General features: G+C 36.7%; 3 protein-coding genes and 2 long non-coding RNA genes across 5 annotated transcripts; 3 read left to right on the forward strand and 2 right to left on the reverse strand.

Moving 5' to 3' along the window:
* Positions 1-5,156: 5,156 nt before the first annotated feature.
* l(2)05287 (WD repeat-containing protein l(2)05287) lies at positions 5,157-36,291 on the reverse strand. The gene is made up of 14 exons (XM_071589850.1): positions 36,036-36,291; positions 35,736-35,934; positions 35,293-35,564; positions 29,629-29,816; positions 28,554-28,709; positions 25,735-25,937; positions 24,137-24,321; positions 23,821-23,981; positions 23,083-23,281; positions 21,670-21,848; positions 20,545-20,705; positions 20,058-20,267; positions 6,346-6,428; positions 5,157-5,984 (listed from the first exon to the last, which is right to left on the reverse strand). The coding sequence occupies exons 1-14, from the start codon at positions 36,140-36,142 to the stop codon at positions 5,732-5,734; spliced, it is 2,556 nt and encodes an 851-aa protein (XP_071445951.1). The 5' UTR covers positions 36,143-36,291; the 3' UTR covers positions 5,157-5,731.
* Positions 36,292-45,621: 9,330 nt separating this feature from the next.
* LeuRS (Leucyl-tRNA synthetase) lies at positions 45,622-82,577 on the reverse strand. The gene is made up of 19 exons (XM_071590644.1): positions 82,329-82,577; positions 76,554-76,772; positions 76,244-76,456; positions 74,608-74,769; positions 72,339-72,583; positions 70,882-71,107; positions 69,195-69,413; positions 68,964-69,104; positions 68,708-68,832; positions 67,823-68,010; positions 66,433-66,541; positions 64,583-64,853; positions 61,556-61,694; positions 59,164-59,272; positions 52,991-53,228; positions 51,606-51,884; positions 48,881-49,093; positions 46,044-46,284; positions 45,622-45,838 (listed from the first exon to the last, which is right to left on the reverse strand). The coding sequence occupies exons 1-19, from the start codon at positions 82,329-82,331 to the stop codon at positions 45,639-45,641; spliced, it is 3,540 nt and encodes a 1,179-aa protein (XP_071446745.1). The 5' UTR covers positions 82,332-82,577; the 3' UTR covers positions 45,622-45,638.
* A 34-nt stretch (positions 82,578-82,611) lies between these two features.
* LOC139692445 (AP-4 complex subunit epsilon-1-like) lies at positions 82,612-100,873 on the forward strand. Its single transcript, XM_071590645.1, has 14 exons — positions 82,612-83,121; positions 83,208-83,403; positions 83,477-83,706; positions 83,991-84,191; positions 86,059-86,309; positions 87,084-87,252; positions 87,339-87,553; positions 88,826-89,151; positions 89,416-89,609; positions 89,962-90,076; positions 91,126-91,272; positions 91,662-92,010; positions 94,486-94,720; positions 100,691-100,873. The coding sequence occupies exons 1-14, from the start codon at positions 83,014-83,016 to the stop codon at positions 100,775-100,777; spliced, it is 2,823 nt and encodes a 940-aa protein (XP_071446746.1). The 5' UTR covers positions 82,612-83,013; the 3' UTR covers positions 100,778-100,873.
* A 3,202-nt stretch (positions 100,874-104,075) lies between these two features.
* On the forward strand, positions 104,076-106,559 carry LOC139692647 (uncharacterized). The gene is made up of 3 exons (XR_011701772.1): positions 104,076-104,752; positions 105,080-105,251; positions 106,272-106,559. It is a non-coding gene; the product is annotated as an uncharacterized lncRNA (long non-coding RNA).
* Positions 106,560-115,042: 8,483 nt separating this feature from the next.
* Positions 115,043-118,086, forward strand: LOC139692371 (uncharacterized). The gene is made up of 3 exons (XR_011701746.1): positions 115,043-116,279; positions 116,607-116,778; positions 117,799-118,086. It is a non-coding gene; the product is annotated as an uncharacterized lncRNA (long non-coding RNA).
* The last annotated feature ends 6,968 nt before the right edge of the window (positions 118,087-125,054 follow it).

Here is a 125,054-nt window from a genome sequence, read left to right on the forward strand (position 1 = left end):
GGTTAATATGAACTTTGAAATTCAAACACGCAGTGGTATAGTCAAGGGAAGTATTGCTCCCCGAACCCAGACATTTTAGTCCCGCATGAATAGTTGACTCAGTTCAGTGCTATTGGTAATGTGATACTTAATGTAACTTTCATTTGCATTTAAGAAAATACCAACGAAAAATTACAAAACTTTTTTGCGCTTCCCATTCCCGTTTTTCATCAAATTTATTGCAGTAAATAAGTAGAAAATAGCGTCAGCTCGAATTGAGAGAACGAAGACGAGCAGGTACGGAGGGGAGAAAACACCAGTAGGCTTACACTATGCTGTTGGCGGGAACTTTTAGACGGGAGAAATTCCTTAAGGTAGAGAGCAGTCGGCAAAGAAGTCAGCATTAGTGTCCCGATCGCCCGAAATTACTTTCTGTTTGAGGCATTGAGCGCATTAGAACGAAAAACTACTTTTGTCCCCCACAGTGGGGCTTATTGTTTTTATAAGAACTCAACCACCAAAAGCCACAATTATCAACCAAAAGTTTGGTTTACTAGGCGAGGGTAAAGCTCACTAGACATAAGCCCAGCCGTTTATAAAAGCAATCTAATAGGGCATATAAAATAACATTAAATCCTCAGTATTAAATGGCGAAGATTAATAAATATGTATATCAAAGAATTTCTCTTATTTTTATCATATTTAATGGCACAAAGTTGAAATCGATTTTCTTTGGCGTCTTACATTATCCGTGCACACAAGCATACAGTTACATCCTACATTTCGATGTATATGATATAAATATATGTACATGTACGTGTGTGTGTGTGTGTGTATATATATATATATATATATATATATATATATATATATATATATATATATATATATATATACACATTATCCGTGCACACAAGCATACAGTTACATCCTACATTCGATGTATATATATATACATATACATCGAATGTAGGATGTAACTGTATGCTTGTGTGCACGGATAGTGTTAGACGCCAAAGAATATTCACTTACCGCTTGAGCTATCAAGGAAACGTAATTCACACTGAGATCCGTGGGTCTAATATGCCGCCAAGTGCCCTGATTCTTTGGCCAAGAGACAAAGACATCTGGGTTTACGGTCATGATATACTTAGAAAACCTAGCTCAGTCTTAACAGGGGAGGGGGCCATCTTAACCAGGATCCAAAAAAGCTCGGATGTCGTGATCGAACGTGGAAGTGATGTTGATCGTTTTCTTCGATTGGGAAAAAATATTCAAAATGAATGTCCCCAAATGACAAAGATTGAATGGGCAACACTATATAGAGGCTATGAGAAGATTTCCGCAGTTCCCTCTCGGTCTACTTATTCCTAGGGTTGGACCGATAGACGAGAGATGCCTTCAACTCGTACGGTCTCCTAATATTTTTCTGTCATTTCTTATACTGTCATACATATCTTATCTTCTCTGTCACTTATTATGCCAGAAAATTGAAACATCTGTTATTTCTCAACATAATCTCCCTGTAGGCATACATATTTTCACAGTGCCTAAGACGGGATTCCATAGGCACCGATAACTCACCTGAACGGTCCCCTTTGCTCAACAGAAAAGTCGGCTAGTGCGTGGCTGGGGTTTTTTTTGGGTGGAATGTCCCACGATTTTCAACCTTCATTGAACTATCAAACCCAAAGCTCAATACTTGTAAATTTATAACAGCCTCACCGAATATCTCACTCATATTGACGAATTCCTAAGGTTGATAACTCACATAAGTGAAGAAATTTGATGACCGCACGCTGTTCTTATACACCACGACGCCGTTTAAAGCATTGAAACCGCTTCTCATTCTAGCGGCAATTATAAAGTTGTATCTGCACGGCCTAGCCATTCATGTGTTGTATTCATTGAGTGCCCGCGTTCAACCATCTACTCCCCGTCTCGAGACAAAATTACGTTACCTTGGAACTAGACGGCACCTTTTATACCAGCCGGTGAGTCGATACTTCTAATACTGGAACCATTTGATATTTAAGTAAAATTTGGTATTTATTATATCAAAGTAGTGTGTGACCCGAGTGCCCACACCGCAGGTCATCGGTATGACAGAATGGTGTCGATACAGGAGTGAGGGGAAGGAAGAAATAATTGAGCTACGGAAAGGGTCACAAGGACGGACGCGATTGGCTCAATAGTTCTCTTGGTGAACCCACTAGAAACCCTTCCCTTCTAATCTCACCCCTTCCTCTTTCGTAAGCATACTATCGGGTCATCGTCCACGACCCAACTATGGAAGAGAGTGAGCACTCCACCTTCCACCTACACATTCTATACGAACCTACAGTTCATTGACCCAGCGTTCCTTTATCGGTATATAAATAAGTTAAATACTGACATTGTGGCAGAAAATAAAAACATGCTTCCATGTCGAATCCTTATTCTGGAAAACTGCGCAATATTAACGCAAAATACCCATGCTTGGACGTGTGTCGTCACTGTTTATAGATAATTTTAAGTCAACAGTTTAGTGATGATCACAACCTAAAAGTTATATTTTTTTATCCTGCTACTCTACCGCATGAACTCTAGTGACAGTTGCAATAAATTCCAAGCATAGCCGCATTAAATTCGGCGCTTACTAGAAGGGAGAGGTGGGGTGGGAAGGAGCGGGTGGAATACAGGAAGGGGGAGGAATAGACCGGCATGATCTATCTACGTTAAGTAGCACACATAACATACAGAAAAGCATGTACACCCAGCCTTTCATCTACAAATTCTACAAATAATCTAGCCCATGAGTCAATATGGGCTAAAAAGGAAATCACTCAAATCTACAATCCTTTTTGTTATGAAAGTCATGAGTGAGTGGAGTTCCATTGGCTCTACAAGTATCCACCCCTAGTGAGTGCAGCAGCATATAGTATTGCACATGTGAACATATCACTCTTTTTATCAAAACAATGCATTACTACACTGGTAATAAGCAAATAATAGTTTATAAATATATACATTAATAACCCTCAGGCTGTTTGATATTTCTATATCACCAAAAATTTGACAAACACACGCAATAATATCACAAAATGAATCATTTGGTGTCTTTTCCAAAGTAGGTCGTTACTGGGAGCTAGAACTGTAACTCATATTTTCTACACCGCCATCTCCAATTGATGACAAAGATAATTTGCTATTTTTTCATTAGCTTGGAATAACAAAGTCACCATTTGACAATTTGAGGGATTTTGACCAAGGTCTGTGACTATCCTTTCCAGTGTTATTGTTAGTTGACATCTCCCAAGTAAATTATGGAAGTGACTTTCAAGAGATGACATTCTCGAAGCATACCATCAGTTTTCGCCAAGAAATTTGATCCAAAATAATGCAGACAACACTTTATACACAAAATTGCATGGTACAAAGAATGTTTGAAATACCCCTCTACTCTAGCACTAAAAAAGGCATGGATGTCCTTTGTTATTAAAATGGAAACAACCAACAATGGTTATCAACCCGAAGGTTGTTTGATAGGTGAGAGTAGAGCTCACCTAGCACTAAGCACAATAGCATGTGAAGTTTACACATTAGTGTCTAAGGTCCAGTTCCTTTCCCTGTACCACCCATGGTTTCTCTGGAAGATTTGGTACCCAAAAAATCATGCAGCTAGCTAGGGTGAAGCTGATGGTGCACAGAGCTATCACCCAGAATCAAACCGGGATCCTCCCGTCATTAGCCCAGCACTCTACCCACTGGACTACCATGTCCCCAAAATGCATTTGATAAATCTTCATCTTTTTACACCCAGAACCATTAAAAAAATTGTTGAAAATACTTTTTTCCCAAAAATATTCTTTATAAGATTAGTTGGATTTCATGTGGCCAGCAGTTGGCACAAGTTCAAAGAATACAAATTTCATCAGTCACATACATTTCATTGATGCTGTTCATTCTAAGCAGAAATTTCATAAATCCATTTGAATGTCAATATTAGTCAAATATATTCTATCATTGACTATTGCCATTTATTAGGAAAAAATGTGTCGCGTTTGTACTCATAGAAGAATTAATTAAAATCATTACTTACTGATCCTGCAATAATGCTATTAATTATTCAATTGTTCCCGGTTCAACTTCGTGGAAATTCATGTTAATTAAATGAAGAATACAAGGTATCTTTCCACTGTCCTTTATTCATGTACAACTAGTTTGTCTCACTCAAGCGTCATCATCAGGTACCTGATGATGATGCTTGAGCGTTAAAACTAGTTGTACGTGAATGAAGGACAGTGGAAAGATACATTGTATTCTTCATTTAATTAATGCTATTTAATCTCGTAACAGCCAGTACACGATGGATGGATCACCAATTATGGCATCCATACAGATTCTTGTTCAAAAAGGAAGTCTTCACAGGAATCTTATTCTTTCATGGTCACCATTGAGTCCATTGATTTATTTATCAATTGAAATTCACCATCATCTATAGGTTTCAAAGATTTTTCTAAAATTTTCCTTATTTAGTCATTACCAATGCTTGGCATTCTATCAATAACAAAAGGAATTTCATAAGTGAGTGAAAGAATTATTTCCCTGCATTCTTGAACAAATAAATGCTTTGCATTACTGAAGCAAAATTACTTATTGAACATTATATTGAAATGAACTGAGAAAAATGTGTAATTATTGAGGTCCTGTTAAGATATAATTTTACATTCCAGCAGCAGAAGTCACTAAATCTATATAACCAATGGCAGTATTCCATTATTTACACAGATTACATCTATGAAATAAAGTTGAGCATTTAATACCATTGAAAAACAAAGTTAGAAAATAACTAGGTTATAACAATAAGCAACTGCATGACATTCATATGAGCCTATGTCATATTAGTAAGAGAAAAATCAACTAAATAAAGCTGAATTTGGAAACAAATATACCAAGCCAAAGCCAATCTCCTAAGGACTTAAATTCAACAATAAAGACTACTCTTTACTCTGCAACATCTTTACTCTCTGAAACTATAGAATCATATCACCTAACAACTGATACTGATTATGCTCAGCCTAGATCTTTAACATTGCAGTATCAGCTTTTACTTTTAACAAGCTTCTTTTTCCATTAAGGTGTTTCCCATAAATTGATACATCATGAACTGCAATAAATGAAAATGAAGATTTAATTTTCAATGCCATTTATTATTAACAAAAAAATTTATTTTTGAAGGCCCATTTGCCATTGAATGTTGGGCAAAAACAGAGATGTCATTCTTCATCATCATGAAGAGCATGAAGAGACATGTTTTCATACATCCTTGAGTCCAGAATCCTCCTGCACTTCATAGATGGCAGTCATCAAAATATATCAGCTGATAAAAATGTCCACTTTCAAAACACTCGAGTAAAGATTGCCCTATTACATTCTCAAAAAATGTACACCTCATCCTTTGTTATAGAGTTGTTGGTTTTAGGGGAGGTGACCGAGGTCATTTGCGCCATTAGGGATGGACAGGAAAGGATGAAGGGTGGAGAGAAACCCGGCTTCGGCATTGGCCTACTCTTAACGAAAGGCGCCAAGGGGTCCCCTGCTTTATGTCCCATCTGATGGATGGCGTACTAACTTGGAGTGCCCTCCACAAAACACCTCAAGTAGGGATCGGGACACCACTGAAAATATCTGCCGCAGCTGGGATTTGGACCCGGGCTCTCTGGGCGGGAAGCCAGTATGTTGGCCACTACACCATCCTGATCCCACTTTGTTATAGAGCTTTTACCCACTTTGAACTTTCATTAAAGACCTCTTGTAAGTGTGCTTCTAATTCTGGTGTCGACTCCACCTTAGGCCTAACCACCTTGCAATTTTCACTTTTATCCTGCAGATTTATTTTGTCAGGGTCACTTTTATCCCTTTCATGCTTAACAGAATTTTCACTACCACTTTCTGAGTCTTTATCATCCATATTTTCATCTTCTTCCATTTCCGCATCAGATTCCTCATCCTTTGAGTTATTTCTGAAAATAAAATGCACATGGTGATTAAGTACACTGGCCATCTGATCAAAGAGTATAAACTTAATCATAACATAGGTGAAGTACAGAGAGATCAATTAAAATTGTCAGAAGAACTTTATGCACACTGTATTTGCTTCCAATCCGAATTCAATTCATTTTTTAAGTAACAATTTTCCTTGTTCCTACACAACAGAAGGGTAAAATTTTTATAGGTGATGAAGTAATGATTTGTATGAAGTAACATGAGAAGGGATGAATTATAAACAAATCATCTAAACATATGAGAAAAAATTAAAATAAAATAAGTAAAAGTTCAAGATCACCAAGTTCAATACTTTTTCTAATGAAATTCCAGACTTACCCAATTTTTTTTATTAAAGATGTCAAGAAGCGATAGCATATGGAGTGTAGAGGAGGCATGGTGTGCGCTGGCATCCTCAGTAACTAAAAAGTAATTATACATATGTTACAATGAATCACAAATTAACAGAGAATAATTCCAAAAGAAATTGATTTCGTGAAAGTAGCGTATTTATTAACTTTATAAAAATATTGGTAACAATTTTTTCCTGACGTGACTGTACATTGAAATGCACAGGTATCGTGGTTGGCGGTCTGACTTTCAAAATGCACCAAGCCCCAATCACCCGCGAGCAACCGTTCCAGCTAGATAGCATTTTTAGTGGACCCCTGTAGAGTGACTCAGTGCAAGCACAAAATGCAGCGAACGAATGAACAACAGTACTCCATTAAATTTTGTGTTGGACTGGGGATATCTAGTACAGAGATGTTGGGCATGATTTGCCAAGTATTCAAGGATGAAAGCATGTCACATACTGCAGTTTTTAAGATGCACGAGCTTTTCAAAGAGTGTGGAGGAAGAGCCATACACAGGATACCAGTTGACGTCAAGAACCAATGACAACGTGCAATGCGTGGGTGAAGTGCGGTATTAGACCATCGGTTAAGCGTGCACATGATCGAGATCATTTTGGCATTTATAATATGACAGTGCACACCATCATCACTGAAAATTAGGCGATTCAAAAGATGTGCATTAAACTGATCCCGAAGACCTTGACAGATGACCAAAAGCAGAGTCGAGTGTCTATTTGGAAAAACCTTCTGCAACTCTTTGCGAAAATTCCCCAATGCTCTTCTAGTCCTAACCTGGCACCAGCAGACTATAATTGCAATCCTCAAGGACACCACCGTGGGACTTTAACCATCAAGCAGCTGTCATGCATACTGTTAAGGTCCTTCTGAAATCCACCCACCAGGGAGCCTTCAAGTTGTGGAAAAGCTGCCAGCAAAGGTATGTACACGCTCAAGTGATGTACTTGGAAGAATTTTGAGGCATTGCAGCATTAACTGAAGTTAATAAATTTTTCTGACATTTTTTATACTAACCACGCTATCTAAGAACTCAAATTGCTGGAAACAGAGGACCTTAGCCAGGGAAAGCTGCCTGGGTTAGTTGGGTGGGTAACATGCTTACCAGCATGTTACCCACCCAACTCAGGCATATCAACTCTGGTAGCTCAGCCTTTGAGAAACCTGATGCTTATCAAGATCCCAGGGGAACATGGGATATCAGAGGTGTCCAGAGAGAGGAAAATAAATCATATATCTTTAGGTAAAAAATCCCTTTTCAACATTTTTGAAATTATTTGCCTAGCTATTCAACATACAAAATAAGTTCTTTGTTTGGTTTGATGATCCAAAATGCCATGGAATTCAATGATAAGTATGGCAATAACAGTTTAAAATCAAGGCTTTTCTACTACATACTTAAATATTACACAAGTTGCACTTCTAGGAGTGCAGTACGTACATAAGAAAGACTTTGTACTGAAAAAAATTATAGAATGCCTAAATAAACTATGAATATTTGTTTTTCTGTAAATCCAACAAACGGACCATTATAAATATTATTACCCATAAGCAACTCATAAATTAATGATTACAAAACTACATCCACTACATTGAGGTACAAACAATAAAACTTTAAGTCAAGAAAATTGATGACACACTGAGATAAATGTATAACGTGTAATATAAGTAATTGCTATGGAAGAGTTGAGGGATTTAGAGGACCAAAGATGGGAAATATCTAAAACCTGATATTATGAAGAGAGTAAATGGTTTGAGGAGGAAAAATAGACTGAGAATGCCATGGGTGAATGTAATAGAGGACGTCTAAAAACAAAGAAGATTAGAAGTCTCAGGAACAGAACACAATTTATGAAACAAAGCATGAATATGATAGAGCCAAAAGAAGTATGCAAAGAAAAAGTAGTATGGTAAAAATTGATAAAAGTAAGGTTTTCTGGTAATAATTAATAATCTGGCCTTTTTTAATTCTTCGCCAATCATGAAATGACAGGGTTTTTACATGTAAAGTACATGAATCGTTGCACTCACACCTCCCAGAAACCTACCTTAACAACATGTGTTAAATTTAACTTAAAATTACACCACTTGGCTTTTCCACATAAAAAACTTTTATTCACGACCTAGGTTTCGTTATGGTATAACATCATCAGGTCCGGTTTCGTTATGCCATAACGAAACCTAGGTCGTAAATAAGTTTTTTATGTGGAAAAGCCAATTTTAAGTTCAATATGAAAAATTTCCATTAAGTGACGCCAGAAACTGTTTTATTTAACATATGTTAAGCTGGAAGGTGTGACCGTAACAAGTTAATATGATTTTATGAATAAAATAATTTCTCCATGAATAAACCTGCCATTCAAAGCTTAAAACATTCACTATACACCTATATCACAGCAGGCAGTAAATATGGGAGTAATGTTTTGCCAAAAAATACTCAACTTTGTGAGGTTCCAAATTTTCTTCACCAGAAAGTATCAGCCAAAAACATACAGAAACAGTATAAAGCCTATCCAGTAACTGAAAAATAGTTTCACTATCAAGATGAAGTTGAATTACATTAATTGTATCACACTGTTTTTATACAGTTATCCATAATTTGTCAACATTTTACTTTTTAAACTTTGGGCCAGTATTCTGCACTTCCATGTCCAACCTGAAGGCTTTAGGGTAGGATCACCATGATACATAAAATTTAAAATTCATATTTTAAAATATATACTTCATCTAAAACCATGGTCAGAATCTGTCTCTAACATAAAAGAGTAGGATGTTGAGTTGTCATTGCATCTTTACATAATATGGTATGCTTATTCACTGATCTTAGGGGCAAATGGTAATGTCCAATTACCATTGACAGCAGACATATTCCAAAATTCACCCCAATACCACAAGTTTGTTCTAAAATCAACTGGTGTTATCATTTGGTTGTAGATTATATCATAGATGCAATGCCTCTTGCAATGATATCTATTGCTAATGTTCCTTTGCCAATTAGTTAAGGTTTTGTGGTAGGCAAGACAAAGGAATGAGCAAGAAAATCAGTAAATGGCAACCATTGCAATGATAATGGAGTTAATAAAAAGGATTTCTAATATTTCTCATAATTTCAGTACTGTGGTCAGTTCATACATTCCAAAAAACGATGAGAATATTATTGGACATTTATGGCAAATTTGTTCATGAATGTTATGTTGAGACAAATTTGCAGCGGACTACTAAAATTTTACTACTTGGCAGCACTTTTCAAAATATTTCAAAAATAAAGCCCTGTTAACTACAGCCAATAAGTGCAAAAACTTGATTTTGTTTCGAAAGAAAACCTATCATAAATATTGCAGACCATTGGGTTTCATGGGTTCATGAAAATAATACTTAAAAATTGGGTGGCCTAAAAAATTATCAGGGGTCCAATTATGGTAAAATACAAGTTTGAACACCAAATGATTATGTTTAATTAACTCAATTCCAGCACCCTGGTTTCTGTTCAACCAATTACACTGATTGATGATACCACAATGAAAAGCTAAGGTAAACAGACTGTCGACCCTATTGATGTACTGCATTGCTACTCCCATAATTAATTCACAATTAAATTTTTTTTTAATGTTTGATACAATCATTCAAACTAATTGATGGAAAACTATTACTAAGTGTCATCAAAATTTCATGAACATTTCAAACATTTTGGATGGAGATACAATGCCTCGCCTCACAATCATGTAGCAGCCTTTAAAATAATACCCATGAATAGGAATAATTATAAATAAAAATACTGATTAAATTTTCCATAAAATACGTCCAATACAAATTCCTCTTCGCCATGTTATGAAAATCTCAACGCAAACGTGAATACAGTAACATTTGTCTAAAAAAAACTGGGGTGGAAATAAAAACATCACAAAGCATTATGGATAATTCCACGAAAAGCCACTCAAGATACGCGGCATTTTCAAAAGGACCGCAAAGCAAACGACCCCATTTGATTATATTCTTATAAGGAGGCTCATTAAGGAAATAGAACTAGAGTTCGTCGCACCGACTAACAGCGCCTTCGCGTGGAAGAAGCGAGGGTCTAGCGAGAGGACTGACCGTGGTCGCGGTGGAAAAACCCGGTCAACATCCTCGCCGTGGAAACGAAGTGGGTTACCCAATCTCGAGCAGCTCGGATGCACTCCCCAAGATGCTCCCCGCGATGACAATTGCTAACACGATGATCCACCAATTAGTCCACCCACCTTCGATCCAAAGCAGATAGGGGAAAGATCGAGGGACCACTTTTCATCATCGCCCATCATCTCTCGCCCCATCCATTAAGTAATACCCAGAGGCTAGGCTTTCTCCCCCCTCCCAATTAATGTATCCGATTCCCCAATCACCATCATTGCACCACACTGACACGATTGCGCTCGCACACACACACACTAGAACTCCAGATTTCTCCCTCTGCTTCCTGACCGACCCATGCCTCCCCATCCAGTGATGGGCCCACGTCGCACCAATTGCATTATTCCTCCATAATAGTCCCCCCCTCAAGTACCGACGTCCACCAAATGTGAACACTTAAACAACGCATTGGGGACTTGACCAGAACGGCTCGATTGCCATCCAAGCCCCCTCTCACACTATGCACATGAAGGATGCGTCATCATAATTTGCTGATTTTAGGGGAAATTCTATTCAAATCAACAAATAATGCTGCCACGCTTGTTCATCCGCTCGTGTGTTCCGCAATCCGCCTAACGGCGAGGAGCATGTAATGTAAACTGGTGAAGTCTGACGGCTATGAGATTTGTGCAGTGTTTACCCGCACTTGGGGCTGGTAATCCAATGCGCTCTCGCGGGATAGGACTGCCGAGGGCATTTGCTACGAATTATTGGGCAATGCCGACACAAGTATTCCTCCACCCATTAATAAATGCAGTTCTCAGCTTTTTGGTGGTGTAAATGGAGGTCCGTTATTCCAACCCTATCCTAGTTCCATTATTTGGGTTTGGAATAGCTTTCATGCCATCTTCTCCGCCAGGCAAGACCTTCCAACTAAACCATCATTTATGTAGATGCACTGAGTTTCTACTTATTATATCATTATGATACTGTCGGAACAATGCCAACGAGACTGAGTCGGTTCCCTCCCCGATGCTTCCGAATCGCTCATTCTCAGATTAAATTTTTCATTTGAACTCGTAGGATGTTCTTAATAGTTTCGTCTGTTTAAATATCTTTCATAGATAATGCAAATATTAACCTGCAACAAATAAAATACATTAACATCTGAACAAATTAATACAGCAGTTTCGATCGGGAAGTACCGGAGTAGGAAAAATATACATAGACACATACATATAAACAACACACCACAAACAACATGTTTCAACCTTTTATTACGGCAATTGGTTTGAAATTTTGATTCACAAATGTTTAAGGTATTAACGTCTAGAAAAGTCAAATATTAAAAAAGGAAACAAAAGGCACAATCACAATTACAACCAAGATGTAACATTTTCTGCTGTTGATAATGTTCTCCTAAACGGTAATTTTGTGACGTCATTAAGAAGTATTTTTTAAGGATACGAGTCGATGAGTTTTTGAGAATTTCATTTGCAGGAATTCATTTGATTTCCCTGGATTCCGTAACATTCGAAAGAATTTATCAGGAAACCACCTATTACAAAAAAATACAGCAAGTCGTGCAATCGCAAACCGTTCTGGGGTATTCTACGCAATTTCTACGCGACAGATCGTTACATTTTTCAATGTTCCTAGACAGAGCTGGAACTAAGTTTCTTTTGGTACACAGTTTGAAATAACTTCGAAAGAATGACATCCTTTCCATTCCCCAAATACAATTTCAGATACCCTATGAAAACTTTCTCTCTAGCGTCCATTCCCCTGCTAAGAGAGTTGGGGCACCCCCAGCCAATTGAGCTTTGACGTACCCTTGTCATGGAAGCACAACAGCTTGTCAGCAGCCAGCCTGACAAACCATGAGAGTTTGATTAAGTATTAAGTGCGTCGAAATCAGCTAGTCATCCCCATGAACTAAGTAAACTATTCTTTCCTGTTAACAGTGATTAACTCACCATGAACTTTTCTATTTTAACAATTGATTAAGGTGAACGAGGAACTTAAATTAGGTTTACTTGCAATTGGGCGGAGTTAGCCGTCCAACCATCAGCTGGAAGGATTACTTCAGCATGCATACAATAAAACGTATTTTGAATTATACCCTCCGATAGTTTTAAGCGACCTTCGCAGCGTGATGCCTGAAATATAAAGAAATCTTTTACGGTACGAAGGTCGTTCAAACAATCACGAGAAAAGATTTCGATGTACGCGAGCGGGTCCCTTTTCCTGACTGGTCGAACGACCTTCACATCACTTTGGCCATTCAAGCGTAACTTAAATAGGACACACGAAAGGTGGCAAGAGGTGACATTTCATGGTCCCACATTATTGTTTTTATAGTTTTTTCAACTTAATTCGCAATTCGTATGAGAACAAATGTATGGTAAATGCTATGGAAATAAATTCCTCAACCGTTTGCCGCTGTATTTTCCCAAACGCTTACAAATCTAATCCAGGGGTTAAAATACAAGACTAAAGTAGTAGTAGTTTTGAGGGGAGGCGACCGACAGCTAAGGTCATTTGCGCCATAGGGGATGGATAGGAAAGGATGAAGGGTGGAGAGAAACCCGGCGTCGGCATTAGCCTACTCTTTACGAAAGGCGCCAAGGGGTCCGCAGTTTAACGTCCCATCCGACGGACGGCGTACTCACTCAAAATGCCCTCCACAAAGCACCTCAAGTAGGGATCGAGATACCTCTGAAAAATATTCAACACCGCCGGGATTTGAACCCGCGCCCTCATGGTGGGAAGCCAGTACGTTAGCCCCCGCACCATCTCGATCCCCTACAAGACTAAAGCAGCAAGAAAAAAGTAAGACTATATAATAAGAATTACTTTATTAATGTAGACACCTTTAGAAGAAAGATTACGGTAAACACAAATGTATGGCGCCTCCTAAGCAGCATACCAACAGAAATTCTACGCCAAAAAAATTGAACTAAAATAATTAGTTTTCCATCGCTCCTAAGTGTCACGACAGTTTCTCCTTTGATTTATGTAATGACTTTAAAACAACTTAAAATATATAAACACATATACACACACACACATACATAAACCATAAACACAGCAATCAACCCGAAGGTCGGTTCGGTAGGTGGGTGAGTTCACCCAGTGCTAAGCCCTATACGGCGTGTGAAATTCACACATCAGGGTAGGGGGGCCAGGTCCTTTCCCTGTGCCGGTTATGGTTTCCCAGGAAGACCTGGTACCCGAAAAATAACATAGCTTGGGTGGAGCTGCAGGTGCAGCCATATATATCCGACACTGACCCCCAACCCTGATACGTGAATTTCACACGCCGTCGGGCTTAGTACTGGGTGAACACTACCATCACCTACCAAACCGACCTTCGAGTTGATTACTGTGGTTATGGTTTTGTTATGCATATATATATATATATATATATATATATATATATATATATATATATATATATATATATATATATATATATAAATATATATATATATATATACATACACATACATACTGTATGCACACATATACGATATTGCTCAGAACGGCACACTCCACCGACTTCCCAGAGGCCAGAAACAGGTAGTCGTTTATTCCCAGCCCACGCCCTCTTCCCAGCTTCTCCATTGGGTCGCAGCTAATAGAATTGTTGACTTGCTTGCGTTACCTCCTGCATGCGAAGGATGAGTAAAGAGCCCTTTCGCACGAGGCGCTTACCGATTACGCTTTGCGAGTCCCGCCAACAGTTGAACAGCCACCCAGCAGGAGCTGTCCACACGGGCGGTTTGCTCACTATTAAAAGCGGAGAGCTCGGGACGCACGACTTAATTTCAGCGCGTCCAAAATCTGTCAATTTTACCATAGTACAATGACCGTAAACATTAATGGTTGCCAGTAAAGCATGCGTTATCCTCACCCGATTTCATACGAAAAAACAAAGGAATGTTTCAACCGCACCACACATTCAAATGTAATGGTCGGATCGAGATGGGAACACAACGAAAAATGGGAATCTTGGTCGTGTCACGATATATTTGAGCTCATCAGGTTATATTATTTATTATTTTATTTGAAGGAGTGAAAAAATTAAAAAATACAGAAAACTATACTTTGTCTTCGATTTAAGAACGAATTCCCTTTGGAATCGACTGGCTTGTCTGAAATTCGGCCACAACGAGGTCTCATGCGTGTATAAATGTAAGTATATATCTATCATATTACGCGCCAAATTTACCCGCAAGAAAAATTAATATCAAGACAATGCGTAACTGAATTTCGTGAGGGTTTAGACTAGAATTAAATGGCCTTTGTATCATGTATTGGAAATAAGTTGCGGGGAAGGGGGGGGGGGGGGTCGCAGGTACTTTTCTCCTGTTCGTGATGGAGGACGGGTAAAAGTCGGCATTGGGGGCAGAGGAGGGGGAATCGTTTAGCCACAGCAAGGCACCGAATGAATGCAGCCATAGCTTCTCGAGTGCGCCGTGATTCCCTGACGATTAGGGTGGGGGTGGAAGGAGGAGAGATTCTTCAAGGAGAAGGCTTATTAATAATGCCGTCTCAGAGGGAGATGTTAGTATAAGGCGAGGAAGGCTTCGGTGAACAAGTAGCTTCAAAGGAATGAACGTTCGGAGCTTCTCATCCTGCTAGATATAGACAAGGACTGCCATGTCGTCGCGCTCGTCACTTGCCATCGTCTTGCTGGTCACCTGCTGGTTCTGCATCTCCCTGCTCCCCGATTACGCACATTCTGCACCCGCATCCGCTGACGCACAGGAGGTAAGCATCCACCACTGATACATTTGGACTTAAGGGCGCTCGCCTATTTACCTCAACACCTTTTGCGGAAGTTTGCCTTTATTTCACCCGTTACGGCTGCCTACATTTTCTGACCGTCACAGCCGGGCGGGTAGGAAAAAGGCGAAAGTTTTCTCGGTCCACGCCCTCCAGACTTTCGCGTCATCGACGCATCACTTTGCGACTGTAAATATCCTAATGATCACTTAAGGTATTTCAAATCCCAAGTCTTGTCGTTATGTTCATATCGCTTCAAACATCCTGAAACCGTATGAAAGTAATCATTTACATTAAGTGCAATTTTCAATAATAAGTCTCGCTGGATAAATCCTACGGTATGGGTTATGCCAAGGACAGAGTCGAATACTTCTCAGTGTTGTGGAGAACTGAAGCTTCGTTGAGCCGCAGAGTTTTGAGTAGTAGTAGAATTTAGGGGAGGCGACCGAAAGCCGAGGTCATTTGCGCCATTAGGGATGGACAGGAAAGGATGAAGGGTGGAGAGAAACCCGGCGTCGGCATTAGCCTACTCTTTATGAAAGGCGCCAAGGGGTCCGCAGTTTAACGTCCCATCTGACGGACGGCATAATCACTCAAAGTGCCCTCCACAAAGCACCTCAAGTAGGGATCGAGATGCCTCTGAAAAATATTCAACACCACCGGGATTTGTACCCGGGCCTTCTGGGCAGGAAGCCAGTGCGTTAGCCTCCACACCATCTTGATCCCCCAGTAGAGTTTTGAGTGAAGTATCAAGTTTTGTGTAGAGTTTATGTCCATCAATTTATAAATTTTCGAATACGAAAGAAAGAACCGTGCGTGCAGAGTCAAAGTAAGCAAGTATTAGTTAAAAAGTGACCCAAATAATATTGGAGTATAAAATACTAAGAATCCTCAAGACGTGTGTATGTGGGCATGAGGTTTAAGTGAAAAGAAAATATGGGACAATCCTTAAACTATGCAAGTCCATTTTCAACTCCCTTTACCCCTCACCTAGTAAATCCATACGGTATGAACCTTCTCCTACCATATTACATAAAATTAAAGGATATAATATTAAAATATAAAACAGGCATCCTTATTATAGAAACGAGCATGCATTTAGGTTTTACAAAATCATTTTTCACAATGCTTTTCTACTGATTCTGTTAATTGCATGTTTTTAGTGAAAGATGTGCACTACCAAAAAGAAAACTTTTAATTTTAATAGTATTAGATAAATACAGTGAAAGGAAAGAAAATTTTCATAACTCTTTCAACAGATTGACAAATGCTTAAATAATTCTTAAGTGACAGGTTCATTTGTGAACATCTTATCAGTGTTCCATGGTAAAAAAGTATTATTAAAATTCTCTTTCAAAAAAAGCTACCAAATATTCTTCGTGAAGCTTCCCGATGCTCCCATAAGGAAACGCACGGGTGCATTAGGAAATGCTAGGCACACCCTCCCAATTACAAAGCTTTCTCTAATTTTAGTCCACCCTCTGTTTCACGTGATCAAATAAAATGAGTATCAAAGTAATTAATGAATTTTTAAATCTTTTCCACTTTCCAATATTTCATTATTTCTTAAAATTTAACATTCTAAACCAGTAATATGAATTTACCTAAGTACAAGCTGGTCAGATGCTGAAATTTGGCTGTAAGTTCAGAGTCAGAGTTTAAATTTTTATTCAACTTAATATTTGGAGATAAATGATAGATCTAAGGGTACCCGAGATACAACAGAGGCCTTGCAATACTCAAACATAAATTAGGAGCAGTTTCAATTAATAGACTGGACATTCATAGTTTTAGGTTTCTGCCTGAAGATTTTTCATAGTCACACTAGGAAAATATTTCTAACCTTCTTATTGATATATTATTTCACAAATTTGAACCAAATAGAAAATATATACAACCACCCAACTGTTAATGAATTCTTAATGCACATGAAATCTTTTATGGTATAGAAAACTAAGACTAGGAAAAGTGTTTTACATTTTTTATGTAGGAGACAGGAGACTCGTGTGGTGTGGTAAATACACATGCTAGTAACATTTCAGAAAATTTTAATTCGAGAGCTTTGGCAGTTGATTCCACGATTAGCTGGTGGATTTTAAAAACAACAAAAAAAAGGTGACTTTAGGATGCCTAGAGGTGGATTAGGGATGCCGAGAGGTGAAATCACATTTTTCAGGGATTTCACTCATGGCTAACATCCACCCAAAAACCGGTTAAATTAATTACTTCAAAACCTCTTCATTATTTTTGGAATGGTACAATTTCTGAAAGAACTTCAATCAACACCCATCTATCCAAATTATATTAGAAAAGCAAAATGACCATGCAACTGCTGAGGTCACAGAAGTTCTTTAATAAATATTTTATGAAAGAAAGAATGTGGATTTCAAAATTTTGATTTCTCTACCCTATCTCTCTTTTCTCTGAATTATTTTGCAAATTTTGTACATATAGCTAAATTAGTTTCAGGTCGATCTGTATTTATTACTTACTGACATCTTTACCGTCCTATTTTAATGGATTTATTGTGTTAGTAACAATGCTTTCACCAACTGGAATCTAATTTTAAATTTGGTGATAATATCATTAACCTTTCTTCTATTGAAGAAGTATGCATTTCAAGTATTTTTGTGTCACATAACATGATTTCAGCTCTAAAAGAATGGAATAATTACAATGCAGCTAGGTAATGATAATGAATGAATCCATTAGATTGTTCCATTTTTGAATTAATTTACTAAATAAGATATAAAAAAATTTGGAAGAATCAAATTTTGAAACACCCACCAATCAAATTAGCACAAGTTCTAATTTCTCAAAATCATAAATATATACAGTCATACATGTAAATATGAATGTTTCATTTGCATATATTCATTTAGTACATTGGCTACCCACCCACAAGCCCCGGGTTCAAATCCCGGTGGTGTTGAATATTTTTCAGAGGTATCTCGATCCCTACTTGAGGTGCTTTGTGGAGGGCACTTTGAGTGAGTACGCGGGCCGTCGGATGGGACGTTAAGCTGCGGACCCCTTGGCGCCTTTCGTAAAGAGTAGGCTAATGCCGACGCCGGGTTTCTCTCCACCCTTCATCCTTTCCTGCCCATCCCCTATGGCACAAATGACCTCAGCTGTCAGTCGCCTCCCCTAAATGCTGCTACTACTACTCATTTAGTACATGAAATTAGTATATTTCCCAAAAATAATTATACAATCTGAAAATTACTGCACTTATGGATTTCAGGTGGTGGACAACATGCGCCAAATACCACAGTGGCACTGCCTGAGAATGAGGAAATTTCACCTCGTAAGAAAATGTCGCAACCTTAGACCACTCAGCTGATGACCTCTATGTTGACAGGAGCACTAGAGCAAAGACTGTGACAAAACATCCCAGAAACATATGAACTTTCTTTCTGCTGCTAAAAACAAGAGAACAGATGTGGGGTCAACAACCTAAAACTACTTGAAAGGAAGAACATCAGTGTTTGCAAACAATCCAGGCAGTGCTTAAGATGCATTTGAGTACATGATGATTCAACATGCACATAAACAGGGTACTGCTGATCAGCATTTGCCTTTTATTACTGCATCAATGCAATAATAAAAGGCAAATGGCTCATCTTAAATATTATTTATAATTTAAAAATTTTGTCTATTTATATTGTAAATATATTTGTGGAATAAAAAAGGGAGAATTCCTCAATTAACAGCATATGAGCAAAAGTAACTTATTTCGGCAAAGAATTATTATTAGTTAGCTACTGATTAGGTGGGTTTGGGATGAACACAGACTGGAGATTGACACATGTCTTTTCCTCTCCTAATTAAACACAACCAGGCCCCCACACCACTAAAAACCCTTAGTCCATTCTGCATACTTACTTCCTCCCTTCATTCTGCCAAACATGCTTATTCTACACCTCTCAATAGTTTATATTTTCCTTTCTGATCACTTCACCTTTCTCTACACCCATATCTCAAAAGCCTCTAAATCTATTCCTATCATTATGGTTCAACTATGTGCTCACTACAAAATCACCTTTCATATCAAAGTTTTAAATAGTCTTTTCTTACAATCCCTAACACTTTGTCATTGATTCTCTCCTCCTCAGAATATATTTCACAAAAACTCAACTGTAATTCATATGAAATTCTTGATGCAGAAAAGCATGTGGTGAGGAATATCCAAGAATTTCTATCAACTAAGTCACCTTCACAGCATTTAGAGGCACCAGTGATGATGATATTATTCACAATTGTAGCCTGCTGGGAAAGCAATTTACTCTAATGAATGTTTACATTCATGTGAAGCTTAACACATTTCCCAGGTCAAGTGCTACAAGATTTACCACTTGTGCCAAATAACTCAATTTTGCCACCCTCTTGATTTACATCACTTTCAAAAATTAAAAATCATAGGAAAGAATGTCATTTCATAATAATGAATGCTGTCAAGGCAGCAGTGAAACTAAGGCTCCGTTAGCAAAATCGATTTTTCCATCAAGAAATACTAGACATTGTGTTCTAATCTTCTTTAGTCCAATCATCCTATTTTAATGTCCCAGTAAGATAAATAAAAGCAGGAATCCATAGTAGTGCAGAGATATGGATAGAAGAGCATGAATAAAATTGAAGTTAGAAGAAGAAAGATGAAGGTTGATAGTAAAAGAATGGATATCAGGTTTTGGAAGCAAAAATTGAAGAATAAGGTAGGCTGGAAAATATGTTTTGATGAGTTCAACTAAAAGGACTATGTGAGTTAAGTAGAAAATGGCTAACCTCATCTATTTTCTCCTTTCCTGGGATTCCATCACAGGAATAGTCAGATGGGATGACTGGTTTAACATTCGAGATATGTTTCACACCAGCTAGCAAAAGACCGAATGGAGTGAGGTTCAAGTCACTCTTTTCGCTGAGGTTTCCTTGCACTGCTTCACCATGACCTGCTTCTTTTGAGTCATTATCTTGGCTTTCCAGTACTAGCAGTTCCTAAATCAGCAATAAAAATGAAAATTGTACAGAATATAGGAGATGGAATGAAATTTGACTTCAAGATGTTAAAAGAAATGGCTTTGAGGAAGTGTTTAAATTATTTTCAAATTTGATTTCCATCAGACAGTGAGTACACTGGAATATTTTCTTTTCTTCACAGTGCAAAATTGGTATTCTCTTGGACAAATTCTGATTCACCTCGAATGTTCTACCTTATACGACAGCTTCTTTTATGGTTGCCACAGCAAAAGCTGAAACAATTCCTTCAATTTACCTGATATTCATTCATAAAGTAAAGCTGAGACTTGTGCTGCCACTGCATCAAGTCACTCCTAGATTTCGTCAATGGCACAAATGCTGCTAGTAGGATTTTATTTTCACTTAAGGTTGGCTTGATCAACACTGGTTGAGGTTCCGATGGTTTGAAGACAATCACTATTTAATTAGAAAAAACTGAATATGAGAATCTCATTACACTTTCATTTACAAAGAACACAAAGTTAAATACTAATTTTTTTAAATACATGACCCTTAAAGCATATGATCCAGTATGATATGAATGCTCCTATAAATGCTAATTAATTTATTTTGGAATGAAGAAGCAAAAAATAATGTGTAGAATGGTGCTGAGTTTTTAAAACATTTTCCCTAACTTATCTTCATTTTACTGTCCCCAGGCCTACTCTTACGGCCAGCTTGTTTTAGCCCAACTGTTAACTACATGCGCTACAAAAATACATGTATTTAAGGGCATTCTCTCCATCCCAAACGATTTCTCTACAGCATGATTAGACAACAAATGTACTTTAGTGCTGAACCTTGTATATACTATATACCCATTTCAGTAATGGTAGATGCCTGCATTCTTTGAACAGAATATAAGTGAATCTTGATCAAATTTAGGAGAATGAATCTTTTCAGAAAGTTGGTTACCATAGTCGTGGTTCATAATGAGAGAGATCAACAAAAAATGATTGTCTAATATAAACATATTTCACAGTAATTAAATCATTAGCAAATACATATCACATTTATAATATAAAAAATACATAAAATTTCAATTGATGTTCAAGTCTTGCTCAGTTTCTTTGTTTCCCTCAGTTATCAGTAGTATCATGTATTCATTGCCTTAATAGAAATTCTTGATATTTCTACAGTATCTCTGTTTACTCAATAAAGATAATCATGCAGGTTTATCTCAGACACTCATTTCAATGAACTTTGATGGGTGTGGACACTAAAGTCTTTTAGACCATGGACAAAATTATCTAGACTTTGTACTAGTGTTCCTAGTTTGTGCTAGTTCATTGAGATCACTTTGATATTAAATTTTTATTTTTGAGAATTTTTGCTCTAAAAAATCTCTTCTAGCTTTAGAAAAACGACAAGAGATACTTACAATCACCACTGCAGGTAAAAACTGCCATATGACTGGAGAATGGATCAGCTGTCAGAATACTAACTTCGATTGGAACAGCCCAAGTCATAGTCAGACTAAAGATATTCCAAACAATAATACACTCTGGCAATAAGATGACTGTGAGATGGCAGCAATCACCACTTCCAAATTGTAATTTCCTTTAAAAAGAGAAAACCAATGACTTTAGAAAACTTACATGCACAAAGCCATGCGGGTGACGAGGTCTGTTCAAAAAATTCCAAAACTTTGTCTATTTTTTCATCCACTTGGAGGCTGTGTGTCAGCGGAAACTTCCCAAATAACCACTTTCAACCACTTTGTTGGTATCTTGTTTTGCCGGTGAGCTACAGCCATTTCTGTGAAGGAGTGTTCATGGTGTGGGGCAAAATATTGGATTCACAGAAATGAGCTCTTTGAAGAAGCAGCATTGTTCTGTGAGACTGCTTGAAACTCTGCAAATCCTTCACGGAAACTTATGAGTTAATTACCACTGCTTATGGTGAGGATGCTATGAAACATACCAATTGTTATGAGTGGTTTACCTGGTTCAAAAAGGGGCAGCAATCAGTGGAAGACGATGAACTTTCTGGAAGATCATCAATGCCGATTGATGACTGCCACATCACAAAAGTGAACAATCTTATTCATGCAAATCGACGTTTGATTATCAGGTAACTTGTGGCACCTCAATTGGTTCGTGCTATGAAATCCTGACTAAAAAATTGAAGATTCATCGAGTGATACCCACCCCTTAAGTTCAGAGAGTCAACATGGAGTACTATCTGGGGTTTATAAAGTGCATAAGAGAGAGCATTTGGCAAAAATGGCCCAAAATTTGGAGGAGCAGCAAGTGGTTTTTTTCAAAACAAGGCCATTGTGCTTCCCCACCCACCCTAATCACCAGACCTGGCCCCAGTTGTCATTTTCCTGTTTCCTAAAATAAAACCCTTCTCAAAGGAAAAAGATTTGCCACCATTCCAGAGGTACAGGAAAATTTGAGCTTATGAGTATTCTGGAATAAGCATTCCAAGACTGTTTCAAAAAGTGGAAACACCATTGAGATAAGTAAACATAAATGCTGTAGAGGAGACTACTTGGAAGGGGACCCTGATCAATAATTTATTAGTGAAGTATTTCTTTTGCAATAAATAAGTTCAGAAAATTATTGACCCCACCTCTTCATTCAAACAACTTCATCATTTGAAGAATAACTATAAATCCTGTAGGTCCTTGATCTATGTATAGCGGACATAATACAAGTTTTAATACATAGAAAATTTTTTAACCATGTTATTAAAAATACATTCTAATTCAAATGTAGATAAAATACTCAAGTTCTAATTTGATTTTGCTAGCATGATTAATTAATCAGAATTATAAAAAACTTCTTACCGAATATTTTGGTGGTAATCAGGGTGAGTTAAGCTAGACTTCAACTCATTAGCATCTGGCACCCAGAGAGTAAGTGTATAGGCAAAAGCAGCTCCCAAAATTGACCCATCGGATGAAAATCCTACATCACCAGATGGAAGCCCTTTGTATACTCCTACACTCTCACAATGCCACACTTCTCCACTTTCTCCTTTTCCTTCTATGTTACCAGAAAAACAAGAAAGAGTTAATAATTACAGTAATAATAAAAATAAAATAGGGAAAAATAAATATTTGTTCTAAAGGGACTTACCCTAATGCAAGCAAAATGAATAGGATATTTCATCCAGTTTTCAAGAAGAGATTCCACCACACTTGGTACAAAGGACTTTATTCTAACTATAGCAAATTAGGTAATAAGTATCAATTCAATGCTTGAAATAATATACCAAAATATAAAGTTTTCTGAGTACATTTAAAAGTCAGCCCCTTCTTACCAAATAAAGCTGTCTTTCATGTACCTAGTTATTCAATCACACTGAAAGCATCTTTTTCTTCTCCTTCATAAATTGTGATGTTTGGAATTGAGGGCAATACTGTACGGGGTTTTAAGATTTTAACCATGTTTGACTCTAACTTCCCAACAATTAAAGAATCAGAAAGATACGTTGTCCAATAAAGCGTATTTCGGTATTCAGGAAAAATGAGGAATTTCACTAGTCGCAATTAACCGTATAAAATTAAATAATTGATATTTACCCCTGACAGTTGAGCTGTCCATTAAAGTCCAAATCTTGAATTTTTCATCCTCACCGGAAGTAACAGCCATTAATTGATAAAAGTCTTCTGTGCCAGGTTTCATTTCGAGAGCACATATTTCTCCTATATGTGGGGACTCAATACAAGTATTGAGGCCAAAGCTAAAATGCAAACAGATACACTATGAAGTATATGCAAATGATAAAGAAGGAGTCATCAAAACACCTAGAAGTTTGTGTCTGAAATTAACATTTTTGAGAATACTAGAAAACATTCAATTACAATATAATACTTAAACAAAATAAAGACTACTTACTTTTGCTTCTCCTCATTAAACCTCCAAAACTTCAGCCTTGATTCCAGACTAAAATCAGGATCCTTCCTCACTTCAACTGTTGCCATCCAATTTCCATTACATGAGAATGCAACGTGAACAACCTCGGTGTTGTAAATCGTTCTATTCCGTTCTTGCGTTAAGAAGTTCTGGCCCACTACGTCCAGCTGTAGAGTAGAATACGGTAAAACTGTATATTTCAGGGGCTTAAATTATCATACATATATTTCTTTTCAAAATTGTTCCCTAATTAGAATAGGTACATTTGTACTATTATGAACTGAAAAGAATGACTACAAAAAGCGGTTCACTCACTCGATGTAAGCCATGTCTTTACTCAGTTTTCCTGTCACCAATTTTATAATATTTCCCCTCTTTACAAATGGCTCTTTACCCACTGAACTTCTCCTTACGCCCCCACTACTATGCCCATTTTTGTACAAAATCCTGCCTAAATTAGTGAGGTGCTCCATCCTTTGTAGTTAATTCAATTCAACTTTAATTTTTATCTCATTACACTACACAAGGTTTTCATTACTTTGGCTTTATGTGATTAAAAGTTGCAAGTGTGTAATTCTTACCATATAGAAGTCATCTTGCACTTCAGTACAGTATGCACCTCACATGCCACTGCTGATCAATGATTTTCAAAATCATAAACTAAAATTGGTGAACTAATATTGAACATGATATTCAAATCAAATGAGACTATACCAATTCATACTGGGATCAGGATAGTGCAGTGGCTAATGTACAAATCAACAGGTTCAAATCCCGGAGACAGCAGATTTTTTTCAGTGGTATCCCAATCCCTACTTGAGGTGCTTTGTGGAGAGTACTTTGAGTGAGTACGACATCCGTTAAATAGGACGTTAAACTGCAGACCCCTTGGCACCTTTCGACAAGAGTAGGCTAATGCCAACGCCAGGTTTCTCTACACCTTTTCTTTCCCATCCATCCCTAATGGTGCAAATGACATTAGCTGTTGGTTGCCTCCCTTAAAACTAATACTATCAATTCATACTACTTAGCAACAATCCCAGATTCTAAGTGATAGTTATTTCTATAGATGAGCTAGTATCCTTCTTTACTGGAATGAACACTTCTGAAATAAGCATTACTAAACTTAATAATATTAAACATATCATGCATGCAAACAATGAATTTTCTCGCTCAAGCACACTTATTCAGGTTGAAAATATGTTATATGACAAGACAATCTCAGTATGCTGCTGGCAAATATTTTAAATGAAAATCAATGTCACCAAACAACCTTTTGATGGGGCAACCCCACAGTCTTATTCAAAATAAAAACGTAATACTCGGCTTATACCTAAACATTACGACACCAAAGGTACTAAATAATGATAATGATGCTACCCCATTTATTGGTAACAACACAAACTCTGAAGCAGTATTTTACTCAGTCTACCTGCACAAGTAATAACCAACAAGTAAGAAAGATCTGTTAAAGTTAAGTTAGTTATAATTATAAAAAATGACAGGTACTTCATTCACATTTTCTTCTTCCAACTTACATCTGTAGCACCAACATTAAGATAATACTCTGTAAAACTTACATTATACAGAAGACTGTTTGTGTAAGCTGAGAAGAATTGGAGGTGCCCAGAGAGGCCATTCAATACCAAACTCTTCGTTCTGGGATCGAACCTCATCTTGTTGATGCCCATTGAGTGAGTTTCTTTGCTACCAATGTTCACATTCCAAGTAAAGTTTTGTATAACTTTCTCAATTGTTAACCGTGGACTAATCAGCTGAATACCTAAATCAAACAAATAAGTAAAATAAGAATTAATACAAGATTCGTAAAAAAATCATTAACACAAATTAACCTAAGGGTCGGTTTGGTAGTTGACGGTAGAGTTCACCCAGGACTAAACCCAATGATGTGTGAAATTCACACATCAGGGTAGGAGGACCAGTTCCTTCCCTGTGCCAGCTATAGTTCCCCAATAAGATCTGGTACCCAAAAAAATCACACAGCTTGAGTGGAGCTGAGGGTACCCAGAGAGGCTTCCCCGGGAATTGAACCCAGTAGGATTCAGTGCAACATTTCTTTCCTTAAAATTCCTCATTTTTACAAACTTTTCATGGCTGTTTATTTGACTATAATTTTGTGACATCATACAACAAATCCTGAGAGTTCCTCGCCACCATGAGCACTTTGGAGGAGAGATTTTTACAACAGAATGATGCTACTTGATGATGAGGTATGGAGCTCTGCTTATCAACGATATTGTCATTTCCATATTTAGTCCATATCTGGCAAAATTAAATTAATTGTTTTGCATTTACCTAAATCCATTACTTTTTTCAGCATTAAGCTATTGTTTTAAGTATTTCAATAGTTTTTTTTTGTCAATTTTGAGATAAATAAACATGTAAAATCTTGATATAAATAAAGACAGATGAACTGAAATAAATCATAATCTTTATATGTGATTAGATGGTTGCTACACAATAGATATCATCAAAAAATATTAAAAACACAAACCAATTAGAATATTTGAATGCATTACCTATGAATAGCATTTATTTTAAAGTATCAAGTATTTTATTATACTAATAGGTGCATAAGTGTAAATAAAAAAAAGCTAAACACTGAAAATTTTTTATCTAAAACTCCTCAAACAGGTTTCCTGAACACCACTAGTTTTCTTACAGTCTAATATACGAGGGTCATCCGGAAAGTAGTACCCGTTCGTGCCGCATGAAGTGCTGACGACGCGAGTAGCCGCTGGACGAGGTCAGATAGCTTCAGTGGCTTGTCTGCCTTCTCTGAGCCAAGTTGCGTGACGCTAGCATTGCCTGTGTTGTTTCTGTGATTGTTTACAATGTTTAAAAAAATTGAGAACGCCGCCAGTTGTGAAGTGAGGGCAGTGATTAAATTCCTCAATGCAAGAAACGTTCGCCCATGTGATATTCATCGCCAATTAAAGGAGGTGTATGGAGACAATGTAATGGACGAGTCGTCTGTTCGGCGGTGGTGTCGCAACTTCAACATGGGGAGGGGGAACACACACGATGATGAGCGTTCGGAGAGACCGTCTGTCATTACAGACCAACTGGTGAGCTCAGTTGACGAATTCGTGAGGAACGATCGGCGCGTCACAATTGATGACATCTGTGAGCATTTTCCCAATGTTTCTCGAACAATTGTTCATGAAATTGTTAAACACCATCTGCATTATGCAAAAATTTGTGCAAGATGGGTCCCTCGCGTATCTCAATGAGCTGGCGGCGAAGGACTATGCAGCAGGAATACAGAAACTTGTCACACATTATGACAAATGCCTTAATTTGCTTGGAGATTATGTTGAGAAGTAGTTTCAAGTATCCTCTTTCAAATAAAATTTTTTATGTTTGTTAATATTTACTTTTGTGTCTTTATTTCACGAACGGGTACTACTTTCCGGATGACCCTCGTATCTTAAAGAATTACTTATATTTATAAGAATTGTTTATATGTTAAAGAATTTCCAGTTTCGGCTTGATTCTCAAAACTTAATTTTATTTCTAACTTCTTAAAGCTATGTCATAAAGAAAAAAAATAAGGTAAGTCAAAAGCTATGTGTGTTTTAATGACATAAAAATCTACTCTTGTCCAAAAAAAAAGTATAATGTTTCATAGATTTCAGATTGTCAAACTGACACATAAATAGATCAATTATCTTTTAAAAATTAATTAGCATACACCAAGAATTAACAATTTACCACCAAAACCTAATTTTAATGATCTAATATACATAATATACACATCAAATGGAGTAAATGGCATAAAACTGGAAATCTGTACTTTCACCAGCAAAGGATAAAAATTTTGTTTCAGAGGAAGTATTTTGTGCATCATTAACAAAGAGCTAAAACATAAGTTCCCTAAAATTGAATGAACCCTGGGTACTCCGGATGTAGCCACAAACTCCTAAGATATGGAATGATTAACTTCTATCATGTAAGACATTAGATGATGTTTAGCAAATACATTACTTGTACCACTAACTTCATGACAAATACAGAAATATTCAGTTTCAAAGACTGTTTGCATATCAGTAAAAATACATTAATTTGAATGCTGTTTTCCATTATTTTTGACACAAAATATTGATATTCAAGTACATAGGTTGCTACCAAAAAAATTATCGAAGTGTTTCCTGAACAATTATAGTTGATGCAATCTGATCACAACTTATTATAATTTCCTTCGTCATGTGTAATGCAATGGTCTTGAGACTAATTTTTATATTCATCATTGCATTAATGTTGCCCAGGCATATGCACATTATAATTCATAAAAATATTGTACGAACTTGGAAGTTATATTTAAAACTTTAGCAGTGGCAAAGTTGCATCAAGATACGATGTGGCAAATACAACTTACTATTGTCGGCCATTGATGCTGCCACCAATTGGTTCCCAGGAGAGACAGCCAAGTGACTGATGGGTGAACCCATCCTTGGCAGGAAATTCTTTTCTTGGTATTCCAACAACCACCTAACCATCACACATTCTCCACCTCCACTAAACAAGGAAGTTCCTAAGGAAAAAAAAACAAAAATATTGAAAATTGGACCATAAGTCAAAACAAACAATTCTAACAAATCATCAACAAGATGAATGCGTTTTTAAAATCATTTCTGCCTTGAGCTTTTTATTTCACTTATTGAAGCCTGATAAAGATATATCTATAATTATTAACACTACCAAGTATTTATGCACATAATCAACATGGGCAAATGTCTAATTTTATATTCACAGAGAGTGGTCATTTTCAGCTGTGAGTATACACCAACACCTATCAGAAATAAAACTTACAAAAATCCATTGCGAAATCCAATAAAAATAGACTTTTTCAGGAAAAACATGCTTACATTCCAAGAGTCAGTCCTGTTAACTTCTCCACCAATAAGATTAGTTCATAAGGAATAAAATGTAATAATTTGATTGATAAGTGGTATAAAATTATCTGTAACAGCTTAATTTTATTTTAATTTATCATTTTATCCTGCTGATTGATTGATGTTAATAAGATGGCAATTTTCTTGTTTTGTGAAACAGATGTGTTTGGAAGTTTCCTCCAAGTGTACTTTAGTTTTACTGACTGATTTTATCGTGATTACTTGGGACTTGTGTGCCATCAGACACTGTCTATCGGCACAATTCGATTTTAATAAATAAACAAAAATTGTAAAATAATTCCAAAGCATTTCTACAGAGCATTAGCAGCTTTTACCTTACATTATTGGGATCACCATTTATTTCAGATTTCAATATTCTGAGACTTTTCCAAGGTTTTCATGGATGGCATTTTCATACCTTATTTACTTACCAATCCTTAAAACTAAACTGGATAACAGTAGGCCCAAGTGTTATTGCTTTGGATAAATTTATATGAAATTTTATATTCTTCGTTTGTTAAAGTTTAGCTTAGATATTAAAAACTATTACTTGATTACCTGTTTCTGAAAAGCAAATGGCATTCACTGGTAGAGTATGCCAATGGTATACAGATCTTGGAGGAGTTCCTTGCTCAAAAAATCCTCTCCATATTGTAATGCATCCATCTATACCACCAACTGCTAAAATATGGTCACTCTTGTGAGCTGCAATGCAAGTGTATCGCCGCTCCGAATGGACAAAAAGCCTAAAAATAGAAATAGACCATCAAATGTTAGCAATACAGAGCAAGTTGACTCATTTCACAAACTACATTCTTGCCCTTTAATGTTATTTTGAGAAAAAGCATATGGGGGAAATAGGCCAAAAGAAATTGAAATTAAACCACTTGGCTTTTCCACATAAAAATAAATTTTTATTTACTACCTAGGTTTTGTTATGGTACAACATCATCAGGTAAAAATACAAGTCAAACCCAGTATACCTTCGGATGGAGGAGAAGAGGAGGGCGGAAGGAAAGCAAGGATCGGTTGAGGTACGGATTAATACAATGTTGAAAAAGGTTTTGCTTGGCGTCAGTTTGGCAGAGGAGTAGGGGAATGGGTAATGTGAACAGGGAGAACGGCCCAGGGTAATTCATCAGGTGATTAAGTAGAAAGCTGAGAGGAGTTACTACATTGTTGAAAAAGTTTGCTTGGTGTCAGTTTAGTTCGTAGATGGGTGAGGAAAATACAATAACAGGGAACGTGAAAGGTGAAGAAAATCATTGGTCGAAAAATCTCCGTAATCCATGTGCTGAAGTATTCCTAAAAGCTCCAGTGCGTCGAGGCGGTGACATTTCTTTTCAAAGTGCAGAATTTTGGGGATGAAATCACTGCTGTGGCCACAATCTCTCAGGTGCTTGGTGAAGAGTCACGTGGAGATGCTGTTTCTAAAGCATGCTCGGTGCTCCTGAACTCTCGTCTCGAATCGCCTTCCCATCTGGCCTATGTATATCTGGTTGCAGTCTTTCCAGAGGAGTTTGTACACCCCATTCTTGTGTATGGGTTCAACTTGGTCCTTCCTGTGGCATAACAGATTGCTTAATTTTGTTTTATAGTAAGTTGGTCTCATCTTTTCTTTTGGGAGGATTCTCCACCACTGTGGCTGGTTTTCTGCAGATGTGGGAGAACTATACAAGGCTAACTTGGCTAAACAGGATAGTTTCTGGTTGTAAAGTTTATCAATAAACACTTCTCTAAACCCATTCCTCACTGCTATCTCTGTTTTATGATGCTGGGTTCTTAAAGTGTGTTCTCTGTAGACATGGAGATGGAACATGCTTTGTGTAACGTGGCATGGAAAGCCGATAATTTTTTGAGAGAAGTAGTGCATTGAATTATAGGGAATGACTTCATCTGCATAACACTTCTTCCTGAAAATGGAAAAATCAAACCTATTGTTTTTGGCGGAAATAGTTAAGTCTAGAAAGTTGAGGGAACCCATCTGCTTCCATTCCGGGGTAAATTTTATGTTTATCTCTGGAAATGAGGAAATTCAAAAAACTGTCTAATCATCTGTCAGATCCCGTCCAGATGCAGAAAACATCATCTACATATCTATACCAGCAAAGGATATTTTTTATGAGGGAATTCTCTGAGGATAACATTAGTTGCTCAACATTGTCGAGGTAAATGAGGACAACATTGTATTAATCCCATCTCTCAGCCTGCTAATTTTTCAATATTGCCAATCCTCCGCCTCCTCTTCCTACCTCAACCAATCTTTGCTTTCCTCCTCTTTCCCTCCATTCAGAGATATATATACCAGGTTTGACTTGTATTTTTACCTGATGATGTTGTACCATAACGAAATCTAGGTCATAAATAAAAATTTTTTCTACGCGGAAAAGCGAAGTGGTTTAATTTCAATATGAAGATTTTCCACCAATTGATGCCAGAAACTGCTTTATTTAGGCCAAAAGAATAAATATAGCGAATTACAATATCTATTGGGAAGAAAAATGAAGAAATGCATTTATATTTGTATTTGAAATGGTAGAAGGTAATGGTTTAAGTGCATTAAATATGGATCATATATATTTAAATTGTACATTGGCGTATAAATATACATAAGTATCAAATGATAATGAAATTCCAAAGAATTTTCTTACAAAGAAACGACTATATACTACCTTGATCAAAAAGTTCCCGGAATAACCACCGTGTGGCGCTCCCATCGTTCCGATTTGAGTTCTGTTTTTTTTTGTTAAATTGGTACATCTGTTGTTGATATTCCCTTTAAATCTTAGTGTCATAACTTGACATTTGCAAAAGTTACGGTCGGTTTTCGGTATGTCCATCAGTGCTTCCTGCGATTTTTCCATTACTTCCTCTCGGCTGCTAAAACGCGTTCCCCGTAATGGTTTTTTAACTCGATTGAACAGAAAGAAGTCACAGGGAGCCAAATCAGGTGAATTCGGTGGCTGTTGGATGGTATTTGTTGCATTTTTCGTCAAAAAATTACGAATAATGATAGCACTGTGCGACGGTGCGTTATCATGGTGCAAAATCCACGAGTTTTCTGCCCACATTTCTGGTCTCTTTCGGCGAATTGCTTCACGCAAACGTCTCATAACGCCCAAATAATACTCTTTGTTTACTGTCTGGCCTTCTGGCAAAAATTCATGATGCACTACACCGTTGTAATCCATGAAAACCGTCAGCATTGCCTTCTTTTTTGACTGAAAACGACGTGGTTTTTTTGGTCTCGGCTCATTTGGTGAACGCCATTCACTTGCCTGATGTCTGGATTGCGTGTCGTACTCATAAACCCACGTCTCGTCTCCAGTAATGATCCTTTTGATGAATGTGGGATCGGATTCAGCCTCGCAAATCATGTCTTTTGCGACGTCAACACTGTCTCTTTTTTGCATGAAATTGAGGTCTTTTGGCACTTGACAACTTTGCTGCTACACGACGGAAACCCAAATCATTAACCACAATGTCTTGGGCGGATCCATAGGCAATGTTCAAGTCCTCCGCTATTTCTCTGATGGTTAATTTGCGGTTATTGACCAACATTTCTTTTACTTTATCAATTTTTTCACCGACTTTCGATGTCGATGGTCTGCCACTGCGTTCATCATCTTCGATTGACTCACGACCACTTCTGAACCGCTCGTGCCACTGGTAAACGACCGTTTTTTTTAGAGAATCGTTGCCGAAACACTTTTCCAACATTTCCAACGTCCGTGCGCCACTAAATCCGTTTTTTACGCAAAATTTAATACAAGTTCGTTGTTGCAAATTTAAATCCATTTCTGCAATTGTAAAAAATCGCCAACACACACAGAGATAGATGTACTCTTGGCTACGTAACTTTTGCAAATGTCAAGTTATGACACTAAGATTTAAAGGGAATATCAACAACAGATGTACCAATTTAACAAAAAAAAACAGAACTCAAATCGGAACGATGGGAGCGCCACACGGTGGTTATTCCGGGAACTTTTTGATCAAGGTAGTATTTCATCAGATTATAAAATACAGTAATACCTTAATGCATATAGGCTCTTGGATGCAGCTATATTTTATTCGAAATAACCACATTAAAATTGATATCAGAATAGTTATTGCACATTTGGAGCGCTCTTAGAGAAAATTTCCCTCCTTTCTCCCTATTTCATTAACTAATCATAAATATGCATTCTGAAGAATGGTGAGACAGGCACAAAACCATCATATTTTATCGATAAATACTAATATATATAAACAAAAAATTCTAAATGCTTGTTATAATAGTATCAGTTGCACAAGAAAAACCTTAAAAACTGCATCAGACAATTGTAGGGTAGGCCAAATATCATTTTTTTCAAATACTTTCCCTTACTGACACTGAACTCGCTAACTCTCCGATATTACTTTGAGCAGTCCAGTCCGATTTTAATGTAAGGCATTCAAATATCCATATATTTCTTCTCATTAATATAAATATTAACACAAAAGCTTTCTTGTGTAATTACAAAACACTTGAGAAATGTTGGTGTTGCATTCCTTCCACTTAAAAATTCTCTTTTATCATATGCACTGCAAATTAAAGGAGTTGCCATAGAATAGGAGAATCAGGTTTAAAAAGTTATGGCTTCCAGTCTTGATGAATTTGAAGCATAAAAACTTATATACAATTATTGTCAAGAGGATGGCTCTCTTAAAACTTCATCTGTACTCTTATTCTCCATTAGTTTCCTCCTCCCATGTTTTCTCTCAGTTCTTCAGCATTCCCTGGATATTAATTTACTGTTTTGTGGAAAATGTTTACAATCTCATGTTTTCTCATTAATAGATGAAATTTATTCTGACTGGACCATTGAATTAGTATCGCAATGGAGAACTGTTGATTTTTTATCACAATATAGTTCATTTTCGAATTACTAATTTAGAGGGAATTATTTTGATTCCACTACTCTTTGAACTACGTACTTAATAAATAATAATAAATTTACTGAAAGCTAAAATGTAATTCTAAAAATCATTATTCATTCTATGAAGTCATTTCAATTGATATTGGTTCCCTCGTCCATGCAGCAATTCAGCAGAAAATCAGCAAATTTAATACAGCTCCCTTTCCATCTTCAAAGACAATCCTTGCCTCAATACACCATTCCAGGGTTCAGCGGAGCCCTTGGTTACAAGGCAACACCGGCAGTCGCATTTTGGTGCTTATGCCCATATTTACTCCATAAATTTTGAAATAATTACGTAATGGGTTTACTTTTTAAACATGCTAGACCAACTAGTGTAAAGTTTATAGGCAATAGCAGCAGTGGTCATCATATATCGGGCCAACCTTATTATGTTTGTACTTGACAAATAAATTGATGTTCACAATATTGGCTTTTTAGTAGGGGGCAATTCCAAATTAGCTACTACACCAAAATATGTATCAAAATTTTCTATTTAGGAGCATTTATTTATTGGAATAATTTCAAGTTTTCATTACACAGTTTTTTTTTCAAATCTTAAATGTTTGAAGCATGAACGCAATGAGAGAGTTGCAAAGTGCCAGGCACTAGTAAATAAATGGAATTAACTCCAGAATGTTTTATATCGGTAGCAGTATCAACATCCTGGGCAGTAGAGATGAGTGATAATATTGCATTACACCTTAAAGTTGGCAAGATACTAATGACATTTTGTTATACAAATTTTTTTTCACCACCTAGTCATATCCATCGTTTTGTGTCAAAAATGAGTAAATTTCCAGAATCAAAATAAAATTATACGTCAAATACAGACATTGACTGAGAGAGACAATGCACAAAGGAAAATTATCTAAATACACTTAATTCGTAAGTTCAACAAATTATTAGTCAAACAGAGGAATTGAAGGGCTTGCAGAAACTAGGTAAGTGTTGTACACAGTGTTTTCTTTTTCCCCTCGGAAAAATTTTGTTTCATATATCATGACAGAGAGATTCTCATCCAAGCCAAAACGATATGATTACTAATACAAGGGATTCCAATGCCACTGTTTTAGATATTTTTAAACTTTTTTTAGAGATAACTTTGGTCATGTAAAGTTAAGTGAAATTTTGATACTGTAACAGATCAAATTACAAAATAACATATAAAGATATGAAATAACTAATAGTAGCATCCAAATTTCTTCGGGAGGAGGATGAAGCAAATCATTTTAATGAGTATTATCAAAGTGTGCATAATGGCTAGGTAATAGCAACTTACCTCACAATTTTTCCGTTCCTCAAATTTACTGCATACACGTTGCATTTATAAATTGTGCCTACATATTGGCTATTTTCTTGTCCACCAACAGCAAAAGAACTTTGTGAATTGTTCAATTTCACTTTAATTTCGTCAAAATCCTTACAAGAAGACTTAAACCGGAGTAGTTGTTGGAACTTTTGTTGCTCTTTCCACAAAACAATAAAAATGTCTTTCTCTCTCCCGAAAATGTGACAACCAGTAATTTTGCCGGCGTCGGGTAATTCTAGTACCTATATTTTCAAATGCATCCACAAAGTTCATCATTACTGCCAAACTACATACAATAAAATCCATTAAAAGAAAAATTATTGCAATAATGACAGGCGAGGGCGTTACCCTGTAGCCAGAGGCCGGCATTTCTGACCGGACACGGAAACATTCTTTCCTTAATCCATACTCACTCTTTTCTCCTGGATGACAGCAGAACTGCAATCCCAGAAAATTACTTCTCCTTTTTCTGAGCATGCTGCTAACGAGTCGGATTCTAATAATAATTGAAGGCTTGAACACCTACTAGAGATCCCACCAAATTCGAACAGAACACTGCCGGTTTGTGTGCTATACGCTCGAACACTATTGCCCCATGCCACATATAAAATCCTGTAAAATTGTAAAAGAACAGTTGAAAAAGGAAGTGAAAATGCATGTCAAACCACGCATTTTAATGAACTAGCATTTGCTACAAGACGACCTGTACTAACCTACTATCCGAGGAGAAAACAGGTGGTAATGAAACAATGCTCCCACCGCCTTTCCTTTTCATTACCAGTCCGTCAACGTCACACACGTGGGTATTTGTTTCAGCCATTTTTCCATTTAATAGTCAACTATTCTTCTAAGCCATACACTACCTGCTGAAATTAAAACTAATTTTTACATAAAATAATTCATGTCCTCCGCAAATTAAAATTAATATCCTCCGCACGGACACAGCCACGCGGGGTCCGCTGTTTACAATTTCCAATGTCTTGCGAATTACGACGTTCAACTATGAATAACAGCTATCAAACAACATGCGGGAACCTCCCGTCTGTGAAGTGGCGTTATTCAATGCGAGTTTGTGATACGACCTAGATTTCCCGACTTTCCGGAAGGATTTTTCTCTTCCAAATGGCAGATATGAATAAGTAGTTCCAAATAACCATTGTCAATAAATCAAAGTTGCCACATTTTCGAATTGTTCCCAGGGCTCGATAGGTTGCCGATCTAATTAAAAAGGAGTACTTGAAAATGAATGGAGAAAATCCCTTAGTGAAATAAAAGAAAACATCTCTATTAATATATTTATTTAAGAATGTCCGTACATTTAATAATCACTCTTGCCTCCAAGGATTCTTTTCTGTATTTATTATGACTACTGTTTCGTTATAAGCTGCCATATCTGAAAGGAAAATTTTATATTTAATAAAAGCCTTTCATACGTTTAATACACTCTCATGTTTACTGATTAATGCCTTACCGAAATTATTTGTCACTTCAGGGGGGAAAATTAGGTAATTCTCAGACTTGACAACATTTCTCCCCATTCCAACGCCGCGGACTTCCACAATACCCTCAACTGGTTCCTGAAGAGGTTCATCAAGCTTCACAGTGACAGTAGTATTATCAGAAGAAATCATATCGAAAGACATCCCATTCGGATCACGCTGCTCATAAAATACATTAAAATTAGTACAATTGTTGTGCTATCTGTCAGGGGAAGACCTGTTTAAAATATTTAACTTGCCAATACTCACATTGCTAACTTTCCCTAGGATAATAACCTTTTGTCCACTATAACGAGGGAGTAATGACCCGCTAACACGAAAGCTCTGATCCATTTTCTTCGAGTAATTACGGTGTCGGCTATTAAAAATGTATGGTAAGTTCGAGGAGAAAATACCGATAACCACAAATAAAAGCACGTCCAAATGCGTAACACTAGTTTTTGGCGCTTTTTCGGGCCAATCAGATAGCGTGTGCAGTTATCGTTTTGGAATCACTAGAGCGGGTAAAAGAAAATGGGGATATATCTTAACGCGATGCCACTATGTACCGACTTTGCTACACATATTGTTTGAAATAGCCTAGAGTTAGAATAAATAAATTAGCCTCTCCAAACATTGTTTTCTAAAATAACATTATAAGATTGATTCAAGTTGGTAGATTTCACGCAAATATTTATTTGTAATATACTACTATATCTGCTGGTCTTCAAGTGTATTATTCATTTAAGTCTATTGAGTAGCTTCATGTACAGACTTCCTAAAGACTGGCATTAATTATTTACTACTGACGCTGTAAATCCACATGACTTCTCATGCATAGTAAAAAATACAGGGCAAGAAAATGTGTTCAATAAAATTATCAGAAGGGCCTCCATAATGTATATACCCACACACTTGAATTTTGAAGGATACAGATGACTTCTAAGAAACTGAATATTCCTCACAAAACATTAAGTCTTGGCGCTTTATAAATGTCATCATAATGGTGAAAAATTCAACAGCAAAATATTTTCAATTTTTCCTTATTTAAATCAATTCCCAAAACAGTAGTATTTTTTACTAAATTCTCTCAGTCCTTAACTTCAACACCCTTTGAAGGATGGTTCCACCCATGCCCTCAAGTTTAATTGAGATCCCCTTTCTTCTATTCCTGTTTGGGCAATTTCAAAATTATAATTTAAAATTACCATAATATAGCATTTCAGAATTTCTTTTAACGTTTTCATTAATGGATATGGAAAACAAATTCTAACTTTTAAATAGATATTTTAATTTCTCTCCTATCTAATAATTACAAAAAATATTAACCTTCAATTTAAACCAATCAAAGTAACTAATGGTACTACATTTTCAGTGAATGATCTTACAATTTTCATGCACCATTTAAGTAACAATCACGTTATTACATTATTTTCTCTTGAAAGGCCATTTTACACGTACCTACTCAAACTTAGCAAGTGGTGATAGAAAATCTCCTTTATGTTAACATATCCAATTCGTTTAACTGGGAAAAAATTTTAATGATTGAATTTCTGTGCAATGGATGAAAATGCAGTCTAAGGACTGAGTTCTTTTACAAAAGAGTAAGCATTATATTATCCTGGCAAGAGCACCATCTAATATAATAACACCGAATGAACCATAAGCCAAGGAGGCTACTTTTTGGGTTAAAAATAATCCTGTAATGACTCATGTTTAGCAAATTACATTATTAATAAAATAATAATCTCAACACCTCCAAAGTAAAAATTATTGTACATACATGCTCAGGGAATTGAATGTTCCAATAATGCACTGATCTTCATTTACAAGTGAATTGCACTTGATTAAAGTTTTTTAAAAAATAAAATTGCTTTGAAGTCTACTGCAACTAAGTGGAAGCAGTCATCAATTTGTAAATTCCAGGCATCATGTGGTATATTCCCAAAAGTTTACATCTAATTCAAAGAAACTGTGTGAGATGCCAACTCAATAATTTTTAATGGAGTCATACCCTAATGTGTATTACAAGGTAACGATTTCAAAGTGAAAAAATTATTCATCTTGACTAGGATTCCAATCAACGCAAATGATTTTTAAACTTCAAAATCATTTCATTGTTCACAATCATTTAAATTTGCCACACTTATCATTAACTAAATTTTCACATAAAAATATGTCTCCGCAGAAATTAGCATGCATGATAAATGTTACATGACTTCTTAAATATTGACCGAGCAAAGTATGCTCCCTAAAAATTTAATGAATCATCAATGTAACTTTTAAGCTTTTCTTATACCTACCAAATATTTTCAACTCTCTCATGCATCAACTTGGTCTTCCTCATCCAATGACTCTCTTCCAAAAGCCACAGTAAAATGGTAAAATCAGTGGAAGATATTTTACACGAAAATACATAGCACAAAATATAACTTAACACCAAGGGCAACATTCTTTCCAATTCCTATGTTTTTGAATATGTGTATATATATATATATATATATATATATATATATATATCCCTCCCCGGACTACAACCTTGACGTGGTGGAAGGGCTTGTGCGTTCCGATGACCCCTAGAGCTGTGCTGGCGGGAGTAATAATTATTGCTCCTGGTAGGGTCACCCATGCCAGATAGGTCGAAGGTTAGGAGCCAGACGAAAGGTAGTCCACGCAGCGTCTGTTCCTCAGTGAGGCGGCTGCAATGGCGTCTGACCCCAGCGGGGTGGCCAGTAAGTGATGGTGTCACGTTAAAAACACTATTGAGGAAGGCAACGGGAAACCACCTCAATTATCATTCCCTAGAAAAATATGATGGACAATAGAGATATTTTGAGTCCTGGCAACCACGGGGCTCGGCCCAATCGGTCGTGTGTCGTGCCCGGCAGCGGGGGAGGCAAGGCTTCCGCGGTCGTCATCCCACGAAACCCTTGCAAGGGAAAACCAGCAGCAGCAGGACAGAAGACGCAGGAGAAGAAGACAAAATTAGTTAGAATAGGAACGTGGAATGTTAGGACAATGATGAGGACAGGGAAATTGGAGAATGTTAAGCGAGAGATGGAAAGGGGAAATATAGATATTTTAGGTCTATGCGAGGTGAGATGGAAAGATAGCGGGGATTACTGGAGTGATAAGTATAGAATAATATACAGCGGTGGGGACGAGAGCCAACGAGGGGTTGCCATAGTATTAAATGAAGAGGTAGGAAGAAGCGTAGTCAACATAGAGCAGGTAACGGATAGAATACTACTAGTGGAGATAAAAGCAGAACCGACGAACTTAGTTATTATTCAGGTATACATGCCACCGAGCAACCATAAGGAAGAAGAGGTCGATAGGATATACGATCAGTTAGAGGACATGATCGCGTGTGTTCCTGCGGGGAAACATTTGATAGTGATGGGGGATTTGAATGCGACGGTAGGCGAAGGAAGAGATGGTGATGAGGTGGGGGACTACGGTTTAGGCACGAGGAATGACCGCGGGGAGAAAGCAGTTGAGTTCTGCAGGAGACAGGGGTTAGTCATCACCAACACTTGGTTTAGACACCACAAAAGACGCAGGTATACATGGAAAATGCCAGGTGACTCAGGAAGATATCAGCTAGATTATATCCTGATTAGACACAGGTTTAGGAATAGTGTGATAAATTCCCACAGCTTTCCGGGAGCGGATGCGGACTCAGACCACAATTTAGTTGTTATGAAATGTAGCGTACGTTTCAAAAAGATAAGGCAGGGGCGGCGAGTTAGAAAATGGAATGTAGAAGCATTAAATGGGTTGAAAAGGAAGGAATACAAACAGGCGGTAGAGAAAATAATGGAGGATGGTAAAGGGCTTATTACTATCGAAAAAAAATGGGAAATGATCAAAAAAGGGTTGTCTAAAGCCGCAAAAGACACTATTGGAACCGTTAACGCTAAAAGGACTAGGAAACCATGGATCACGGATGAGATGATTACAAAGATGGATGAGCGGCGAAAATGGAAGAATATAAATACAGAATTAGGCAAAATGAAGTACAAAGAATTGAACAATAAATTGAGGCGGGCAACAAATAAGGCAAAAGACGCATGGTGGAAGACGCAGTGCGAGGATATGGAAAGTCTCCAGAGGAAGGGCGAAATCGGTGCGCTGTACAGCAAAGTTAAATCGTTATCGGGAAGTAAGAAAGGAAGAGCTATGCTAATAGTTAGAGATAAGGCGGGTAAGGTAATAGTTGACGCAGGAAAGATCCAAGAGAGATGGAAGGAGTATATAGAAGAACTGTATAGTAAAGAACTCAGACCAACACAGTTAGACATTGAAAAAGAAAATGACGTAGAGGAAGACAGCTTAGGTCCAGGCATACTAGACAATGAGATAGAAAGGGCATTAAGGGAGATGAAACTAAATAAGGCCGTGGGGGTGGATAACATTCCCGTGGAACTTTTAAAATGTTTAGGAAAATGTGGGAGGAAGAGGCTATATGGGCTGATCCGTAGCATTTATGAGGAGGGAATCTGGCCGGAAGACTTTGTGAGAGCAGTTTTAGTTCCGATTCCGAAAAAGGTAAAGGCCACGTCATGTGAGGACTACAGGACGATAAGTTTGATATCCCACGCAGCTAAAGTTGTTCTCAGGATCATAAACAAACGGATAGAGAGTAGGGCAAATGATTACTTAGGGGATGATCAGTTTGGGTTTAGGAAGGGGAGAGGTACGCGTGATGCCATTGCAGTAATGAGATTATTAATCGAGAGGAATATAGAACACAACCAGGAGGTATTTGCCTGTTTCGTAGATTTCGAAAAAGCGTTTGATAGAGTGAATTGGGAAAAACTAATGAGTATATTGCAGAAAATAGGAATAGATTGGAGGGAAAGGAGGCTAATCCGCAACCTGTACATGTCTCAGACTGCTCAGGTGCGGGTGGGAAACGGGGAGTCAGGATGGGCAGTGTTAGGAAGGGGTGTAAGGCAGGGTTGCCCATTATCACCGTTGCTGTTCAACCTTTATGCAGAGGAAATGATCAAAGAGGCATGGGAAGAACTAGAGGTAGGAATGAAAGTGGGCGGGGAATTCGTAAAATCAGTTAGGTTTGCTGATGACCAAGATTTAGTTTGTCAGTCAGCCAAGGGGCTGCAAGCATTGCTGAGTGAACTGGAAATTCAGTGCGACAGGTATGGGATGAGAATCAACATTAATAAAACAAAGGTTATGCGATTTTCTAGAAAGAAAAAGGGCAAGCCTAACATTAAAATAAGAGGGCAAAAACTAGAGCAGGTAGAACAGTTTACGTATCTCGGTAGTGTTTTGGACCAACACGGTCAAAGTAGTAGGGACGTAAGGAGAAGAATTGCGCTAGGCAAAGAGGCTTTCACGAGGAGGAGGGAATTGATGATGGGGACTTTGAGTAAGGATGTTAAGAAAAGACTCGTAAAAACTTTGATATGGAGCGTAGCTATGTACGGCGCGGAAACGTGGTCATTGAAGCAGGAGGATAGACGTAGACTGGAGGCTTTTGAAATGTGGGTGTGGAGAAGAATGGAGAAGGTGAAATGGACAGAGAAGAAAACAAATGAGGAAGTACTTGGTATGGTGGGCGAAGAGAGGGGTTTGTTGGGAGCAATCCTATGGAGGCAGGAAAAGTGGATGAAGGGGGTGTTGACCGGCAGTGGGATGTTGAAGACTGTGATAGAGGGTAGAATGTTGGGCAAAAGAGGAAAGGGAAGGAACAGGATAGGGATGTTGGACGGGATGAAGGGCGGAAGAAAGTACTCAGAGATGAAGAGGGACCTGGTGTAGAGTAGAATTTAGGGTTGTGTTTTGTTAGTAGTCACAAAATATTTGTTTGGTAGTTGTGTCCATCGAAAAACCTACCTTAACCGGTAGATTACCTTAAAAAAGAATATATATATATATATATATATATATATATATATATATATATATATATATATATATATATATATGTATATATGCTATTGTAGACGTAACACGGAAGTGCCAAATAGTACAAAACACAGTAACGCACAATAGAGAAACACAAAAAAAAGGACACTCACACGTTATCTCGTGATATTTCGACGGAAACAATCCGTCTTCATCTGAAGATATAGAAGTAATGACTTTATACATTACTTCTATATCTTCAGATGAAGACGGATCGTTTCCGTCGAAATATCAAGAAATAATGTGTGAGTGTTCTTTTTTTGTTTCTATATTGTTTGTTACTATATATATATATATATATATACATATATATATCACGCTATCCAAATAATTTGGTGGGGAATCACTATCTGAGGACCAAAAGCCACTTTCATGATTACTATTGTTTTGTAATCATGAAAGTATGTGTGTCTATATATATATATATTATACATAATGTCCAATATATATATTATAAATATATATACACGCACACATACACATTCCTTTTACTTGAAATGGTCAACACAAAACAATTGTAATCATGAAAGTGGCTTTTGGTCCTCAGATACTGACCCCCCCCCCCTAATTTATTTGGATAGCGTGAAATGAATGTGCACATGCATTTCCCAATCCACCTGTTTCTCAATTGCAGGTTCTACAAGAAAATCTCTAGACTTCACCTATCCCTAAGTAGGTCATCAGCAGGGCACAGACTACCAACTTGGTTTACCCCTTATCATGAGGAAATGTGGCCCTCACTCCCTTCCCACTCTGAGATAGGAGGCTAAGCTGACACCTTCTTCATTAACTAACTCAGGAATACCAAATTGAATTTTGCCCACAATTATCAAATATTGTGAAAAATTAACAACTGTGTTTGAGAAAATCAAGTCTGAAACAGAATGGAAACCCCTTCCTATGGAAAACAAAGGAGGACTTGAATGTGGCAACTTATAACCTGGTTCGAACAAGCAAGCAGAACAATGCAACAATTTCAGAGTAAAAATCACTTGCCTTGACCAGGATTTTCACCCGGATCCCTTGATTTCTGACCAAGTGCTTCAGCCAGTTAAGCTATCGAGGGGCCCTCTTAAACTCTGAAATTTTGGGGTTTTAAAGGAACAAGATGCTGTGCCAAAACACTGTACACACAATGTCACAGGCATTTGTAGTCATGCATGACGGGCCACAGTCCACGAGGTTAAATCAAAATTGAAACACTTCGGCTATTTTTACCTTTGACAAATTCCAAGAAACTGCAGGAGATGCCACAACAATAACTTTTAACGGAGTCATCCGCTAATATGTATTTCAATGCAACAGTTACAGAGTGTAAAAATCATTCGCCTTGAATGGGATTCGAACCTGGATCCCTAAATGTCTGGCTGAGTGCTTACTATTTCTGAAGTTAAGAGGATGCCTCAATAGCTTAACTGACTAAAACACTAGGCCAGACATCGAGGGATCTGAGTTTGAATCTTGGTCAAGGCGAATGATTTTTACACTCTGAAATTGTTGCATTGAATTGCATATTAGTGGATGACTCTGTTTAAAGTTACTGTTGCAATATATCCTGCAGTTTCTTGGAATTAAGCAAGCAGAATGTTCGGTTCCCGGTCCTGCATTAATGGCAAATGTGAAAAATCAGGTATTCAAGAAGGGAATGCTTAAAAAAAAAATTAAGAAATTGCAGGTAGACGAGACAGAAAATAAAAAGTCTTGGATGTCAAAAAGCAATTTTATTGGCTGGGTTAAGGCATTGGACATGTACTTCTCACAGCAGAAGAGCAAAATTGCAATAAATGCTGACAACAGCCCTTTACATCCCAAATTTTATTTTCATATTACAGATAAATCCAAATGCCATGGGATGATATGACATGCATATCATATCATCCCATGGCAAATAGGATTTATCTGTAATATGAAATTACACTATGGGATGTGAAGGAATGTAGTCAGAATTTATTACAATTTTGCACATATATTCTACTCAAAGGGGCAAAAAAACTAGGATAGAATTCTGATAGCACAAAGTTTGGTTCACATGAAATTTTTGGTTGATTGGTTCCATACATTTCACATTAACCGGTTTCCAAGGTAAGTAACTTCAAAGTTGATGCACCCTGTAAATCAATCATATGTGATGTCTGAGAAAGAACAAATATTTAATTATTGATCACAGAATTTGACCAAGGGCTGCATGGGGCAGCAAATGCATTGGATTCTCACACCTTTAGGAAATGAGAAATTAATTCATGAACATCAATTTTGCAAAGGGTATCTAAAATATTTAAAGGGAGCATAGGAACAACTGGTGGCATTTAAAAATGTAGCATAAAGCATGATAGGTATATGCAAATCATAGGAACAGGTAGTAATCAAGGAGACATCAAGGGAACACAGCTTAGATCTGGAAAAAGGCATCTACATACAAACCATCTTAGCAGGTTCCTTCACTGATGGAGTTCTAGGTAAGTTCAGGGAGTCTATTGAAATATGTTTAAGTGTCACAAAGTGCACATACAAGATATTCAACATCAATGCTGCTTATTGATTTGGTAATATTCCAGGGATGTACTTCCCATTGTAGCAGTGTTTTAAATGCTTGCATAAATAACTGACATGCCACCCAAGAGGTATGGTATGGAGTGCAAGTGCCAATACAAAGGGCTGACAAAAGGGAAGGGAAGGAAAAACAGTCTAGATTCAATTAAAGATACGAAAAGTGAAGAGTCAGGCGTGATGTTGTGGAATCGAGACATAATAAAAACTTCGTTGCAATTTTCCACAGTTAAAACTTTATTTTTTTTATTATCAATTAAAGATATTAGAAAAAAGGAATTAATTTAACTTATTAGGTCAGGCTTTATATTATATCAAATAAAATATTAACAAAAATAAATATAATAAGATTAATTTTTATTGTTTCAGTATATAGGATACAGTGGAACCAATAGGCACTTTCACACCATCAACAACCACAGAGACCATTTTGTCGTCAATCCTGAACAGTGATTCATTAGGGATAAGAGTTTTTCCCTCTTTGCAGTCAAACGTTGGTATTTTTCTTATGCTGATCTCACTGTCTTTATAACGCCAGAGTTCCACACAGTTTGTATCTGAATATTTAAAGAATGCATATTAAATATAACATTTTAAAGTGTTGGCCATACTTCAATTAAAATTGCATTTCATTTGTCAATGTTCCACAAATTTTACATTACAATATTTTCACTTTTGCGGCCAATCACTCTGTTGCTTACCTCCAGTTAACACATTTTCTACCATTTAACAAAAAATCGTTACAAAAATAATTAAGCTTACCTTTAATAACTTTATTATTTAACTTCCTGAGACGTGAAACAACTCTGTCTACAGTATCTCCATCACAAATTGGAACAGAGCATGTGAAGAGTCCACTTGAAGGCACTGGGTTAATAAAATTAAGAGTGATGCTGGGTAATGAGTAAAAAGTAATAAATGGAGCACCCGGGCAGCACTCTTCCCTAAGTTTATCATCCACTGATTCACTTTCATCCGTGAACTTGAACTGTAAATCTTCCAGCTGCGAACAACATTTTTATCAAATTAAATTTGTACTCGAATACGAAATGAAATTGCATTAAATAATATAAAATACAGGAAAAGCAATCAACTCCCTTTTTTCTACTCAACTCAGCCACACGCAAAATTTATTACATCATTTCATGATTTTAAAGATAGAATAATTACAACATAAATAACTTCAAAATTTCAAAACACCCGTAGGAAATATGTATATATATTTTAGCCTTTGGGGTAAAAGATGAAACTTAAGAATTTTCAGATTAGGACAATTAGATCAATTCGGTTGAATTTTGCCATAATTTGTGTAAATTCAATTGAAAAGGATAAAGACTGTTGGATAAATGCATTAAAATATTCTTTTCAACAAATAAAACTATGTTATATGTACTCAGTACACAAGCATACAGAAGGAGGCACAGCCAGAAGCAGAGGCACACTGGAGTGATTAAAAATAAGAAAGACAAGAAATTTTAGGATATAGAGTAAGAATATATATTTCTCATAGCTTATTTTATCATTCTAAAAAGTTGGATGATTTAGAATGAACCACTTTATGAATATGGAAGCATGAAATTAAAATTAAAGTAAACAAATTTTAAAATGTCCATGATACTGGTTAAAGATAGGTGCCGTAATAATGACATAAGCATCTCATATCTTGTGGATATGATCCAAGTATTATTCAAATACACAACTTTTTGGATAGAAATTTTTCAACATTTTAAAGCATTTGAGTTTAATTGCCTTATTCTCAGTAATTAAGGGGAAAGTTCATTACTTTTTTGTGCCTAAGATATTAATTGCTCTTCTTCCTTCCGTGTTCAATTTCACCTATAACTCTCAAACATCGGGTATTAAGTGAAAAAACAGGTCATCGAATCATGATCTAAAACATTCCTGGACCTAAAATTCTTTGCTGTGACATTTTGCATACAATACGAATTTTTCGAAAAATGTTTCAAAAACTGAGGGTGTATATTCTAAATTCTAACAAAAGTGCAGGGCTTTTCAGTAAGCCAATCATAATCATAGCATTTTAAATATTTTATGTACTTTTCGACGTAGTTAATACCTTGCAGTTTAACTTAATCAGCTTAGAACTGTGCATAAAAATGAAACAGTCATATGGTTGCCAGAATAAACTCACATTTTAAAGCAGCTTGGTTATATTATTTAATACCCTTTATATTCTTCAAATACTTTCCTCCCAACAGTCACAAGATATTGCATATTTTTAGCATGGACTAGTTGCTATACTAGGTCTAAAATGAAATTCTAAGCAGGGGCAAAGTCCTTACAACCCATAAACATTGTTTACCTTCAATCTATTCAAAACATTTGAGTAAGACAAACTTTTAATACTCCAACTACTTTCCTCAATATTTCTGACGCCTTGACTTTGTGCCTGTAGTGCAGATCAGCTGATGGGGTAGAAATGGAAAGTATCCTATTTTCCCATCAATAACGTGCTCATTATCTATACAAAAATGTTCATATGATCGCAAAAATGACAATGCGCGTTATGTACTGTAAATTGAAAAAATCCAAAAATTTACATTTCTATGTTCTTAATAATTTAAAAAAGTCCCACAAAAATAAATTAGTCTAAAAGCATGCCTTGCTAATTGCATTCTATTTTATACAGATCTGCTACTGTTACAGCTATTTCATCTCATTAATCCATGAGAAAAAGACTTTAATTTTAATTTAACAACTATCTCTTTGCAGTAAAATCTTTGTGGGTCGAGTTTGTGGGAACAGACTGCCATTTATGAGCCATACACGCTCTCTTAATTCTAATTATTAAGAATGCTTAGTAGAATGGTAGGGCATATTCAATTAAGAACACCATTATTTACACCAAATACCCATATTTCAAATGTACCACCTTTTGCAGTTGATTTTGAAATTATGCTAAGACTGCATATTCAAGGATGGTTAGTTTGACACCTGATGTTACATATTTCAATGAAACTAAAGTCACTACTGGTGAATTGACTATTCATTTAAAGAGAGAATACACTATGGCAATCATAATTTTTTATCACTGGGTAATAATATGATTAATCATTTTTAACATTAAAATAATTTATTAAAAATGGGGACATGCCACTAAGTTTCTTACTAGCAGTTTGCACTGAGTTTCTTTAGATGACACCATCAAAATAAAATATGAAAAAAATTAATATTTTTACTTTGGAACATCCACTCCTTTAATCAACCACATGGGTTATTTAAATTTAAAAATTGATTTCAACTTAGAAATTGTGACTTCTACATGTTTTCTTAATACCTGTCATTTAGTATTTGGACTTGTCTTAGAAAAGAAAGATTGGGTTGTGGAATTTCAAGCAAATATTTATATTTTCCCCATTATGATTGGACCACCAAATGAATGCATAAATATGCATATACTTGTTCATTAAGCATTTCCACCAAGCCCATAATGTACCATATTTCTGTTCTTTAGGCAAGTCTCATTCTCATTGCTACAATAATCATTCGACATATTCACTCACATGGCTTATATCAATTGTCTCATACAACTCTAATAAAGATAACTATTACATGCATTTATATGTATTTATACTTACATCCAATGTGTTGGTTAAATATGTCCTATTCATCTGAAGAACATTCATTTCATTGAATTCCAGGGTAAGACTGAGGGCTTTTACACCAACTTTATCCATTTTCTCTCTTACAGCTTGGACAAAAGGCATAACCTTCTTGGTATGTTTCTTAAGCTCACTTTTGGAATTGAGCTCTGATGATAATATTTTGTTCTCTGGTAGCTTTTTGTTGGCCTGTAGGATAAATTGATTCAAGAATTCTCAAAAGTATATAAATAAAATGAAGTTTCAATCGTAAAATAATTGAAAAATTCAAATTATGGAATAAATATATATTATAAAAAGAGCAGAATATCAACCAATTACTTCTTGGAAAAACAGAGGTAAATCCAATAATTTTTAAATATTCACAGCTTTTCAGACAAGGAAAAATGGCCAGGAGAGGTAAAAGGAAGATCGAGTCATAGGGATGGATTTTGAAAAAGAATATTTTTATGCATTTATTATTGATAACCCATTGGCAGCACAGTATCTTTTGAAAAAGAGCTAAATATTAATCCAAGAATTTATTAATTTAGGCCAGGGTGCTATTGTTGAATACCTTCTAATTTCATGAAATTTAATAACATGTATTTCCACGATTTTAAAACTATTGTGCCATTTTCTCCATGCTGTGAGTCAACTGCCTTTTTAGTTCCACAACTGATTATAAAATCTTAAATACCACATCAGTGTGTTTCCAATCGATTGTATGGGTTGGTGGTGATGGTAGAGAGGAAGGCAATGGTAGGGGTTGTTTACCTGCACAGGAGAAGGGCTGGTCATAAAGGGATAACACTCTCCAAGAGAAGAGAGACTGATTTGCTGATGATATTTTTGTTCCTTAATGGGAATGGCATGGAGTGCTATTATCCCACCTCTGTCAGCCAGAACCAAAATGAGTGTTCCCCCTTCAAACACAAAGGCCGCTGGGATAAAGGAAAATGTCAAAGTATGGGAAGTTACTTCCCCTCATTTTCATGATTGACATCCCTTGATCAAGTAGGCAATTTTCTCTGGTTGCTGAAAACACTTAACACACTTCATTCTATCAGGCAGAGTTTGTCATTTGGTTGAGAAATCATTACACAGATGGAGTTTACCATGTATTTTATGAAGTGATGCAACAGTGGAAAATGGCTAGGAAAAGAAAGCACAGTCCCATCTATGTAACCAAAACTTCAGTTTCTTGCGTTTGTTTGTAATTGTGACAGCATTGCCAGTTTAATGTAAACAAAGTCAATGGAAAAATTGACCAACAAAAACCATGACACAGCAATGCTCTACTGGTTCATTCAAAAGTAGGCTGGAGGAATCCCTATTCCGATTCTATTCTGGCAGAAAGACAATTTTTCCACGATTATTTAGGGGTTAAGGGTGAGTTTTGTGCAAATTTAATGAGGTTTAAAAAAAAATATGGACAATTAAATGAAGAATACAATGTATCTTTCCACTGTCTTCAAAGTTGAGTCTGCCTGTGAGATTTGAATGTGGCAGGTGCCAAATAAAGGGAGAAAAAGAGAGAGAGATAGAGTGAGGCAGATAGGCGAGCCACACAGTCACTATCAATTGCATAAATACTCTGATGAGCTACTTGATGCAGGATCCCAGTGAAAACTTTATTTCCAGGAATAAGTTCATGGGTGAAAAATTAGGAATGACACAAAGAAAAACTTACATGCACCAATAAAATAACAATTGATAATTGATTATATTATGAAGTGATGATCATTTTTTAGTCATTTATATTATTATTCAATTTAAGATTAAAAGTGAGAACTAGTGCCAATAGTCATTAAAATAGGTTGACTCTCATTTTCTCCATTTATTTGACTTTCTTTGTATATCCCTACCAGCCAGGCTGATATCTCATGCCAGGCTTTGTGCATTTGTGCAGTCTTGAGTACATTTCAGTGTAACTGGGCTAGCCCTGCTCAATTCTTTTCCATCATAAAATCTAATGCAGAGAGGTGTCATGTGGTCAATTCACTCAGTCATGTCTTGTGGTATTTTCTTTGGAATTCAATTTATTTCGGTGGTCCACTGCAGGGAAGAAAACTTGGAAAGAGGCAAATCAGCAGATATCCATGTTTTTTAACCTGTGCACCATTTATCAGTCGTTGGCATGGAAAATCAGTTGGAACAATGAATAAATAATGCCGATATAGGAAAGATATTTACATTGAGAGTAAAAATGAAGGAATATTTGAGAATCAAACCTCTTGGTCTGATTCTGTAGCACCAGCCCCATTGCAAGTATGCTTGGTTGGAAAAAGTTCTTATTTAAGTGCAGTAGAATGTCACTATATTTAGTTCAGCTGGAGCAGGCCAGGATATACAAATATTACGGAAAGCCTTACTTTTCACAGGCATTGCTATTGTAAATGAAACAATGTTAAAAACCCTAAACATTATGAACATAAATCAAAGTAATATTACGTAAATGGCCTTAATCTAATAAAAATAAATCAGAATTTGTATTTTTCAATCCCATTACTGTCGAATGATGAAACGAAAGAGGAAGTTGATCCTGACGCATTTTGAGAAAATGTATTCACAGGAAGCCCTCATAGCCATACCAATCAAAATATATACATGGGTAACAATTATAATAAAAATGTTTAGAGCAATTATAAAATATGAATGCTTAAGATCTTATCATAGACATAATCATAAAAAAATATCTCGTCAAGCAGAGAATACATACATCTAGCATTTTTGCCATTGTGGTAAGCACTATGGTTTGCCATGGAGGAAATGTCTTCGCAACCCACACTGTGCCATGGGTGGGCTGTTGCTCTTGAACTGGAGGCTGAGGTGCATTTGAGCCTTTTTTACCCCCTTGTGACTTCCTCTTCTGTTGAAGGTAGTTCTTCAGACATATTCTGAAGGTGTGGGCAGTATCCGTCAAGTAATTAGAAGATTTGATCAGCACTTCATCAATGGGCCCCACAACAGGCCAGTGAGACATCAAAATACTTTTCTTCTAAAGGAATACAAAAAAAGGATGTACATTAATGAAACTTCCAATTTGATCATATGAAACAAGGAGATTGATGAGAAATTGCAATAATGGCGCAGTATACTTAAATACATCAATATCTGAATACCTCTAACCTGAAAATTTTATAGCAAATTTCATTTACAACCCTTAAATGTGCATCTTATAGAATTTGAATTTTTTCCTTGATTATCAATGCCCAAGCTGATGGGCCCTATTCTTTACAACATTTTTATAGAACTCAACTCCAAAGTGAAATCTAATTGAATATACTCCAATTAAATATTCTTCTATTAATATGGGTTTGGAACAAGAAGTATGCACTTTATTGTAGACTATCTTCTACAGCTTGAAGAGACCTTATTGCCAGTTAGAGCACCTGTTGTTAAGATTTTCAGGCATTAACATCTTTCCTGTTTGACTTGAATATGATTGAAAGTATAGCCTGAGTTTGTGTGTACTAGACTAACAAAGAAAACCATGTGGGAGAGACAACCTAAGTGGGAAAGTGACTTTATTTTTAGGTAGGTTTCCCTATTCTTATTTTTTTTTAGTGTGACTTAAGGGCCCCTGTCACAGGAATAAATCCCAGTCAACTATGGATTTGTATTTGTTTGTGACCCACATGGGTAGCTACATCACAATCACAAGTTAGTGCGTGCATCAATGCTGATTTTTTCTCTTTAATTCACCTTTTAGTGTAACCAGTACGTTCTTCACATGAAAGTAAAATCCCGGCAAACCCTTACTCCCTTCCTTTTTTTACGATTTTCAAAAATTCTATTCTTCCCTACCTGCTATGCCAATATAATGACTGGGCAGTCAGAGTTTGTTACAAGTCTACAGAGAAAATTACAAAAAATTCATTATCTCTGTGAAAGTAATTAATTCCAATCCAATCAGGTCAAGGGCTTTCTAATTCACCTTATCTGACAAAAATTTTTAGCTGATATCTACTTCCAATGTAATTAATGAGTCTCCCTTTATTAGCCCAGTAGTTAGTTATATAATTCTCAACTTCAATGTGATAACTTATATGCAAATCATTAATTTGAGTGATCATTAATTATAGTGAGACACTATTTACCAACCTCTCCAAGTAATCCCCACACATGCTCACACACATGTGGACAGATTGGTGAAAGCAGTAAGGCTTGCAAACGGATGAACTGGATAACCAAGTCTGCATGCATTCCGCCTTCCCACTGGCTAAGCTCTCGGTAAGAATCACGAGTAGCTTGCAGCTCAAAGAATGCAACCCTCAGTGCCTCCTTGAACAACATTTTTTCATAAAATTCATCTGCCTGCTTGGCCTTCAAATTCATTTCACTGAAAAGTAAGAAATATAATTTATATTCACAGCTATTTGAAGGTTATTCAGCTAACTAAGCTAACCCTTTCCCCACCCTCTGTGGGTTACCACCTTGTTATGGTGGGGGGCCCAGTAGCTACGATGATCCTGAGAGCAATGCTAGTGGGAGTAGAAGCTCCGGGTAGGGCCACCCTTGGCAGTAAGGTCGAATGTGAGGAGCAAAGCTAAGAATAACCCAGAATACAGCATCTGATTCATATAAAGTGGCTGCAAACAGCATCTGACGAGAATGGATGGTTGAACTAGGGTGGGTATCTTTCTGCCTGTGTAGATGGAACAGGAAACTACCACACAATTATTCCCAAGAAGTTCATGGAATGATATGGATTTCTAAACACAACATTCCAAATGTAGAACTTCCCATCATCGGCATCCTGGGGAGGGAGGTACGTCGAGGCCAAGTACCGAAAGAGATGAACAAAAGAAAGGGAGTTGAGAAGAGAAAGTACAAAGCAATGAGGAACCAGAAAAAGCTGAGGAAATGGAACAACTATTTATGGAAAAGTTTAAAGCCAAAATATACTAGAGCTGTGTAAATGAAATATGAGAGAATATCAAACAGCAAGAAAGTGTTCACTACACATCTGAGGCCGCCAGGTGTGTAGCGGGTAGGATATTCAAGCCTAGCAGAACTTTTTCAGATTAAACTTTGGGTGAGTGTGTAGGTTAGTGTGTACGTCAAACGGTGGGTTTCTAATGTCTTCTTTGCCAAATTATTTAGTTTTACATGAAGTGAGGACCAGTGCTATAGATGTACACAATATTTCATTTAATACAAATCAGATAGAAATGGACAGAAAATTTTATAAGGGATTCAATATTAATAAGAAAATGATCCAACGTAAGAACTCGGACAACCATAATGTCATGAAAACACTGTCAGCATTGGTAGTTAATCGCTGAAGTTTAAAAAACAAAGTAACAGAATATCATCACCTCATTCAAAGAACAAGCACAGATATAATTATTGGAACAGAAAGCTGGTAATCCACTGATAACACTGATGCTGAAAATTCCCCAAAATCCTTTTCAGTTTACAGAAATAAACATCAAATAGAATCAGGGGCAGCATCTTTATTGCAGTTAAAAATTATTCCATCAGCAGAGCTGAGGTAATTCCAGGTATTGGTTTGGAAAGCATTTGGTGCTCAATTAAAAGTCCTCAATACAAGAGAATCCATGTATGCACATTTTACAGGCTGCCAGATGACAAAGATAATTCAATACTACAATTAGTTTAGCAAATCAAAGGCTTCCTATCTAAACACCACGATCACGATGTTATAACCGGTGGAGATTACAATCCCCCATCTATTGATTGGAGCACATTATAGTTTAAAAACAGGGGGTAAAGACAAATATAACTGCCACTCACTATTAAATTCCTTTACATTGAGCTCCTTGCATTTACTTGTTACTTCAACTATGGACGATAATATACATCCACTATATAATATTCCGTAAGTTCATTCCCAAATAATTTACAAAAGATAACATGGAACGTAGATGGCACAACATGTTAAAAAAGCATTGCAATGTCAATGGCTACATCGCGCCAAAATGTAAAATATTAGGGATGATATCTCTAATGACAAAAGGAATGAGATCACTTACGATTACAAGATATTTAGGGTGAATGCCAGGAAGAAATTTTGGGAAGCATTAAGAAAATTCAAAAGAAAAAGATTAGCAGAAAATTTGAAAGAGAATCTGAAAGCATTTTGGTGGTATGTCAGAGAGGTTCAGGGAAATAAGTCAACAGTAAATTCACTCAAAAAAAATAAGGGCAAAAGAGTAATCAGCAGTTTGGAAAAGGTCAACTTTTGATAAAAATTCCTTCTTTCAAAGTGTCTTCAACAATATCTCACTGAATCCCAATAGTTAACCACATTGTGCCAATCAACCAATGCCCAAAATTGAAATCTTAAACAATGGAGAAAACCATTTGATCAAATACCCACTCATATATTTAAGGAACTAGCATCTGAAATTGCACCATATCTATAAAACATATTTAAGAAATCACTAGTAGACCACAAAGTTCCCAGTGATTGGAACATGGCTAATAACACACCAATATTAAAAATTGGAGACAAGGAAGAATTGAGGAATTACGAACCCTCCCTCATTTCAATATCATGCAAGGACATGGAACATTTAGTTACTAGTTCGATAATGAGACACCTCGAGAGTTAGGAGTAATTGATGAAAAATCACCAGTTTCGAAAGGATAAATCCTACAAGACACAACTTTTGTTTTTTGTTCATGATATGCAAAGTTTACTAGAGAGCAATCAATGTTCCAGTGGATGTGGTTTTCCTAGATTTTGAAAATGCTTTTGACAAAATACTTCATTGTTAACTTCTCTCCAAGCTAGAAGCATATGGCATAGATTAAAAAATCCTGGGTTGGATTAAAGACTTTTGGAATGGTTGGGTACAAAGAGTAGTCATAGATGGAGTTAGCTCTAATGCACCACGAATCACTTTGGGTGTTCCCCAGGGAAGTGTATTCAACCCTCTTTCATTCCTACTTTACGTTAAAGACATTAACTGCAGTCACTAGTAAGATGCGTTTATTTTCCTATGATGCAGAGGGTTAAAGAGTTATCTGTGATCCCGAGGACAGAGCAGCTTTAGTAGATGACCTAAATGCTATACAATGCCATTGTGACAATTGAAAATCAGAATTAAACTTAAAAAAGTGTGTGGTGATGAATATTTGGAAAAGAGGAATTCCCTCCCAAATGCCTACTGCATCAGAAACACCAAAATGTAATATGTAGACTCAATTAAATACTTAGGCGGCGTAATATCCAAACTCTCGACCTCTCCTGCGTGAAACATTTACAGACAATATGTGGACAAGCTAACAAAAAATTAAGATTTATTTGAAGAATACTGGGTAAATGTGATGAAAAGGTTAAAGACGAATTTGAGAGATGGTTGAGGCCGATACTTTGTGGAAATCCATTTGCCACCCATGAAGAAAGAATCAAAGACTTTACATATCCACAGGAAACATGTGGAAACCAGTATATTTTCCTGTGGAAATGCAAAGTCTTTGATTCTTTCTTCGTACGTTAAAGAGAAATGCTATATTTCGGCTAGGCCTCCTTTAGAATATGCTGCTAGCACATGGGATCCTGATGAAGTAGGATTGATTGCCAAATTGGATTACATGCAATGTAGAGGAGCTAGATTTGTAAAACAATGTCATGATAAATTGAGTAGTATATCAAAACTATAAGAGGAGCTAGGCTGGGAATCACTGATGGAAAGAGGGTTAACTTACAGAAACTGGAAGGATGCCTCTTTAGCAATTATGTTGAAAATGTATTATTACCCCCATCATACTACAGTCGAGGTAATGTCTATAAAATTAGAGAGATTAGGTTTAGAACAGATGGATTTTAGATGCCATTTTTTCCACGAATGATAAGGGATCAGAATGATGTCGTCTGACCACGATGTGGGTGAAAATATTTGGGTCAAAATTAGTGGTGTGATTTCACCCACTACCATACACGCTAGCAGTGGCTTGCAGGGCACTAAAAAATACTAAACAATGAGTAAATGAGATCGTTTGTGTAATATGCAGGAAGAAAATAAGAAAAGAATAGATTGCAGGTGAGATGCCGGAAAAAATGGAGGAAAGAAGAAGTTGGCAAAATGTAAATATGGAAGAAGGAAGAAGACAATATAGGATACTTAATAATAAACTCAAAAGGGAAACAGCTATGCCCAAGGAAAAATGGATGAATAACAAGTGAAGTTAGATAGAACAATTAGATAATGAAGATATGACATGATGTTTTACGAATGAAGAGACCAAGCATTTAATGGGAAAGTAAGAAGTAGCTTTGAGATCAAAGACAAACATGGGAAAACTATAAGTGAACCAGAGGTCACATTGAACAGGTGTAAAGAATACATACATTAAAATGTTAATTTGAATGGGAGAAAAGACCTATGGAAATTGAATTGGAACTAGAGGAAGAAAACAAGATGGTCGAAGATGGAAAGAGTATTACATACATGAAACTGAAGTTGAATCATCTATAAAAGAGAAAATGGAAAACAACAGGAGTGGATGAAATTCTAATTGAAATATTGAAAGCACTCAATAAGGATGGGAAGAATCAATAAACAAGTTCGGGCAATGAGATTAACAAAAAGGGACAATGGCCTCAAGACTTCAAGGAAACTTACATGGTCCCTAAAAAATTGATTGGAAGGAAAGAAGACTGATAAAAGACCAGTATTTCAGTCAGTTAGTCAGAGTAAGAATGGTCGGTTGACAGAAAATTGGAATAGGAAGGAGTGTTAAACAAGGATGCTGCCTGTCACCAACCCTATTTAACATACATTTGGAATAGATAACCACAGCCTGTTCTGAAGCAAGTATAGAAGTGAACATAGGAAGTAAAAGAGTGGAATGTATCAGGTTTCCTCATGATATGGCAGTAGTGGCAGATAGTAAATGGAAAATAGAATAGAAATTCTAGCAGACCTTAACAACCAATGTTAAGAATATGGAATATAAATACAAAAGAAAAATACTAAGAGAATTACAGGAAGTAAGGGTGAAAAGATCAGCATCACATTGGAAGGTAAATAGATCAAACAAGTAGAGAACTTTAGATAATTGGGAATTGTCATCACGGAAGACATCTCCTGTTTGAAGGAAATAATATCAGGAACAGCTATGGCAAAAGAGATATTTTATAAGACATTACTGTGCAGGCCTTTCAAAAAGGAACTGAGAAAGAGATTGGCAAAATGCTACATCTTGAGTGTGTTGTACAGAGCAGAGACAATAACTTTGTGAACAGACGAAGTAGAGAGAATTGGAGGCCTTTGAAATATGGACCTGGAGGAGGATAGAAGGAATTAGATACAAAGATAGAGTAAAGAACGAGGAGGTACTAGGAATGATTGGTTAAGATAATCAAGGACACAAAGGTTAATTTGTTTGCGCATTGTATGAGGAAGGAGTGCCTGTTGAGGACTTTGTTAGAGGGTAGGATAGAGGAGAAGAGAGGATGAGGGAGAAAGAGTTATAGTATGCTGAACAGGATTCAGAATGGGAGAAAATACTAAGAAATGAAAAGAATGGTTCAAGACTGGAAGACATGGAGGTCAACCATGAGAGAACCTTCCACTCAGCAAAACAACCAATGATAATGATGATGATAGTAGATTTCACAAATTTATCTAAGAACAACAATGAAATCAAACAAAATCTCATGTTAAGAAACCTCTTTTAGAATCTCATTTTACAGGAAGCATAATAAGTGAATTTTGGCACTGATCTACTACAATGAAAGTAGGTCTGGCCTAAGTTTGCACTGATATTCTAGAAATCCCAAATCAAATTGCATCACAAGGGACCTACTTTGAGATAAACAACCATTAAGGAATCAATTGGGTAATTTGAGTAAATTTAACTGAATCTAAGGACTTTTACCAGGGCATATCATATGTTGAAATAGTTACTAGACAATTAAAAATTGCTCCTGACAGAGGTTATCATCATCTTCTAGTCAGCTTTCTAGTTTTATCTCCAACTTTGTAGCTGAAAACAATTCACCCTTTAAATCTTTTAGCATTAGTCACAGTTGTGGCAACTCTGCAGAGAACAAAATACATTTATTTTTGGTATTTGTCCTATTCAGACAATTCCATTATCATTTCACATATTTGGGGTTAGATTTCACATGAAAATCAGCTTAGAATTCTATTTGACCCTTAACATTACGCTTCTAATGGACTATTTAATTTTTTGTTTAACAGTCAACATGATTTAATAGTATCCATTAAATATAATAATAATAAAAAGGCAATTAAAATCAATACATTAAAGTTCTGTAAATTATGCAGTTAACTCACCTGACAAAGACAGGATCATTAAAAGAATTGAGAGGGCCTTTACGGTAAGAGCCAATATTAGCTAGGACTTCTTTGACCCACTCAATGAATGTGAACAGACGGAGGATACCTGTTGGAAGTAAAGTACAATTATGTTATTTATTCCCTTGAAATATTACATGAAATGATACATGATAGATTCTCCAAATTTGTCATTTAAAAATTATGATGATTTTATTACACATGTTTTGATGATTTTCATTATTGCACTTAAAAGCAACTGAGGATGACATTCATACGATAACTAACAAAATTGATATTAAACCTAGGGGGTACGAAGAGATTAGGTTTATGGACCTGAAAAGGTACCTTAATAAAATACCAGTATTAAAAGATATTATAAATCATTCAATATCCAATGCAAAAATCCCTTATGGTTTAAAATTGTAATGATAAGACCCATTTACAAAGGAGGATCTCATAAAGATTTAAATAATTATTGCCTAATATCAATACTACCTGTCATTTCAAAAACCATGGAAAGGTTTCCGGCAGACAAATTCCTAAATTTCCTGAATAAGTATAAAATAATATCAAATTTTCAAAAGGAACCACACAAACCATTGAGCTAGTTGAAAACAGTGTCAGAGATGGAATGGATAGGAGGCTCAACATGGTATTAACATTTATAAAAAGGGACGTTTCAGGTGTGATATGGTGGAATATCATAATTGCTAATTTTTAATTAATTATGACATTTATAGATCTTTGAAAAGCTTTTGATACAGTAGATCACAATAAATTGTTTAAAAATTATACTGTATAAGAGTTTGTAGACCCACCCACCTTTGCTTTTCTAATTATTTAAAGGATAGAGTGTTAGTTACTCCAATCAAATGTATGTACTGAAGAACATGATATAGAAGTTGGTATGCCACAAGGATATATTCTTGACCCTATAATATTTTAATATATAAAGGTATATTTATACTTAAATGGCATATTCAAGTATTGTCGTTTCTGCGAGTTGACATTGCATGCTCATGATGCAGTTCTCATATCAAAGCATAGGAAACAAAAAGCAGATATTCAGGGCATGAAACTTATATAATACATGTAACTGGGTGCATTAAAATAATTTCATTATCAATGAAAAAAATCAAAATTTTCGCTTGTGAAATGCATAACCTCTGACATCATAGATATTGAATTACAGATTCATTCACATTACTGACTACATTACCCCATTGATAACTGTAATTGCCCGATGCTAGAAAAAGTAAAAAAGTATAAATACTTGAGTGTAATCATTGATCATAATATTACCTTTGGTGAACATATTTTTAAAAATATGATAAATTAAATTACACCCTTCGTCAAGTTCACTGCATTACTAGTTTTGTTAGTTTGAATGAGATCAAGGTATGTATTTTGCAATGGTTGAGAGTAATTTAAGACATGGTTTAACACAATGGGAATCCACTGGTTTTACAAAAATTAATATACTAAAAAAATAAACAGCAAAATCTAGATTAAAAAAAAATACTAGTATTCTAAATCGAAGAGATGTCTTTCAACAATTGGGAATTTAACCTGTAGACAGGCTGTATACATATGTCATTATAATAGGAAGTTATTTTAATGACAAATATAAAACACCTGATTTACAAACAAAAGAATTGCCATTAAGGGACAATGTTAAATATATAACAAAAAAATATCATACAAATCAAGGTAGAAGAAAATTGGAGGTTACTGTAACTGTAATTTTCAATTAAATATCTAAGGATTTAAGAATGTTACAGTCTGGAAATTCTGTGAACTAGAGAATAAAAGACTGGTTATTACATAGAAGGCACTAGGGCTTGGAACAAAACTTGAAACAGAATATAAGTATGTAGTTTTATAACAGCAACATTTTATGGCTTTCTTTTTTTGTCTGTGGTACCTGCTATCAAGCCAGAACTGACTGGCTTAACAGGACCAGAATGAGTACTTAATTTATACTACTATTGTATATTATGAAGATTGCCTGTAATTTATTGGTATTGAAATGCTCTACCATATAAGATAAATAAAAGAACAAGTTTACAAAAAAAGGAAAAGATTACAAAACAATGGCATAACTAAACGTAGTAAGATTGAATATATTCATCGGGGAAAACACCAAAGCTGTCACTTCCACTTGGTCCATTTTTCAATGTTGATATTGTAACCAATAGCACTTTTGTATTTTTCTGCATAATATCTTGTTTAATATTGCTGCTTGAACATTTGGATAAGTTTAGAATTTTGCCCTTACGGAATATATATGATTATTTTCTCAGATTTCAAAATTGTGACCTTGGGGAATAGTCACTATGATATTGGGGGATCTATACAAGATATTAATATAAGCTTAATGGGGCCTGACCTGCATCAGCCATGCTTTCAACAAAATTTGCATCTTCAACAGAATCACCAGCATCTGCTAAGCATAGTCGCATGCCATCTGCACTAAATTTTTTCATTGCCTCTGCCAGCGTCAAGAAATTGCCTTCTGATTTTGACATCTGAAAAGAGAGCAATATACAGATGATGTTGACAAAATCAAAGCAAATACAGATAACTTAGATGATGGAAATAGTATTCCCTTTGCCAGAAATCAAGTTCAATGTAATAATCTGGCTTGTGTAATCTTTGTTACAAACAAAACATAGCAAGGAAAGCTGGTCAATGAGCACAGAGAAGACTCTAATCACATGGGTGGCAAACGTAAACCCAGCACACTTGGACTAATGACCACAAGCATCCAAGTGAATGTGTGACATCAAGGTTACACTATCCTCCTTATCAATATGCCTTCAGTGGAAAACCACATTAAAAACCAAAAGATTATGAAATTAATTCCTTATTTATCAAAAAATAAGGACTCATAAATTAACTTAAATAACTTCACAGATAATATAACAAGATCAAAAATTAGAAGAAAGTCTAAACAAATGCAATATTAATTATTTATTCACTCATAGAACATAAGAGAAATATTCCGTCATAGGCATTGCTAGTACTGTAAAATATGATAAATTAGTATACATAACCAGTGGGTAAAAATATTTAGTCCAGTTCAAAACAAAAATATTGCATAAACTCATCCACAGCATATTTATGTTCAAAGAACTGTGGGAGATGCCACAACAGGAGTCATCCACTGATGTGCACCAAAATGCAGAAATTTCACAATGTAATTATCATTCACCTTGATCAAGGAGAATTTGATATTCACAGGCTAAGAGGATGTCTCTGCAGCTTAATTGATTTAAGCATGCAGCTGGGAAATAATGGATCTAGATTTGAGTCCTGGTCGAGGCAAATGATTTTTACATCATGAAAATTCTTCATTTAGGCAGAATGTATTTAAAAGAAATCTTCGACAAGTTTAAATAGTCCAAGAAACTGCGGCAGATACAGCAACAATAACTTTTAACAGAGTCCTCCGCTAATACGAGGTCTGTTCAAAAAGTATCCCGATGTTTATGTTTTTTCAAAAATTATTTATTTATTCATGAATATCTATTTTGTCCCCTTCAAAGTAATCCCCTTTAGATATAATACACTTGTGCCAACGTTTCTTGCAATCCTCAAAGCACTTCAAAAGATCATTTTTTGTGATCTTGTTCAGCTCCTCCTTCGATGCAGTCTTTCTCTCTTCTATCGTAGCGTCGTCCTTTCATGGGCCTCTTCAGTTTCGGGAACAAGAAAAAGTCACTGGGGGCCAGATCTGGGGAATAAAGTGGCTGCGGCATCATTAGTATGTTGTTTTGGGCAGACACCAGTAACGATGAGTGAGCAGGGCCACTGTCATGCTGCAAAAGCCAATTTTTGTTCTTCCACAAATCCGGGTGTTTGTGATGGATTTCTTTGAGCAAATTGCACATACCTTGCAGGTAATATTCCTTATTTACCGTTCTACCCTGTGGCAAGAACTCATGATGCACCACGCCCCTGCAATCGAAGAAAACTGTAAGCAAAACTTTCACATTTGACCGAACTTGGCGCACTTTCTTCGGTCTTCGCTGATGCTGCAGCTTCCATTGGGATGATTGAGCTTTAGTTTCCATGTCATAACCATAAACCAATAATTCGTCACCAGTTATGACCCTCTGGAGCAAATTTAGGTCATCGCGGACAGAGTCCAACACCTCATTAGTAATGCTAATGCATTGCTGTTGTTGGTCGAAAATGAGCAATTTTGGTAAGAATTTCACGGCGACCTATGTCATGCCCAAATCATTGGAAAAAATCAATAGCACGAGCCAATCGATATGTTTAGGTTCTCAGCAACTTCTCAAATGGTTATTCTGCGATTGCTCAATACTATTTTGTTCACTTCATCAATGTTTTCATCTGTTGTTGACGTCGGGCACGCCCTTCCTCGTTCACATCTTCTCGGCCCCCCCGAGAACATTTTGTACCACAGATAAATGTTGCTTTGGTCCAAGGTAGCTTCTCCATATGCCACCATCAACATTTGGAATGTGTCCGCACACTTAATTTCGTTTTTCACACTACATTTAATACAGATTCTTCGATCCATTCTTTGGAACAGGCAAAAATCAAATACAAGCCAAAACACATCCAAAAAAAACAGCTGTCAACAATTAATTGAACATTCAAAATGGCCGAACTTTTCGGCATTAGTGAGAGGCATAAGTACCAACATAATGCCACAAAAAAATCAAAAAATCGTAACCTGCAAAAATTCAAAATTTGCAATACTTTTTGAACATACCTCATACACATTTCAATGCAACTATTTCAGAGTGTAAAAATCATTTTCCTTGACCGGGAGGGTTCCGGGTTCAAATCCTGGCCAAGGTAAATGATTTTTACATGTTGAAATTGTTGCATTAGTGTTAAAAGGTTCAAATAAAGAAATTTTCTCGTGGAATTTGGCAATAGGCTATGTATACAGTTTTAGTTCTTACGGAAGAGACCCTCCTCACTCCTTTTTGTGTTTCTATGAAGAACAAGAACAGATTATTTTATCTGGTTTCATAAGAATGATTTCTGTACTTGCACAACAAGATGTAAATATATTTTTTTTTCAATGGGTAACAGCAGAGAAAAACTAATATGTGTACATCAAAATGGTACAGTTTGAATGTTTAGTGACTGAAGTCAAGGACACCATAGGATGATTTTAACAATATATAGATTACTACTGTGCTAAAATGGTCAACAATATTTGAGTAAAATCAATACCACTGCAAATATGCAACAGTACCCTTCATAATTAAATGAAAATTTGCATGATATAGTCTCATACTACTGAACCCATACAACATAAATGCATTACATCTAACACATAATACACACGTAACTATGGACATCAATTAGATGGCTTTACCTGGCAGAATCTACCACACTTTGAAAGTTGCTAAATGGCTCCTGTTCTTACCTTGGCAGAATTCAAAAGAAGATGTCCATTAGCTCTAACTCCTTTGGGCCACATGGATTCATCGTCAGGCCATATTGCACAATGATTGTAAAGGAAAAATGTCAAGTGGTTTTGTATGAGATCTTTCCCTGAACAGCGAAGGTCAACTGGATACCAATATTCAAATTCACACTTCATTTTCTTCAACAATTCATGTGGAATAGTGGAGTTCACTTTAGATGACTTTTTAAAGAATATGTAGTCCCAAACTTCTGGTGTCATCTCCTCTGGCCTTAGATATAAAAGGAAATAAAGTACAATTTTTCAGACAAGGAAGCATTTGAGTGAAATAACATTTTTTAAAAAGCATATGTTTACTATGAAAATAAGCAAAAATGATGGTGACCAAGAAAACTAAACATTTTCTACGTAAAAGAATCCAGAGAGCGTTTTCGCCCAACTGACAGTAGAAATCACAAGGATATCATAGATAATTGAATACATTAATGGTATATTGATTATATACTATTGTCAAAGACAGTCTACCAATCAAGGTAGGTTTTGGATGGGCACATACTACTATTCACTACATTTTTAAGCCTTATTTAACATGACAACACAAAACCCTACTGATATTTAATATCCTTTGCACATATTTACAATTTTTTGTTACTTAATTTAACAAAGAAGGAAAAATGAAATGATAGGCAAAGTAAAGGAAGAGACAGATGGCTGCTGGGAGAAATTTGAAGAATGCTGAACAAGTGGATGCAAGAGATACTGTGAGGCAGTGGGATGTTTAAGATGGTAATAAATGGGAGAAGGGTGGAAAAAATGGGGTAGAGAAAGGAAAAAAATGTATTATGGATATAATCAAGGGTGGTAGAAAATATGTACACAGGCCTCGAGAACATGATGCTGTAAAACGGATTTTAAGGATACTTTGTATCATGTTAATAAGGGCTTACAAGCACAGCAGTGAGTAGTGCCAGGGACCATCAAAGTAAGATTTAAGTAATGAAACAAACTGAGGCTCTTGAGGTTTGAGAATTCTCAACAATGTAATTCCTTGGTGTCAGGAGTAAAGGCTCCAATTACATTGTGCATAGTCTGGGCAAGAAAATTTCACTGTAAATGCATTACATGATAAAAATGTATTTGAGTATCTAACTTAATGTCTGTGATAAGTTCATATCATCATGTACCACATTCATGATATTTTTCACATGAGATTGCCCCAGTATGAGCAATAATTTGATGGTTTTTGGCTGACAATCAACTTGCTGATTGGGACCACACCCCTTTTTGCTCCCCCCTTACTCATCAGATTCACCTCCCCTGGACTTATGAGCACAGCAGGATACGTAAGTAATATTTGATGTCGATGATACATAAGTCAATATATGATGTTTCCACCAGTAAAGTTGCAGCAGAAGGCTGCAAGATTTGATACAATTGAATACATTCAGTAAGCAATTACTGATCAGCTATACAAGATTCCCACAAAAGACTTTTCCAAGAACATGTGAAAGTTGGTAAAATGTTCTAACATAAGTATTACATCAAATAGATCCAAGTTTGAAATGGCAACAAAAAATTACCCAAATTATTTTTCATTAGTTTTAATAGCCTTACTCTAAGAAAGTTTGTACCAAACTGTGGGTATAAAATATTTTTAATGTTATAATGCGGATTTATTTTACCACTCTTACTTCTGATTACAATACAAACATTGTCAAAAAGGATTATGATTAATCACTTCACCCATAGTTAGCTAATGGATAAACAATTATACTTCCGACAATGTTAAAGGAAATAATCCATATCACATCATATTTTTTTTTAATAATGAAAATTATAAAATGAATTACTTGATTTTTCCACCATGAAGTATATGGGCAATAGTATAGAAAGCCATATAAATTGTTGAATCTGAGAGAGATTCAATCAGCCAGCTTTCATCCCATGGAAGCTTGGTTCCTGGAAAAGGGGGAATATATTAATTTCAAAACAATTTTATTTTGAAGTCATGCATGCAATAATTTAAAATATATTAACTACTACCTCATAAAAATTCATGCAGAAACTAGAGCAAATGTAAATACCAGCAGCATTAGAGACAGTGGCTTTGAACTGGAAATGTGGATTGTATTTCAGCTTTCGTTGAAACATTTTTTCTAGTATACTTGCATGTATTTCACACTTTGACAACACGTTTCAAATTAGCATTTACAGAACTCTTTTATAAGCATTATCAGAGAAAACAAGTTTCAACCTGTGTACCTGTAGGCCACAGGTGTTGGTTCACTTCAGTCGTACGCGTGATAATAAATAAAATAGATACTCTTTTATATTATGCCCACCCAGCACTTTCCATGAACTTGTGTGGTCCACCTCTCAAAATTTTTGAACTCCTGATGCATTAATTAAATGTGATAGAGTTTCAAGATTCAGAGAGCAATGGGGAATATGTAATTATAAACTTCTCTTTATTAAAAAAATATTGGCAGGATTATAGACCAGGCAATACTTTTTCAACCACTAACATAAAAAAGAAGATTACTCAGAACTTCCATTTCAATAGCAGAGAATAGACCAGAAAAATCACACAAATAGTTTCTATGACATTTCCTCCTCAGTACATACTATGTGCTCTTCCTTGTAACAATAATCAATTTGTACAGACTCCTCGATAATGTGGAATGCAGAAATATATGGATTATGAAAATAATACCCAATTATTAGCAACAAATTCATCAAAAGATATCCTTAATGCAGTGACATTTGAAGGACTTAGTGACCATAGATTAGTGCAAGTTAAATTAAACGACTACTGAGAGGTATCCAAAACCCAAAAGAAATGTATACTTGTTTGACAGGGATTACGATGAATTGAGGCGTGAGTTGCAGCAGTCCTACAAATTATTTTAGGAAATTAGTAACAACCAAGACATTGAGGGTGTGGTGTGCTTCCCTTGATGGCATTCAGTCTGCAGTAAAAAAATACATGCCTAGTAGATTGAAAAGGGACAGAACCGAACCTAGATGGTACAATTTTGAAGTACATGAAGCCTTAAAACACCAAAGAGCATGGTATGCAAAAATTAAGAGAGCATACAAGGTTGAGTCTAGTAATGAACAAAATGTAATGTAGATGTAATGATTGTACATGTACGACTGGTAACCTAACACCCTATGCCACATACCCTTTTGGCAGCTAGCAGGGTAATAAGTAAGTATCACAAATTCTTCCATCCTTACCTAATCCATAAGTACGGGAACATGCATATTCATGGAGCCAACTCAAAGTGGCTGAAAAGTTTTTTCTAACTTCATCGTGGTAAGTGTTCATATTCTCAAGTGCTTTTTCTGCCTCCGACTTCCACTTAGCATCTCCATAGTCCAAATACCATTGGTTACAAAGTGCAACCACACATTCATCCCCAGATCTGTAATCAAGCAAACTTATTATAAAAAGAATAATAACAGCATGTGAATAAAGAACCAAAACAAATTTAATTCTAATTCTAAAAAGTAAAAATTTTGTACAAGGTGAATATTTCTTAACGAATTGCCATTAATGTAACTAGTGTTACATGAATGGTAATTATCAAAATATTCTACAATGCGAATTGCCTAGTAAAACTTCATTAAAAGAATCAAGCCATAACAGCAATATATGTACAAATCTATCTACAGTAATTTTCTATGAACATCTCCAATCATGGCATGATGATTCACCTTCATACTGATTTTTATTGAAATCTTGTAGAAATCAGATTTGACAAATTAGACAATCATTAAAAATTGGCATTAGCTCCATATGTCTAGCCAAGGCCTTATACTGGCTTAAACTGCAACGAGAGGCAGAGTTCATGGAGAGCCACAAAAAGATTTATAACGCAAGATAAATTATTTATTACCATCAAATAATGGTGGAATATTAAACCCTCGGAGGATTCTAATTTAAATCACCTTTCAGTTCATACTGCTGAAAACCAGTAATGAATATATTTATATGATCAGGTAAATTGACCTAATGGAAAGTCTATAAAATGAAAATATTAAAATTAAGGACAATCCAAACATTTTGAACGAAAGAAAGGCTGCTTTGTAAAATTAAGAGAGTATGTAGTGGTACTGTACCGGGAAATAATTTTTTTCTCTGGTTCATAATAAATTACAGCTTCTCCCCTCTCCACCAATGTTTTCTGTAGGTTTTTCTTAATATCTTGAACCTTCTTCCCCTTATAATCTCCAACAATCATAACCTGAGCCAGAAGTAAAGAGAAAAGCAATAAAATATATAACAAATTGAGGAGGAGTATTAACATCTGTGCTTAGAAAACATGCATTTAATCATGCAGACTAAATTTAAAACTACATAATTTATGCCACTTACACCATCATAAAATCCTTTAAGATAAACCATTTCTTTGGCCTCCTGTAATTTGTCACGATCATTCTGGCTCTGAATTTTTAGTTTTTCATAAACTGTAACAGCACTAAGCTTCCCAAATTCTGGCACATCAATTATTGGTATCTGCAGAAAGACAGGAAGCATAACTCAATATATATAATTTTTCTTGTGATGGACTAAAAAAAAGGCATATCAAATGAATTCCTTGTTTACAGGCTCATAGTCCATAATCATGCAATCTTCCACCCCATACTTCTCCCGGAAAGCAGGCTTTTTCTTCAGATCAACTAGGGCTGCGTAATCATCAGGAGAGTCCGAAGGAACACTTGTTACAACCCCTGTGCCTTTATCTTCTTTAATAGTAAGCATTGGAAGAGCATATATCTTGTCGTGGGAAGTCAAAGGAGCTTTTAATGCGGCTCCTATTATGTCCTACACGGCAGAGGGGACAGATCACTTGCTTAGTTATGCATTTTTATTTACAAGAAATATGCCTTTCATTTACAAATAATAAAATTTATAGTAACTGTATCATTTGCCATTAAAAAATCAAATTTATTGAAAAGCATTCTCAATTAATGTGCATTTGTTTATGTTAACATTTTAGCAGGATACCTACTCAAAAGGAGCATTACTAAATAAAGAAACTTGAAATTCTGTATCAAATAATTTGATATCACCAAAGTGTGCTGCTGAAAACCTGCATGAATTTACATTGATTTTCAAACAGTTAACTCATTTAAAAGTATATCTTAGAATCGCCAACATAAAAATACTAAGAAAGGTGAATGAAAAAGTCTTCAAGGCCATAATTATGTGAGGGTAGGCTGAAAACTAATGCACACATGCTTGTAGACAACAAACAAAATGACCTTCAGGAGCACTACTGTTGGCATGTGGAAGTAACTCCCCCTCAACATGCATGCACAGGTTAGAAGTCATTAAATTCATCCAGTGTATTTTGAGAAGCGGAAGTATGGAGATGTGTTCTAGTGCTATGTCAACACGAGTTAAACAGTGAGCTGTTATCGAATTTTTAACTGCTGAAAAAGTGACTCCTACTGAGATTCACTGTTGTTCAGAGGCTGTTTATGGTGATGATGCTGTTGATGGGTCTACTGTAAATTGATGGGTAGTAAAATTTTGTGGTTGGGAGTATGGAGAAGCCATAATTGTTGATGAAACACACAGCGGACGTAATGATGGGATGCTCAACAAGTTTATGTGACCAATTTTCTGGAACGAGAGGCAACAGTAAATTCTTCTCATTATATATAGACTATAACATCTCCAATGTCGAGTTTGTTGGGTTAAAGGCAACATGACTACGCTCGTCCAAACACCTTGCACACAACTGGACAGGCTCTGCAAAACCTGAAATTTGAACAGATTCCACACACTCCTTATTCCTTCAATTTTGCACCTTGCGATTTTTATTTTTTTCCTCAACTCAAGAGATACCTCAAGGTTAATCATTACACCTTGGTCGAGGAGGTGAAGGCAGCTGTCACGTCCTGAATTCGAGAAAAGTCGGAAGAGTTTTTCAGTGACGGAATGAAAAAACTTGTTACATGTTGGGAGAAATGTGTTAGCCTTAACGGTGACTATGCTGAAAAATAAATACATGATTTTGAAACTTAAAAATTGTACTTTAATGTACTTTTTGCCCGATCTTGCTATTTGTTTTTGTTTGTGGTCTACCAGCATGTGTGCATTAGTTTTCAGCCTACCCTTAAATATATTATAGATGACATTACTACCACTAGTCAATAATGCTTACAAATTTCCCAGTAGACATCAGTGTCTCATTTTCTTCTTCATCGGTCTCATTTTACTTCCCAAAACCAAAATGCAAAAATAAACTAATTTAATTACCAATTCATTATATAACGCTACTTACCTGCCCTGTAAATTCCAGGAGTACTTTCACTTTCCCTTCATCGATTGTAAACCCCTGGTAAGACATATTCCTTGCTGCTCGATTCATGCATATAAAAACTTCTTTATTTATAGTTTCAAAAGCAATATATCGGCTGTCAGGCCGTACCCAGCAGTTTGTTTGGCCATACATTGTCTCAGGCCTAAGTGTAGCTGCAACCAAAAATACAGGTTTCCCATGGAATACACTGAAAGTGAAGATGTCATTTATTTACATTCTTGAGAAATTAAATGTTATGGCTTTATTGGTTGTACTTCTAGTTTTAAAAGTTCAAACAGTGCTATAAGTGTTTGTCCTTATTTCAAAAATGTTATAGCTATCCTTAAAAAAATTCAATTTCTGAGTTTACCTATCAAGCAAAGATTGCTTTAATTGGTAAGGAGAATCACATCAAATGCTGAGTCCTATATTGTGTGTAATCACACATTCAAGATGGAGAATCACTAACTTTCCCAAACATATCAATGTTTCCTCAATAGAATGGTTTGAGGCGTCACTTTGTTCAGCTTTATATACGAGACAGAGAAGAGGAGGGGGGAGATGCTGGTAAAGTGGGAGGAGGGGAAAGAGAAGGGAAACTAGTGTGTGTGTATGGAAAATAATCGGCAACAGGACTTCTCCATTTTCAGGAAAGACACTTGTAAAGATCACATATTCCCTTCACGTCAAGACATCATTTCCCCCAAAAATCATCAGCGTTCCACTCAATGGTCCACCATTTTATTAGTATTCCCTTGTCCCCACAAAATACCCAAAAAGAACTGTAAATAATAAAAAATGATAGCTGAAAGTAACGGATTTTGCTCCCAATTAGTTGAAAAATTGTATCAGAAAAAATAAGCTAAAATAGCAGTCACATTCATTTTCAAATCCATCCCCAAGACAGACACATCAAAATGGAAAAGTATTCTCTTTCTGGGAAATTTATCTCGAAAAGTGACCAGAACCTTTCCAGAGGACAGAATAAAACCAGGAAAAATTATGGAAATAAAGTTCCAATTATTACAGCATCCACGGTATTCACCAGGTTAGGCCCTAAATGACATTATTTTAACGCCTAACTTGAAAAAAAAAGATTCACTTCAAATGAGGTGCCCATCGCCAAATTAGATGCCATTGACCCGAAATTCTTCTTTTTGGATAGTTTAAAAATGTTGAAGAAATACTGGGAAAAGTGTACCAAGTTTAAAGGATTATTTTGAATTTTTTTTAAATCTGCCCAAGATAATTAGTTTCTCTATGTTTTTCCTAAAAACTCATTGAACAACCAATGTTTCATGCAGGACAAACTAACTGCAAGATAACGAAAAAAGTGAAATATAATATTAAAAAACTTAAAATAATAAATAATTTACACTCCACAATTAAAAAATTATGAGTGCAAAGTAATAAAAATAAAAAAATAGGCAAATACTAACCTTAGTTTTTCAGGATAAGGTTGAAGAACACACATTTTGATGAGTGTGTATTCCTGTGGGCCGACACCCTCTCCTGAACTCCTGTCATGGTCCATGCAAGGCTGATTGTCCTTTGGAGAGAATATTGAGTGTCGTTTTCCGTACATCACCTTATTCCTCTTTTTTAAATTAACAAACTGCCACCTCACAAAACTATCAAAGAATGGGTTTGCATCTGTGGTGATGAAACTACGTCGCCAATCCACCTGCAATTACACAATCATTAGGAACATGCATAGGTAATAGAGAATAAAATCTTTTTAAAGCTTGTGACGCAACTTGACGGAAATGGCAAATAAAATACAGCAAAATATTATGCAGAGAGGTCCATAATATGCTAGGGATATTGATGAGTTAACAGATGATCAATCAATGTATGAGGGTAGGCTGAAAACTAATGCACGCTTGCTTGTATACCACAAACAAAATTACCTTCAGAAGCACTCCTGGTTGCATGTGGAAGTAACATTCCCCCTCAACACACATGTGCAGGTTTGATACATTCATCCATTGTATTTTGAGAAGTGGAAGTATGGAGACATATTCCAGTGCTATGTCAACGCGAGTTAAACAGCGTGCTGTTATCGACAGCTGCCTTCACCTCTGTCCGAGGTGTAATGATTACCCTCGAGGTGTAATGATTACCCTCGGGGTGTCTCTTGAGTTGAGAAAAAAATAAAAATCGCAAGGCGCATAATTGGGGGAATAAGGAGGATTGTGCTTACAATTCCAATCGACACTGTTTGCTCTCGTCTGAGAAAGGGCATGGTACCCATTAGGCACAGATTTTACGGAATCCCAATTGTTCAAAAATGAAGCCGACACGTTCCTTGAATATTCCAACGTAGTTACCGTACCCTCTTCCCACCCAGAAGGCCTGGGTTCAAATCCCGGCGGTGTTGAATATTTTTCAGAGGTATCTGGATCCCTACTTGAGGTGCTTTGTGGAGGGCACTTTGAGTGAGTACCCCGTCTGTCGGATGGGACGTTAAGCTGCGGACCCTCTCACGCCTTTCATTAAGAGTAGGCTAATGCCGACACTGGGTTTCTCTCCACATTTCATCCTTTCCTGTCCATCCCCTATGGCGCAAATGACCTCAGCTGTCGGTCGCCTCCCCCAAATACTACTACTACACCAATATGGTCTGCGATACACTTTTGAGTGATTCGCCTGTCAAACTCGAGCCCTGCAGTCGCTAGTCCATCGCTCTACCCCTGGACTACCGCATCCCCATAATTGATAAGAAAAAAGCATATCTCTTTTGTATCCACTCATGATAAGCCAGAGAATGTTACATGAATAGTAAATTAGTATAAATGGCCGAGTAGTTTACAATCATTCTTGATGAACTAGGTACAATGGCTACAATTCTGATTCATTTCGCCAATGTGGTCTAAAATATGTATAGCTACTAATAAAAAAGTATGAAATTTTGGTTGATTCAAAAGTGAATTTCATTTGAACTTTGTCAAATGAAAGAGGGCTGAAGTAGCTGATTTGTTGTTTCTAAATCCTTAATAAGAATCAGGTAGCTTTTATTCTCTAAATGAGAAGTTAATTTAATACGTTTGTTAAAATATGGTTTGTCAAATGCATTAACAAACTAATATTTACATCAAGGAAACATGATTTGGTTTTGACTATGGCGTTACTCTAGTTACAGGTTGTGACCCTGCCACACACCCTTCCGGTGGCTTGCAGGGTATATTGTGTAGATGTAGAAATAAGGTGTTAATTCAAATAGGTTTGTTCAAAGAATTGTAAAAAATTGTAAAATTGAAGATATTTGCCTTTAATCAAGTACATAATTCATCACATTTAGCTATAGAAATTAGAATCACTTGGTTTACTTTCTGGGTTCCTGTAAAGATACCATCTTGCAACAAATATTTATTAAACGTAATAGTGAAATAAGTTCACTGAACTTATAAGTTTCATGAAAGAGAACTAGAGACAGTATCTAATCCTGAAGGGGAACTATTTACCTATTTGCACAGAGATGACTATAATTTTTTCACATTAAAGTTAGAGAAAGATGCTATGAAATGTGTTAGCTAAATTGGATTGTATTAGTTGCAGGGATACCAATATTTTTTTGAGTATTAATAGTAAAGTCATAGTATTTTTCTTCAATGCATTCTGACATTAAAATCAATTGAAATGTTAGTGAGACAAATGAAATTAATGATCAGCTACAGTTAGAGTTGATGAAATGAGAAGAAGTCTTACATGAATTCCAAGCCTCAAGAGATCCATTTTGGCAAGTGGAGGAAAATACTCCAGCCAATATGAAGAATCAGCAAATAGTGGAATAACATCATCCTTTATGCCCAAACTCTGCATAATTTTCCATTGATATTTGGCACCACCAGTTTTTGCCAAAGCTTTGCTCTGAAATAAATGTTTGCATATGAGTTAATGTATACTGTTGTCTGATAAATTTTCACAAATGATGAGATAGGAGCATGCAAAATTGTCTTCCCATCTCAATGAGTATCAAGAGATAAACAGAAACAAAATGATTCACAGAGCAAAATAGATTCAGATTGTTCAATATATTCCTGCACATACACTAATCTTTTCATCCCTTCACCTGGCATTCCTTGGAAGATATTTCTGGTCCTAGAGCAAATTGTATGAACCTCTGGGCACATAAACAAGGACAGAAGAGATTTAGTCATATATATATGAGGTACTATTACACCCAGGAATAAAAAATATAGATGGTTACCTTTAATTTAGGGCCAATAATGTGCCATCAAGTAATCCACGCTATTTTCTTAAAACCGAGGCCTTCTTTCAGTGGGAGAGGAAGTAAGAATAATTCTGTATAGAACATCTGCTACAAAACACTATCTTTTCCCAAGGATATTTAATATACATATAAACACATACAGGATACTAATTCAGGGCTCTGATGGTTGAAGATGGATGGGTGTCATCTTGATTAGGTTATGGCCCATACTGATAAACCTTCATGCAATTTAACTTCTTGATGCACTGATTTTGATACCCAAGAGCACAAATTTATTTTACAATAAAATTAAATAGAAAATAATTTTTTTTTTTTGAAACAAACTCTCATAGCCAATGTATTGACACTTTCAGGATTTGCCTAACTCGATAAGATTTCTCCAAACCTAACAGACCAATGTGGGAGACATTGTACCAAAATAATTCCAGGATTTCTCCTATTCAATTAAATATAAATTTATTTAGTCTTCTGTAGTCAATATTATGTGGATCAGAGATTTTGAAAACATTGAAAAGTTTAATCTGCTGGCCAGACTTTTAGAATATTATTAAGTAAGAAAAATGTTACAAATAAGAATTTTTTTCCAAATAATACAAAAATTTAAAAGCAAATAGAATTAGCAGAACAGTGAATGAATCTATATTCCATGTCTACGCCAACAGTCCACTCTACGGTTACTTATTCTGCTAATGAAACTTTTCAAATTACATTCATGCTGAATTATTTATGAAACGCTATAATAGACTAACTTGGATGGTGTAACTAACAACGCAATCAAGCTAATTTTTTAGGAATTCATGATTTCAGAAAGCAAAGGGAAATTTATGGATAAATGTATTATTAAATGAAAAAAATCTTCATTGCAGTTATTTATTCAGGCGTTCATTTTTATTTGACCACATCCAACAATATCTTGCCCCCAGCCAGTACACTAGATATAAATATATATCAGTAGTTTGAACCACATTTTAATACCTTGATGTTATTCATGAACTTTATAAAAGAATACGTACATGCAGGATTCTAATAATATTTACCACTGCAACAATATAATATGTACAAGTCTGAAGGTAACAAAATCATAATGCCAAAAATTAATATCATTCTCACCTTCTTGCCTTTACTTTTGTCTTTTATTATTGGGGTTTCCTCCTTCACTTCTTCCACTTCTAATGATTCAGCAGGAAAAACAGGAGGATTACCATACTCTTCCATTTCTCTCTTAAGTTTATCTGCACATGCTTTGATAGGCATTCCAGTACAATGAAATGCAAAAGGAAAGAGGCATTGCTTTCCCTTGAGCCTATTATAACGAACTGCAAACTATAAAAAAAATATTTACATATTTTATTTTATTTATAAAAACAGAAAAACCAAATAAATAAATGCATATACGGTAGGGAATGATTGATTCACATACCTCACACTTGGAGAGAGAAAATGTATGCCCAAGATGAAGCCTACCATTCATGTATGGAAAAGGAAATGTAACAAAAAACTTTTCATCCGAGGACTTCTTTGGTTTTAATGGTGCATCTATTTCAAAAATTTTCTCAGATTCCCATCTTGCCTGAACTTCTTCTTCAATATTTTGCAAATACTCAACCTTAAAAGTTCCTTTGCGGTCAACTGCTGCAGCCTGGATCAAATAGATTGATGCAAAAGGAAAATGCCAAATGTTAATTTAAGCTTATAAATGTACACTACTGTTCAATAAATACATGTGTGTGCGGGTGTTATAAATGTATGTATAACAGTGGTAGTAGTATTTAGGGGAGGCAACCGACTGCTGAGGTCATTTGCACCATAAGGGATGGACAGGAAAGGATGAAGGGTGGAGAGAAACCCAGCGTCAGCATTAGCCTACTCTTAACGAAAGGCGCTAAGGGGTCCACAGCTTAACGTCCCATCCGACGGATGGTGTACTCACTCAACGTACTCCTTCACTGTGGAAACCAACCCTCTTTCAATTTGCACCACATACTTCCCTGGTCTAGAATCTCCACGATTTATCCTAAAAGAACTCTACCCTATCCTCAAAAACCATAATTCCACCACCAACCTTTTTCCCGAATGTTCCTCTGCTACTTTCAAATGTCGCGCCAACTTATCAGATCTTCTCAAATCAACCAATCCACTCCTTAAATCCCGGCCCCATCCCAAAACCACTTCCATGCCCTGCAATAAACCTAGATGCAAAACATGTCCTATTTTCAAAACCAGAATCCCATCCCTCTCCCACCCGCAATTAAACTCTCTCCCACCAATTCCCCACTCCTCATGCACCTCCAGCAACGTAGTTTACCTCCTGAAGTGCCAACTTTGCCCTGCCTTTTATATTGGACAGTGTACCACATCCCTCAATATTAGAAATATTGACCCCCAGGCTTCCTGCAAGAATTCTTCCCTGATTGGCATGCTACCAATCCCCTAACATGCCTCCGAGCACAACACTGCCTTTGATAAATGCTGAAGTGTACCCATCTTAGCATCCCTCCCACCCTCCACTGAAACTCAAAACAATAGAGCAAGCTTTCATCTGCCTCTTGGATTCCTGGAATTGCCCAGGTATTAATATTAGACATTAATTACCCCAATCTGCAAATTATTTCATCCCCCTTCTGCCCCCAACACCTTCCATATCATCCCCACCCTTCTAAAAATCCCCCTCCTAACATTTCCCTCGCCAAATCTTCCCCTCGCAAACCTTTCCCCACCATCACCTTCCATCCATTGTTTCCAGCCCTGTCTTTTCCTCAGTTCTGTCCTTCTCTTCCTTGAGAGAGGTAGCTTGGACCATCAAAAATTTGAAACCGAGTGAGTTTCTTTTCTTTTTTTGTGTGTTTCTGTGTTTTTGTCTTCATCCACTAGTATTAACTTTTATACATTAATAACGTCCGTGAGACTTTTACAAAAGTGTTATATATTTAATGCGTATTGCAATCATCCTTCATTGTCTTCTGTCATATGCTGCGTCTTCCGTTCTTATGCTGTAAGTCGCAACCACCTTTCTCTGTGTTCTATCCCTCCTTTCACCACTGTATTACCTTTATTTCCTTTTCCACTCACATACTGCCCCTATTACATTTACACCTTTCCTATCCTCCTTCCTAAACATAAACATGAATGTTGACCCCCATCCCCCCATGGATACACCACATCAGAAAAAAATATATATATATAAATATATTAATATTATTGGTAATCTACCGGTTAAGGTAGGTTTTAGATGGACACAACTACCCAATAAATTATCTTGCCACTCCTAACTAAACACAATCCAGCAACCTACTCTATATAAGGTCCCTCTTCATCTCTGTGTACATCCTTCCTTCCTTCATCCCGTCCAACATCCCTATCCTGTTCCTTCCCTTTCCTCGTTTGCCAAACATTCTTCCATCCATTACAGCCTTCATCATCCCACTGCCGACTAATACTCCCTTCATACATTTTTCCTGCCTCCTTAGGATTTCTCCCGACAAACCCCTTTCCTCCCCCACCATACCGAGCACTTCCACATTTGTTTTCCTTTCTGTCAACTTCACCACCCTTCTCCACACCCACATTTCAAAAGTCTCTGATCAGCAAATCAGCCTCCTATTCTCTAATCTTTTCCTATTTTCTGCAATATACTCATTAGTTATCATCCTACTTTAGTGGTCACGTTTCAGTGCTGTACATAACTACACTCCATATCAAAATTTTGATGAGCCTTTTCTTAACATCCCAACCTCCCAGCCATCTATTCCCCAATCCTTGTGAAAACCTCTTTGCCTAGTGCAATTCTTCTCCTTACATTCCTACTACTTTGCTCATTATGGCCCAAGACACTTCCGAGATGCATAAACTGTTCCACCTGCCCTAGTTTTTACCCTCCTATTTCAATGTTTAACTTAGCCTATATCTTTCTGGAAAACGCCATAATCTTTGTTTTATTCCCATTGATTCTCATCCCATATGTATCCCACCTAATTTTCAATGCACACACACAGCAATGCTTGCAACCCCTTGGCTGACCTACCAACTTGAGTTTGATCATCACCAAATCTAATTGATTTTACAAATTCCCTGTCAACTTTCATTCCTATATCCAGTTTTTCCCATGCCCCTTTGATCATTTCCTCCACATATACATTGAACAGCACCGGTGATAATGGACAACCCTGCCTTGCACCTCTTCTTAACAAAGCCCATCTGGACTCTCCATCCCCCACATTCACCCAGATAGTCGGAGACAAGCCCAGGTTGCAGAGTAGCCTCCTGACCCTCCAATCTATTTTCTAGAATATACTCATTAGTTTTTCACCATTCACTTTATTAGCAGCCTTTTTTAAATCTACGAAACAGCCAAATACATCCTGATTGTATTCTCTATTCCTCTCGATTAATAATCTCATTACTGCAATGCCATCGCACATGCATCTCACCTTCCGATTCCCAAACTGATCATCCCCATATTAATCATTTGCCTTACTCTCTATCCTTTTGTTAATAATTTAGAAAACCACTTTAGCTCCGTGAGGAATCAAACTTATTTTTCTGTCGTCCGCACATGATGTAGCCTTTATCTTTTTTGGGATAGGAACTAAAGCTGATTTCATAAAATTTTCCGGGCAGACTCCCTCTTTATAGATGCTACCAATTAGCTGATATAGACTCTTCCTGCCACATTTTCTTTAACCTCTAAGCACTTCCACAGCAATGTTGCCCATCCCCACAGCCTAATTTGATTTCATCTTCCTTAATGCCCTTTCTTATAATCGGGTATGCGTGAACCTAAGCTATCATCCTCTACATCATATTCCTTTTCTATGTCTAACCTTATTGGCCTAAGTTCTTTACCATACAGTTCTTCTATATATTCCTTCCATCTCTCTTTGATCTTTTATGTGTCACTATTACCTTACCCACTTTATCTGTTAGCATAGATCTTCCCTTCTTACTTCCTGATAAAGATTTAACCTTGCTGTAGAGCGCACCAATTTCACCCTTCCTCTGCAAATTTTCCATATCCTCATACTGCGTGTTTCACCATGCTTCTTTTGCTTTATTTGTTATTTGTCTCAAATTATTATTTGACTCTTTGTACTTCCTTCTAGCTAATGCTGTGTTTACATTCTTCCATTTCCTTCTCTCATCTATCTTTCTAATCATCTCATCTGATATCCATGGTTTCCTTGTCCTTTCTGATTAACAGTTCCTATATTTTCTTTTGTAGCATTCAATATCCATTTTTTGATTGATTTCCATTTTTCCTTGATAGCATTCCACTCTTCTCCCTCACTCATGATTTACTCTACAGTCTGCTGATACTCCTTCCTTTTCAATCCAGTTAATGCTTCTACAGTCCATTTTCTAAACTGCTACCCTTGCCTTATCTTTTTGAATCAGATGCTACACTTCATAACAACTGAATTTTGATCAGATTCTACATCTGCTCCGGGGAAACTGTGTGAATTGATCATGCTTTTCCTAAATCTGTGCCTAACCATAATATAATCTAACTGATACCTTTCTGAGCCACCTGGCAGTTTCCATGTATACTAATGCGTTTTGTGGTGTCTAAACCAAGTGTTGGTGATGACTAACCCCATCTCCTGCAGAATTCAATTACTTTCTCCCCACGGTCATTCCTTGTATCTAAACTGCAGTCCCTCCCCATCTTCACCTCATTTCCCAATACCTCCCATCACATTCCAATCCCACATCACTATCTAATGTTTTCCTGCAGGAACACACACAATTAGGTCCTCTAATGGATCATATAGCCTATTGACGTCTTCCTCCTTATAATTGCTTGGTGGCACGTACACCTGAGCAATGACCAAGTTCATCCATACTGCTTTTACCTCTTCTAGTTTTATTCTATCCGTTGCTTGCTCTATGTTCACTACACTTCTTCCTACCTTTTTATTCAATAATATGGCAATCCCTTACTGGCTTTCATCCCCTCTGGTGTATATTACTCTATAACTATAACTCTAGCAATCCCCTCAATCCTTCCATTTCACCTCGCACAGACCCAAAATATCTGTTTCCTCTTTCCACATCTCACCTTATATTCTCAAATTTAACTGTCCTCAACATTGTCCTAATATTCCAACTTCCTATTCTAACTAATTCGGTCTTCTTCTTCTGTGCTGCTGCTGTCCGTTTTGCTTTCCACGGTTTCATGAGATGACGGCCACAGAAGCCAAAACTCAAGCCAAACTAAAGATAAACTTTTTTTGTCAAGGTTTTCATCCATGGAAGGGATGTGTGTGTGTGTGTGTGTGTGTGTGTATATATATATATATATATATATATATATATATATATATATATATATATATATATATATATATATATATATATATATATGTGTGTGTGTGTGTGTTTTTAACTCCTTTTTTTGTTTAGCGCATCAACTATTGCATCAGAAAAAATGGTCACTCTCCCTTGAGAAATACAATCACAGCTTCTCTTTTTAACTCCCGAAATATACAAGAGTGTAAACAGCCTCATGACTCTAAATCGAGGGATCCTAATACATCTTTTTCCATGAGGTTTTTCATTCAATTTCATGAATACAAAAATCAATGAAGATTAGAATTTCGGTGTAAATGGAAGCATCATTTAATTTTGCGATTTAATACTTACACTGAATTATTTAATCTGAAATTATTCAATCTCTAGTATCACGGGAGCTCTCACGCAATAATTATTTTTCCGTGCTTTTTATCCACTCAGGAATAGAGTGAATTGAGCACTCATAAAAGCAAGTTTATAAATTTTGGAGCTTGTATTTTGCAATCGAGCTGTTGTAAAAGATCTGATAATGAGTAGAATTCTGAAATTGATACCAGAGGCCGACACGCGAGTTTAATTTTGGCATTTTATTAAAGAATTTAATTGAGCGGAAGACAACGAAATAATCGGAAAAATTAAAATAACCCCAGGAACAGAGACTACGTGCAGGTTTGTTGTAAAACGTCTCGTCTTGAATTAGGGCCAGAAAACCAACTCGAGTAAAGTTGCATTCCGAGGAGCTAGACATAACTTTCCTGTCTTTTCCTCCAAAATAAAAAATAAATTATTCGAATTTACAAAGAACGATTCGCACAGACACCATAAACACGTTATTTATACATTACCAGGAATTTAGTTCACCCCCCTCAGGACTGAAAATTTGCTTCGTCCCAATCAGAATAGTTACCATGTTTTAAATCTTCTTTTATTCCTCTTCAAAATAGTACTCCCTACGTTAAGATAAAGAAAATAGCACAACAGCAGACGATATGTGCCATTCAAAACTTTTCAAGTCCATGTGGCACTGGTTCGGATGAAACAGTAAACACGCAGCTACAGCGGGATGCAGTCACACATCTACTACTGGGGATACTAAACAAAATCTTGAAAACTCCTACTTTTCAAAAAAGTGTTCAGAACATCGAAATAAAACATTGGGTTATACCATAATTAAAATTGTCAGTTTCTTAATATGAAGTTAGCCTAAGCATATGTAAATCTTTCCTTTGCTTTCCGGCATTGCCAAATGATATATTATCAGAATTATCGGTCATCAAGTTTCGACACTGAATATGGAGTTTTAATTTTATTTTGAGCTGTTGGTAACCTTGACGTTTCCGCATTCGACTATTACGGACCATCTCTAGAAGTATTTACGGTAACCGTTTTGGGCCCTGTGGTTTTTGTGTTCTGGTTGTTGTTCGAAATGTTTACAAATACGAGGAATACTTTACAGCTGTACAGTAGATTTTTTACTGGATATAAGTATGTTTCGTAGCATTAGTCAATCAGGATTCTTGTAGTCATCCATGACAGAGCAAAATGACATGAACTTTAAATAAAGTATAAATTATTTCATAAATGAATGAAGGATGGCTAGAATTTTAGAGAAGACTGTAGAGTCATTCCTCTCGCCATTTAGCACATTCTATGGGTTTCAGTCTCTTATTCAAAAGTGTATATCATCTAAAACTAAAAGGGTGAGTAGTTTTAGGACACTGTTGTTGAGAATTCATTTTTGGTTGACTTATAATTCGTGGCAAGTGAAGGAATATTTTATCCGTAGGAGGAGGAAGCCCTCGTCCGAGAATGCTTACAGTTAGTGAGATCTAAATTGGGGGAACCATCACCCAGTAATCGCTCCGTGATTAATTGTCTCTCATTTGTGATTTTTGCTGACCTCTTGGGTTATAAAGCACCTTTTGCTCATATTCATGCGGTCAAGTTGGCCGGATCTTCATCAATTTTACTTAAAAAGATGGGTAAGTTTTGAAATTAGACTGACTTCATTAGGCATCTTAATTTAAAAATTACATTTAATATTTTTATCTACAGGATATCTCTTTTGTTCCTATCTCCTCGAACCATCTCATGAACTTTCCCTCCTAATGGTGAACACAATCCTTCGAGATTTGTCTCTTCCGACTTCTATTGGAGCTTCTTATGATGACTCTCAAGATCCCTTTGCAGTGGCTGCTGCATTAACTGCTTCATGCTATCTGATTCCTCTGGATTCAATTTCATCCGTGTTGCCTCATGTCGTGGACAAGCTAAATCATCCCAGTGTAAGGAAGTAACGAAGTTAATATCTTAGGTTTGATATTATTGACAGTCTGCACCACATAGCATAGAAAAATGACTTGAAAGGGATAACTTACAGTTGTCATAGGAATGGGCGAAAAGTAATGTCGTGAGACTTGGGCAAACATGTAATTGGCATGATCCGTATTTATTAATGCATTTAATTTTCAATGTCTGATTTTTAAATATGTTCAGTTATGTAGTCAATACGCTTAATAGTCGTCCCATAGTGCATTGTTTTACTGAGTTTTTGTTCCATTTATTATAGCCATATGTTCGAAGCAAAGCAGTTTCAGCCCTGAGGCACATGGCTGCTGAAGTTACTGGCAGTAAATTCTTTCATACTCCTGAGCAACTGTCATCATTTCTACATGGGCAACCAACTGCATTGATGAGTAAACTATTAACTGATCCACATCCTTCAGTCGTAATTATAGGTTTGGAGTTTGTGCACTTCCTTGCCTCTCAGGTATCTAATTTGTTATTTATATCTTATCACTGAAGTGTCAATTATTGACAGATTTAATTCCTTCGGGCATCGTCATATTTTGTTTTTTTTTGTGTGGTGTAAATTCCACTCATTCTCAAAATTATAGTGTCAGTAACTCTGGATAGAGGGGTTCAACGCAGTTGATCAATTAATAAAAACAAGCCAGACAATTTGTTTGGTTAGGCAACCTTGACAATTTTTTCACTTAAATTTAAAAAAAGTATTGAGTATTTTAATTGACTATGTATTTTACTATTATTGGTGTCATATTTCCCATACTTTGTGATGAGTTTATTGAATATAAAAGTTGATGAAAGATGTTCACAGATCATTGATGAAAAGAAGTGAAAAAGTTGGAATAGGAAAATTTAAGCAAATAAACCATGGAAATTGATGAAATATTGGTAAATTTTACTGGCTACAATTGAGTTTCTGGCCCTCCAGGTAAAGTTTTTGTGCCTCTATGATTTAAAGGCTAATAAGATGGAAAATGGTGAGAATGAAACCAAAAACTCCCATTTTTTGATGGTAATATACTTTCGGTTATTCCTGTATTGATAAAGAAAACTATGCAAATAATGTATGAGTTTGTGCTGGCCTTACTTTATTTTAAACCCTTAATTAACTAATTATGGTAAAACACCATCAAAATTCAAGGCACAAAAATCTTAGACTTCAAAATATATGAATATGAAATAAACAAGCGTTATTCTGTGTACGAAATTCCTCACAATTCCATGTATGGTAAATTTTGATGTCATTATGATTTTCCCTTAAAGTAATTGGCAAATATATTTTATAAGTTTATAGCTGATTTTTGGTGCAATGTTCAGGAAAGAAACACTTATAAGGATTTAAAGAGCAAATGTAAAAATGAATGCCTTATCACAGGCAAAAATTTATAATCACTACACCTCCGTCCAATGGCCTAACCCACAAAATCAGTATAACTAAGGTGTATGCAGTAAATATTGAAATGGCATTTTTTTTCAATTCTATATTCTTGCTAATGAAAGTCCCTTGCCATTTTACCCTGTCTGTCTACTACTGTTACGTCTATTGAAGTAGGCCAAGTGGACAATTCTGATTCATGACCTGTGGTGAGATTGTTTTTTAGTATCACTCATAGAATGGGACTCTCTGTCAGTACTATTCCCTTCGATTATTCTACAAGATAATATATGCATCTTTGGTTTGCCCAGCCAGTATTATAAATTCCCCTTATGATTGTAGGATATATTTTTGTCCATCAATGATTATTTTTCATCAGCTATTACTGCTGCTAATTATACAACTATATTGATGGATTAATTATACAGAAGAAGATTCACAATCCAAAAAATGCTATTAACATATGATAACCAATGGCATCCAACAAAAACAATTGATGCTCAGAAACATGAATCATTTCGTAGAGGCTCTGCTTATTAAAATTCAGGATTAAGCTGTAAATGCCTGTGAACAGTGAACAATATGTTGTTTGGCTTATCTAGCCATCACTTGGTACATGATCACATAATGTGTGCATTTTCAGTAATTTCTCTATTTGAAGGTTAAGTGAAGTAGTGGTGTTTCATTAGAAGGCACACCACCATTGATGTATAGCCTACAGCCCTTGATTTATACCAAGAATAATATAAATATTGGCAATTCCATGAAAAAGTGCCTAGGGCCAGAGAAATTTTATATATTCCAGATTCTTCACCTTATAAGGCAAACTTACTAAAGTATAATCTATTTCTTTAAAAAGTTTCCATGAACTTTAGCAAGCACTTGCTTTACAATAAAAATGAAATCTTATCCATCCACTGTGCAGTATGTGTAATTTAAATATTTCATTTTCTAGTTGCAGCGTATGGAATTATGTGGAAACATTGAAGATTCGGAGAGTACTGTAAAAGTGAAGGAACAAATTGAAGGAAGAATTGAACCTGTAAATACTGATGATGAAGCTCCACTTTCTCAAGAAGTCGGTGTACTTCAGCAATTGGCTTCAGCTTTGGTGCATATTCAAAAAGAAATTCTGCAAGGGAAAATTCCTCAAGAATACACTTTTCATCATGTCCCGGCTCCATGGATGCAAATATCTGTTCTCAAGTGTGTATCTCTTCTTAATTTTATTTCCATATTTTGTCGCCTTTGCTATTGCAAGTCTTCCTTATTACAATATAATTATTTATTTATTTTTTTGCCAATATCTCTGTACATTAGAATAGAAATGTTTAATTTTGTATTACGTTTTCTGGGCAAATAATAATAATCATGAGACATCTTCTGAAAAAAATGTCAACAGTGTATTTAAATGAGCTGTTAATTTAAAATGTTTTGTTAAATAAAAGAAACTTATTCTAGTAGAACCAATGGTCTCCTCTCAGGAAAGAGTTGGATGGTAAAGGAGAGTTTATTTTTATTTCATTGATTGGATTTATTTTGTTGCCCATTAATATAACTCTATATAATAACCAAGGCCAGAATTCATAAATGTGTAATGAGGATTTGTGCACAAAAATTTTGATGGATGTAAATGTGGGCAATGTTTTAAATTTAGTGAGAGACCATGCCCTTTGTTAGTTTATACAGTACCAGTTTGTATTATTGTAACATTACCAGTCCGAAAATTCCAATCATCTGACCACTCTGAAGCCCCTTAATTGTCAGTCTTCCACATTTCCATCTTCAAGTTATTTAGTTTTCCACCTCTTAGCATAGTCCGGACATTTAATGCTGCAATCCAGCTTCCATTGTACTTTCAGTGCCATAGGTTTTCCTTAGCAGCTCCCTCCAAAAGATTTGAATGAGGGGTTTTTGTTACCTCCAGATGTACATTTTACGGAAGAATTTTCCTTTGTCAATTCTGTACATTTGTTATAGGCTCTTAAGACTCCTCAAACCTGCAGAAATTCTTGCAAATGAAGTGCACAAACTGTTGATAGAAACCTTCAAAGCAGCTAACCGGAGAGTGTTGATTGGATGGGCCATTATAATTGAAGTTATTCATACAGCCATTGAGACAAACCTTCCAGAGTCTTCATTTACCGAGGTGGTCTTTTCTCATACCAATGCCAATAATTTAAATGTTGACATTTCCTTTTTATACTCATGTGATGCCTTTCACTTTTTCTACAGATTGTTGAAGTGCTGGGAACCCTGGTGATTGACAGTGGACCTGGAAAAGATTCAATACCGAAATGGCTTAGCAGCAATCTCCTTCACACCAGCCTCTCACTTCTACATTTCCTTGGAAAAAGAAACATTGGTGCTGTTAACTATATTATAACTTCATATGATTTACAAGATGGCCTGAGCGGTTCTATCAACCATATTGACCCATCTATTAGAAGGTAATATGCTGTCTCTATCTATATAATTGTTTATGCATTTGAAACTTTTATCTTAAGAAGTTTCGTGATGCTTTTTTGGTAATTTTTTGCATTACCTGAGGTGTAAACATGCATCAAATAATTTAAAGGTAGTGATAGCATGTTTTCTTACAATATTTTTTCTCAAGTAAAAAGGACAGCTGGCCTGTCATTTCAGAAATATTTAATCGAAAGAGTGAATTTTTTATTATCTTTAAAAATTGAGAAAATATTATAAGCTGCTTTTCAGTGTTTGCTCAGGCACTTAATGGATACCAGAAAGTGCATCTACATAATATGATAATCTTTTTTATTTCTTGTCTTGTTTTATTGTGTAACTTGTTTGTATCCTGTATGTATTTCTTTTCCTGAAGAATCCTATGCATGTATGTTGTCCATGAATGGCCTTTGTATAATAAAGAAATGTAAGCGTAAAAATCATTCACCTTGACCAGGATTCAAACTGATCCTTTGATTTCTGATAAAACCTGATCTGGGTTCAAATCTTAACCAAGACAAATGATTTTTATGCTTTGAAATTCGCATTCGTAATAGTAGCAGTATTTTAGGGGAGGCGACTGACAGCTGCGGTCATTTTTGCCATCAGAAATGGATGGGAAAGGGGGAATGGTGGTGAGAAACCTGGCATCAGCATTAGCTTACTTTGAACAAAATATGCCCAGGGGTCCGTAGTTTAATGTCCCATCTGATGGACAGTGTACTTTCTCTCCAAAGGGAAACTCAAGTAGGGATCAGGATACCACTGAAAAATATCTATGGCCTCCAGGGTTTGAACCTGGGGCATCTGGGTGGAAAGCCAATACCTTAGCCATCGCACCAACCTGATCCCCAAATAGCATTTGTATGCAGACCAGTAGGTGACTCTGCTTAGGTTACTGTGATGGTGTAGAGATTCTTCTTTTGTCTTCCACCCGGAGAGAGTCTCCATTCTGGCTGATGTTTCTATGCTCCACTTGAGCATCATCTTGAGAGCAGGAGTAAACATTGAGTCGAGCATCAAAACATCAGCTAGAGTGGGTAGAAGCTCTTACCTCGTTGAAGACCCAAGAAGAGTTTTTACCCTAAACATGGTGGGAAAGTGCCAGATCTTACTCAATTGTTATGGTATTTCCTGGTTTCTTTGAACAATTGTACATATCTACGAATCTTATCAGTGCAAATATAGATATACAAATCATGATGCTACATTTTATTCTAATTATTGTGTAAATAACTCTTTTAATAATGTTGAAGGCTAGCAGTCGGATTGATCACTTCACATGGAAGCCTTTCATCTAGAAAAGGAATGTGCTGGACTGCTGAAAAGATAAGTCTCCTCTTGTTAGAAGAATGTTTGCCTAAAAAGTTGCCCATGTTGGGACTTAATCACTCAGTTGAGCAATGGAAAAAGGAGTGCCTTGAGCGCATTGTTCAAATCACAAGTTCAGCTCATGAGCCAATGGAGGGGATGTCATGGCAGTTGGCAGTGCTGCTGAGGGCACTTCCTCTTGCCCCAGACCGTCAAACTGCAATCCTCATCCGAGACCAAATTGAGAGATTTCTTCTCCCACCTAGAGAAGGTGAAGTATTTCAATCGTATGAATCTGTGTTACTAATTCACATATTTCCTGACCCTTAAAGTGTGACTTATAATGATGCCTTCATGATTTGGTCTCCAATATTCCAGTACCAAAAGTTTCCACTTCAGTCAATTTATGGTATTCCTTAGGCAAAGGATATGTGAAATCTAGATGGTTCTTTATTCTGTGGTGCGGTTGTCAAGATTCTATAATAATTTCAACTGTGTGCATTTTTTTATGTGTTATTTGTAATGTTATTTTCAGATTTGGAAGATATTAGCTCAGACAATGTGCCAAGAGGTAAAGTTCTCAAGTTGCTTGAGAAGCATTGCCACTCTAGATGCGCCTCGTCTTACTTACTTGAGCTGTACATATGGGTCCTTAGCCACTTCCACTACCTCCTCCCTGACACATGCCCAGTGAAAGCACTGAACCAGTTAATTAATTTAGGTCAAAAGGTATGATTCATTACTTTTCAATACATATTGTGTGGTTAGAAAAAATTGAAATTTTCATGTGAATTGATAACTGACTGTACAACTGTAATGATGAGTTTCATGAGTCGTATGATGTAATTTATTTTAATTCTGTACATTTAATAAAATCCCAATTCAGTTTACATTTTAAATGTATGTGGGCGGAAGATATCAAAGAGCCTTATTAAGTAGGAATGTTGCTTGATAACCTACATTTGAAACAGTTTTCAGATTTAATTTATTTTGGGATTGATAGTTCTTTGCTGCATGAGAAACAGAAGAGTAGGTTAATACTGGGCTGAAAATATAAGGTTTCCTCTATCATTACTTGCAGGTGGTGTTAAACAATAGAAGAGGAAATATTTCAGCTATAGTCGATGTTTTAATAGCCACAGTCCAGGGAGTCAAATTTATCATTTTAAAAAAGTACAACTTTGGAAATCAAAGAGGTAAGGGTAGAAATTACTAAATTTCCTGACATATTTACATGATTACAGGCATCATTTTTCTCTCAATTTTTTATTTTGGAAATAAAATTAAAAGAATGTTGATGACTACCATCTTCAGTAGTAGGAAAGAAATAGAGGAACTGTAGGCATGAATGAAGAAGGAAATGAGAGTGGAAGAGGGAAGAAGTTCAGGGAGTGGATTGGGCCTGTGAAAAAGTGGCAGGAAAAGCATGCTGAGAGGAGGCAACATAAGAGATGAGGTTTTTTCCTGAGATGTGAGAAAGGAAGGGTTCTTATGCAATGCTTTGAGTCTGGATGATTGGCAAGTTCTGAATTTGCATATTAACGACTGCTGGAATGCTTGAAGATGTTGTGATTCTTAAAGAGAGAGGATATGAACATGTGTAGTATTAATCAAAGTTTTAACATCATGGAGAAATGTTTGTTTCAGAATTTGGATAAGGGTGGAAGGGGAGGATAATTCCTTTTACCCTGGTGACTTTTGATTTGGATAGGGGAGAGTGCATTGGTCATTTTAAATATCATGGCAGTGTTAACAATGTTGGTGATAGGTATTACTTATTATCAGGATAAATATAGAAGGAGCTTAAAATTCATGGATATGAGATTTATGTCTTCAGTAACTATTCACATTTTAATGCAGAACTTGCGTCTTAATCATTTTATGAAGGCAAATTGAACTAAAACAATTGAATGAAACAGTGAGACATGATAATCAATGGATTGCGTTTCACCTCCCTAATTTCATAAATAAACATTAACTCGTTCCATAATTTAACATGATTAGTGATGTCATTATCTTCTGGAGCATGTAACGAACTGCTACTAACCAACAAGAGAATTGTTTTCATTTTAAAATCAAGTAATTTACGTTACCATAAAATACAAAGGGAAAAAAACTGTGGAGATGCGCTAAAAAGATGGAATATTAATAATTATTTATGATGACTCAAGGATCCTGCACTACCATTTTTTTCTATGTAACATTGAATTCTTAAAAAACCTTCATTGAATTATTTATGTTCTAGGAGGTGAATGGAGTGAAATTGTTGAGTTAACAAAAGGCTTTGCAGAGAATATGGCAGATTTAGATGGAACACCACAATTGATTGATGCTTACACTGAGCTTTTGAGAATGCTACCTCATGCTCAAAGTATTGCAAGTGTAATAAAAGGTTAGTAAAAAAAGCTACATAGTCCATAAAGTTCTTGTAAATGAAAAATACCAAAAATTCATGTTCTCCCTGTAATACATTGCCCTTCAGTATGCCAGGTATGATCAAATAAAATCAAAAGTATGCCAAATAATCTGTCTAAATAAATTCAGTGTTTCTGTAAATTTTTGTAAGGAATGCAAAATGTATGCATGCAGTGTGACATTGTGGCATCAGCACTCCAAGCAACGGATACCGGTGTTTGCAATTCATACTTTGGAAAGTATGGTAATTTTCTTTTACTTCATTTTATAGGCATTCAAAAGTTAAAATCCAATAATCTCATAATGTGGTATTCACTGAGAACCTGTATTAATTTGGAAAATGCTATGTTTTCTAAAACCTTACAGAAGCATCCACGGACGAAGATTCCCCATTAGACTTTACCCTCTCCTTTTTGGATGCATACATATGCAAAAGACTGGAGAAAGATGCTATCGGTAGTTCAACACAGTTACCTTGTCATCCCTTCCCGCCTGATTGTTACAATGCTGAGCTTGCAATAAGTGTTCGACGTCAACTATCCCTTGGCCTGCCTTTGCATTGTCATCCCTGGAAGGCTGAAAGAGGCTCCAGTGACACAAAAGATGACCTAGATTTTTCTGAAAGCATGTCTCTAACTTATCTTGCATCCTCGTGTACTCCAAGCAGCCATGGAACAAGTATACCAGATGAATTTCTTTCTCTGTCTTTGGACAGGTTGGTACCTATGTTGCACCTTATGAAATTAGGAATCTTTTAAACTTTATGGATTCAGGCTCCACTTGATGGAAGTTTTATTCGTAATAACTGAAGGGACAATGTACTTTTCCACCGAATTTTACTGATTTGGTTTAATGGTTTATATACACTCCACTTACCTTGAAAAACTTCAATGTGGATCTGGATATCATTAAATTCATTGTCACCTACAATGGATACACAAATAGCTTGATCAAATAATAATCAAAGAATTAAGCAAACAACTTCAGATAGTGTTCACTTACATTTAGTGGTGATGTCTCGTGTAAGATATTGAATCACTTTCTGAACTCCCATAGAGCATCATTTTACCCTCCTTTGACCATTGCTAAGGTTCTTTGTAATGGAAAAAATGCAATGGACAGCATGTGTAAACCAGGCATATATATGACATAAAATGTAATAATTGCTGCCGTGCTGTTTACATCTGGCAGATTGGCGTAAATATTGATAAATGCACTTGAGAGCATCTCTGATGCTTTGAAAATTCAGCTATCACTTTGCATTATACCAAGGTCAAACAATTCTGACTTAACTAGGGCCCTGAGTTCACCTTCATATGATTTTTTTCTCCCTATTTAAGCATTTAAAATCATCTTATAGTTATTGTTTAGTGATAAAGAGACTCTCCATAAGCCTCCTGAAGCATTAGGTAGACCTCAGCTGACTATTTGGTCATGCAAAAGCAAAATTTCACTGCGGTATTTTGCTAGTCTTGTGTCATCTCCATAATTGCCATAGGTGAACTGAATGTTTCAACTTGTAATAGCTGTTTCTGATACAGTTCTAGGGCCAAAGTATTGGAGCTTTTATCTGATGGACAGTATGCATTAAGAATATAATTCTAGTGTAAGCTCATAGGTACATATGTAGATTCAAAATGTTCATTTCAATAGTGACGCAACAGTAAGCCTAGAGATTTCTATAATAGCATAGCATTTAAAAAATGTAGTTCCAGAGGAAACCAAGCTAAATGGAAAGAACTGATCTTAAAACATAATTCTTGTTCATGCAACAAACTAAATGTATGGCTTACTATGTTCTACTATACACACGTCAACAGTTGGGAAGGGAAGAATGGAAGATCTTGGGGTACAAAAATGGTATTGGGAAGTGTGGAGCATGTTTTGTCCATGTTCCAGAGTAGAATAAGTGGAGCACAGAGGGGGAGAGGTAGCACAAGGTGTATACTGTGCATGAATCACTGTAGTTGGGGAATGTGAAGGGTTAAAGCTGGAAATGAGAAAGTATAGCAGATAGATCGTTGTCTTTATTTTTTGAGCAAAATTGAGACCATGGAGTCTCTTCTACCACCTAACCAAGGAGGTTCAAATGATCATTAAGAATTTGGCACCTTTTTGAAGATGCTTGTCACTTTCAGCAACCCTCGGCTCCAAACTTTTCCTAACTTCCCCACCCATGGATGCTGTCCCATCTGATTACACACTATCACCAATGTGAAAAATCAGCTATATTGTACATATATTTTAAGTTGGGGTAATTAGTATGGCCTGGATACCTAGAAATAACAAGGATTTTTGCTTTTTGCAAACTTCACTTCACCAGATTGGTACCTTGAATTATCCATACCCTAGGTATCAACCACAGATCATGGTATATCAACCACAGATTATGGTATAAATGATTTTTCATGCACATAATAAAATTCATGTATCTAATTCTAATCTGACTCCTTAAAGAGGTTATGAGTTGAATTACTTTGAGGGTTTCCTTTGTACTAAATTGCAATTTGATCAACTTGAGTCAACAGCTCTTTGTAATAGTATGTGCCTAGTATATATTTATTGTGGTGTATAAATCAGCATCTGCCTTTTAGCTCAAGAATGTTTGTTAAATTTCAATCCAGTATCACTACTATAATAGCCCAAAAAGTTATTGGTAATCATTATAATGTCATATTTATATGAATTATTGATGAAAAGCATTGGCGCAAATGACCTTAGCTGTCGGTCGCCTCCCCTCAAAACTACTACTGCATTTTCCCCACCATAAATCATCAAATTTAAAATAGTGGTTATCAATGGTGAATGAACATTTTTATTAGAATGGAATAAGTGTAAATTAAAATTTCAATATTTTCATTTTTGTAGAAAGCATGTGAGTTAAACGTGAATATTTGAATGCAATGTTAAGCTCTTCAAAACTTCACTTATCCCTCAGTGAAAATTCACTGGTCAAAATTTTGAAATAGTTACACCACTGCAATAATCTAACCAAAGGTTGGTTTGGTAGGTGAGAACAGAGCTGATTTTATAGTAAACCCTGCATGGTGTGTTAATATTCTTGGTTCAAATATTTCTCCTTAAATTTTTTAAATTTTCATGTCTAATTAATATGATGTGTATGTGATTCAAAAGGTAAATGTGATCAAAAGGGCAGAATAATATACATGAATATTCTTACTATTTTTAGTCAATCAAAGGATGTCATCCCAAAAGATGGGGAGATGGCACCAAGGGGTGGACCTGGCCAAGGCAGAATATGGAGCTCAACTGGCCGCAGTATCAGCTTAGATGATTCTACCTCTAGGACACCTTTTTCAAAGGAAATGTTCAATTTCGATCAAAGAGCTCATTTGTCAGAAAGTAGGCCGCAGCCTGATCTGATGTCTCTACTCCTCCACACTGGAAGTTCAGGAGTCATCTTGGTAATGCTTTCCCTTATTCAAATTAATTTCTCTGAATTTTATTAATGGTTATTCTCCAGAAAAAGTGTTAACACAATTCAGTAATTTACTTACAAAATTATCTAATCAGATCATATTTTAATCAGGTGAAATGGTATAATTTGATATTGTATCATGCAGAATTAGAGCATTAACTGTTCCACAAAGTAGTTCAGTTAATAACATTCACTTCAGTAAGTCTGATTGCAGCTATGCTTTAGTAGGGTCTATCCATGAGAAAAATGAAATCAATGTTACAGGTAAATCTAAGTTTGCACCTTCATTCTGGGAATACCAGTTTTTGTGAGAGTTTTATGGAAATACCATAGAATTACCTAGATTGTATTAGAATTATCTAGATGTATTCTTCTGTGCAATAAATTGCAGATTATTACTGCCACTCAGAATATAAAGCAGCAGTAATAATGGTAGCTGTGCATGAAGCATCCAACAGAGAATTATCTTCCATTGAAGCTTTAAAGTGTAGAAGATAAATATATTTAGAAAAGTAACTCCTCTTGTGAATGTTCGGAAGAGATGAATTTTAAAGATTTCATGTTTCCCTGAAAAGTAATCCATTTAAAATGAATAAAAAAATGTGTGGTCATCTAATGACATGTTCCATGTAATTTCTAATCAAAAAGACATTACAAGGATACGGGATAGTGAAATGCCTTGTTATAAAAAATTGTTTTTTAGCAAAAAAGAAGGATAAAGATTAACTGTAATGTATTACTCGTTTGGCCAAATTCAATATCAAACCTCTGATTAATCCATTTTATAAACATTGTGTCTTGAATTTGAACCTCCCATTTCTATATGGCTTTCAAAAAAGTATTTCCCAATGTACCCAGTCATTTCAACTATCCACCATTTACCAATTATGTATGGCTGCCTCAAGAATTAACACATATTGGCTTCCATAGTATAGCCAGCATTTAAAATACCCCTGACCTCATTTGAAAAAAAAAACATTTACCTACATATCAGAAAAATGGGTTTTCTTGGATGTCAAATCCATTTCCCCAAGTGGACACTTTCAGCACACCATCAATTTTCAAAGAAGGAAAATGAAACGAGGTTTGTAAATTACCTATAACTTCTCTTGAAAAGATATCTAATTTTTTTAAATCTGCTGAAATGCATGCATTGATGTCTTAAAATAGTTAGCACAATAATTGGGCATCATTTATTTTTCCAACCCTCAAGATCATCAATTATTATTATTATTAGGTAATCTATCAGTTAAGATAGGTTTTTGGATGGACGTAATTACTAATTCAATAATTCCTGGCCCCTAGCAAAACACAACATCCTACTCTACATCAGGTCCCTCTTCAGCTCTGAGTACTTTCTTCCTCCCTTCATCCCGTCCAACATCCCTATCCTGTTCCTTCCCTTTCCTTGTTTGCCTAACATTCTCCCCTCAATTACAGTCTTCAACATCCCGCTGCCGGTCAATACCCCCTTCAGCCACTTTTCCTGCCTCCATAGGATTGCTCCCAACAAACCCCTCTCTTCGCCCACCATGCCAAGTACTTCCTTGTTTGTTATCTACTCTGTCCATTTCACCTTCTCCATTCTTCTCCACACCCACATTTCAAAAGCCTCCAATCTACGTCTATCCTCCTGCTTCAATGACCACGTTTCCGCGCCGTACATAGATACGCTCCATATTAAAGTTTTTACGAGTCTTTTCTTAACATCCTTACTCAACGTCCCCGTCATCAGCTCCTTCCTCCTTGTGAAAGCCTCTTTGCCTAGCGCAATTCTTCTCCTTACGTCCTTACTACTTTGACCGTGTTGGTCCAAAACACTACCGAGATACGTAAACTGTTCTAGCTGCTCTAGTTTTTGCCCTTATATTTTAATGACATAATGCAATTGTACCATCGCAAAAAGGAATTTATCTTGAAATGGGGTTTCTGGTCTGAGCGATGCGTAACAACAGTGTTGCCACCATTCACATGGACTGTGTTTTATGGCGGGGGTTCGGTTTTCATTTGAATACCCCTCGTGTATAAATTGTAACTGAATATGAGGAATTATATAAAACCACATACCACTGCTTCTTTTGTTCACTGAAACTACTATCGAAAATGTAAGTGTGGATGTTTCATGAGTTCAGGCCCATCAGTCATCCCTGCCCATCTTGGAAGGCACTCGGGTAGGCGAGTCATTATTCTGATCCATTTTCTGCCTCTTGGGCCAAGGTTACAGCATGGGACCTCACCCATTTGTGCTGAAAGTGCTGTTTTCTGAAGCACGTCAAATTCTTCTACTACAGCATAATTTTTAAATGGATAGGTTAAAGACAGTTATTTTGCTCTTAACTGAATATATTCAGAAGTGTTCTGCTAATGCTAAATTAAATATTTTACTGTACAAAAAACTATCATTTTGTCCATGCTTAAGTATTTTAGAGGGATTTCTTTATTACAATGCCTAGTAGCTTAATTTCCACTCTATTCTTAGACAATCTATTAATAAGCAACTTATTATTTTTATTATCTGATATTTTATTGTAATATAATATTCGTGTCATATATATTACCCTTCCATTATAACCTTGATGTGGTGGAAGGGCTTGTGCGTTCCGATGACCCCTAGAGCTCTGCTGGTGGGAGTAATAATAATTGCTCCTGGTAGGGTCACCCTTGCCAGATAGGTCGAAGGTTAGGAGCCAGACGAAAGGGAGTCCATACAGCATCTGATCCTCAGTGAGGCGGCTGCAAAGGCTTCTGACCCCAGTGGGGTGGCCAGTAAGTGATGGTGTCACGTTAAAAACACTATTGAGGAAGGCAACGGGAAACCACCTCAATTAACATTCCCAAGATAAATATGATGGTCACTACAGAGAATATGAGCCCTGGCAACTACGGGGCTCAGCCCAATCGGCCGTGTGTCGTGCCCGGCAGCGGGGGAGGCAAGGCTCCCACAGTAGACATCCCACAAAAGCCTTGCAAGGGAAAACCAATAGCTGCAGGGCAGAAGAAGAAGACCAATTTAGTTGGAATAGAAACGTGGAATGTTAGGACAATGTTGAGGACAGGGAAATTGAAGAATGTTAAGCGAGAGATGGGAAGGGGAAATATAGATATTTTAGGTCTATGCTAGGTCAGATGGAAGAATAGGGGGGATTACTGGAGTGATAATTATAGAATAATATACAGTGGCTGGGACGAGAGCTAACAAGGGGTTGTCATAATATTAAATAAAGAGGTAGGAAGAAGCTTAGTTAACATAGAACAAGCAATGGATAGAACATTACTAGTAGAGATAAATGCAGAACCGACGAACGGTCATTGTTCAGGTATACATGCCACCGAGCAACCATTCGGAGGAAGAGGTAGATAGGATATACGATCAGTTAGAGGACATGATCGCGTGTGTTCCTGCAGGGAAACATTTGATAGTGCTGGGGTATTGGAATGCGACGGTAGGTGAAGGAAGAGATGGTGATGAGGTTGAAGTCTATGGTTTAGGCACGAGGAATGACCGCTTGGAGAAAGCAGTTGAGTTCTGTAGGAGACGGGGGTTAGTCATCACCAACACTTGGTTTAGACATCACAAAAGGCACAGGTATAAATGGAAAATGCCAGGTCACTCAGAAAGGTATCAGCTAGATGATATTCTGGTTAGGCGCAGGTTTAATAACAGTGTGATGAATTCGGACAGCTTCCTGGGAGCAGATGCAGACTCTGACCACAATATAGTTGTTATGAAATGTAGCGTCCATTTCAAAAAGATAAGGCAGGGGCGGCGAGTTAGAAAGTGGAATGTAGAAGCATTAAATGGATTGACAAGGAGGGATTATCAGCAGGCTGTAGAGAAAATCATGGAGGGCAGTAAAGAGCTGAGTACTATTGAAGAAAAATGGGAATGCATCAAGAAAGGGATATCGAAAGCCACAAAAGACACTATGGGAACCGTTAACGGGAAAATGACAAGGAAACCATAGATCATGGCTGAGATGATTAGAAAGATGGATGAGAGAAGAAAATGGAAGAATGTAAACACAGAATTAGGCAAAATGAAGTACCAAGAGTTAAATAATAAATTGAGATGGGCTACAAATAAAGAAAAAGAAGCATGGTGGAAAACGCAGTGCGAGGATATGGAAAGTTGGCAGAGGAAGGGTGAAATTGGTACGCTATACAGCAAGGTTAAATCACTATCGGGAAGTAAGAAAGAAATATCTATGCTAGCAGCTAGAGATAAGATGGGTGAGATGATAATTGACAAAGAAAAGATCCTAGAAAGATTGAAGGAATATATGGAAGCACTGTATGGTAAAGAACTTAGGCCAACAAGGTTAACCATGGAAAAGGAACATGACGTAGAGGATGATAGCTTAGGTCCACGCATACCCCGTTATAATAAAGGGCATTAAGGAAGATGAAATCAGATTAGGCTGTGGGGGTGGGCAACATTCCTGTGGAAGTGCTTAAAGGTTAAGGAAAATGTGGGAGGAAGAGTCTATATCGGCTAATTGGTAGCATCTAGGAAGAGGGAGTCTGCCCCAAAAATTTTGTGAGATCAGTGCTAGTTCCTATTCCAAACAAGGTAAAGGCTACATCATGTTAGGACTACGGAACAATGAGTTTGATATCCCACACAGCTAAAGTTTTTCTCAGGATCATCAACAAAAGTTTATAGAGTAGGGCACATGATTAATAAGGGGGTGATCAGTTTGGGTCAAGGAAGGGGAGAGGTACGCTTGATGCCATTGCAGTAATGAGATTATTAATTTAGAGGAATATAGAATACAATCAGGAAGTATTTGCCTGTTTCGTAGATTTTGAAAAAGCATTTGATAGCGTGAATTGGGAAAAACTAATGAGTATATTGCAGAAAATAGGAAAAGATTGGAAGGAAAAGTGGCTAATCCGCAACCTGTACATATCTCAGACTACTCAGGTGCGAGCGGCGAACAGGGAGTCCGGGTGGGGTCAGTGTTAGGAAGAGGTGTAAGGCAGGGTTGCCCAGTATCACCGTTGCTGTTCAACGTGTATGTATGAGGAATTGATTAAAGAGGCATAGGAAGAACTGGAGGTAGGAATGAAAGTCGTCGCAAAATTCGTAAAATCAGAGTTAGGTGTGATGATGACCAAGCGCTAGTTTGTCAGTCAGCCACAGGGTCAAGCATTGCTGAATGAATTGAAATTCAGTGCGACAGATGTGGCATGAGAATCAATATTAATAAAAACGGTTGTGAGATGTTCTAGGAAGAAAAAGGCTAAGGTAAATATTAAAATAAGAGGGCAAAAACTAGAGCAGGTGAAACAGTTTGCGTATCTAGGAAGTGTTTTGGATCAACACGGTCAAAGGAGTGGGGATGGAAGGAGAAGAATTGCGCTAGGCAATAAGGCTTTCACAAGGAGGGAGTTGATGACAGGGGCATTGAGGAAGGATATTAAGGAAAGACTCGTCAAGACTTTGATATGGAGCCTAGCCATGTGCGGCACGGAAATATGGTCATTGAAGGAGGAGGATAGGTGTAGATTGGAGGCTTTTGAATTGAGGGTGAGGAGAATAATGGACCGAAAGGAAAACAAGTGAGGCAGTACTTGGTATGGTGGGCAAAGAGAGGGGATTGTTGGGGGAAATCTTATGGAGGCAGGAAAAATGGAATCAAGGGTGTATTGACTGGCAGTAGGATTCTGAAAACTGTGATAGAGGGCAGAATATTAGGCAAACGAGGAAAGGGCAGGAACAGGATAGGGATGTTGGACGGGAGGAAGGAAGTACTCAGGGATGAAGAGGGACCTGATGTAGAGTATGTTGCTTGATTTTGTGTTTTGTTAAGAGTCACAAAATATTTATTTGGTTGTTGTTGTGGCCATCGAAAAACTTACCTTAGTTAGTTGGATATTACTTTATCATGATAATATATATGATAATTAACTTCTAATTTTGTTTTTTAGCCATCAAATTGTTTTGTGATTTCAGAATCAAATGCAAGATCAGCCAGCAAGTTCAGATCCTCTAGATATATTACTAAGTGATGGTTTGCACATTGGTGATGTAACAATGTGAGCCATATATGCATATCTGTGATTATGTGCATACTGACTTACTATCAATTTTGTTGTTGGAAAATATATATTTTACAATAAAGTGTTTTGATAATGATTATTCTCCATATTCTATTGAACTTTGAATATTTTCATCTGTTAAAAATATTTGCCGGATGTAGGGGGGCATTTGATAACGGAGAGACCACTTCATTTGAGAATAATTCATATTTCATTATCCTGATTTATTCAGGAAGGGCCTGCGGGAATGTTTTTCATTTTAATAGCAGTGCCTGCTTTGCAAAGAGATATAACTCAATCATGTCATTGCAGGCAAAATCCAAAACAAGTATCATTTTTCACCTAGTCTTCAGTAATCCTTCAACATAACACCAGTCTCTCATGATTGTCCAGGCCAGGAAACACGAATTTTAACGCATTCCGAATGCAATTATTTATTCAATGAAGTTGTTCAATTAATGAGGTAATTTATAACTAAGGAAAAAGAATAGATTGAATAATAAATTCACATTTAAAGTTACAATGATATTTAATATTCAATTTTGCCATCAATAACTTAGGTTGCATATGAATGTATGTTATTAATATATTATGCTAATTTGAGTTGTTTAAATTGTTTATATCTTTTTAATCTTCCCAATTGGCAACCCAAACTGTGGGACTCAAATAGTTTCAGCATTACTCACTCAATTTCCATCCAAACCTGCGGCACGTGATTTTAAGCAATTTTGTAGAACCATAGATCTGTGTGCAGCTTGTTATGGTATCTGAACAAAGTTCTAAAAAAACTCTCCTTTTCACAAGTTTATCGCATATATGCATCTCCTGTCTTTTCTGACATTTTCATGAAGTAACATCTTTTGTTAATGGATTAGATGAATAAGATAAATACTGTGTCACTTGCAGAACTTAACAGATACTTCACCTTTCCAAGGCTCCTCATGCATCAAATAAAAAAATTGCATATGGAAACTTAAACCGATAGTTCTGATTGTGCTGATGCAAATAAACATTTAAGTGGCTATTGGTTGAATGTTTTGGTATTTAATGAACTCCTGGCTCATTGGAAATATTTCACATGCACTGACTTTAATCAAGGTCATTGGGATGAATTATAATGGCAAGAGGGATTGAGTAAAATAAATTGAGAAGGTAGTAGGGCCATTTCCCTCTCCACCTTCTCAAACCTTGATTGCAGACTTAGCAACAGGTTTATTTGTGATTCCTCTTCAGAAACAAGGATAAACAGTTTTGTTTACCTTTCTGACATAAAATCATCTTATGAGAAGGCATCCACTATGTCTATGCTTTTGCGATGCTATGAACTTCATAGCATTGAAATAAAGTGAATTACAGTTCCAAGGATTTTAAAGTTCAGGTATGATTCTATGACTAGTCCATTTGCTGGATATGCATCAATTTACGTTTTTACGACAGTGACCTGAAAAGTTCTCAGCTGATGATAAATATGAAAATCCAGGTTTTCAAAAAAGTTGTACTTTTCAAAATAAATGCTATAATATTGATACATGTCATCCAGTGGTGTTCGAGTTCCATTATCCCATCTCCATAGTGTTCTTCCGGAAGTGCTGCAAATTACCCGTCTACAGTGGCAATCACTTCTCGATTGGATAAAAAATGTTGACTAGCAAGGGAACTATAACTAGAGTTTGTGTAATTCCAAGGAAGTTGAATCCAGGGAAGAGAGGGGATGTTCCAGCAATTCATAGCCCTAACCTCTACTTTTCTGATTGCCAAAGCACTTAAGCGAGCAGGTGCAATGTCCTGATAGAAATCAATTGTTTTCCTTCGCAAGCTGCACTGCTTTCCAAATTTTGCATCCAGTATCAGTAGATGATAAGAAAAATACTCTCCAGTTGTTGTTTTTCCTTAATCAACATAGATGATCAACAGGGTTCCTTTTGAATCCCAAAAGACTGATGCTAAGACCATTCCTGCCAATCTTCGCATAGGAACCGGTCACTCTATTGCATGGATTTTTGTTTCAATTCTGATTTTTGATGTCAAATCCATGATTCATTCATTGTCACATTTGAACAAAGAAATCGCTGTAGTTTTTCCCGAAGTTCATCAAGCACTGCTTGGAAAGTGTAGGTAGAATGTAGTTTTGATTCACAGTGAGTATGGGTGGCACTCATATTCCATCATGCTTTTTTACTCATGCAAAATATAGCCGACACATTCTTTTCATAACCCTAGAGTATTAGCAATTTCCCACGCCTTTGTATACCAAATTTCCAAAATCATATTGTTGACTTTTTTTATGACTTCTGGTTTGCTTGCACTTTCCAGACATCCTTCTTGTGGATCATCTTGGAGGCTTTCACGGCCATATTTAAACTGCAATCAATTCTTTTGTGGTGGAAAATGAAGGAGAAAGAGTCCCTATGCACATTCACAATCTTCGAATGAATTTTGGTCGGCATCAAACCTTTTTTTACTACAAAGTATTTTATCACTACACAATGCTCATTCTTTTCGTTTTCTAATAACATACGCACTACATTTGATTCAAATGACTCCCTACAGCGTACAATAATTAAGAAAAGTCTGCCAACATGGAACCTCAACCTGGTGGAAGACTTTCGAGAAATATTCATCAAGCTGATACATCAATATCAGGCATCGTTCATTATGGCCTGGAAACTTGGCCGTTGCAACAAAGGGATGGGTATATATTTGAGTATTTTTAGATGGAGGCAGAGATGAGAATGGATGGTCAGAAGGTATGCAAATTGAAAAATGTATAACTATGGCGTTTGGTGGTATGTAAATTTATTCTGGGAGATTTAATAGTAGAGTAGCGTGAATTTCCATCAAAAACTACATTAACCAGCAGACTAACATTAACCATAAACCACTAATTGCATTGAAAATTATTTGACAACTGCCCTAAATTGTAAGACTCGGTCACAATCAACATTGTGAAACACCAATGAATATTCAGAAAGTGGCACTCCTGTCTTAGGTACCACTCAAATCCAAACGCCTAATCTGGAATCCCTAATCCAACTAACATTTACACAGACTTGTGTATACTGGCGGACGTTGGTGCTGATCAAACTGACAGCAATATAATTAAAGGAGGTGCATAGTGAGCTATTATGAATTCAGCGGGGATATTCATACTAAAAATATGGATAGTTCAAATGTATTTATTGGTGTGGCATATCTTTTTCAGTCACTAGTAGGAAAAATTTTAAGAATTTATTTCACATCCAAGTTTGAATTTCAACCAGTTTTCAAGCAAACAAGTAATGTGTATCACATTTGGTCCCGGGGAATTTTATCTTTAAAAAAATAAGCCTCACACGAAAATTGTAAAAAATTGTCCTGTTTGGAATAATAGGAAGATCCAAGTTAACAGAAAAGGGTTTTCGAAATTTGGGGGTCGTCGTAATTTCGACGCTTAAATGAAATATTTCTGATTATTGGAGAACGTCATCGAAGATATTTTGCAAGAAGTAGGGGATTAGTTTTATCTTGCTTGGACAAGTTTACCTTGCAGTTAAAACTACTATTCAAATTTAGGAGACGAAATTCCAGTTGGTCATTGCGCATGCGCGATTGCACATGATAGGAGTGACCGAGAGTGTTTTGAGAACAGCGCCATTACTCTAATCGGCTTCCTCGTTAAAAGATTTGTATCGCAACACCGTTTGTGGCCGCATCATAATGTTGGCACATTCTTCATCTGTGATGGCAGTTATCCTGGGTCTGATTATCTCGGTTATTGGTTTGCTTGTGGTAGGAAAAATTTAAAGAATTTATTTCACATCCAAGTTTGAATTTCAACCAGTTTTCAGGCATACAAGTAATGCGTATCACATTTGGTCCCGGGGAATTTTATCTTTAAAAAAATAAGCCTCACACGAAAATTGTAAAAAATTGTCCTGTTTGGAATAATAGGAAGATCCAAGTTAACAGAAAAGGGCGTGACATCTTTCCTGTCCCGGTAAGGTTTTAAGTTATTCACTAAAACATTTTCGAGTTTTCGTTTGCTACTCTCCAACGATTTGGGGTTGGTAAAGTCGTGAAATGTGTAGGTAAATAATTGTATATTTTGAATAAAATCAATGTATTGACATACTCTTAGGTATTCCAGTTTATCCTAACGTGTGTTCGCTGCAATATTTATGAGTCTTAACGTTCTGCGTAAAATAATTGAGGTTCATTGGAAGTTGACTGACATATGGTTACGCTGGTGCCATCACCGTTGAAGTTCTCATAAATTTGTTTTCTTTAGTAATCTGATGTTGTCAATGAATCAATTGCCTTACAGATATGATGCAAAGAAGAACTGGTGGGAAGCGAATCCGTATGGATGAGCCTCCTCCCCCAGAGTATGATTCCTCTCTTCCTCTTGGTGATGGTGTAATTGATGGTCTTGAGCAGCCGTATTCGCCTTACACCCCCTATTGAAATCAACCAGAGTTTCCGCGTTCGCAGAGAGGGTGAGGCCTTTCTCCATATTTAGACCAAAAAATGGAATCCCATGTCTCTCAATGGCAATGTTTGCCTAGGATTTCTTTTTTACAGATACGGATGATTAGTTGGAGTACCATAAGTTAGTTTCTCGGTCAATGTTTATTATGCTTTTTCTTGCCTTAATGTTCAATATTACTCCTATCCCTGGTGTTTTTTGCTCTTTTCGAGGTTCTTGAGCCAACTAAGCAAGTTTCAAAAGTTAATGGATGTACCATTGTAATGAACGGCTAATCGTTTGTCGTGCCCAGATCTATTTTTGGAGCAAATGCCACGAAAACTCGTGTACCAAAATGCTTCACTCTTGGTGAATGCATAGTGACAGAAATCGTTGTATTTTTTAATTCCTTTGGTTGTTTATGCCCTGGTTTTATGTCTAAGGTATTGCCAGCAGAAAAAATTCTGGAATATATCATCTATATGGGATGCTGGGCAGCCAGCAGTAATGCCACTTATCTAACCGGAAGGTGTCATCTTTTTATAATACATTAGATCATGAAGTTAAGGGATGTATCTTTGTAAGCCATTGTTTGAAATGTTTCACTTCAGTGGGCGGGACAGATTGATAGTAAAAGACGAATTTTGAAGGGTGAACTCGGACCTTAATGTACATTCTTTGGTGTGTATTTTTAATAGTAGGCCAATGCCAAAATCAGTTCATCTCCACCTACTTATCTCGTCCATAGCAATTTACACACCTTACCTTACTTATTTTTGGCCTCTCATCCTTCCCTTTCAACAATCATTAGCCTTACCCGGGATCCCATTGAAGGCTAAAGATTTGAAAACTCTGAAATTGTTGCATTGTGATGCACATATTGAGGATGACTCCGTTATAAGTTAGTCTCGTGGCATATCCCGCGGTTTTTTGGATTATAATTTTCTTGCGACTGATAGGTGACAAATGCCTTGAGAGGTTGTTAAAGGGTGACCTGAAATTTTAGCTGGTATTAAAAATTAAGTTCCTTGTTTTCTTCTTTCATTATCAGGTGCCAGAATTTCAAGGAATGAGCAGTCTGGAATAGAAGTCTAAATCAATTAGGCATTTTTTCTGATCAGTGCATCTATAAATTTTATACAATGAGAGCAATACTTTTATGGTCATCGTTATGATACACTTAACTGCCAGGGTTCAGGTGAAGGACCTGGTGAAAAATTTTGAAAATGAAGATTTTTTATATTTATCGACGTAATTTTAATCATTTTCCATGTTAAGAGAAACGGCAAGAAACAGTAATTGATGTCAATAATGCAATAAAGACAAATGATTTTGAAAATGTGGCATTTTTTATTGGAATCCCCTAGTGCTTCGACGAAGCCTTTTGTAAAAAAGTTAATCATTTCCAGGAGGATACATGGGAGACTTATTTGTGGTGTACCCCATGAAATATGGCTACAATTGCCTGTAAACTTGATCCATAGTTTTTACTTGTCCATCAGTGTCTTCTCTGGACTAATCAGTTTACCTAGAATAAGCCAAAGTCTATTTTGAACTTTTCTCACGAGTTAATGCTGTCTTAGTAATGAAATGTTGATCCATTTTTCTTAACCTAGTGGGAGCCCATGTTGTTAAACCGCCCCTGCATGGTTCAAACCATGATAGGGATAATCATTCTACAATTTAAATACTTGTATTTTTCTAAATCGTATGCCATCTGAGAAAAATGTTTTGTTGCCCGACTCTAAATAGGTTTGATAAAATTCAGTCATCAGATCATGTGATATGTTGCACCCCAGGGGGACTAGTTTTTATGACTTGGATAATACACTTCTAGTTTAAAAAGGCCACGCATGGTGAAACCCTAAATAAAGATTTTGAAATGAAATTAAGTGCAAAATTGATGAAACAAATATTATTATATTTTATGATTATTTAGGTAATTGGCCAATTCTTTACTTCTTCTGCATCGAAAAAAATTGGTAAAACGTTATTTAATTGTTAATTCCTTGAGTGCAGTAGTTAAAATCAGTCTCAATACCCGTTGTTCAGCATCATAAAACGGATTGCGGTGAACAATTGGTATAGAGAAGTGTTAATTTATCTTTACACCAAGAAACTATCCCGTTTAGCTAAGTTAGCCTTGTATATTTCTCCCACATCTGCAGAAAACCAGCCTCAGTGGCGGAGATTTCCTTTTCTTGGCCACTTGTCATTAAATGTACAAAGATTCCTCCCAAAAGAAAAGGTGAGACCGGCCTTCTACAATAAATCTAAATTAATCAACCTGTTATGCCCCACAAAGGACCAATTTAAACCTATACACAAGAGTGGGGTGTACAAACTCCTCTGCAAAGACTGTAACCGGATTTACATAGGCCAGACGGGAAGGAGATTTGTACGAGAATAAAGGAGCACCGAGCATGCTTTAGAAAAAACATCTCCACGTCACTCTTTGCCAAACATCTGAGAGACTGTGGTCACAGTAGCGATTTCATCCCTGAAATCCTGCACTTACAGAAGAAAGGCCACCGCCTCGATGTGCTGGAGCTATAAGAAATACTTCACGTGGATTATGGAGGAGAGGTTTTGACCAACGAATTTCTTTACCATACGCGTTCCCCATTATTGTATTTTCCTCGCCCATCTGCCAACTAAACTGACACCAAGCAAAGCCTCTTCAACAATGAATTACCTCCTCCCAGCCTGCTACTTAATCACCTAATTACCCAGTGCCGTTGGAATACCCATTTTTTCAAATTTTTTTTCTCTCTCAACAGTGTATTTTTTGTTATTTTATATTTTCACCAATGCATTAATTCCTTCTCCCAGCCTGCTAATTTATCAACATTACCAATCCTCCTCCTCCGCCCCCTCTTCCTACCTCAAACGATCCTTGCTTTCCTCCCTCCCTCCTCTTCCCCTCCGTCCAGAGCTATATATACTGTGTTTGACTTGTATTTTTACCTGATGATGTTATACCATAATGAAACCTAGGTCGTAATAAAAGTTTTTTATGTGGAAAGGCGAAGTATTTTAAATTTAATTTCAATATGAAGAATTTCCACCAAGTTAAGCCAGAAACTGTTTCATGTAACAAATATTATTATATTTAATGATTATTTAGGTAATTGGCCAACTCTTTACTTCTTCTGCTTGGAAAAAAATTGGTAAAATGTTATTTAATTGTTAATTCCTTGAGTGCAGTTGTTAAAATCAGTTTTCTGCCACTGCTTCATCTTTTCTCTCTCCTTATGCAATTGTACCATCGCAAAAAGGAATTTATCTTGAAATGGGGTTTCTGGTCTGAGCGATGCGTAACAACAGTGTTGCCACCATTCACATGGACTGTGTTTTATGGCGGGGGTTCGGTTTTCATTTGAATACCCCTCGTGTATAAATTGTAACTGAATATGAGGAATTATATAAAACCACATACCACTGCTTCTTTTGTTCACTGAAACTACTATCGAAAATGTAAGTGTGGATGTTTCATGAGTTCAGGCCCATCAGTCATCCCTGCCCATCTTGGAAGGCACTCGGGTAGGCGAGTCATTATTCTGATCCATTTTCTGCCTCTTGGGCCAAGGTTACAGCATGGGACCTCACCCATTTGTGCTGAAAGTGCTGTTTTCTGAAGCACGTCAAATTCTTCTACTACAGCATAATTTTTAAATGGATAGGTTAAAGACAGTTATTTTGCTCTTAACTGAATATATTCAGAAGTGTTCTGCTAATGCTAAATTAAATATTTTACTGTACAAAAAACTATCATTTTGTCCATGCTTAAGTATTTTAGAGGGATTTCTTTATTACAATGCCTAGTAGCTTAATTTCCACTCTATTCTTAGACAATCTATTAATAAGCAACTTATTATTTTTATTATCTGATATTTTATTGTAATATAATATTCGTGTCATATATATTACCCTTCCATTATAACCTTGATGTGGTGGAAGGGCTTGTGCGTTCCGATGACCCCTAGAGCTCTGCTGGTGGGAGTAATAATAATTGCTCCTGGTAGGGTCACCCTTGCCAGATAGGTCGAAGGTTAGGAGCCAGACGAAAGGGAGTCCATACAGCATCTGATCCTCAGTGAGGCGGCTGCAAAGGCTTCTGACCCCAGTGGGGTGGCCAGTAAGTGATGGTGTCACGTTAAAAACACTATTGAGGAAGGCAACGGGAAACCACCTCAATTAACATTCCCAAGATAAATATGATGGTCACTACAGAGAATATGAGCCCTGGCAACTACGGGGCTCAGCCCAATCGGCCGTGTGTCGTGCCCGGCAGCGGGGGAGGCAAGGCTCCCACAGTAGACATCCCACAAAAGCCTTGCAAGGGAAAACCAATAGCTGCAGGGCAGAAGAAGAAGACCAATTTAGTTGGAATAGAAACGTGGAATGTTAGGACAATGTTGAGGACAGGGAAATTGAAGAATGTTAAGCGAGAGATGGGAAGGGGAAATATAGATATTTTAGGTCTATGCTAGGTCAGATGGAAGAATAGGGGGGATTACTGGAGTGATAATTATAGAATAATATACAGTGGCTGGGACGAGAGCTAACAAGGGGTTGTCATAATATTAAATAAAGAGGTAGGAAGAAGCTTAGTTAACATAGAACAAGCAATGGATAGAACATTACTAGTAGAGATAAATGCAGAACCGACGAACGGTCATTGTTCAGGTATACATGCCACCGAGCAACCATTCGGAGGAAGAGGTAGATAGGATATACGATCAGTTAGAGGACATGATCGCGTGTGTTCCTGCAGGGAAACATTTGATAGTGCTGGGGTATTGGAATGCGACGGTAGGTGAAGGAAGAGATGGTGATGAGGTTGAAGTCTATGGTTTAGGCACGAGGAATGACCGCTTGGAGAAAGCAGTTGAGTTCTGTAGGAGACGGGGGTTAGTCATCACCAACACTTGGTTTAGACATCACAAAAGGCACAGGTATAAATGGAAAATGCCAGGTCACTCAGAAAGGTATCAGCTAGATGATATTCTGGTTAGGCGCAGGTTTAATAACAGTGTGATGAATTCGGACAGCTTCCTGGGAGCAGATGCAGACTCTGACCACAATATAGTTGTTATGAAATGTAGCGTCCATTTCAAAAAGATAAGGCAGGGGCGGCGAGTTAGAAAGTGGAATGTAGAAGCATTAAATGGATTGACAAGGAGGGATTATCAGCAGGCTGTAGAGAAAATCATGGAGGGCAGTAAAGAGCTGAGTACTATTGAAGAAAAATGGGAATGCATCAAGAAAGGGATATCGAAAGCCACAAAAGACACTATGGGAACCGTTAACGGGAAAATGACAAGGAAACCATAGATCATGGCTGAGATGATTAGAAAGATGGATGAGAGAAGAAAATGGAAGAATGTAAACACAGAATTAGGCAAAATGAAGTACCAAGAGTTAAATAATAAATTGAGATGGGCTACAAATAAAGAAAAAGAAGCATGGTGGAAAACGCAGTGCGAGGATATGGAAAGTTGGCAGAGGAAGGGTGAAATTGGTACGCTATACAGCAAGGTTAAATCACTATCGGGAAGTAAGAAAGAAATATCTATGCTAGCAGCTAGAGATAAGATGGGTGAGATGATAATTGACAAAGAAAAGATCCTAGAAAGATTGAAGGAATATATGGAAGCACTGTATGGTAAAGAACTTAGGCCAACAAGGTTAACCATGGAAAAGGAACATGACGTAGAGGATGATAGCTTAGGTCCACGCATACCCCGTTATAATAAAGGGCATTAAGGAAGATGAAATCAGATTAGGCTGTGGGGGTGGGCAACATTCCTGTGGAAGTGCTTAAAGGTTAAGGAAAATGTGGGAGGAAGAGTCTATATCGGCTAATTGGTAGCATCTAGGAAGAGGGAGTCTGCCCCAAAAATTTTGTGAGATCAGTGCTAGTTCCTATTCCAAACAAGGTAAAGGCTACATCATGTTAGGACTACGGAACAATGAGTTTGATATCCCACACAGCTAAAGTTTTTCTCAGGATCATCAACAAAAGTTTATAGAGTAGGGCACATGATTAATAAGGGGGTGATCAGTTTGGGTCAAGGAAGGGGAGAGGTACGCTTGATGCCATTGCAGTAATGAGATTATTAATTTAGAGGAATATAGAATACAATCAGGAAGTATTTGCCTGTTTCGTAGATTTTGAAAAAGCATTTGATAGCGTGAATTGGGAAAAACTAATGAGTATATTGCAGAAAATAGGAAAAGATTGGAAGGAAAAGTGGCTAATCCGCAACCTGTACATATCTCAGACTACTCAGGTGCGAGCGGCGAACAGGGAGTCCGGGTGGGGTCAGTGTTAGGAAGAGGTGTAAGGCAGGGTTGCCCAGTATCACCGTTGCTGTTCAACGTGTATGTATGAGGAATTGATTAAAGAGGCATAGGAAGAACTGGAGGTAGGAATGAAAGTCGTCGCAAAATTCGTAAAATCAGAGTTAGGTGTGATGATGACCAAGCGCTAGTTTGTCAGTCAGCCACAGGGTCAAGCATTGCTGAATGAATTGAAATTCAGTGCGACAGATGTGGCATGAGAATCAATATTAATAAAAACGGTTGTGAGATGTTCTAGGAAGAAAAAGGCTAAGGTAAATATTAAAATAAGAGGGCAAAAACTAGAGCAGGTGAAACAGTTTGCGTATCTAGGAAGTGTTTTGGATCAACACGGTCAAAGGAGTGGGGATGGAAGGAGAAGAATTGCGCTAGGCAATAAGGCTTTCACAAGGAGGGAGTTGATGACAGGGGCATTGAGGAAGGATATTAAGGAAAGACTCGTCAAGACTTTGATATGGAGCCTAGCCATGTGCGGCACGGAAATATGGTCATTGAAGGAGGAGGATAGGTGTAGATTGGAGGCTTTTGAATTGAGGGTGAGGAGAATAATGGACCGAAAGGAAAACAAGTGAGGCAGTACTTGGTATGGTGGGCAAAGAGAGGGGATTGTTGGGGGAAATCTTATGGAGGCAGGAAAAATGGAATCAAGGGTGTATTGACTGGCAGTAGGATTCTGAAAACTGTGATAGAGGGCAGAATATTAGGCAAACGAGGAAAGGGCAGGAACAGGATAGGGATGTTGGACGGGAGGAAGGAAGTACTCAGGGATGAAGAGGGACCTGATGTAGAGTATGTTGCTTGATTTTGTGTTTTGTTAAGAGTCACAAAATATTTATTTGGTTGTTGTTGTGGCCATCGAAAAACTTACCTTAGTTAGTTGGATATTACTTTATCATGATAATATATATGATAATTAACTTCTAATTTTGTTTTTTAGCCATCAAATTGTTTTGTGATTTCAGAATCAAATGCAAGATCAGCCAGCAAGTTCAGATCCTCTAGATATATTACTAAGTGATGGTTTGCACATTGGTGATGTAACAATGTGAGCCATATATGCATATCTGTGATTATGTGCATACTGACTTACTATCAATTTTGTTGTTGGAAAATATATATTTTACAATAAAGTGTTTTGATAATGATTATTCTCCATATTCTATTGAACTTTGAATATTTTCATCTGTTAAAAATATTTGCCGGATGTAGGGGGGCATTTGATAACGGAGAGACCACTTCATTTGAGAATAATTCATATTTCATTATCCTGATTTATTCAGGAAGGGCCTGCGGGAATGTTTTTCATTTTAATAGCAGTGCCTGCTTTGCAAAGAGATATAACTCAATCATGTCATTGCAGGCAAAATCCAAAACAAGTATCATTTTTCAGAAACAAGGATAAACAGTTTTGTTTACCTTTCTGACATAAAATCATCTTATGAGAAGGCATCCACTATGTCTATGCTTTTGCGATGCTATGAACTTCATAGCATTGAAATAAAGTGAATTACAGTTCCAAGGATTTTAAAGTTCAGGTATGATTCTATGACTAGTCCATTTGCTGGATATGCATCAATTTACGTTTTTACGACAGTGACCTGAAAAGTTCTCAGCTGATGATAAATATGAAAATCCAGGTTTTCAAAAAAGTTGTACTTTTCAAAATAAATGCTATAATATTGATACATGTCATCCAGTGGTGTTCGAGTTCCATTATCCCATCTCCATAGTGTTCTTCCGGAAGTGCTGCAAATTACCCGTCTACAGTGGCAATCACTTCTCGATTGGATAAAAAATGTTGACTAGCAAGGGAACTATAACTAGAGTTTGTGTAATTCCAAGGAAGTTGAATCCAGGGAAGAGAGGGGATGTTCCAGCAATTCATAGCCCTAACCTCTACTTTTCTGATTGCCAAAGCACTTAAGCGAGCAGGTGCAATGTCCTGATAGAAATCAATTGTTTTCCTTCGCAAGCTGCACTGCTTTCCAAATTTTGCATCCAGTATCAGTAGATGATAAGAAAAATACTCTCCAGTTGTTGTTTTTCCTTAATCAACATAGATGATCAACAGGGTTCCTTTTGAATCCCAAAAGACTGATGCTAAGACCATTCCTGCCAATCTTCGCATAGGAACCGGTCACTCTATTGCATGGATTTTTGTTTCAATTCTGATTTTTGATGTCAAATCCATGATTCATTCATTGTCACATTTGAACAAAGAAATCGCTGTAGTTTTTCCCGAAGTTCATCAAGCACTGCTTGGAAAGTGTAGGTAGAATGTAGTTTTGATTCACAGTGAGTATGGGTGGCACTCATATTCCATCATGCTTTTTTACTCATGCAAAATATAGCCGACACATTCTTTTCATAACCCTAGAGTATTAGCAATTTCCCACGCCTTTGTATACCAAATTTCCAAAATCATATTGTTGACTTTTTTTATGACTTCTGGTTTGCTTGCACTTTCCAGACATCCTTCTTGTGGATCATCTTGGAGGCTTTCACGGCCATATTTAAACTGCAATCAATTCTTTTGTGGTGGAAAATGAAGGAGAAAGAGTCCCTATGCACATTCACAATCTTCGAATGAATTTTGGTCGGCATCAAACCTTTTTTTACTACAAAGTATTTTATCACTACACAATGCTCATTCTTTTCGTTTTCTAATAACATACGCACTACATTTGATTCAAATGACTCCCTACAGCGTACAATAATTAAGAAAAGTCTGCCAACATGGAACCTCAACCTGGTGGAAGACTTTCGAGAAATATTCATCAAGCTGATACATCAATATCAGGCATCGTTCATTATGGCCTGGAAACTTGGCCGTTGCAACAAAGGGATGGGTATATATTTGAGTATTTTTAGATGGAGGCAGAGATGAGAATGGATGGTCAGAAGGTATGCAAATTGAAAAATGTATAACTATGGCGTTTGGTGGTATGTAAATTTATTCTGGGAGATTTAATAGTAGAGTAGCGTGAATTTCCATCAAAAACTACATTAACCAGCAGACTAACATTAACCATAAACCACTAATTGCATTGAAAATTATTTGACAACTGCCCTAAATTGTAAGACTCGGTCACAATCAACATTGTGAAACACCAATGAATATTCAGAAAGTGGCACTCCTGTCTTAGGTACCACTCAAATCCAAACGCCTAATCTGGAATCCCTAATCCAACTAACATTTACACAGACTTGTGTATACTGGCGGACGTTGGTGCTGATCAAACTGACAGCAATATAATTAAAGGAGGTGCATAGTGAGCTATTATGAATTCAGCGGGGATATTCATACTAAAAATATGGATAGTTCAAATGTATTTATTGGTGTGGCATATCTTTTTCAGTCACTAGTAGGAAAAATTTTAAGAATTTATTTCACATCCAAGTTTGAATTTCAACCAGTTTTCAAGCAAACAAGTAATGTGTATCACATTTGGTCCCGGGGAATTTTATCTTTAAAAAAATAAGCCTCACACGAAAATTGTAAAAAATTGTCCTGTTTGGAATAATAGGAAGATCCAAGTTAACAGAAAAGGGTTTTCGAAATTTGGGGGTCGTCGTAATTTCGACGCTTAAATGAAATATTTCTGATTATTGGAGAACGTCATCGAAGATATTTTGCAAGAAGTAGGGGATTAGTTTTATCTTGCTTGGACAAGTTTACCTTGCAGTTAAAACTACTATTCAAATTTAGGAGACGAAATTCCAGTTGGTCATTGCGCATGCGCGATTGCACATGATAGGAGTGACCGAGAGTGTTTTGAGAACAGCGCCATTACTCTAATCGGCTTCCTCGTTAAAAGATTTGTATCGCAACACCGTTTGTGGCCGCATCATAATGTTGGCACATTCTTCATCTGTGATGGCAGTTATCCTGGGTCTGATTATCTCGGTTATTGGTTTGCTTGTGGTAGGAAAAATTTAAAGAATTTATTTCACATCCAAGTTTGAATTTCAACCAGTTTTCAGGCATACAAGTAATGCGTATCACATTTGGTCCCGGGGAATTTTATCTTTAAAAAAATAAGCCTCACACGAAAATTGTAAAAAATTGTCCTGTTTGGAATAATAGGAAGATCCAAGTTAACAGAAAAGGGTTTTCGAAATTTGGGGGTCGTCGTAATTTCGACGCTTAAATGAAATATTTCTGATTATTGGAGAACGTCATCGAAGATATTTTGCAAGAAGTAGGGGATTAGTTTTATCTTGCTTGGACAAGTTTACCTTGCAGTTAAAACTACTATTCAAATTTAGGAGACGAAATTCCAGTTGGTCATTGCGCATGCGCGATTGCACATGATAGGAGTGACCGAGAGTGTTTTGAGAACAGCGCCATTACTCTAATCGGCTTCCTCGTTAAAAGATTTGTATCGCAACACCGTTTGTGGCCGCATCATAATGTTGGCACATTCTTCATCTGTGATGGCAGTTATCCTGGGTCTGATTATCTCGGTTATTGGTTTGCTTGTGGTAGGAAAAATTTAAAGAATTTATTTCACATCCAAGTTTGAATTTCAACCAGTTTTCAGGCATACAAGTAATGCGTATCACATTTGGTCCCGGGGAATTTTATCTTTAAAAAAATAAGCCTCACACGAAAATTGTAAAAAATTGTCCTGTTTGGAATAATAGGAAGATCCAAGTTAACAGAAAAGGGCGTGACATCTTTCCTGTCCCGGTAAGGTTTTAAGTTATTCACTAAAACATTTTCGAGTTTTCGTTTGCTACTCTCCAACGATTTGGGGTTGGTAAAGTCGTGAAATGTGTAGGTAAATAATTGTATATTTTGAATAAAATCAATGTATTGACATACTCTTAGGTATTCCAGTTTATCCTAACGTGTGTTCGCTGCAATATTTATGAGTCTTAACGTTCTGCGTAAAATAATTGAGGTTCATTGGAAGTTGACTGACATATGGTTACGCTGGTGCCATCACCGTTGAAGTTCTCATAAATTTGTTTTCTTTAGTAATCTGATGTTGTCAATGAATCAATTGCCTTACAGATATGATGCAAAGAAGAACTGGTGGGAAGCGAATCCGTATGGATGAGCCTCCTCCCCCAGAGTATGATTCCTCTCTTCCTCTTGGTGATGGTGTAATTGATGGTCTTGAGCAGCCGTATTCGCCTTACACCCCCTATTGAAATCAACCAGAGTTTCCGCGTTCGCAGAGAGGGTGAGGCCTTTCTCCATATTTAGACCAAAAAATGGAATCCCATGTCTCTCAATGGCAATGTTTGCCTAGGATTTCTTTTTTACAGATACGGATGATTAGTTGGAGTACCATAAGTTAGTTTCTCGGTCAATGTTTATTATGCTTTTTCTTGCCTTAATGTTCAATATTACTCCTATCCCTGGTGTTTTTTGCTCTTTTCGAGGTTCTTGAGCCAACTAAGCAAGTTTCAAAAGTTAATGGATGTACCATTGTAATGAACGGCTAATCGTTTGTCGTGCCCAGATCTATTTTTGGAGCAAATGCCACGAAAACTCGTGTACCAAAATGCTTCACTCTTGGTGAATGCATAGTGACAGAAATCGTTGTATTTTTTAATTCCTTTGGTTGTTTATGCCCTGGTTTTATGTCTAAGGTATTGCCAGCAGAAAAAATTCTGGAATATATCATCTATATGGGATGCTGGGCAGCCAGCAGTAATGCCACTTATCTAACCGGAAGGTGTCATCTTTTTATAATACATTAGATCATGAAGTTAAGGGATGTATCTTTGTAAGCCATTGTTTGAAATGTTTCACTTCAGTGGGCGGGACAGATTGATAGTAAAAGACGAATTTTGAAGGGTGAACTCGGACCTTAATGTACATTCTTTGGTGTGTATTTTTAATAGTAGGCCAATGCCAAAATCAGTTCATCTCCACCTACTTATCTCGTCCATAGCAATTTACACACCTTACCTTACTTATTTTTGGCCTCTCATCCTTCCCTTTCAACAATCATTAGCCTTACCCGGGATCCCATTGAAGGCTAAAGATTTGAAAACTCTGAAATTGTTGCATTGTGATGCACATATTGAGGATGACTCCGTTATAAGTTAGTCTCGTGGCATATCCCGCGGTTTTTTGGATTATAATTTTCTTGCGACTGATAGGTGACAAATGCCTTGAGAGGTTGTTAAAGGGTGACCTGAAATTTTAGCTGGTATTAAAAATTAAGTTCCTTGTTTTCTTCTTTCATTATCAGGTGCCAGAATTTCAAGGAATGAGCAGTCTGGAATAGAAGTCTAAATCAATTAGGCATTTTTTCTGATCAGTGCATCTATAAATTTTATACAATGAGAGCAATACTTTTATGGTCATCGTTATGATACACTTAACTGCCAGGGTTCAGGTGAAGGACCTGGTGAAAAATTTTGAAAATGAAGATTTTTTATATTTATCGACGTAATTTTAATCATTTTCCATGTTAAGAGAAACGGCAAGAAACAGTAATTGATGTCAATAATGCAATAAAGACAAATGATTTTGAAAATGTGGCATTTTTTATTGGAATACCCTAGTGCTTCGACGAAGCCTTTTGTAAAAAAGTTAATCATTTCCAGGAGGATACATGGGAGACTTATTTGTGGTGTACCCCATGAAATATGGCTACAATTGCCTGTAAACTTGATCCATAGTTTTTACTTGTCCATCAGTGTCTTCTCTGGACTAATCAGTTTACCTAGAATAAGCCAAAGTCTATTTTGAACTTTTCTCACGAGTTAATGCTGTCTTAGTAATGAAATGTTGATCCATTTTTCTTAACCTAGTGGGAGCCCATGTTGTTAAACCGCCCCTGCATGGTTCAAACCATGATAGGGATAATCATTCTACAATTTAAATACTTGTATTTTTCTAAATCGTATGCCATCTGAGAAAAATGTTTTGTTGCCCGACTCTAAATAGGTTTGATAAAATTCAGTCATCAGATCATGTGATATGTTGCACCCCAGGGGGACTAGTTTTTATGACTTGGATAATACACTTCTAGTTTAAAAAGGCCACGCATGGTGAAACCCTAAATAAAGATTTTGAAATGAAATTAAGTGCAAAATTGATGAAACAAATATTATTATATTTTATGATTATTTAGGTAATTGGCCAATTCTTTACTTCTTCTGCATCGAAAAAAATTGGTAAAACGTTATTTAATTGTTAATTCCTTGAGTGCAGTAGTTAAAATCAGTCTCAATACCCGTTGTTCAGCATCATAAAACGGATTGCGGTGAACAATTGGTATAGAGAAGTGTTAATTTATCTTTACACCAAGAAACTATCCCGTTTAGCTAAGTTAGCCTTGTATATTTCTCCCACATCTGCAGAAAACCAGCCTCAGTGGCGGAGATTTCCTTTTCTTGGCCACTTGTCATTAAATGTACAAAGATTCCTCCCAAAAGAAAAGGTGAGACCGGCCTTCTACAATAAATCTAAATTAATCAACCTGTTATGCCCCACAAAGGACCAATTTAAACCTATACACAAGAGTGGGGTGTACAAACTCCTCTGCAAAGACTGTAACCGGATTTACATAGGCCAGACGGGAAGGAGATTTGTACGAGAATAAAGGAGCACCGAGCATGCTTTAGAAAAAACATCTCCACGTCACTCTTTGCCAAACATCTGAGAGACTGTGGTCACAGTAGCGATTTCATCCCTGAAATCCTGCACTTACAGAAGAAAGGCCACCGCCTCGATGTGCTGGAGCTATAAGAAATACTTCACGTGGATTATGGAGGAGAGGTTTTGACCAACGAATTTCTTTACCATACGCGTTCCCCATTATTGTATTTTCCTCGCCCATCTGCCAACTAAACTGACACCAAGCAAAGCCTCTTCAACAATGAATTACCTCCTCCCAGCCTGCTACTTAATCACCTAATTACCCAGTGCCGTTGGAATACCCATTTTTTCAAATTTTTTTCTCTCTCAACAGTGTATTTTTTGTTATTTTATATTTTCACCAATGCATTAATTCCTTCTCCCAGCCTGCTAATTTATCAACATTACCAATCCTCCTCCTCCGCCCCCTCTTCCTACCTCAAACGATCCTTGCTTTCCTCCCTCCCTCCTCTTCCCCTCCGTCCAGAGCTATATATACTGTGTTTGACTTGTATTTTTACCTGATGATGTTATACCATAATGAAACCTAGGTCGTAATAAAAGTTTTTTATGTGGAAAGGCGAAGTATTTTAAATTTAATTTCAATATGAAGAATTTCCACCAAGTTAAGCCAGAAACTGTTTCATGTAACAAATATTATTATATTTAATGATTATTTAGGTAATTGGCCAACTCTTTACTTCTTCTGCTTGGAAAAAAATTGGTAAAATGTTATTTAATTGTTAATTCCTTGAGTGCAGTTGTTAAAATCAGTTTTCTGCCACTGCTTCATCTTTTCTCTCTCCTTATGCAATTGTACCATCGCAAAAAGGAATTTATCTTGAAATGGGGTTTCTGGTCTGAGCGATGCGTAACAACAGTGTTGCCACCATTCACATGGACTGTGTTTTATGGCGGGGGTTCGGTTTTCATTTGAATACCCCTCGTGTATAAATTGTAACTGAATATGAGGAATTATATAAAACCACATACCACTGCTTCTTTTGTTCACTGAAACTACTATCGAAAATGTAAGTGTGGATGTTTCATGAGTTCAGGCCCATCAGTCATCCCTGCCCATCTTGGAAGGCACTCGGGTAGGCGAGTCATTATTCTGATCCATTTTCTGCCTCTTGGGCCAAGGTTACAGCATGGGACCTCACCCATTTGTGCTGAAAGTGCTGTTTTCTGAAGCACGTCAAATTCTTCTACTACAGCATAATTTTTAAATGGATAGGTTAAAGACAGTTATTTTGCTCTTAACTGAATATATTCAGAAGTGTTCTGCTAATGCTAAATTAAATATTTTACTGTACAAAAAACTATCATTTTGTCCATGCTTAAGTATTTTAGAGGGATTTCTTTATTACAATGCCTAGTAGCTTAATTTCCACTCTATTCTTAGACAATCTATTAATAAGCAACTTATTATTTTTATTATCTGATATTTTATTGTAATATAATATTCGTGTCATATATATTACCCTTCCATTATAACCTTGATGTGGTGGAAGGGCTTGTGCGTTCCGATGACCCCTAGAGCTCTGCTGGTGGGAGTAATAATAATTGCTCCTGGTAGGGTCACCCTTGCCAGATAGGTCGAAGGTTAGGAGCCAGACGAAAGGGAGTCCATACAGCATCTGATCCTCAGTGAGGCGGCTGCAAAGGCTTCTGACCCCAGTGGGGTGGCCAGTAAGTGATGGTGTCACGTTAAAAACACTATTGAGGAAGGCAACGGGAAACCACCTCAATTAACATTCCCAAGATAAATATGATGGTCACTACAGAGAATATGAGCCCTGGCAACTACGGGGCTCAGCCCAATCGGCCGTGTGTCGTGCCCGGCAGCGGGGGAGGCAAGGCTCCCACAGTAGACATCCCACAAAAGCCTTGCAAGGGAAAACCAATAGCTGCAGGGCAGAAGAAGAAGACCAATTTAGTTGGAATAGAAACGTGGAATGTTAGGACAATGTTGAGGACAGGGAAATTGAAGAATGTTAAGCGAGAGATGGGAAGGGGAAATATAGATATTTTAGGTCTATGCTAGGTCAGATGGAAGAATAGGGGGGATTACTGGAGTGATAATTATAGAATAATATACAGTGGCTGGGACGAGAGCTAACAAGGGGTTGTCATAATATTAAATAAAGAGGTAGGAAGAAGCTTAGTTAACATAGAACAAGCAATGGATAGAACATTACTAGTAGAGATAAATGCAGAACCGACGAACGGTCATTGTTCAGGTATACATGCCACCGAGCAACCATTCGGAGGAAGAGGTAGATAGGATATACGATCAGTTAGAGGACATGATCGCGTGTGTTCCTGCAGGGAAACATTTGATAGTGCTGGGGTATTGGAATGCGACGGTAGGTGAAGGAAGAGATGGTGATGAGGTTGAAGTCTATGGTTTAGGCACGAGGAATGACCGCTTGGAGAAAGCAGTTGAGTTCTGTAGGAGACGGGGGTTAGTCATCACCAACACTTGGTTTAGACATCACAAAAGGCACAGGTATAAATGGAAAATGCCAGGTCACTCAGAAAGGTATCAGCTAGATGATATTCTGGTTAGGCGCAGGTTTAATAACAGTGTGATGAATTCGGACAGCTTCCTGGGAGCAGATGCAGACTCTGACCACAATATAGTTGTTATGAAATGTAGCGTCCATTTCAAAAAGATAAGGCAGGGGCGGCGAGTTAGAAAGTGGAATGTAGAAGCATTAAATGGATTGACAAGGAGGGATTATCAGCAGGCTGTAGAGAAAATCATGGAGGGCAGTAAAGAGCTGAGTACTATTGAAGAAAAATGGGAATGCATCAAGAAAGGGATATCGAAAGCCACAAAAGACACTATGGGAACCGTTAACGGGAAAATGACAAGGAAACCATAGATCATGGCTGAGATGATTAGAAAGATGGATGAGAGAAGAAAATGGAAGAATGTAAACACAGAATTAGGCAAAATGAAGTACCAAGAGTTAAATAATAAATTGAGATGGGCTACAAATAAAGAAAAAGAAGCATGGTGGAAAACGCAGTGCGAGGATATGGAAAGTTGGCAGAGGAAGGGTGAAATTGGTACGCTATACAGCAAGGTTAAATCACTATCGGGAAGTAAGAAAGAAATATCTATGCTAGCAGCTAGAGATAAGATGGGTGAGATGATAATTGACAAAGAAAAGATCCTAGAAAGATTGAAGGAATATATGGAAGCACTGTATGGTAAAGAACTTAGGCCAACAAGGTTAACCATGGAAAAGGAACATGACGTAGAGGATGATAGCTTAGGTCCACGCATACCCCGTTATAATAAAGGGCATTAAGGAAGATGAAATCAGATTAGGCTGTGGGGGTGGGCAACATTCCTGTGGAAGTGCTTAAAGGTTAAGGAAAATGTGGGAGGAAGAGTCTATATCGGCTAATTGGTAGCATCTAGGAAGAGGGAGTCTGCCCCAAAAATTTTGTGAGATCAGTGCTAGTTCCTATTCCAAACAAGGTAAAGGCTACATCATGTTAGGACTACGGAACAATGAGTTTGATATCCCACACAGCTAAAGTTTTTCTCAGGATCATCAACAAAAGTTTATAGAGTAGGGCACATGATTAATAAGGGGGTGATCAGTTTGGGTCAAGGAAGGGGAGAGGTACGCTTGATGCCATTGCAGTAATGAGATTATTAATTTAGAGGAATATAGAATACAATCAGGAAGTATTTGCCTGTTTCGTAGATTTTGAAAAAGCATTTGATAGCGTGAATTGGGAAAAACTAATGAGTATATTGCAGAAAATAGGAAAAGATTGGAAGGAAAAGTGGCTAATCCGCAACCTGTACATATCTCAGACTACTCAGGTGCGAGCGGCGAACAGGGAGTCCGGGTGGGGTCAGTGTTAGGAAGAGGTGTAAGGCAGGGTTGCCCAGTATCACCGTTGCTGTTCAACGTGTATGTATGAGGAATTGATTAAAGAGGCATAGGAAGAACTGGAGGTAGGAATGAAAGTCGTCGCAAAATTCGTAAAATCAGAGTTAGGTGTGATGATGACCAAGCGCTAGTTTGTCAGTCAGCCACAGGGTCAAGCATTGCTGAATGAATTGAAATTCAGTGCGACAGATGTGGCATGAGAATCAATATTAATAAAAACGGTTGTGAGATGTTCTAGGAAGAAAAAGGCTAAGGTAAATATTAAAATAAGAGGGCAAAAACTAGAGCAGGTGAAACAGTTTGCGTATCTAGGAAGTGTTTTGGATCAACACGGTCAAAGGAGTGGGGATGGAAGGAGAAGAATTGCGCTAGGCAATAAGGCTTTCACAAGGAGGGAGTTGATGACAGGGGCATTGAGGAAGGATATTAAGGAAAGACTCGTCAAGACTTTGATATGGAGCCTAGCCATGTGCGGCACGGAAATATGGTCATTGAAGGAGGAGGATAGGTGTAGATTGGAGGCTTTTGAATTGAGGGTGAGGAGAATAATGGACCGAAAGGAAAACAAGTGAGGCAGTACTTGGTATGGTGGGCAAAGAGAGGGGATTGTTGGGGGAAATCTTATGGAGGCAGGAAAAATGATTCTTTATTACAATACAAAGATTTCATGGAGTAAAATTCATTTCCCATGGATCACTTGATTTCGGTCAAGTGCTCCCTCCCAATGAGAGAGGGATCCAGCTTTGAATCCTGGTTGAGGTGAATGATTTATACTCTGAAATTGTTGCATTGTAATGCACATTTAGTGGATAACTCTATTGTAAGTTACTGTTGCTGCAACTTGCTTCCTTGGGATTCCTCTATTGTGATATTTTTATTGGGGTAGATTTGACTGAGAACACTCAAGTTTTCAAAGAGTGAAATTGCTTTTCAGACTAAAGAGGCTAATTCAGTTTCATTTTCCTGTATGAAAATATATTTCATCAATAAATAAATGAGAAAGCATCAGTTTTCATTAAAATACCGAGGTCCATTTTCTTTACTTGAAATACAAAATATATAATAATTATTGTTATCTTTGAATCAGTAAGAGAAATTTGTGGTTAATTAATGTTTGTCCCAATCGAATCTGGAAGGTCTTGGAGTGGGTTTCATTTGACGTGGATCTGTCATCTTAATACAAAACAGGCATTCTACTTAAAAGTTTAAAACGTACTGGTAGATAAGGGTCATAGTATTATACTCTCTTACTTCTTATTGTTAGCTTTTCACATGCAAATCAGTCCATATTCGAATAATACCAGGTAGCATTTTCCTCGCGTTTTAAATTTTAGGTGAGAGAAGATTGGCCTCAGCATGCGTCCTGAAGTTACTTAGGAATGGCTGCCGATATTTAGGGTTCAAAGCATTGACTACTGGTATTTTTTTAGTGTTCAAAATTTATTGTTGTTTAAGTTCAAGTCTGTGAAGCAGGGATTCACTGACAGTGAAGTACACAGTGCTGCTTCTAATGTAAGGTCACATTCACCTCTCTCTCATAATAATAGTCAGTTCATCATTAAGGAAAATAAAGCAGTTCCATCAGTCAAGCTCCAATGGAGGACATAAATCTGGGGCCAGTGCCTAAACAGAAAACTTTTTCATGCTATCTCAATATTCATCATTGAAAATAAAACAAAAAGCACCTTTGTGAGCTAAATGGGGAGCTATAAAATGTTACTAAAGCATTCTTTGATTGCTTAGCTAAAATAGTAGCTTTAGGTGACTCTACCCAGCAGCAGTGTTGCAGGATTCAACTCTGCTACCTACGCAAATACATGCCTACACTTATTAGTTACCCTAACTATTTATTCACTAGAGGATTTATTTTGCAAGGGATCACTGCCAAAGTATTAAATAGCTTAGAATTGAAAACTAAATTGTTTTCACATGATTAGCATCA

Source organism: Hetaerina americana, unplaced genomic scaffold, assembly GCF_022747635.1.
Source record: "Hetaerina americana unplaced genomic scaffold, ioHetAmer1.1.p SCAF_4, whole genome shotgun sequence".
Taxonomy (NCBI): domain Eukaryota; kingdom Metazoa; phylum Arthropoda; class Insecta; order Odonata; family Calopterygidae; genus Hetaerina; species Hetaerina americana.

Coding starts and splice junctions, on each gene's coding strand:
- LeuRS (XM_071590644.1), bottom strand. Junction 68,011..68,707: donor GAGAAAAAAATTATTTCCCG/GTACAGTACCAC, acceptor GCTTGATTACAG/ATCTGGGGATGAATGTGTGG. Junction 49,094..51,605: donor CAATGGCAAAAATGCTAGAT/GTATGTATTCTC, acceptor TTTATCCTACAG/GCCAACAAAAAGCTACCAGA.
- LOC139692445 (XM_071590645.1), top strand. CDS start 83,014: ATGGCTAGAATTTTAGAGAAGACTGTAGAGTCATTCCTCTCGCCATTT. Junction 86,310..87,083: donor ATGCAAATATCTGTTCTCAA/GTGTGTATCTCT, acceptor CATTTGTTATAG/GCTCTTAAGACTCCTCAAAC. Junction 87,253..87,338: donor CAGAGTCTTCATTTACCGAG/GTGGTCTTTTCT, acceptor CTTTTTCTACAG/ATTGTTGAAGTGCTGGGAAC.